The sequence below is a fragment of the Bradysia coprophila genome, unplaced genomic scaffold (assembly GCF_014529535.1).
Source record: "Bradysia coprophila strain Holo2 unplaced genomic scaffold, BU_Bcop_v1 contig_232, whole genome shotgun sequence".
Classification (NCBI taxonomy): Eukaryota; Metazoa; Arthropoda; class Insecta; order Diptera; family Sciaridae; genus Bradysia; species Bradysia coprophila.
The window spans coordinates 18472201-18593039 of record NW_023503493.1 but is presented as its reverse complement, the minus strand read 5'-3'; the positions used below and the strand labels follow the sequence as shown (position 1 = coordinate 18593039).

Genomic DNA, 120839 nt, shown 5'->3' with positions numbered 1-120839 from the left:
CCTTTTTTCAAAATTCTTTTTTTCCCCGATTGGTATCGACAAAAGTAAGGTCAAGTTCGAAAATGGGCATGGTAGGGTCGGTTGGGCGATAAGACATGTGCCAATCACATACAAAAACAAACATTTTCCAAAGTCTTATCGCTCAGCCGATATTGGTCCGATTGAAAAACTTATTACCTTGCCAGACTCCTGAGATCACAACCTACACACTGGCATTTTGTTTGATCGAAATCCGTCGCCTAAAAAATTTCATTTTTCTATATGAGGCGGTTGTCAAACACAAGCGACTTATACTCGATATACGGAATATACGAAGATATACTCGTTATACTGGATATACTCAGAATATACGCGATATACTCAGTATAAATCAAATGAACGGAATTCCCCTAATGTCTATTGAGTTCCTGGCAAGAAATTCTTTAACTAAATTGATGAGCACAAGATCTAGTTATATCATCTCAAAAAATCATAGTAGCTTGCCGGCAACATTGGCAACTTTAGTGTTCCAGATCGACAGTCATTGTAAAATATTGTCTCCATTTAATGTAAATTAGCAAAAATAAAAGATTTCTTAGCTAAGAAAAAAAATAATAGCGAACTGAGCTCAATCAATTTTTAATTATTTTGAATCAAAAAGGGTTACCGAAGATTTATGGTACGTCGTTAGAAATGATGGTTTGTTTCCTGCTTTCCCGTTACAGTCACTGACACGAAATATGATATAACTTTCGTCGCGGTTGTCGAGATACATTTTCCACCAATCAATCAGTTTTAATCCTTTCCTTTAAATAAGTTCAACAATTGGTATTGTATAACACAACATCCATCCTCACATATCATTTATATGACGCTGGATTATATGGGAAAAAATTTAACCCTTTTAATACCACGACTCGTACCAGCATATACAATTAATCTATGCAAACTTCTGATGCCGCTTACTTTACATCTAATTATAATTAAGCCGAGTGACTCTCTCGATTCCATTAATTTGCATAAAAACGTAATAAGTGCAAACAATTGAACAATTTTAAAGTTTTCGTTTGTTCATTTTTTCGTTCTATTCCTGTATCTCACACTCACTTCTTGCGATAATTTAATTTGTGGCATTTTATATTCCAACAGAATTTATTGAATTAAATCAATGACGGTAATATATTTAGACAGATCGTCGTCATCCATTTCGAAGAAAGAGATGTAACTTTGTTATGTAATGTGTTTATAGCAGCAGTTAACAGAATGTCAATAGATTTTACAATAGAAAATCATAGCGCAACCCTTCTTTCGCTTCTTACCGCCAACCCTTTTTATTTATTATTTTGTCACATCAATAATAAACCGAAAAATGATTTGCATTTTGGTAAAATGCAACTTGTGGCAATATCAACTTGACTGCAACGTATAACAGAAACAAATAATTTATCTCAATATTATACGGTTTTCATTTATGACTCAAATTGAAGAATTACAAATGATTACGATTAAATTCGGATTTTATTCGGTTCTGGTTAAATATCGCTATTGTTTGATAGTTGTGAAGGAATAAAACGGAACGAAATTGTGAGTGAGATTAAATTCGTTTTTACTGGTCGACTAATATTTTTGAAAATAGGTTGTGTTCCTTTACCAATTTGACTGTAAAACCGTTTTATATTTTAGATATATTTGGCTATGTCAGTTAACCTTTCGCAGAGAGACAATCAGTATAATTATCGATTCTGTTTATTTTTGTTAAAAATAGCTGTCCTAGTAGGACATGCACGGAGGCCACCATTGGGCGCATTGTGCGTCGATTCTGTTACTATACCAAATCTTTTACTTCATCAATTTTACTTCAGCGCAATTACAATAATCACAAATTTTGCTATAAAAGACGACGCTTATGGTTTTAATCAACTTTTCCAATAAAAGTTGTCCCGTTTAAAGCCAAGACGACATACTGTGGCAACTTCTGCTACAAACTGTCTCATTGGAATTCTATTCACTGAAAGCTTTAATTTCACATAAATTGGTTAAAAAGTTTCATTAAAAACGATATGGATCAAAACCGATAGAGTCCATACAGCCAGAATGAGACAATAAGTTTCAAAAGCTCTACATATTGAAAATACAATAAGATACCAATCTAAACAACTTTAGCATACCACACATCCACATTCGTATATTTGCTGCAGGAAGAGAAAATATTTCCTTAATGCAATGAATCCATTATTTTACTCCGTACTACCCTTTTGTTCCTTCTGTTTAAGGAAATTGGCAATTTATTGCTGTGAAACTAAATTTAATGTTAAGTCTTGTTCAGATGTTCAGCTTATGGTTTTTAAGAATTCCATTGCAATAAAACGCAACATACTTAAGCTATAAAGCGAAAATGGAAATTATTTTCGAAAGCCAAGCAAAAGTCTCTGTTGTAATCTAAGATATTTCGAATAAATTCTCTAAATTTTCCGAATAGCATATACGTATGCGGTTTTAGGTTAATATTTGTACAATGTAAGTAATTGTTTGTCTGTAAACATATTTGGCTTTGTGTTCTGTGGTGTGTCTAACTTATCAAAATTACATTACATCGCAATTTTGCAATCAATATAATATCCTGATACATTGTGAAATTCTAATTGAAATACTCAGGCAATATCCATGAAGAATGTTTCAAGGTACAGCGTTAAAATTGGAATTTCATATTAGAGTACTCTTTAAAAAAATACTATTCCCTCTGGAGAAGCATTACAGAAAACCTTAGATCAGAAGTTTGGATTCGACAATTCAATAGGGGATATCCAAAAAGATCTAAGAATATCTAAAGTCTGCTGTTCATAGTTTACTCAAATCCTACTGAAATCGAACTGTAAGTTTTCTAAATCTCCGAAGACAATTACTTCTTCAATAACGTAGTGGTGGTAATGAACAAAACTCACTATATAATGTAACGAGCTTGTTTACTATAACTACAACAAAGCTTTTACTAAAGTTATTTAGTCAGTTGAAGTCAGGATGATTAATGACATTACGTTAGTTCAGACTATGTTTTGAATAAATTCATGATTTCTTGGAAATTACTCACTTTTCCATTGTAGTAACAATATTCCCAGCCATTCCTAATAATAATAACCCACCGATATCGAAAATGTAAATCTCTTGTCATTACTTATGATCTTAAATAGAAACTTTATACTTTGCCATAATAACGAAAACTCAACGTTATACCAATCTACTTTAACTTCCTTTCCCATTTATAACAAGGATATAATGTCAAAGAAGAAACTAGAGTTGCATATTCGAAACAAAGCGATTTTCTACCAACAGTAGTGCGAACCGAAAGATGATTGAGTTTTCAGAAATATTTCTATTGGTAGAAAAGAGAGACAATATCACATTAGGATTTCGATAGTAAATTTTACTGCTACTTGAAATTTAAGTGGCAACTTAAATTGAATACTATGTATGCTGCTGAATAATAAAGTAAATTGAACAGAGGTAATAAAAAATTTCTTCGAGTTTTTATTTACAAGATATGTTGTTATAATGTAAAAGCTAAAAATATTATTGGTCACATCGCTTCAGATGAAATAAAAGCGAAAAATTGAAGGGAGTTTTTATATTATTGTTTGTGAGTGGCACCATGTGCATTATGTTGTATATTTTGACTGAAGAAAACTTAATTTTACGAGTGACGACATTGCTTTAGTGCATTAGATTACATTAATGCAATGGAATGGTCACAACATCACTGCTCAATGCATTTTATGTTCGAATGAGAATGAGAATGTTATTAATTTTCACAGATTTCAATAGAAATTATTTTACTTTGAAAGTAGTACATACGTTACACGATCAGTACGTTCTTTCAGCAGCACTGCAGCACTTTCTACTTAAAAAGTGTCGGTTCGGAGTTTTAGTCTCAAAAGGAAATACCAAGACTTACTCTGTCTTCATCATTGCTCTCGTCAATGTTGACGCCATTGTTTTCATGTCCTTTGAAACTTGTGACTTCAGATTAGGTTCTTTCCGTAAAAACTATGTTCAAACTTTCGTAACGAAACTTAATTTACTTTGTCGATGTTTTAGTTTCGCACAATTTTTGTATCACAAACATTTCATTTTATTGACTATAAACTGTATTCCAATAAATCAAAAAATGAACGGGAAACCATTTTAATATGAAAATGTACATAAGGAGGATTTCAGTTTAACTGGATCAATCACTTTAAAAGATTTATTGCTTCAATAAAAATGTGGTTGTCAAGTAGAGGAAAATAAATTTCAGTTTTACGAGCACTTGTTGGAGAAAAATTAATTGTCCTTATCGATGCACATACAAATCTATATCGTGAGAGAAAATCTGAAATGCCACATCTTAATTCGAAATAAAAATATTCTCCACGCCCAATTTTCTCATCAAAATAAATAAATTATTATTTTCCCAAAAAACAACCATCGACAATCATTACAAAATAATCGATTACTTTTGTGTATATCCACGTTTCCAGTGGATTCAATTTTTCGTATTTTTTATGTTATACTTTGATTCTGTTACAATTTATGATGAAGTTGACTGATGACCATTCCACTTTATTGAATGAAAGAACATTTATCATACGGTTAGTGATGCGGAAATAAAACAATTTTTGAAACTTTTGCCGGAAAAGTGCAAATAATCATTGATGGTTTTGTCTGTCGTTGTTGTGTGTAACTTTTGTGTATACTCGATATACGGGAATGATGAATTTTTTATGCTATGTTATGCTGTGCTTACATCGTTCACACGAAGAAATGGTGTGTACACATTTTTGAAATGGAAAAATGTTTGTTTTTGAACGAAAATGATAAAAAATTGAGAAAACGTGTTAAAAGATCGAATGAATGAGTATGGTTTGACATGGGGTGTGTGTTTACTTTATATACACATTTGATGAGTGTGTGCTTTTGTTGATTCAATTACATTTTTTCCATAGATGATTCAATTACGAGTTATGGATAGAAAATTATCAGTTTCCCATTTTTTTGGAGTAGAAACGATGAAACAACTTCAATGGCTTGTCATTATTCCAATTACTCTCTCAATGATCACACAGGCTGTTTCATATTTATTATTAACACACTTCTGAACCTCGTTACTCGGGAACATTAATTAAAATCCAAAAAGGGTTGTACACTCGGAATAGTTATTGACTCGAAATTGTCCAACATATTATTTACGCTCGACGATTATAACACAATAATTTAATTAAAGTTCTCTTTGTATGTACACTGCAAACATACACCGTATATGTGCACCATTCCAACAGTAACATCATCATGCATATATAACTCCATACAGGATTACTATCAACGAATAAACGAAAGAGAACAATAATTATAATGCCAACTTTATTAACGTCCTTTGTTGAAAACTTCACTTACACTCATACTTACTCTGGGAGCACACACTCCTTATATATTATACAACCATGGACATGGAATATAAGTGCAACAAAGTTGCCAATTTTAGAACGTGTGTTTCGAAAAGCCTTATTACGTACAAATTGTTGGCAGGAAAACATAAACTTTGTTGATGTTGTACGACAGGAAAATGGAAACTATGTGCTACATTTTGTCCGATTTTGGATAGTAATTTATTTTAATAATACCGAGAGCGGTGTTACAGAACCCTAAAAGAAATCTCGAAATTTCGGTTCAGTTGTTTGAAATGTGGCTGTCATGTTTGCTCGCCGTATCAAAACTCATATGAAATTACCATTTTAATGATATGTATATGTCGATCCTTTAGCACAACAAATCAAGTAATTCACAGTAGAAAACTTTATTGTCAACTTTTAACAAGAAAGCAGATGTTTGTGATGCTGTAGGTGCTGTAGTAATAGATTGTAATTGTAGAAGTAGCGTATATGATGAGTTGTATATGAGTAGTATAAAAATCGAAATTCTCATTATCGCGATATGGTTCGTTCATCCACATGCCTTACACAAAATCTCCACAATTGAAAAAACAACAATGAAAATCAAAATTGTCTCGCTTTAATTTACAATGTGACAATCATAATTTGTCGAATTCAATTTTATGCTTATTGAGCAAAAAAATTGAAAATTGAAAGTGTGTCTAATAAGAACGTCATTTGTGCCAAATATCCAAAATTTTCATCAAGCATTTCCCTAGGGAAATACGCTTTTTAATTTTTCTCTGCTTTTTAACACTCCCCTGTATGGTCACCATCGGCCATTGTATTTTAGCAATTTAATTTAAGTGTTTGTGTCCACACTGAACTCATGCATCTTCTATGTGATGGTCTTTATTGTTGACATTTGAAATGTCTATTGTGACTTTAATATTCATATGCTCTTCGTGTTCAGTGTAAATCGGCCAGTGTCCTGTTGCAAGGGTTAATCTGATACGAAACAATTGGATACTTTTAGTAAGAAAAAAGACAAAACAAATGACCGACCGACCCTTTTCTAAAATTATTTAAATCAGTTTCGGTAATAAATTACAATTTGAACACAAGTGGATATAAATCAATGTTCTGCCATACAAGTTCATGACATTTTCAAATAGAACAATAGAGGAAAAAAGTCGAAAATAAATTATACGGAAGATTTCAGTGCATAGATTGTCAAATTCACATATTAATGCAAAAAGATGCTTTTGCAGATGGGTTTTTTCCCGTTTATTTTCTAATAAGAGCATGGGAGAAGAAACAACTACGACAAGAGCGTAGCAAAATGAATAAATTTTCTTCATATATAAATAAAACGCAAGAAAGGATGTTATGCCATCCTGAATATATTTTATATGCAGCACATAACTCATCTCTTTGCATAATATATTAGATTCAACGGAAGCAGCTACTTCAAAAATTATTCTACATCAATTCGGTATAAAACAGTAAAACACCTTAAGGCCAAAAAGCAAACCATCCCCATAACTAAAAGAATTGATAACCTTATTTAAAGTCGAAATAACGTTTGCGTAACAACATTCCAAACAAAACAAACATTCTTCGGGATATATGATGATTTCTTGAACAACAACATAATTGCATTGTAAACAGCAAGTGTTGTTGTGGAGTACATGCGACACATAAATATTTATATCGTGAAAATTGAAAGAAATAACTGAAACGAAGAATCTCAAACAAAGGCAAATTTGAATATAATTTGAACACGATGTTGGTTCTGAAAGAAATATTTTTTATCGATGTTGTATTAAGGGTTGACTATGCATGTACGCTAGTACTCAAAAATGCACGATATATGCAAAGTAACAATAATAAGACGATATACTAAAATGCTTACGCCGCGGAAGTTTGATAATAACACATCATGCAAATTTTTATTGAATTTTTCTTGAAAGATGCGAGAAAAGGCAATAAAAAATCATACGATTCGGTACAATTAAGCCGCGTCGCAGCACATTCTTCAAAAGAATTAAAAATTCTCAAATATTCTTGAAAAGTGAACGAAAGTATGCCGTTTAGCCCAAAAAAGATTAGGTCCATGTCTTCAGGATCGCTCCCAGGACTTAGTGAAGCACGTGGATTTTTAGTCTCACATTTAGATTTATTTACGATCAACTGTAATACTATTATATTGTCAATTTGTTTTTGTGTTCGTATTTTGCAGTATTAACTCGGCGCGGATTAGTTTGTTGAACTACTGAAAAATTTGGCGGTACGCTTACATCAAGTTTGTAGTTTGAAATGTTCGGACTAAAATGTGAACTTATTTGAGAATTTGTAATTCTTTTGAAGAATGTGCTACGACACGGTTTAATTGTACCGAATTGAATCTTATACGTTTTTATTTCCTTTTCCCGCATCTTCTTGAAGTATGAAGCGCACATGTGATTTATATTTTTCGCGTATATCACTTTTGCATTGAAAATCGTAAAGGAAATTGCATCTCTTTGTTATTGTGCCAGTATACCAGATTGGTATATTAGGATTTAAGATTTTTTTCTTTATGGAAAAATGTGTCTCCAAATAAATTTAAATCTTTCAAAATGAGACAAATTGTTTTTGCATACAAAGCTTCGCAGAAAGTATGGCATTTTGTTTGCAATTTACTGTGGGAGAAATGAAAGAAGTTACGTCTTCAGCAATTACAATCCAATCCTCTTTATTTATCCCACATTCGATATCCACGTTAAGATACACACACGTCTTGACATTGGTAATGCATAATGAATAAAGAGAATTGGATTTTAACTTCTTACAATTTCCGACAGTAAAGGAAAAATAAATTGAAAATGAAAGGTGCATTTATAAGAGGTCAATATGGCAATGCCCATTTAAAATGTAAAATCAGCCAAAGAGTACGCAAGCGAACAATAAATAACCGGCAAATAAAAGGACATTTGTTATATATTCAATAATAATTCATTCTATTCTTCATCAAAAATATATTCAACGATTACAATGTAAATAGTTTTATTAACCTCAACGCACGCCTATTTGTTAATTTTCTTTTCAACACGTTTCGAATTGTAAAAGTCAGCAGGAAACTTGGTGAGAATATTTTTTTTTAGTTTTTTAGATCTTGAAAAATATGTAACAATACCCAAAACAAACTCACCAACCGAACATCAATATTTACCCCATGTCGATAGTTATATCAAACACTTGAAATTAAATTAAATATTTGAGAAATTATTCATGAAGGTCCTGTTAAAATAAAAGCGAAGACGTGTGGAACGCGTGCACATATTTTTCAATTGAACCACACGCATTCGTAGTCCTTTAAACTGTTTGCATGACTTTGTAATTTGAACAATGTAAAGTGGTCTATGAACATTTAGTCGTGTCGACATCATAAGTTGTAAGCGACGTTAATTTGCTGGTGTTCAATATGTCCATTATGTAATAAGTAACAAAATAGCTTTTTATGAGTACTTGCTCTTCGAAAATTGTTTGATTAGAACATCTTTTGAAAGGTTTAAACCAACCAACCAATAATTTTGCATACAACAACCGCAGAAATCATTCGGGTGACCAAAGGGTATAAAAAACATTCTACCAAATCAAGACTTACCAAGAAGAATGAAGCTATAAGAACAAAGATTTTGATTTTACTCAAGGATTATCCATTGGGATTTTCAAAACCGTTGTCGCAAACTTGACAAGGGCTGTTTACCCTTGGCGGTTGATATTATGACGATAGTTCTCCACAACCACCAATTACATTAACTAGAAGTTTTGCTTATACCAAATGGAATAGATTATTATTGTTGAGTAATTTGTCTAAAAGCTATTTGAATTACAAATCGTTTTACAATTAAATAGTACAGTCGGCACATATTTATGCTGTAAATGAATTGCCGCATACATACGATATTTACGTCGAGATTCCACACGCATGATGTATAATTTATCACCCTCAGTCAGATGAGTTATGTTCATTTTAACGTATTACCACAGAATATATCTGATGTATGCTAAAATTCATATGGAACATTAATAGATTGAATCGTTCAACTTTATGTGTAAGCGTAACATTCACATAGATAATAATGTGTATCATCACATCATAGTTTTGTGCTTGGATCATAAGGATCTCGTTCAATATTTGATTATTATCTTGGTGTTACACATTTCGAAATTTTCCAAGGTATTCCAACAAAGAGAAATTGGATGAGAAATGCCGACGGCAATTTTTGTGAAATGTTAATTAAGCGCATATGTAAACGAAGCAATGACAGTTGTGTTGTAACTCATTTACATTTACAGAGGAATAGTATTACTTATTTACTTATAATTACACATTAAAATAACATAATGAACAATTCGGTGACGATAATGAAATGATTGTTATTATATTGTGTGGGATTTGCAGAGGATTCGAATTTAAATTCCAATTTTAGGCCAATTTTTTCACTTCAGTTTTTAATCGATCGCTTTGGTAAATGTGAAAAATAAGTGCATGAGTCGAACGTATAGTGAACAATTTAGCAGATCCGGTCGACCAAATGGAATTTATAGTAAAATGTGTGTTACACATTGTGTAACAAATCTATTTTCAATTGAAGAAAAACCGAAAAAATTATTAATCTCTTATCCGGCAAACGTATCACCAAAATCTATTACTTAATTAATTATTATCAATAACTCATCGGTAATCACTAACATAAAATGAACCCGGATTGATAGTTCGACGGTGGCAAGTGATAAGTTTTCATAACCATTTATCGGTCCCCCAAAATCATAATCTTCCCTGCCTCAGCACATTAATTAATAATAATAATAATCATAATTGAATGACCATTTGCCTAAAGCCCAATCTCTTTTCCATCCGTATGTGATATTTGTTTTTATGCTTACAAAATTGTATTTGACCATAAAGGCGAGATAAAACAAATTCTTAAATAAACTCAGAAATAATTTTTTGCACGAGCAAACATTTGTTGAAACAAATCAGTCCTTTGAATTCGATCTCCCGCAGTATGCACACAAATATTATTACCTTCTCATGTGCTCCATTCGCATATATCATATTATAATAAGAGCATACCCAATGGCTATATTCAATTTGGAATCATTCAGATTAAATCAAATAAAAGGATATTTTTACGACCTCATTATTTAAATCGAATGACAGCACATTCAATAAAACTGAAAATTTACGTTCAAAAATATCAGTCACATATAAAAGGACTAGATAATTTGATATTCTTTCATCTTTTTTCTATTCTGGTTATTATTATTATTATAGGGTATCGATATCCGTACAATCTGTCAAAAATTTAAAATTCCCAATTTACTATAAAAAGAACATACTAGGTCCCACCTTTTGGGCGGGTCAGGTCCCTCGACTGACACTTTTCTAGATGTATTTTTGACGTATTCATGAAAAATTGTCACATTTAATACATAATATATTTACTATATTAATGACTCCACGCAAATGACAGTAAAATTTGACAATTTTTTTTTCTTGGTAACCTCTTTTTTTCATCGAGGGTAAGGTGGAATTATTTTTGACCACTTTTTGAGCTCTCAATTTTCTTAAAAATTTTCAATTTTCAAGATTTTCAATTAACCTCAAATCATAAATAAAATATGACTCGTGTAGATTGCGACCCTCGCTTCGCTCTGGCCGTAAACTTCCCACTCGTATGAGCTGTCTATTATTCTGTTTGATTGCCTTTTTGTTACATCAGAGTAGATGCGAAGCTTGTTTTGTGAATGTGGAACGAGGACTTTTTCACAAAATAAAAAAGTGGGATAGATGTTCTTCCCTTACACTTTTGCGTAAAAAAAGGAAGTTCCCCGGTACTTAATACACCTTCACATGGTGACATGGTAATAAATGAACTTAATTAGTTTTTGGTTCATCGTTAAAAATAACTCAGTTTACCAATATTTTCGGTAAATTGGTACCACTCTATAATGGTAAAGGGATTAAAAATATTTGTAAAAGGAGAAATTTATTGGTAGACCGAGAAAAAATAATCCCTCGATTTCCCATTCACAAAACCTTCAATCGTGAATAAAATGTCACGACTCGTGTGAATTACGGCCCTCGCTTCGCTCTGGCCGCAAACTTCACACTCGTAAATTTGTTACAATATTCTCTTTGATTCATTTAATTCCATGAATTTAAAAAAAAAATCTTCAAAAAATAGTTGAGATAATTCATTTTATATTGCCTGCAAAAAAACTTTATTAAAATTTCTTACACTTTTTAATCAAAGTGTGCTAATTTGATAACAGGCATTTTGCTGGCGTAAGATGTGGTTGTAAAGGGAATAAAAAACTACCTACTTGATAAATGACAAACAACTTGATAGTCAACTATTAAATTTGATAGTCAACTATCAAATTTGATAGTCAACTATCAAGTTGTTGGTCAACTATCAAATTTGTTAGTCAACTATCAAGTTGTTAGTCAACTATCAAGTTGTTAGTCAACTATCAAATTTGTTAGTCAACTATCAAGTTGTTAGTCAACTATCAAATTTGATAGTCAACTATCAAGTTGTTAGTCAACTATCAAGTTGTTAGTCAACTATCAAATTTTATAGTCAACTATCAAATTTGATAGTCAACTATCAAATTTGATGGGCAACTATCAAATTTGATAGTCAACTATCAAGTTGTTAGTCAACTATCAAATTTGATAGTCAACTATCAAGTTGTTAGTCAACTATCAAATTTGATAGGCAACTATCAAATTTGTTAGTCAACTATCAAATGTGATAATCAACTATCAAATTTGATGGGCAACTATCAAATTTGTTAGTCAACTATCAAGTTGTTAGTCAACTATCAAATTTGATAGGCAACTATCAAATTTGATAGTCAACTATCAAGTTGTTAGTCAACTATCAAATTTGATAGTCAACTATCAAGTTGTTAGTCAACTATCAAATTTGATAGGCAACTATCAAATTTGTTAGTCAACTATCAAGTTGTTAGTCAACTATCAAATTTGTTAGTCAACTATCAAATTTGATAGTCAACTATCAAGTTGTTAGTCAACTATCAAGTTGTTAGTCAACTATCAAATTTTATAGTCAACTATCAAATTTGATAGTCAACTATCAAATTTGATGGGCAACTATCAAATTTGATAGTCAACTATCAAGTTGTTAGTCAACTATCAAATTTGATAGTCAACTATCAAGTTGTTAGTCAACTATCAAATTTGATAGGCAACTATCAAATTTGTTAGTCAACTATCAAATTTGTTAGTCAACTATCAAATTTGATAGTCAACTATCAAGTTGTTAGTCAACTATCAAGTTGTTAGTCAACTATCAAATTTGATAGGCAACTATCAAATTTGATAGTCAACTATCAAGTTGTTAGTCAACTATCAAATGTGATAATCAACTATCAAATTTGATGGGCAACTATCAAATTTGATAGTCAACTATCAAGTTGTTAGTCAACTATCAAGTTGTTATCAAGAGATGTTTACACGTTAGAAGATGGGCATCGAATGATGAAATTATTCTTCCTACTAGTTTCTTGCACGTCGAAAATAAACTTATATGATTTACCCACACTACCAAACAAAATCTAATTTCATCAAAGTAATCTTTTTTAATTGAGGCTATGATCAACAGTATAAAATCCCGTTTTTCTCGGATAGCTTCCAGATCCGTAGTCCTACATAGCCCACCTTCGAACTTAGCCTCGGGATTTTAATTCCACGTATTTAAAAAAAAGAATCATCCAAATTGGTTAAAAATTACTCAAGTTATCGTGCCCTCAACGATTTTTTGTTACCCACATTTAACGTTTTTCATAGCATTTCATACATTTTCAATCACAGTGAACCTTTTTGTTACCCACATTTTTCGGTATTTTCTGGTGTAAGACCCTGACTTTCAGTCAAGGGAATAAGTTGATATCACGCATAACAACACAATACGTACTGTATTTCTATGCAGCAATTTTATTATTTTTTTGTAAAAAATGGTGTCATTTTGTATCCTAAATTCCTCCCTTTAACCATAGTTACACGTATTGCACACACATAGTTTTTCATTGCTTTTGATACCCTATTGTATGTTCCTTTTGTGATTTTTTTTATTTCTTCTTCTCCGTGCATAAAGTTACCCTTCTCAATCTTTATTGACTGGATATAAGGAATCTACACATATGATTACTATAGTTGAATAAATACACTGTTAAGAACGAGATTTTGATGAATGATTCCACCAACTAAATAAGGACTTTTATCCTGTGTTATTTGACGTTTTTGTTTTAAACCTAAGAGTTTCTGTTAAGTCTCTTAATCATACTATTTTATTAGTACAAATAAGTCAACTCTCGACCTAAGCTTGTACGTATAACATTTACAGTGTAAACGTTCAATACACAAATTTACACATTTTCCCTTCGTCAAACTTATAATAACAATGTGGGATGTGCATACTATTTATATGCATACATAGAAATGTTATAAGAAGATATAAAAGCACAAAAAATTGTGGTCAAAATTGGCTAAATCTGATATGATCACATGTGCATGAAATTCAATTTATTCTCTCACCAGATTTTCCTATATTTTCCTCGCAACTTTATGCGTTAAGGAGATAACACCTTCAATACACATTCAATAAAAAATATCAAAACCAAAGCCCCCAAAAAGATAATAAAATCACACTGAGCATTATTATACGCAGAGTGGAAAAAAGTGGCTCAACTGCTTTGTCCTTTATCATTTTCTGTATCAATAAATGAGTTAATTGTTTTGTAAGTTTTTTTTTGCAAAAAGCGTTAGTTTAAACGAACTTACCTAAACTCATACTCGACGTGAACGTTGTATCGTTCGTCCCCATGTAAATCCTCAACCTCAGCCATAATATATAAAAAACAGGTAAATTATTTATTTTGACAAGAAATGTTAATATTATAATCGAATTGACCAGCCCAAGAAGAACTTACCAAAAAAACATTCATTCGAATCCATTTTCGTCCGGCTCAGGGGACTCTTTCAAATTGCAATATATTACAAATCCAAGAGAACACACATCAATAAAGTTAAACACTAGCGTTTTGGTAATACATCACCTTATGGATTCCTTGACATATTGTTCATGGGGGAATTTATGGTCCTATTTTCGGAAAGTTTATATTTTATTTTGAATTGAAACTGTTGAATTATTGATATAATGTTAATATAAATCGAAAGATACAATATTCGGCTTTAGTACAGTAATAATCAATTGAAGTAAAGGAAACCTAAACCGTTGGACTTAAATTGTCTAGATTATCTGTAAGCTCATCTGGCCATAAATTATTACTAGCAGTACAATTATGACATTCTCGGTTTGAGTTTAATTCCAAATTTTCGTCCGAATCAGCCACCTTCCCACAAAACAATTTTATTTGATTTTCCAATAAAGTTATAATCAACAAAAGGATTAACAAACCAAAAACACATTTATAAATTTGCTGCGCAAAAAATATAAAAAAAAATAATAAATGACGAATCTCATATTAATGGACCTTAGAATAATGGCAATGAATTAATTTTAAAATTTCAAACAGAGATTGCTGATATATTCAGAGATGAAAAAGTATCCGATATTGCCGGCCTCAGAGATGTTAAACTTAAAAGCAACATGACGTCAATTTACTCATTAATGCTGCCTTTATCGTAGGCATTTACCGTTAACGTACAGATTTAGTGTTACCGTTAGTGTGTGGCATTTAGCGTTAAAAAAATCTGACGTTCTCTAATGAAACATGCCGTAACACGTAAAATATTAAAACAATAATTTTCTCTTTAGGGCAGATTCCGCCAATAACGGTCTGTTGCGTTACAATTTTTAAGACTGAAAACTCTATTTTCAAGAAAAAATCGTAGTTTCATGCATTAGAATGATCCTTTCTCTATTGCCTCAGTGTTAAAAATTTGATCTGAGGTAACTGGTCAATGGTCATACAAAACTATTGCAATTGGCGGAGGTTTGCAATTTCAAACTCATATTCTACGGAGATTTCCACAAAAAATTTTCTCCGCCAATAAGGGATTTGTTCCATAGTTTTTCACGCTCTATCGTCTCCAGCAAGTTTTATTCGTTCGCCATAGAAACTCAGGCGTCCGCTGATAGACGATTTTTACAGATTCTGAAAATTTACCATCAACGAACCGCCGAGTTATGTGGGAGGACAACCAAAACTTTCGGGGATGGAAAGAGCCGGAAAAACTGTGGAACAAATCCGTTATTGGCCGAGGCTCTAAAGTTCCAGTATTGTATACATTGTATTACTTTCTATACTATACCAGAATGAGAAATAATATTTGGCATAGTCGGAGTTATACACCCCCCTGAACCAAAATAAAGTTTTACCGAAAATGCACCCAAAAATTGATTGCTGTTCTAAATAGAGGGACCCTAGGGGAGTTCAAAACGATGGTCCGTTAGGCTGGACCAGATGCTACTCCAACCCCATACAACTAAGAAAAAAAATGTATGGGATGAGGAAGCATCTGGTCCAGCTTAACGGACCATCGTTTTGAACTCCCCTAGGGTCCCTCTATTTAGAACAGCAATCAATTTTTGGGTGCATTTTCGGTAAAACTTTATTTTGGTTCAGTAGGGGTGTGGTTAATTGACTAGTCCGTCTGCATAAATCTGTGCATCTATCGAAAGAAATTTACCATCACATCGCACACAACTGCCTACACCACGCTGTAACATTATCATAATCTGATTTGGATAGAATTTCTTTGAATTGAATCAAAGCACCTAGCAGGGTAGTAGAAAAAAATAAAGTAGTACTTCAATCGAAGTATGCGAATATTTCCATACCTTTTTTTTCATAATGTCATTGCAAAATTACCATTAAGGCTGCTAATGGTATTATTGGTATCAAAAAACTACTCTATTTGACGTGTAAAATCCTCTATTACCCTGCTAGGTGCTTTGATTGAATAGATTTGCATGTTTACATTATTAATTTTATATATAATTTTTGTAATATTGTATGTGTTGAATGACGCGTTGAGTTTATTATTTTATACTGAAAAAACCATTGAAACAAATTGAATTTTCATTTTGCTATTGTTAATTGATTTACACGAATTTTCTATATTATAATTTCACGTCAATGCACTTGTAACTAAATCCTTACTGGTCTACGATTACATTCAAGATGCGATAAAATAAACAATTTCGGTATATGTACCTTCAAATATTGCAATTTATCTGCAAAAGAAACTGAATTGGAGCTGCATTAACTAACCATTAAGAGGCGGTAAGCATATCATTAGGTGATCTGAGAATCCATTACTTCATTTGGTATAGGTATTTTTGAACTATTTAACGATCTTTTACTGATCTTTTACTGCATTTCTTTTAACATGTATTTTGTTAAAGAAGAGGAATCGGCTACATCTCTTTAAACCGTTCGTAAAAATCCTATACTGTTATCGTAGATCTGTTGCCAAAGCTGATTCGCCGAATTATAGAACTACTATACGCAATGAAGGGCCATAATCATGTCACAAAAACATGAACAGCTGCCACATTATTCAAATCCGTTTTTATTCTCTAAGTCGAAATTTTTCTTGAATATTGAATATAATATCAGTCGATCATCGTCAAATCCTGGGGTCAGTCATCAAATCTATATACTCCAACGAAGCGTTTTATATTGATGTTTGGTCTCGCATCAAATAACAATGACGGAACCGCCCGTTAATGTGTTATCAATAGGAGAATATTGTTTGTAATGATATTGAATACCGCGATCCATTTACACATTTTTACTTAAATTCTGCAAGGTCATTAATGTGACACGTGGCCACAGTCACGTGGCATTATAATTGAGGTAAATATAAATTTACTTCGGTTGTAGAGTGACAATGTCCATCGAAAGTAATATTTTAACACAAAAATAGTGAATTATAGGTTTTTCGTTTGTTTATTCGGATTTTATTTGTTGTGTCTCTTTGCACACAAAGTGAAATGCGGTTGTCTACGGTATCATTAAATTAGACAGCCTTAGCGCGGTGTATTAGAAAATCATTATTAGATTATAGTTGTTTCATTTGGAACAACAGCATAGAAATTCTGTCATGCGAAAAAAATTTCAGCTCTAGGTTTTCGTCTTTTATGTGGGTAGATTTGATGGAAACGTTTTTTTTTTGTTATTCTCAGAATATTCTTGTAACAACATCAGTTTATAATTTTACTCCCAAAGATGTAATTCGATTTAATGTGATCTATTGTCAACTATGGAACACCTGTCACATACGGCTAAGCTCTATTAATATGGTTAATATATGGGACAAGTGGGTTGGCCTGTAGAGGCGCCACTTTTTTCATAGTACTTCATTCTCTGCGGCTTATTTTCATGTGAATCAACTTCACATTTGTCATTATAGAACAAATAACACCATATGAAGTTGGTTCACATGAAAATAAGCGCAGTGACAGCAGTAATTTTATGACAGAATGTACTAAAATATGGACAAACTCTATTACATTTCTTTTTAGTTTCTAAACATCATTTTCCTATAGTAAAATACATATTTAAAAAAATTGAAGTACAAGATTTTAAATCAACATATGAAAAAATACTTTAAACAATGATACCTTTCAAAAACCTTTGTATAGTTTTCAAGCGTAATTGAATTACCTGTCTGCGATGATGATCGAAACGAATATTGAGCGAAATAATTTTGGCAATATAAAGCCACAAATGGTTAGGTACACATACAGCGAGTCAATATAAATTAGTAAATGTTGTTTAGATGGCACCAATTCTACTGGAATCGCCATCAATTTCATTTAGCGCTGAGGATTTAGAAACAGAAATTTTTGATTTTCAAGTAAATTGAAATCAGTCGCTTTATGGGCTGTAATGTGAATAACAAATTTAACGTTTCAGAGAAAATTATTCAAAATATTTCACAGTAGTTTTGTGGCACCAATCGCGGTGATTGTATTATATGTATTGCCAGAAAGCATGTTCAAATCATGTATATTGGGATTTTCATTGATTTGTATGGCGCTAATAGCTAACTGAAATTTTATTAAATCGTTCCATGTCACGTGAGTAAAGCTTCAGCAGTAATGCTATTACAAAATTAAATTCTATATTTATGCGAGCAGAATTAAAGAACTTGCATGTATTTGTGTACGTACTATTACGTTGAGTTCGATTTCTATAATTATATTTTATGATTCTCTGGTTGATTAACATTTTGTCATGCCCTTTGTTCATGGTAACTGATTATACGTGAGAGGATTCTCTCCGATAAAATGTGAAGCTTTTAATCAGACTCTCAATTTAAAATTTCCTGCTATAGGTTCGATGGAGTCTATTTTCATGAGTTGCGAAAAAAGACTCCATCGTATGTTTACTATAAAAATTACGTTTTTCCGAACAAGAATGCAATTAACTTCTCTACTTACAGTGTATACGCACGCATAGGGTGTTTCGGAAGATGTTTCCCACTTCCACTAAGGCAAGAACGTCTACTATGAAATATGGCTACTTATTCACTCGCAAGCTAATGAAGTAATAGTATATTTCAACATACCCCAATACACACAAGATGTGTGTGCACGCGCGGGCGAAGCCCAAGCGAAAACACACATCGAGTGTGTATTGGGGTATTTTGAAAGATATTTTTCTGTAATAGTGAGTGTGTTGGTGCTTTCCTTCCCAACCGTTACTTTTCTTCTCGACCGTTTACTTTCCCTACCGTCCGATTCATATCATAGCTCACCAATACACTCTCACGTATACAGAAAAAGATTTTTCATCATACACTAGGTAATCTTCTTAGCATATTGGTTGCTATTGTGTAACACATCGCGATTCATTTGCTTGAATTTTTTGGAGGAATTAATTGATTGACTGTTATATGGCAGGTTCGACAAAATATAGATCCAAGAGTTCGTTTGTTTACACGACTATAATCATTATACCGAGCTTTTGACGGTTCAATCAGTCATCTTCTAAGCCATCTAAAAAATCAATTAATTCAATTTCGTCGACCATCGATAAAACAATCAATCAATTTTTAACTTAAAATGAAGAATTTTCTTTAATTTCCGCGTGTAGTTTACAGAATCTGGCTATTAGCCAGCTAAAGAGGATACGAAGATATGGATGTTGTTCCTGGAAAAACTACCTTTCTACCATTATTATCTTTGTTGTATGTAACATTTAATCGTAATTAATGTAAAAATGAGAAAGAATAAGTTATATTGAGTGTAATTAACGACGACGTAACCTCTGACTCTAATAATGCTAGTAGTTCGCAGTATATAATCATAAAGTAAGTTATTTTCTACTTACTCATCGTCACCTCACCATAATATTGCTTAGCCATGTACACAAAGCAATTAATGCCCGATAATAACATAATAATAACATTTTATTTGCAATTTTTATTAGTGCATTTCGAAACACTCTGTTCATTTCCGAAAGCTTATACTTACCCTGTGACTGTTATTATGTTGTATATCCTATATCTAAGTGAAACAAAAACAAAAAAAATTGTGCAGGGGAGGATGGCTGTGTTACCAGTAATTCATTTTATCCGAAGATAATTAACAAAAACGGAATTATCTTAGACTTTTACTTATTTTTTATGACTTGCACAAAAACTTGAAATGATTATCTTTCGCATTTAAATGAATTTTGATATTTTTACTGCTAATTAAAATTTCCCTTAATAACTTCTAGGAATTTTGGTAATAACAATAATATTTTCGTTATTGTTGTTTCGCGTGCATGATCCTGTTCATTGAATGCGCACCACCCATATATACAAGAAGAAACAAACTTTCCCATTAAAATAATCACTTGACATTGTAATTACAATTTGATGTAGGTGGATTCGTAGTTCGTAGAATATATAACACTTAACAGCAGAGTGTATCAAACCGACATAAAAGAGCAGCAGATAAATTATTATTCTGGCGAAAATGATAAATTACTTGGTGCCATACCCCCATTTATTAATTCAAAATTTTTGACTTTGAAATTAACTCATACCAAAATTAAGCGATTTTCTATAAAACACCATTCAGCCCCATGTACTGTCTCTGTACATTTCTATCGGTTGGTAAATAAAGAAGGCAATGGCAACAGCTCATCCCCATAATTCGACATTAACCAAATACGATACCGAACCGATTTATTTAAATTTATGCGAAAACGGTTAGAAAATAGATCGACATGCAGATATTTATACAAAATGCAAAAAACATCATGTCATGGGAGTTTGGATAAGCCTTCTTGATGGATTTGATGTAACCTGGGAGGCTTGTTTTTTAATTCGACTTTCATAGTTGATGTGTCAATGGACGATGTATCCATTTTTCAATGTTTTTTTTAGCACAAAGTTAATCGCTTTGAACAGATATGAGGCGTGAATATTTGTTGAATTGGTACGACTCTTGATTTTAATTTTGGATGTAATTGTGTCTGAATTTTAAGAGAAATATTTTAAGCCTTAGCATAGTGAAGTTAAATTTTTATTTAAAAATTTGACCTCGTCGATGGTCCATCTAACACTTTGGTGCAGCGTGTTTTTATGAGATGGGCTGTATTTAAACGTTTAACATTTTAATACTTTTCTTTAGAGATCATTAAAAATTTATTTAAGGTATGATAGCACTTTCATGATTAAAGTGACGATAAAAGTATGGAAATGCAGAAAAGCAAAGGAAGTAAAGGAGTATAATTGTCCCAGCAGAACATAACCAAATTAAAACGAAAAAAATTTCTAGACAAACTTTTCATTTATGGAAGCCAAGTAAAAAAATGTAAAATGAAAACGAATAAAATACTCTTATAAGTTTTATGATGAGTTGTTAAAATAAAATAAAATCGCAGGAATAAATTCACATCAACATCGCCCTTGGCCCTTCGGATGCTTTGTTTTCTCTTTTCTTTTTTTTAACGTATTCAAGATAAAATGAATTACTCTGAAGCCGAGGAACATAACATCCGCATATACCAAAGCAATAGACTTTTTACGGTTTATTTCGTTGACTTTAAATTAATTTTTTTAATTAGTCAGCTAAAATTAGAGAACGTTAGCTAAATGGCCGCTAACGCTAATTTCCAACGCTAAACCCCCCGCTAACGCTAAAATCAACGGTAATGCCCTGTCAATAAATGGCACCATTGTGAATGCATACACATGGACGACGAAATTTTTGATTTATTTTTCATTTATTATTTTAAAAGGTCATCCGGATCAATATTTTATTACTGCAATCCGTAGATCTAATTTGCAGTAAGGTAGCGACACTGTGCTGGAAAAAATCTATTCACTTTACAATGAGCTGTTCGACGACAAACATCCTCCACTACACAACAAACACGTGGTTAACCTGCAATTGAAACACCTGAAAATAATTTTGTGATTATTACTCCCACAATGTGATCGGATTAACATTTTATCAATGGAATTAGTAGATCTGAATGGAAGCCAGCGGTATTAAGCTGGAAACGCTTTTTATTCTCTTTTTAATGTTACAAATAGTATCCTCCACACGACGAACATGCAGTTGGAAAATGTCATTCGTAAAACGTTTTATTACAATCAAAAGTGAATAAAACTTTTCCAGCTTAATACCGCTGGCTTCCTACAAGTCAGATCTACTAATTGCATTGATAAAATATTGATCCGATCACATTGTGGAAGTAATAATCACAAAATTAATTTCATGTGTTTCAATTGCAGGTTAACCACGTGTTTGTTGTGTAGTTGAGGATGTTTGTCGTCGAACAGCACATTGTAAAGTTTATAGATTTTTTCCAGCACAGTGTCGCTGCCTTCCTGCAAATTAGATCTACGGATTGCAGTAATAAAATATTGATCCGGATGACCTTTTAAAATAATAAATCGAAAATTGCGTCGTCCATGTGTATGCATTCACAATTGGGCCATTTATTGACAGGGCATTACCGTTGATTTTAGCGTTAGCGGGGGATTTAGCGCTGGAAATTAGCGTTAGCGGCCGTTTAGCTAACGTTCTCTATTATTATTAGCGTTTTCACATTAAATTTTGATTTTTTATTTGGATAAACTTATTATTTCAGTCATTCTTCATACCTTGTTTCTGTGGAACATCTGGTATAACCAACGATGATGAATAATAGAAAACAAACTGATAAAAAATATCTTCATTTTATGGACAGAATTCTCACAAAAATATATTTTCGAAATAAAGAAAAACCAACAAGAAGAAAGAATTAATGGTAACATTTTATAGATCATTAAAATCCATAAAAAATACCAAAAAATAAATAAAGTTCAATCATAACGTTACAAAATATTCTAAATAATACTTTAAACGGCATTATACTTTTACTCCTCTTCTATGCTTATAATTCGAAATAAAGAGTTGGTCACGTACGTGTTATAATATGTGTATTTATATGATATGGTTTTGATGAACGACGGTTTTCGGTTTGCAATAAAACACATAATATTAAAATAAAAGAAGTAAAATTGGGTGTTATTAAAAATTTATTACCATTTTCGTAACTGTCAGACGAAAGCTAACATACAATGTATCATTTTGATTTAGTTAAAGAACGATAATTATAAATTGGTGCTTCACAGAAAATAAACCAAAGATTTCAGATCTGAATATTAAATAAATCACTTCAAATGAAGAAGAGCAAATATCTTCAGCTACAATAAAAAGTTAATTCCTAATTTTGTCCATACTCATTAGCAGTAAATTATAACTATGTCTTCACTATATTTATAATTTACTGCTGATGAGTATGGACAAAGATAGAAAAGACGATTAGCTTCTTCTAATGCGTCGTATAAAAAGTGAAGCTCCACCTTTATAAAGTGAAAGGAAACTAATTAACACATGACAAACATAATAAACGAACTAAAAATCGTCTTTTCCTATTTTTACCCTTAGTCTTAAAAGCGGCCATTGTATCGCTGATACTTGCTTTATTCGAAGGCCTAGTGCGATGCGAGATCTGTTACTTCATAAGTTTTACCTATTAGCTTAGACTAAATAGGTAGGACCAGTCTATTACAATTTAGTCTAAGATTTTACCACACATTTTGCTATAAAGACCAAATTGATCGATAGTACCATGATCAGCTGCTACTGACCCATTAACTGATTTTATATTTTGTGGCAGATTAAAACATAAGTTTATATCTACTTCATACTAAACTACTTGCAGTGACAAAGACAACCATAATATTCTCACAGCTTTAGTAAAACATTATATCTGGACCACTAAATCTCGGCGTGAGGAAAACCAATACCACAACATTTTGTCAAACCCGTAATTTACCAGACTCATGAGAAAATAAACAAAACTCATCGAACGTATGCTACGTTTATATGATATATGTTGTATATACACAGAAAACGTGCTCAAAATCTCCTTCAAATGGTCCAGTCTTGCAGACCTTAATTGCACACTTCAATAACAACAACAACAACAATATAACTGAACGGACAGACCCATTGAAAATTGACCATAGGATAATGTCAATACCAATTAGCAATGGTCACTGTTCAATCTATTTAATTTCTGTTTCTGACCAAAGCTGTGACAACGTTTTCAAACATCTATCTGAAAACTCAACTCAGCATACACACTTCCAATGTTTCCTCATAACGTTTGGATGGTGGTGATCTCGTATACACATATCGTGTACAATTAAGTGTTCATTATTGCGTTACCCTCAAACAATAAATGCGTTTATGTGTAGATGTGTATACCCCCAATATTTTTATACTTTCATCTGGCTGTGAAACAAATATATAATAAAATCGATTCGGTTGCGATTTGTCTATATTACCGCATTGTAATCGAATGACATGTTTATTGAATATATTACATTCATATGATAGCATACCCCTAAGTCATCAATGATACACAACATCTTAAGTTTTAAAATGTTTTTTTTTGTCAACGAAAGTAATTAGTAGTTTTGTTTGTTCAATTACATACAACTTATCTAGTAACATATGTCGTTGTTTGCATCTATCCGATTGTATTGCATGGTAAATTTAAATGCGAAAACAAAATCAAATAAAAAACCACATGGTTGGTGTAACAACACGGAATAGAGAGAGTGCTTTAATGATTGTATTTCAATATCATTAACCCCCCAATCTTTTCAATTTTAGTTGCGTATTTTTGTGTGTTTAAGTAGTTAGAGGTAACAATTTTCACTTAAAAACCTTCACAGTGTGAAGTTCACACTAATCAAAAGTTTTACCGTTTTTTTGTATAGTCAGAAACGTTTTCAAGATTTTAATTGATCTTCGATGAAAGTCAAAAGATCAGTTGAAGTTAACATATTGGTTCGCACTTTGTAACTTATGAAGTCACTCGGCTTAAAAAAATATGTGAACAACAGGAGGGCAGATTCCGCCAATAAAGGTCTGTTGCGTTACAATTTTTAAGACTGAAAACTCTAGTTTCAAGAAAAAATCGTAGTTTCAGGCATTAGACCAATTCAAAAAAATATGCCCTTAAACGGGTCGACTTGAAAGGGGTCATGAGGTGTTGAGACGGTTGTTCAACTGAAATAAATTTCCAAAGTATTCAAAAGATTATACTTTAACCATCTTTTGCGACTGATTTCATTTAATTTCCGAAGCAACAATTATTTTTAATTCGAACTAATTAGGCGGGTAATATGTGTTTCAAGTTTGTTTTATGACTATGACTATATTGATTTCACATATATACATCAACAAAAGTAAATTTCCCTTATCTATAACAATTTTCTCCATACAATTTCTTGACTAAAATTAACACAAAGAATGTTCAATAAAAAAGAATGCAGAAACCGCTGAATCATCAAACGCTCTAACCTCAAAGAAAATGTTAGTTTAAGCAGCTCAACCACTAAAACTAATTGAATACGTTATTATCGATCTACATACTCTCACACTCCTCATTCACTTTACTCAGCTATATACAAAATACATTTAGATGATTAAAATCAACTAACTAAAACCAATTAATCCTTGAAACATTCTACAAAGACACGGTAATTTACTAACATCAAACAAATAAATGACTCCTTTTTGCCATAACCCACAAACACTCTTATTATACGAGAAAACTTCCTCAGATGGAAAGCTACGATAACACCTCTTACTCTTGGTTGTGTATAAGAAAATACCGCACAAACTTTGCATATCCAAGAAAATGTCAAATCCATCTTATTCATATGTGAAGCTCTTTAATAGAAACTGAATGAACAGACACTTCATGTGAAGTGGAAGGCAAATGGGACAATAACGCAAACTATGCTACACTATTATCATTTGCTAAATATTTATGTATGACATAGAATGGCTTTACTTCTTTGAAGATGCAAAACAATACAAAGACGAAAATGGACTAACTCGAATGTTTACACGTCAAAGCTCTGAGTGTTCTACATTAGACAATCGACTGTTACTTACAAAGAACGGATCATAAAAAGGATTGACAAGAGAACATTGAGGAAACTCTGTTTGCATAATCCCTTGGCTGGGTGTATTATAAAAGCCTCTACGTCTTATCACATAGAATGTATCGAATGTTGATTGCCTTTTACGGTTAATTTAAAGTTACAAAATTCTCCCCCATTTTACATGTTGTTCCAACATTCTCGACACCGTCGTCTGGTTTTGTATCGTAACACCAATAGCCAACATATGACTGGTCAATTTAATGGTTTTTATGGTCCCATCAACCTAACTATGTAATATAGAAACACATAACGGAGGATAGGATATTTACAAACTGCTTTAAGATGATAGACGGAAATTTCGAATGAGAAAACTGAAAAGTTTAATTCATTACGGAAGTGAATTCATGTGCGCTACTTTTGACTACTTCACTTAAATTTTAGGGGATTTGAATAACCACTTTAATTAAATTTGAATAAGGTTAGTAATTTGAATTTGATTGTAGGATTTCTTGGTGAACTTAGTCTGGGTAACTGTTGACTGATAATTTTTGACTGTAAAGAGACATCACCTCTCTTTAAAAATTCTTGATTTGCTACTTCATCAGCAGACCTTTCACTGAACTACATAGATAGATAAGAATTAGATTTACGGTGGATTTCTGTTTTGTCACATCTAATAACTCAGCCATAAGTATAGTCTATATATAACTGCCAAAGTAATTTGATTATTGAAGTCTGGTGTTACAATCCAGATGTGTAGGAAACAAATCGTTTTACCCTCTGATAATCGCATTTGTTACCTTTCTAGCATTCGCCCAAATATTGAATTTAATCATTCTCCATCAACAAATCGCATACAATTTATATTAAAGGAATTAAGGAGACATTTTGTTACATAACACTAAGTATGAAGTATGACACGATAACACTAAACAGAGAAAATCTTTTTCTTTTTTATCCTTCCCTCCGTTTTATGTATATAATACGGCGAAAAAATTTGTTCATGATAATATACTCCGTTGCATCATAATAAGGGTGAGTGTGGCGAACAGGGTAATACTCAGTGAGTAATTCGATATTATAAATCTAGGTGCGCTATAAGAAATTTGATTATGTATGTTCAGTGGACCGTGCAGGGATCGAAATCATGAAATCGTATTTATTTTCTTCGTTTTAATCTTGAATGGTGAACACTTGTCAATCATTCACTGAATGTGTATAAGAACGAATTGTAAATTGATTATGTCTGTAGAAGACGACAACGAGCTGAAATCTTTTTTACTCTATCTTTAAAGGATTAAATTTGTTCTTCTGCCACTGTCTCGAAAGGAGTTATAAGTTAAGCGGCGATGTGTTTTAAATTTAAAGCCACAAAGTCTGATTTGTAACTGAAATAACCTAATTGATTGTCGCGGTATCATGGACGTAAATTTGAAACGAAAATTGTTCTTTTTTTACTTATTTTAAATTAGTAAAATGTCTGGACTTTTTGATCGACAACTGATTTGACAACGCAGAGGTCGTATATCCGCAGAGGTCGTAAGCATAAATTGGGTTCAACAAATATTATTTTTCAATTTCCCTTTACTCTATTTAAACGGCTATTAAATAAATTAAAAGTTTCATAACACGTAGTAGCGAGGCATGGCTTCATGGTAAAAAATTGATTTGAAGAACGTCGTGGCCAAAAGTATGTCACTACTTTCTAAGAGTCAATCTCACCGTAGAAATGTTCAACGATATCTTAAGAGTGATATCGCGAAATCTTCGAACAATTTGTATGGAGGACAAATTCAACGTATCTGGATTTTTGTCGAGTATGGTACCCATCGAATCCTTGCTTCATTACGAGTTCAACGAGGTATATCTAGCCTCTCTCGGAATTGTCGTTTTCGTGGTAGAGCTGCTTGAAAAATCAGTGGTTTTCAAGTGGAAATTTTTTCACACAGATTATCTCGGGTAATAAAGAGTCGAATACGTCGGGCTGTTGGCTGTACTGGCTTCAGTGACTGTATTAGGAAAAATTTTCTCTGACTACTAACGGGTGTGCGCATCGGCAAACCTAACGGTTTAGGGTTCCGAACCATTCATCACAATAAAAGTCAAATGGTTGAAATGCAATGTCAGAACGTAGCTGTTTCGGTACTGTACAAATATAATAGTTCACCACTACCTGACCTTTGAAATGTTAAAAAAAAACCTTTCTTACGGCGCGACACTAAGCCAACATCTTTCAATTCACAAGCTACGTTCCGACAAAACAAATATCCAAAATACACTGTAGTGCTCTTCATATCCATTATCAGTTAACATTCGTGCAAGAATTCGGCTACGCCTCGATCGGCAAAATTCACACAAGAAGTACCATTTCCACCATTTGGTTAGTAATATACTATTAAAGTCTCAAATCCGATAATACAAAAATAGTTTACGATAAAAACAAAATCATATTATTTTCCATCACATGAAACATTCACCCCTTGCAATCCAACAATAAGTAAAATGAATCTCCATTAACTAAATTGCAGCACATCATTTTTCAAATAATAAATTTTAGCATTCGAATGCTGAACACTAATGTACCCGTATTATCTATCGGAAGAATAATTTATTATAAAATGCCAAAAAAAAAATTCTGAGTTCAAATTTTCAATTTTATAATGTTTTCCCATCTTTAATGCTGAATACTGTGAAAAGGGTGAAATTCTAAATTTGTAAGCATTGTTGACAAAGAGATTTATATTTTGATTTTGTGATTTGGTAATTTTTCGTTGAATATTTTTTAAATTCTGACGAAGAATTTTAAAGTAGGTTTGATTCATATAGATTAATTACTCTGTATATTAAGACTAGAACCAGACTAGCCTATGAGTTCCGAGGAGAGATGTTCCTCTAAATAAATAAATAGAAGAAATGTTTAGGATTAGGATAACGTGGTATAATGCGTTGGACACCTTCGATATTGTACAGACGATAGGTAGTTGTTCTCACGTTATATGAACTCACGGAGCCCGAGATCACCTGTTGCGCCACTAACTCCCATTACTTTTTAAATTATTTTGTGAAGCGGCTATTTAAAAATGTCTGGAATTCTTTTCGTGTTCTTCCTGATAAGAAAAACCGGAATGATCCTAAAAAGACTAAGTATTAAGTTTAAGGGAAATTATGGATTTTAATTAAGTTCCAAGTTCAATGAATTTCCAGAGAGGTTAAATATAGTTCACCAATCTAAATAACTTCCACACAGTGACTGCAATTAACCTGCTTCCATTACGCACACCACATTACGCAATGGTTTCGAATGCCCTTAGTTAATGTTAAATTAATTTCCAGTAACTTGGTCGCTTGAATGACTGATGTGTGTAGGTGGTTGTATGCATATCCTTTCGCATTGTATATTCTCACGAATGCTTCAACATTTGCAAACCATCGAAACATATCCAACAGTGTACCGTACACATACCTATACCATAATTGTTAAATCGAAATTGTCAATTCTCGAATGGACAAATCTGCATATATTCCCTTAATGTCACAACATAACATGTGTCCACATACCTTCTTCAAAATTACTCATTTTCAAAACCGCACACCAAACACGGTAGATGTGTACGGATACATATTTGAAAATCCTCAATAATTCGTCCTTTCGGACGAATCTACCTTCAATTTCATTTGATATTCAGAAATTCATGTTTGGAATAAATTTATGGAAAAGCCATTTATACCCTGGGATTAGTCATGTACCGTTCTGCCAAGATTATTTTAGTTTAGCTTGCAGACACCTAATATGCATGGGATTGTGATTATTTTCGTTATCTGTGCTCAAGCAAGCGTCTAGTCATATTCATATGTTCATACATAGCATTTCGTACCCGAAAAAACCCCCGTGTGACAACTCGGAAACATCCTATCAACCTGATCCGAAACAATAGAAACTTTATTAATTATCGGTCATTAAAATGAACATTAATCTTAGAGCCGTGAACTATTCAAACAGACGAAAGTATTTTGGCATCAACATCACGTGTGAGAAGGAATGGAAAGGAGTTTTCTTTTTAACCGATTGGGATATGGAAATCTATCACCACAATATTCCCTGTATGTAAATTGGTAATACAATTGTTGGACATTGACAAAATGAATAAAGATAATTCCGGGACGATAACTGATGATGTCATTTGCATATCCGAAATGCACACTCGAGGTTATAATGTGTACATTGAACACACCATGTCATACACTGTGATGAGATGGTTTACGAAGCGCGTATCTATAGTTATATCACAGATACACACGTATGAATTTAATCCTAAACCCTGGTTTAATTAACTTTAGGGACAAGCATTAATCTGGATTATTTTGTACAACGAGCTTTTGTTTGTCTTCATATTCGTTTAGCATCATTTTACTATTATAATAAGTACACGATATATGTATCAACTGGATAGTTTCATTAATTACTGTCGCCTTATCAATCAAGTATCGGTAGCGTCAATGATACAGTGGACAATAAAGATATGGCAACATTTATGGCTCTAAAATTTATATATAAAATTTAATGCGACACTTTTACAGCCGTATGTATAATCAACCCTTCCATAAAATGGCTATCTAAACAGAGCTAAAATGTGTTCATATTTCCATATCGACATATCATTTCTGTGTGATTAATTTTATTGATGACTTTTGGACCATTTTTGTTAAAAGTTAAATTTAAAATCTGTTTTTTATTGATTTGATTTTGTCTCTCGTAAAATAATCCACACAATCGAAGCAATATGAAGGCACATCTATGTATGTACATATGCCTGTACGTACAGCACATATTCTGTACTTACAACAGTAACAAATTATTATCGCCTGTTTGAATTTATGATCCTTAATTTGAAAGGGGTTTGGTGAACGGTTAATTTATGTTTTATCGGTTTACAATTCAAATATATTTCAATTTTATTGGCAATTTTATTAATGTTTACCATTTAAAGTGTTAAAACGGAGGAATTTATGATTTTTACGCATGATTAATTTCGAGATCATTAAGTCAAATACTCCAATGAATTTTAACAATCAATTATTTTGGATTAGGTTCATCATACCTTTTTCGGTGAACGGTTACCATAGTTCTGCCGAAAAGACTTTTGGAATATTATTTTGATTACAGCTTAGGTAAAAATTTGAATAGACTTACGGTAAATAATTTCTATCTTACGAAGAAACGGGTTTCAACAGGGACTTTAAAATTGCAACGAACAAATTTGTTTAAGTTGCGGTTATGTTTGCTTCTGTGGATGACGGTCGGTTGTTTTCGGCCTGTCAAAATTCGTTTTTACCGTACGATGGAAGAAACCTATGGCACACATTTATTGTATACATACGATCAATGTTCGCAATTCAACAGCGTCTTGTGTGAATGGAATAATTGTATCACTTAAATGATTTTTGAACTTCAAATCTTAAATAAAATGAAAAATTGGCTTCGTGGACTATTATGTCTTAGGCTGTCTTCAGAGATTCTTTATCCGCGTAACGAAATTAATCCTAAAGAAACAATCAAAATCATTAGGATTCAAAATGTGTTATTAAATTGTGACCCAACACAATTAACATTTTATGATTCTTAATTTGAAAACAATTCCTAATAACCTAAAATCAACATCATACTCTCTATAAAACCTAAAGCTTTATTGCTCATACATGCAGTAAACTGCTTAAATGACATACCGGAAGATGCGGGAAAAGGCAATAAAAACGCATAAGATTCTATTCAGTACAATTAGGCCGTGTGTCACCGCACATTCTTTAAAAGAATTAAAAAATTCTCAAATAAGTTGACATTTTTAGTCTGAACATTTCTGACAACAAACTTGATGTAAGCGTACACGCCAAATTTTTCAATTTTCAACAAACTAATCCTCGCCGAGTTAATACTGCAAAATACGAATACGACACACAATTTGTGACTTGGACTTTGCCAAACAAAAACAAATTGACAATATAATAGCATTTCAGTTGATCGCTAACAAAAATCGAATACACACAACATTGTCCTACAAGTTCACCACACTAATTTTAACTGAAAGCCAGACTTCCACTTCCAAGGTCTTTAGGCAATATATACCTTGCGCTTTGCGTATTTGTGGGGACATGCAAAAGTTCATCACAGTAGGCTATTGAACCCACTAAAATCTAATTTTAAATCGCTAGAATAATTCCATAAATCTAAATGTGATACTAAGAAACCACGTGTTTCAATAAGTCCTGGGAGCGATCCTGAAGACATGGACCTAATCTTTTTGGGCTAAACGGCGCACTTTCGTTCACTTTTCCAAGCCCTCTCAAGAAGTATCACTAAATAACTAAAGAAATCCAACATTACATCTACATTACACATTACATTACACATTGCACATTACATTACATTACATTGTAATGTAATGTAATGTAATGTAGCGTTACAAACTGCATCTTTGATTTCTGAAGCCAATCGGCGAGATAAAATTTTTTGGTTTGCGAACTTTTAAAGTACTCACAAAAGTTCACCAAAGTGCGCTGCTGAACCCAGAAAAAGTTAGGCCCGACTGTCTAGATTCGCTCCCTGAACCTTGCAATATTACGTAATATTACGTAATATTGCAAGGTTCAGTGAGCGAATCTAGCTACTAATACCCAACTTTTTCTGGGTTCAGCAGCGCACTTTGGTGAACTTTTGTGAGTACTTTAAAAGTTCGCAAACCAAAAAATTTTATCTCGCCGATTGGCTTCAGAAATCAAAGATGCAGTTTGTAACGCTACATTACATTACATTACATTACAATGTAATGTAATGTAATGTGCAATGTGTAATGTAATGTGTAATGTAGATGTAATGTTGGACTTCTTTAGTTATTTAGTGATATTTCTTGAGAGGGCTTGGAAAAGTGAACGAAAGTACGCCGTTCAGCCCAAAAAGATTAGGTCCATGTCTTCAGGATCGCTCCCAGGACTTATTGAAACACGTGGTTTCTTAGTATCACATTTAGATTTATGGAATTATTCTAGCAATTTAAAATTAGATTTTAGTGGGTTCAATAGCCTACTGTGATGAACTTTTGCATGTTCCCCACAAATACGCAAAGCGCAAGGTATATATTGCCTAAAGACCTTGGAAGTGGAAGTCTGGCTTTCAGTTAAAATTAGTGTGGTGAACTTGTAGGACAATGTTGTGTGTATTCGGTTTTTGTTAGCGATCAACTGAAATGCTAATATATTGTCAATTTGTTTTTGTTTGGCAAAGTCCAAGTCACAAATTGTGTGTCGTATTCGTATTTTGCAGTATTAACTCGGCGAGGATTAGTTTGTTGAAAATTGAAAAATTTGGCGTGTAGGCTTACATCAAGTTTGTTGTCAGAAATGTTCGGACTAAAATGTCAACTTATTTGAGAATTTTTTAATTCTTTTAAAGAATGTGCGGTGACACACGGCCTAATTGTACTGAATAGAATCTTATGCGTTCTTATTGCCTTTTCCCGCATCTTCCCGGTGATAGATTAGGTCAACTTAATCAATCAACAGTTAAAACGAATACCATTTTAAATCCTAAATAAATAACCTAAATATTATGACTCTTGTTATTTTGTGTCTTCATATTGCCATTAGTTATTGAAAGCGAATCATAAAATTCCTTTTATGAACATTTTTGATACGTATTTTTGTGTGGATTGATATTTACTTTGTGAATAAAAGTAGATTGGGTCCCCCTATGTGGATATTTTATTCATTTTATTATACATATCTGAATAGACCTACAAATTTATCAAAAGATAAATAACATATAAAAGAACCTACCCTGAAGTTGAATGCTATCAAACTGTACCAATGTTTTTGTTTACTTCAACTTATGTACTTTTTAATACACATCAGCAAATATAACATACAACCATAGAATGTGACCACTAAAAATCACCAGAAGGATTTTCCATTTCCATCGAGAGGTTGACATGGAAATGAAAAGATTTTATATTTCTAACCGTGTGGCAGATTTAATTTTAAGATAAAGACATGTGCAAGTAGGACATAAATCCATGCATCAATCATTTGAATTTATTGTCTCGCTTCTAAAAGATGTAATGAGTTTATTCGATCGAAACGTATGTGACTTTAGAATGTATTGGCCATTCAATTTTAAACATTTAGAAGATAAGAGAGGGAATGGAGACGATTATAGAAAAAAATGGCTTCATCCGTTTGCAAAACTTTACTGAATACAAATTACTAGCGCACTACAATTCACTTGTAACCAGCAAAACCATCTAAGAAAGATCGTGGAGAATTGTTAACCCTTCGTGCAATATTAATCACAATCCGCTCTGTCATCCGTTTTCTTGGTGAAAGTTGTCTTACACGGATAAAAATATGTCATAACTAATGAAGTAAAAGATTCTGTACCAATTTACAGTGTTTATGATACGCACTATTATTTAATCACGGCAGAGCAAAGTAAACGATGCAGCGCTTGATTTGACTAGGGACCTGAATAATCGAGTAGCGTTAGTTTTTGCTAACACAATTATTCAATTTACACAAACGGAATTTTGAAAACCTACACATTTTCTGTTTTACTTGAGTTTTTGATTTCTCCATGTAAAAATGCATGTAAAATTCAGAAAAAGTCAGTAAAGCCCAAAACAGAAAATGTGTCGGTTTTCAACATTCCGTTCGACTACACGTCAGTGTTCATTTTCATTCTGTGTATTAGACCCCTTATTTGACGTTTCAAAAATGAACCGCTCCTGTCTGGTTTATTTTACTCCACAGTGACTTAATCTCTGTCAATTTAACCAAAAATGTAGTAAGTAGAGTAGAAAAAGTCCTTAATTTCATACGTGAAGCGTTTATTAACTCGTTACGATTGTAACAAAGATATAACTCATACAAATTTTATATTATGTAAAGGACATTCAACTTTTGCTATTGGATCATTAAGTACATGATACTGATACTGAAAGTCAAAACGATGAATAGAATCGACAATATAAACGACTTACCGTAAAACATTAATCATCATCCACCATATTCTGTATATGGCTGAATGTCATTGTCATTAAATTCCATTAAATATTTGAACAAAAACATTGGATCGTCGGAAATAAAATTTCTCTGGAAAACCATAGTTTTCACAATTCGCTCTCTAATCTAACCGTCAATGACCTAGGTCAAGGTATTTTTTTGTGCGACAGAGTGTTTTATATTTAATGTCACTTCTTGTAGAAGTGGAAAAGTGAGCGTGTTTCTCGTGTACCGCTGAATTAAATTTATCATTAGTTTTAGCACGAAACGTAATTCTTTATTAGTCAGATATGGCTGGTAGAGCACCATTATTTTTACCATAAAAAGTGGATATTAGTAACACACTTTATGCTTGGTATGTGCTCGGCAAAAAGAACGACAACAACATATAGTGGATACAGAGCCATTTGTAAACCATTTGCAATTTTAAACCGCATTTCAGTTGAATTCACTTTTGATTGAATAATTACTTGAGATTGTGAGCACGAAAAGCTCGTTTGACGTAAATTTTCGTTTCAAGGAAGGGAATATTTTTATTGTTTTCGTATTTATCAATAAGGATGGTTTTAACAAGCTTAGACACCATATATTATGGTATTAAAAGGAAGTCGTAAATATCCGGATTTCTTAGTACTTGAACGTTCTATTGTTTTTATAACCGAATTTATTGTTATACGATTGTGAAGTTGTGTAATTACTTTCGCACTATTGATAGTGTCTACGCCAAATATATTAGAGTTTTGTGAACCAGAATGGAGGGCTCATGGTATCACATAAGCTAGAATTTCATTAACTGCTGCCCCTTTTAAGTACATTGCATATCGATTGAAGTCGAGAATTTCTATAACCAGTAAGGCAAACTACTTTTGTATCAAATGGTCATATTGATTGCCATTTTTAATGAATTTCATCGCTGTTTTAGATCATTTTTTCTATTTTCGGCGGTCGTTTCTTTTTTTAGAAATGTCGGTTTAAATACTCCCATAGTCCCCATAATTATCTGATTTGAGTGTCTATATCAACATATCAACAATCACAAAATGGGCTCCTTACATTCTAAAAAATCTACTCTTGTGTACGGAAGCACCGATACGTGCTTAAGTGCAGAAGCAACGGAGAAACTAGTACGCGAAAATGGTATAGCCGTTAACATTAAACTGATCAGTATTGTTTGCGGTTCAATGTTACATAATTTTTCATAAAAATATTTACTCAAGAAGTGGTTCAAGTAGTTACGGCTAAATTAATACGCTGTGAGTGTTGAGGACTATTGAAATAAAAATAAGAAAGGATAATATGATTTTTTTTTTGATATTTTGAAAGCCATTGAGTTGAGGAAAGAAGAACGTTGTTGTTCTTCAATACATGTCTGAAAATGTTATAAAAAAGAAATATAAAAATTTATCGTGCTTTGAAAGAAACTTTAGCTTGTCCTTTGGTGAGCTACAAGTCTTATCATTAGAAGCAATATCTCCAACTTTAAATAATGTGCAATAAAAATCGATTTAAAAGTGATTATGGTTAAAAGATAAAATTGTACAAGTCAGAACGTGTATCTTACTGAACATTTCGCTATAGCCGAAGGTAATAAATTTCGCTGAATAATTGTCCATTGTTTGAAGAATTAAAAGTTTCACATACTCTTCTACCGTGCTAATTAAAAAACTTTTATAAAAGCGCAGAAAATGCGTTTTGATTGCAACCATAATAATAAATACACAAATAGCGTTTATCACTACGAATCTCTCGTCATGCTCAATTTCCGATTCTTATTTGTAAATGAAAAAGTAGAAAATGGAATGCATTCCTCAAATGTGAGTGAATCATGTAAGGTAGGTTCAACTCTAATGTAGTCAGTGTTGAATGTAAATTATTGCGTGTAGAAATGTTAATTATATTTGAAATGTAATTACCTTATTCCAGGTAAAAAACTTGAATTTTTGCACGGATGACTGTTTCAAAGCCATTCTTATAATGCTATTATCGCTTTGCGACGACAATATATAATATTAGTAATAAAGTAACATCGATTAGAAATGGTCGGCTCAGTTATCAATAAAACATTATTCTTTAAATGCTTTTGTTTTCCCTAGAGTCGAAAGTAGCAATTTACACACCTAGGAAAAACAAGAGAAATGGTTTCGGTTTCAAAAGCATGTAAAATACATTACAAAACTCGACTTCGCCTCGGGTCAACAAAATTCATACGAAAACTCTACTTTTCAACGAAAATGAGACTTTTCACTTTTATCCCGAGTTATATAATGGATTTTAGATGCCGAGGGCGTCGAAAGACCAAAGACGTGCTTCAAACATGAAAAGTACGGTTTTTGACGCATGTGGCATGTAAGAGAAATTGTATACTCATCGCTTATATGTTGCTGTAAATTTCTAGTTCAGTCAACTGAGTATGGGTGATGTTAAACTTCTGTTCAAGTGTTGGTCTTTAGTCGTTGACTCGATAGGTTCTCATGTACAAATTTAAGGGGAATCACCACTTGGCTAAATTGTAGCCTACATTTCTGCGTTTTTTATTATTTGATCGGCGATATCTTTAAAAAGAAAAAGTTTTTCAAAAATGTGGAACCATTATTTTCTGTAAAAGTATGTTAGCTTTAAATGAAAAATATATTTTTTAGCTATAGTTTTATGTGCTCCGAGAAAATCGTGCAGATTACCCAAATTTGCAGAATCTGCACGATTTTCTCGGCGCACATAAAACTATAGCTAAAAAATATATTTTTCATTTAAAGCTAACATACTTTTACAGAAAATAATGGTTCCACATTTTTGAAAAACTTTTTCTTTTTAAAGATATCGCCGATCAAATAATAAAAAACGCAGAAATGTAGGCTACAATTTAGCCAAGTGGTGATTCCTCTTAATTATTTTGATTTTGTTGAAAGGATAAAGTTGCGAGCAAGGGCCGTCATACTACCTTTGCTAATGCAGGCGTTTGCTTTAACTTATGCAAATCCAAACAGAAAAACAAAGAATCTGTATTTTACTGCACTAACAGCCGATTTGTTCATCATAACAACTGATAAAAAGGCACAGCAACCGTCTCGACAAAACGGAAGTTCTTTGATTCTGTCGTTCGTTTGATGAAAGTTATTCTTTTAAAAAGAATATTTTCCTCTCTGTTGCAAAGGTAACATTAAATTATGAATACGGAAATTTTCCCAAATGACATTGAGCAAACACACAGTGAATTAACGGTATTAATCAAAACATTTTTTTAAAAAAGGAATAACATTTTCTGAATATCTTTCGTGCATTGTTAATCAACCAAAGCATTAATATTTCTTTGATGTTTTTCAATTTTATCACAATATGGTTTTTCCAGAGAGAATATAGCGAAAAAATATTCCGCATGAATTCAAGCATAAAAATTGGAATTTATTTTACTTATTGCTTTTGGATCGGGTTATTTGTTTTGGAAAATTACGACTTCCATTAAGGAAATATCAATAATCCTATCTCATGCCTTCGTTTGTTTTGCGCTTTTGCGCTCTCTGTACTGTGACAGCATAATTTTCAGGAAAGTCTGCATAACAACTTTAAAATTCGTTTCATATATCAATTGAATATTCTATTACCCATACCCAGATAGAGGTTTTAGTTTTCACTTCACACAGAAATTGAAGCTAAATGAACTGTAAAATTGCGTTCATTTGCTGTAATTTCCCGCTGGTTTGTTATAAAAACTATAACTATAAGTTTTGATTTACAACTTAACTCTTTTTACATGTCTAATGTATACACTTCTGACATATTTTAATGTCATTCGAAATTGAAAACACCAATCTGATACCATCCGTCCTTTTTAAATAGAACAAAACTTAAAATAAATTACGTGTTGCGGCACGTGACTTATACCCGCATAAACATATAAATGTACTCAACAGAACTATTGTTCGGAAAATGTAGCCCAACAAATCGACTTCGTTGTACGCCGCAATATATATCGTGCGAAAATTGACATTTAAAATACGAGTAGCAGGAATTAAAAATGTGGTGCACAACCTGGAATTAAACTCTTGTTTGCTGTTTGTTATTTTTTTACATAATGGGCTTATGTATTGATAGGATAGGGATGGGGTGCATTAATGCCTGGGACATCATTTCCCGAAATGGATAGAAGGTTAATTTACATCAGAAAATAGCATTGGTTTTTAAGCGTTCGATGTAACAGCTTCCTAAGTTCGTATGAATTTTTACAAAGTAAAATTTCCACAGTTAGAGGCAATGAAGTTTTTAGCATGAATTTGCTTCAGCTGTTTTTCCTGATTCACACATACAATCAAAAACTGTTCATATGGCTTTATACGGTTTTACCACACTACTGCACGCGTGCCTGTATCAGCTTCAGTCGTATACACAACTATAAACAGTTTTGATTGTATGTGTTGATCAACTGAAAAACAGCTGAAGCAAATTCATGCATATAATTTGACTGCATCTGACTGTATTGATACAAAAGAAAATTACTGTTTAAGAAATGCAATTGATTCAAAAAGTTCTACAATCTCAACAATCTAAGAACATCCAATGATAATATTTCCTCCCTGCGACTATATCATGTGTCCCTCAGGTCAGATTGCTTACAAGAGGGTAATTGTTTTTTAAGTGGTGAGGTAAAGCACTCTTTACCTCCCGTTGTTCTACTATTGCTTTAGTTTGATAAATAATCCAATGATAGACTATCATTGATAGTGACCATTTAACGCAGCATGTTGTATAATATATACGCTTTCCATCATCAGAAATCATTTAGTTCATTTTCATTTCGGTGCAATGGTGCATTCATACAGAAGTTTCGAATTTTTTTAAATAACAAAATAGTCTAAAAAACATTGTATGAGCATGCACGCGTCGTTTGTATGTAGGTACACGTGTAGAAAATGAATCGAAACATACATTTTGACAGAGACGAAGAAATAGCCCACAATATTATAACTCTACAACGCTCCATCCATTTTCTGATCCAATTCGAAAATAACGCACACCGTTCACAATAACTATCCGGGATAAAAACAAATAAGTTGCATTTAAGTGATTTCTTTAGACTTCGTCGAGTTTTAGACGAAATTAGGGTTGCTCTATAATATGGTATGAAAGACCCACAAGCAATACAAACATGACCAATGTTCTTATACATCCCATAATATTGTAGGGGAAGGGCTGTTGGTTGATTTTCGCACCCTGAGGGTTTTGAAGGTACATATAATAATACAATACAGTCGCTTAAGCATTATGATCTGATTTTGATTTATTTAGTTTAACTATTTAGATAGATTTCGGATTATTATACGAATGAGTGAATAATGACTGCAGACAAATTAAACATTTCTAAAAAATGGGTTGGTGGAAATGTTGCTTGTATACATAGGAACGAATGTCTTGCTGATTAATTGCATTAAATCACGATACAAAGTTGCATAAAGAAATGTGGAATTTTATTGTTCAATTGTTGGTATAGTGTAAGAAAATACGTATCTAATAGCAACTTGCTGTAATATATTCGGATTTCTGAAATTACAACCACTAAATCAGCATCATAGTTTCTAGAAATTCGTTCATTGGACAAATTGCTTTACCATTCTGTAACGTTCACCCCGTCTGTTGTGACCCTTTGATTTGAAAAGAAGAAACAGAATTATAAAAATTGGCTAGAACCAATCTAAAATCGGTAGGAAAGCCGAAATCTTTGAACCGCAATACTTTCACAAGACAAATCAGAAGAAGTATACAGAAGGACAGCGAACAAGGGAAGTAAGTGTACTAATTGAATCCTATGACAGTAGCTGTCATTTAATACGAATTGCGAAATTTTTCACTGCAAGTTTGTAATCCTTATAGTAATTTTCTACAGGTGTAGTTAACAAGATACTCGTAAAACAACATTGAATCAGAGTTCAAAGTACATATACATATCGGATAGACACCCTAATTTTACACTTTTTCCTCTCCATAACACGGTGTCATGCAATCGGGGGTGTTGATATTTCCTTATGTTATGTTCCTCTAATCAATGTCTGAATCTAATGTTGTTTTTTTTAGTTATGAAACACGTGAAATTAATGGAAAAATGAAAAGCACAGATTTTATCAACATATCAACTAAAAAGTGATAATTTGATAAATTGTCTGTTCAATGTTTTGAGAGTCTTAAGAGCACATTTTGTTAGAAAAGAGTCAAAATATGCTATCAACGTCAAGGTTAAGACTTTAATAAAACTCACGAGTTTCAACGACTCCACGAGGTGTATTGAAAATGAAAATTTTGAATTTTGATTGTTATCGGTTGTTAACACAACGAATAAAAGAGTTTGATACGAACCAAGTGGTAATATGTAATTAAATTTTACAATGGAAACATATGTCACCATGTGTGGTGTACACATCATACATACATGAAAACTCTAATGCTACCCCTGTTTTTCATTTTTCCAACTTCACGAAAACGAAATTTATTGCTTATGCCACAATATTTGACCTAATCTGATCGGTAGATCTTTAACAACTTAAATAAAAATGTTGGAAATTTGTTTAGTACAAAAAGTAGCGTAGAGAACGATTTGCTGATTCTTTCATGATTGGCGACTATAAAATTGCTGTTACTTTATTTTGGGTAAATGTACACCTGTTGTTTCGGCTTTATTCCACGAAACCGAGGTGGTTGAATTACCCTAGCGTTATCGGATATGTTAAATCGGTTATAACACACAAATTTGAAAAGTGATGTCAAAGAGATGATAAAAATCTCTGTTACATACCATGGTATTCATACAATATTTTGGGGCAGATAATTGGTGGTGTACGTACATATTTCCGTAATCTCTCCTTTTTAAAGGTACATTCATCGCATACCCAGGCATGTTAAATTTGATTCAAGTTGCATGTTTCCATTGACTAATTTAATACAGAGTCGCAAACAAATCGAAATGTTTATTCCGTCTATGATACTACAGCTCAAGACTCAAATGCTAGAAAATAAATTAAAAGTTGCCACTGCAATTTTCAACCAATGGAACATCATCATCTTATCTGTAAAATGCATACTATCTTATCCAATTCAAGTTCGAGTCGACCGTACCAGGGGACATGGTCCCTAATTTAAATAAAATTCAGTTCGACAAATGACACTTTTAATTTCATAAAAAATAATTGATGCAATTTGTCACACAAACTGGGAAAACAGGGTGCAAAGACATCTACAAAACTAAATAGACGAACTCTCTCAACCATGTTACCGAGCAAAATGAAATTAATTGTTACAGTCAAGGATTGTCATTCAATAATTGAAAATGATATTCATATGACACCGTTTTTGTTACGCTCTGGTGAACATTCTTTTTTATGTTTTTCGAATTTATAGATGAAAACAATAGCTTAGGATATTAATTTAATAAAATTAAATTACAACGATACACAGTCATAAATGAGGAGAGTATTTATAATCAGATCATGGGATCATAATATCGGTTTCTGTACAAAATATTCATTGCTGATACTATACGGGTAGCATTGTGTCACTTAGTCATGCATATTTTTACATTATTATTGCATTTTACGTTAGGAAATATGTTCATAAATTCAAATGAAAGCGAGGTAGCGTTCAATTACTATATTGGACTAGCAGTACCATTGTATGCATATTGAATGTATATTTTTACTAAAAAAAAACGTGAGGTAAAGCTACATTTACTTCACAAAACGTTACATCAAGTGTCCGTTTGCAACAGGTTGAAGAGACTGTTACTTTTTAGATCACTGACCGTTCGCCCTATAGGGTTGGTTTGAAACTGGATTAAATAGGGACCGCCGACCACCAATAATTTTTTTTCATATTTATAATGAGTGATGGACAAGAACATCACACAGGAAAAAATTAGCCCGAACCCCTGAGCCGTTTCTGAGAACCAGTGGATGCGCTACCACAAGCAGTCACGCACAGCCTCGGCACAAATTTTAATGGGGATCGGTAGAGGAAAAAATTCTAAGATATACTGTGTAAAAAATATTGCTTTCGGTAATTTGCTCTCGGAGCAATAACTGTTGAAAATCAAAATTTCACCATTTTCGAAGAGTGATATATCCTTGACAAAGTGACCGAACCAGCCAGTCCAGATTGATTCTAGACGCGGTTACTAAGCTCTTTCGAATGGCGACAAAAAAAAATTGAAAATGTTCTTTTATGTTACATTTACAGAGAAGTTACTTTTTCCGCTACCCTCGGTGAAATTTGGACAATTCTGTACCTTTCTGGCAGCTTTATTTTAAACTAATTTGCCCCTTATTATAGCCTGAGGAATAAGCTTTTCAACGATACCAAACTCAAACATGCCATACTTGATCCACAACAAGTACTGTTGATGATTCAGTTTTCAATCGAAGTCACTCTACTCGCAAATCTGGAGCCCTCGAAAACGAAATTATTAAATTTCAAGATTTTTTTGAAAAGTATAATAAACTTTACGTGTTACGGCATGTTTCATTTTCATTTACATCGCCTAATCACGTAAAGCATTGTACTTACGAGGTTCCAAGTTGTTATTTGACAAGTGGGGAATAACACCCCACTTATCAAATACACAACTTGGAACCTCGGAAGTAATATACTATTAATGACTTTCTGAGTCGGTACATACCATACATATAATTGAGTAAAAAACATTCAATTGTAATAATACCTTGAAATTTAATAACTAGGCCTAGCAATAGGTTAGTTGGACTTTTGTTCGATTAAAAATGCTAAAAGGTTACTTTACAATGATCAGCACGTCTAATTTATAATTTTAAGAGAAGATGAAACCATTTTATGAGCAATCAAACCTTTGCAAATTTTTAATCTGCATTAAGGCGGAAAAATATTCGTTGCTCTTAATTCAAAAAAATAGATAACAACAGATGTACCTTCAAAGTACAATATCAAGTAAAATATCACCCATCATATTTCGTAGTACATATCTATCTACATCTATAATTCCAAAAATGTGCATTGCCGAGAAGCATAACAAATTCGCAACAAATAATATCCTTAAGTGAAAGTTAAATTTCTGATTTAAAAAATTTAAACAAATTAAATCCTGACAAAATCATTATTCACTCGCATTGTAAGGGCCAAGAGCATATCCATCCATACCATCACCATGCACAGCGAAAACGCCTAAATAATTAATGAATTCATAGGAACCATGGTAGGTATAATCTCGAAATAAGAATGAGCACGGGGGTACTAATGCGTCATACGACGGAAATGTTGTAAGTGGCACGCGCCTTTGGCGGTATACAAAGTTTGTTTTGATGTTTGATTGTTGATTTCGGGTATATAGTATTTATAATGTGTACTACATCCATTCAACGGGTAGTTCATCATCAATCAATCCGAAGAACCATTGCCACTAAACAATAGCATGAAGGTTTTGGATTTTGATATAGATGATGTCGATGTGTTATACTCACTTTACATCACGATTGTAAACGATGTTACTGTAACTGGAATATGTGTAATTACTAGATTAATAACTTGTCAGAATGGAATAAACAATGGAAGCATTGATTGGAACGAAGTTAGTTTGTTCAGGATATGCTTCAGCTTTTCGTTATATACTACCACCCCTTTTTTAGAGTTAATTGTGAGAAAGCCACAAAACCTTTCAGTTGTTGGTTAATCGATTTTTGTCTATTAAATTATATTGGAATATGATTTGTTTTAGTCACGGTTCTGACTGGATTAATTAATTCATAAAGTGCTCTAAATAGCGGATCTGACTCAATAAATTAAGAGTGATATCGCCAAAACGTGAACCAATTTTGGTGAAAATAAATACAATGGTTCGGCAATCCAGGCAAGCTATAGCTCGTTTAAATCGTCTTTCAATTCTAAGAAATAGGTATCTTTTAGTTTTTCTGTTAGTTTCCCATTTTCTGGGTGAACACGTGAATAGTGATAGCATGCCAAGGGGTGGTGAAAACAGTTTTTTGTGATAGCTCAAGATAGACATGTTTCTAAAAGTTGAAAATTTGTAGGAATATAGGCCTTTGGCAGACCTTCATAAAGAGTATAATCATCGGTATGGGCCGCCACCCGTTCTGGACTTATGACTCAAAATATGGTCAATGTTTGGACAGTCCTATTGGCTTGCAACAGAATTTATCCGCGGAACTGACTATAGGGTTTTGTTGCTGGACTTACCCTCTTTCGTTCCACATATAATAAACCTCAGATAAATTCTGTTGCAAGCCATAAAGTTAGTCGAAGTAAACTGTCGCTCCAGGAGACCCATATTTTTAAGTGTTTTCAACTTGTTTTTGGTCTTAAAACAGGCTGGAGCGATGGAAATGAAATAAACTAAATCAAAATTACATGTTCAGTTCGAAATTGTCCTAAACCGATCGATCATTGGTCTTGAAAATGTTGCTTTCCTTCTACTTCGTAGTAGGTGGAAAACCTCATTTCTTTGACTTCACTGATACACAAAAAAACTTTATTTTAAAATTTAATTGGATTTGATTTGATTTCATTGTCGTCACCACTTTAAAATATTTACAGTTGAGCGAATTGATTGTAAAAAGTGTAATTTCACTTCTATCCTTTTTATTGTGCACGAAAGCAGCCGCTCACATATATTTGCAAGGGATGAAGGGGTTGGCATCGGCTAAAATCAGATAGTTGACATAAAATAGTACATTTAGTGGGTTTTGATGCTTTTGATACGTATACTGTAATATTATTGGGAGGATTTAAAAAGTGTTTGATTGAAATCGCTTAAGATTAATAAGGAATTGTTTGGAAAATGGCGGTAATTAGTTTCACTTGATTTGTTGAAGCGTTTTAAGTGTTTTTTTTAAACATTTTTTCCAACAGAAAAAGGGTATCAGAATAAAATAATCAATAAGTCACTTCTTTTGGTTTCAAACCACTTTTAGTGCATGCTATAATGTCGTTAATGTCGTTAACTGCTATGACATAACTCTAAAGAAGACAATGCATGATGACTGACTCTGACTACTCTCCATACCTCGAATGGTGTATCAGTCCTCTAGCTATTCCACATGAAGAAAAAAAGGACTTCTAAATTATCCACGCGAAATTGCGAGAATATTTTCTACACTCAACGTCACAATTGTTTTCGTGGTGTGACTAATATGATGGACCCACATTCATAGCAACATTGTTCGTTTACCTAGAAACATTAGATTAATTACATTTTTCCTTTCCGCTATTTGCTTCACAAAAATTACGTATCACTTTTCTCATCTGGATAAAAAATTGAATTAATTTCACCGATAACCCATCGCTCTTCATCAATGATTTAATTTGTCTTCATCCACCCGTCATCCGTTAAACAGGCCAGGCAGAAACATTCAACAGCAATTAGCTTATTGCAGATTCTTCTGCTTGAGTGGATTTTTTTCTTTCAATTCAGCTATTCATATGTGGGATTGGGGTTCTTTATAAGATAATAGTATAAATGTTCGAGTAGATATCGGGGTTTCCATTTGGTAGATATTGAAAGTGTAGTGTGTATAACTCGGTGCATGGCACACAAATTAGGGCGTTGATTTCAATTATGACGTTCAACGTGATACGATGGTGTTACAGTGTCATAATGTTCATGTGTTGGCTTTTTAAAATGATAAATGTTGGAAGCAATAATTGTACATCAGAAGTGAAATGGAAATTGTAAAAATATTATTTGAAAAATCCAAAATTAATTTCCATTACCACTGTTGTTCGTTCAACACGCATTATAAAAATGCATAATTGGCGTAAGTAATGTTAATAAAATAGAATAAATTACTAAACTGACATCATTTTCAATGGATAAAACAGTCAGTAGTTACTTTATAGTAAATGAAAAGTAAAAGGGAAAAATGGAAATATCATGGGGGCTCGCCCGCATACTTGTTCGTTGTTTAAGTTCAGCGTAACGAAGGATCATATTTCCATTAATGGAATCTGTATTCTGCATCAAAGCTTAGAAAAATCGGGTTTCAAAGAAAATCCATCTTCATTTTCTCTAGCGAATTATGCTCGTTGGATTGCGTAAGAAGGAAAATTTGCTGAAATGATACCAGAGACTAGAATTCTGTCCATAATTCAGTAAAATTTAGTTAAACTTTTGATTCGAGCATTCACAGCTACCGTTTACTATACACAGCACTTTTGAATGAATATTTGTATATAGGGCATGGGACGTACTAGTTTACAGGAACCATATTCAGCTAAAGAAAATTCGCTGACAAGTGCTGAAATCATCAACAAGATCCATGTCCTTTGGAACATTATCACCCTTTGTTGCAAAGAATAGAATGCGGCACATTATACTTTTAACACATCATTTGTATTTTTTATAAAACAAGTGTGGGGACAATCTTGTGTCTTTCGCATGAAACTTTTGTGTAAATGCATTCATTTTGTGCAAATCTCTTGGAGCTAGGTCAATGAACTTTCCTTTGTGCTCTGTACATCTAGTTTGATTGTGCACCACACACGGATGGATTATACGCACACATCATTCTTTTAATTGCAAACAATGCGTCAACCCTTTTTCTCCATTCCCAGACGCATTATTCAATGGTTCACTATGGTGTATACGACGATGATGGTAAGTGCATGTTCACAATATAAAATTCTGAAAAGCCCCACATCATCTCGTCTAATATGTCAGTGGGTAAATGGGACGTTCGGATTGCATTCGTATGATGCATTAAACCGTTACTAAATATCCCCCCATTTAAGCTTACATTTACTCAGTTTTTTATGTTACTTTGGTGATGTGTGTCGAGAGATTTTTTTTTATATTTCTATAATGATCAATGAATCGTTATGAAATATTCATACATTCCTCCAGAGGCAGTTTCTAATTAAAATCTTCAGGGGGAGTGACTTTTTTGTTTGCAATCGTATGAAAAGGTTGTCGTATTGGGAAATGATGTGTGCCTAATGTGTACGCATCACGTCACGCGTGTAAAATTATAAATGGATCATTATATGTCATGAAATGCACTTCTGTGATGTGCAACTACGTAAGTGCGTGGAGATCTCGTCGGAGTTCTTTCATTACAATTTTTTTTTGAAACGTTGCAAATTCTAATAGTATTTATTTCGCAATGTATTTATTTTCAGACTAAAAGCTTCGTCAGATTTAAGTTGTAAGTTGATTGATCATACTTTTCAAATCAATAAATCAATTAAATCAGCTTCCACGCAAAATACTGTGTGTAATTTAATGTTGAGTGGAAAAGTTTTGAAAAGTATTTGCTCGTATACGGAGCAAGGTTGTGCGCTTTGACAAAGAAAGACGGTGGTTTACGACCAATTGCCATTGGCTCAACGTTTCGAAGGATAACGGCAAAAATTGCTTGTGGTGGTGTGAAAGAAGAAATTGGAGAGTATTTAAGGCCGAAACAAATTGGATTCAATACAAAAGGTGGTTGTGAAGCTGCAATATATGCCTGTCGTTCAGGCCCGGACTGGCCATACGGTGAATTCGGGGGATTCCCGATGGGCCTTTGGATTTTTGTATGAGAATTTTTGATTTGTGGGCGTTTTTAAATTGAGTTGCATGGAGCCCCCGATGGGCTTTTTCAAGCCAGTCCGGTACTGCTGTCGTTCTTATGTTTCAAGGAATAGAAAGAGTCGTAAGATCATTCTTAAAGTTGATTTTAAAAACGCTTTTAATTGTGTAGAAAGAGATGTGCTTCTGAAAACAATCAAAGAACGAGCACCTTCAATTTATGCATTTATTTGGCAGTGTTATTCTTCAACGCCTTGCTTATTCTTTGGATATAAACAGATTCCATCTCAAGTCGGTGCTCAACAAGGAGACCCTTGTGGCCCAATGGCATTTTCTTTATGCATTCAACCAATCATTGAGATGCTAATGTCAGAGCTGAACATCTGGTATCTGGATGATGGCACTCAGGGTGGTGAATCAGACGTGGTTTTGAATGACTTTAAACGTTTGATCACAGAGTGTAAGAAAATTGGTCTGGAAATAAATCCGACGAAATGTGAACTTGCTCCATAACAGAGCACTTCGACGCAGTTTAACCTGGTATTAAAATTTTAAAAAATGATTTGGAATTATTAGGTGCACCTATAACTGAAGAAGCAATGGAGCGAATCTTCATCAAAATTCACGATAAGATGAAATTGATGTTCGAAAGACTAAGACAATTAAATCATCACATTGCATACTTCATACTTAAGAATTGCTTCGCTATTCCGAAGTTAACTTACTTGCTCAGGACATCCGCGTATTTCAAATACGAACATTTGCTGCACAATATAGACGAAGATATCAAGAATACACTTCAGTCAATCTTTAATTCCGAGTTCTATGATCAGAAATGGTCTATGATATCGTTACCAGTTAGAAGTGGTGATCTTGGCATCAGGAGAGCATCGGAAATATGTCTACCTACATTCCTTAGTTCAGTGTCTTCAGTCATTAATCTCGTCACCTCGATGTACTCAGATTTATCAGATGAGACAATGGTGTCTGACTACAACTGCGCTTTGGAGACTATATGTCCATGGTGTACTGAAGCAATTCAATTCATTGACATCTTGGGAAAGTTGTTAGCAAAAAATGAAAAACGAAAAAAAAAAAATCGAAGATGTATTTGAAGCAAAGAATCTCTATTGCACTGCAACGTTCTAACGCCGCTTGTATAATGGGAACGTTCGAAGGGGATTTGAAGAAGTTAGATTAAGTCTATTATATTCTGTGATTTTTCTTTTGTATTTGTGTGAGATTGGTTTAGTTTAAGTTCGCTAAGCTAAGTTATCTTTCTCCTGTTTCTCCTGAATCAGGCCAGTTTCCATGGTTAAATAGATTAGAGTAACTTTTGTTAAAAATAGAAGCCACTCCATGGTTGGAATTTGTTTCATATTCTGATACAAAAGGTTTATAAAAATGAATAAAGAAAGTGTGTAACAATGTCTAGACAAAATGGGTGCACATTTTGTCCGTTGGACAAGTGGGATCGCCAGTGAGTTTTGATTTTTGTTTTTTCACGTTGTCATATTTATTTTCACTAGAGTTTTCTTGACAAGTTTAAGATTTTGTGCAGCAAAATTATGTCCCTCATTTCCCAAAAATTGAAGACTCTTAACAAATATTTGACATTGCATCCAGTATACCCCTGAGACCCCGTGCTCCATCAGGAAACAGCTCACCTATACGTTTTCAACAAAACCCACAGTTCTCAAATCAATAATCAATGCTTTGTGTAATCAAACGAAACAACATTAACCAAAATTTAAGATTTATACAGTCGGTCCAATTGTACCTTATGGTCCTTTTCTTAATAGAATTTAAAGAATGCGTAAAAAAGAACTCCTTTCAGTTTACTATACTTACCTAACAAGGAACATACATGTAGTCTGGCCTTGTGTACATTTCTATTTGATGTATTTTGTCATCATCCACATCCTGAGAGTCGCCCTACGCATACCGCAATAAATTCAATTGAAACACTCCAGTTGTCATAATTGGCGATTTTATTTTACAGAAACATTTTACAAATCATCAATCAAAGACTGGACAATTGGGACAATTGCGATAGCTCAGCAGAATGTTGATATAATAATTACTCAATTTATTAATTTTCCCAATTGAATAGCCAAGTTGAACAGCTCCCTCTCTCGCCGTCCAACTACGTCAACATGATTCGTTTTTCGTGATTGACGGAAAGTCAGAGAGACAGTCGGAAAGATTGTCGCAAAACGGAATTTCGGTACATCATGTCCGATCGCACGGATACAGCCACTTTCGTACGTCTTATTACCGTCTTTTTTACCGTTTATGGGATTGTTGTTGAAATATTCCAATTCCGATCGATATACAACTCCCCAATCAAATGGCGTTAAACAATAGAACATTCTCGGGATTTTCGTTATTATCGTTGAACAGAACTTCTATGACATCGGCATCTTTGTCTATTTCCGTGACTTATGATGTTGACTGAAAAAAAATATGGAAAGAAGAATGGTTAGATTTTGGGATTACATGAGTGACTTCAGTGACTATTCTACTTTCATTAGGTATGTTGATATTTATTGTGCTATTTCAACATTAAGTGATGTGTGTAATGGTTCTTACATTTTAAAATTAAGTCTTACAGACCCTATCGAATTATTAATCATCAGGTTCTTGGTTAGTCAAGAGTCAATGTTATTGTTGACCTGCGATTACTCTGATTCACACTAATTCATTGTTCTATTGCGATCTAAATTGATTGAGATGTTCGCAACACCTACATTTAGTTAAAGTTTAACGACAAAAGAGTCAGACAGGAATTAGGAGAGATGAAGATTTCGAGTGTTTCTTTGATGTTAATGTTAGAACCAAGTGCGCGCATTCTTATTTATACATATCACCCCATATTATAAATATATATTTTTTAAACAAAAATATTTTTTAACTTACGCAATAGTAAACTGGCGGAATACATTGACAATGTTTCGTACAAGGCTTGGACCAACTGTTCATTTGTCAGACTCTGGGTCGGCGTCGGCATCGGTGCCGATTTGGTAGTACTTTGGGGTTGAGATGATGAACCATTTTTGTGTTCCTCATCGGGCAAATAGAAGGGCACAGCCATTGTAATGATTTTTTCCGGATATTTTGCAAAATAAACTTTGACTTGTCTGTCGTTTTGCTTACAAAAGAAGCGTATTTCGTTTTAGAATTGATTTAATATAGAATTGGTGGTACTTCAAATTTGTTTTCACAATTTTAAATGTTTTTTATGTTGTGTTTCCTTCAGAAAAATTTCACTCAATTTATTTTTAATGTCTTCGATTTTCCATTTATTTGTCTCTTAAAAGTTTTTCTTTTTTCTTTTCCTTCTCTTTATTTAATTGTTCTCTAATTGTTGTTTGTTAAATTCGCACAATTGGTCTTTCAAACGAATTCAGTTCACAAGTGTTCTAGTCTTTTTTTGGTTGTGATTGAAACTTAAACACACTCAAATATATAAAAAATATCAATCAATGTATGTTAATCTATTTTTTACAGTTAATGCCAGTCAAATTAGTGTCTAGACGTGCTTGAGATGTTTCAGTTACATCAAGAAACATATCGACTGTGTATCAAAATTAATTCATTCGTACTTATTAAACAATCAACAAGTTTGGCGCTTTACACACGTAATATTAAAAACCACACTCTATATAAGTGAAATACACTAGAATCGTCTCACTCGCTTCGCTGTTCGTAACAAACTGACTTTACTGACAAAAACCTAATCCACCGAGTAACAAAACTGTATATACAAGGAACTGCACACAGCCTAATAAAATTGTTGCATTTTGTTAGGTAAATCGCTATATGAACGACTCGGTTTGAACGTATATATTTTGTGCAGTTAGTGAGTGAGTGGATATGTCGGTGAGAGAAGGACAAACGAAAATGGGGAATGAGTTTTCTGATGGTATATGAAACAAACGATAAGTTGAGGGGAACTTTGTGTTTAGTATTTAAAGAGACGATAAGTTTTCCTTTTCTATATTCACGCGCTTCGAGTCTTGCGTCTGTATTGGTTTTACGAAAAAAAAGGCACAATATGAAGTAGTTCAAGAAGAGACGCGTCATGATTTGTTTATAGTTTTTATCGGTACAACGTGTATATAACTAATATTGTCGGTTAAATTGATGTATAAATAGGCCTTTGGCTATGTAACGATGCTATGTAACATATTATTTATCATCATCAAAATAATGGTGGGGCAAATGTCAAGAGTATTTACTCATAGTGACATGTAAGTATATTTCTATGATTTATTTGAATTAAATAAAAATCAACGAAAATTAGGAAGATTTTTATTAAATTTATAATCGGTTGGATTGATCCAATGAAGTGAAGAAAATTTAGTTTTTAATGAGCATTGCAGAACATCAAACTTGTAGCTGAATTAATCTTCGTAGATAAAGTGATCCTTTTGATTCGATTTATTTTCTCGATCAACCTCTTCCATGTAATTATGTTTTGTAAATGTGTAATCACATCTGACTCATTTATAAATTGATTAATTTTATTTATATATTGGCTGTAGTCACTTCAAGGTACATTATTTATGAAATTGGAGGATTTACCATTTAATTTAAAATTTACCAAATTAATTTAATCTGACTAAATCGTATTAAATGCACGCATGTAGCGTACAATTATTAACCAATATTAACCAATTAATTTGTGAACATAACCTACACTGTAACATAACCAAATAATAATCCGTTCAGTATATTGCTCTATTGCTTTTCACGAGGTGGACGTGCTCTCTTCTGTTATAGTGCTGTTATAAGGGTAACAACCTTTTATAACCATGAGTAGTACTCTTAAGCGATACATATTTAAGTACGTATTATATCGCGCACAATATTATTTCATTTTATGGCTCTTTATTAAAAAATAATTTTTATATTTTTACAAATCGTATACTACGCGCTGCACAACTGGTGTCGTGTCGCGCATAAAAAAATATTTGTCTGCAAGACTGACAATCGGTTTAGATCTTTGCGTCAATAAATCAGTTTCGATTGTTGAATGTAATAATGGTAAGAACTTCGTTGGAATAAATAAGTCTTTAGTATTCGTGTATTACAATAAAAATTGAATATTACACAGTTTGCGCAAAATGACGTAAATTATAGATGAACTTATAAGTTGGAAATTATAAGTAATCGTTGAGAACGTCTTGTATGAAGATGTGTGTAGAAGTTGCTCACTGGCTGAACTTTATGTCAATAGCAACCATGCATCCACTTCTGACGCTGATTCTGTTTTATAAACTGTATTATTGCTGATAATTCTAGCTACGTCGAAAGGCTTTCGTAAGATTATATTTAAAAGCAATAATGGTCGATAACAAATCACAAAAAACGTTTCCAATTAATTTTCTTCAGTTGATTATTTACATGATAGAATTTGAATTTGACGGTTGATCAAATAATCCTTGTCTTGACATTGTGTACATGCAATTATTATTTATAAATAGCCTCAATACAAACAACACACTCTACGGATAATAGCGGCAGAGTCGAAATTTTGCTTGATTTTTGCAAGTGGTTCCAGGTGGTTTCGGGTGGTACCCGTGGTCCAATCGAAGAGTGATGGATGGAAGGTGCCCCTTATTTTTGATAATGAACAAGTCGTCCATACATCATTTTGTCCAAAAACTTCGAATTTAGCCGATAAAATTTTGGGTCATTTTGACTCTGCCGCTATTATCCGTAGAGAGTGTGTTGTTTGTATTGAGGCTATTTAATTATTCACGGAAAACTCATATATGCACCCCAGACGAAGAAATCGGGAACAGCTTCACGATTATCGAACATTAGTTGTGTGCTGCATATTGATCTGAGGATCATACAATGCCCGCCTAATGAATATTGTTGTTGTGTGCTGGATATTATTTTTCAGCGTGCAGGTCTTAGCTGTATGCCTGTTTTATAATATAAAATGACGCCATTTTTTTTCAATTCAATAAACAACCTAATTTATCGTTTAATAGAAGAAATTGATTTAATTATCTTTATCAATTTTATTTGCGTTAGCAAAAAAAAAACAAAAAAACTTTTTCAATTTTTTTTTTTTTTCAATTTTATTATTATTATTTGTTATTAGCCGTAGATTTATATTTAAATTCATCATATTAAATTGCTAACAGAATTTTTTTTGCTTACGTTTTTTCCGGTCACCCACCCAAGTACGGACCGCGACCATCGATGCTTAACCTCAGTTTCTGACTGCCAACGACTTTACCACTGCTGCTATACTGCTTGCATATAGTGGCAGTCTTATTTCAAACCGTTGTTACTTTGCTTTATGCAGCACACAGGCATATTTATACCTGCATGCTGAATATTGACTAAATGAATAAAGTCGTCCGTATTTAGAATGGGTTATGCAACAACATTTAATTGAATTTATTTTCTATGAAATGTAGTACTTCTTCCCAATAAGCAATGTCATCGGATATTATTATTTTAATTCTGAGCCTGGTTCTGAATTAGAGGTTTTTTTCAATCGTTCTACAAAAAAACTGTTCACATTAATAGTGAGCATCTATTACGCGAATTAATTGCTGAATACCAACAATTATTTCTGTTAACATTTCAAAAGCCTTTAACACCGCAAATGGATTTGAAAGTTCGTTCGTCAAAATTTCTATTGAAATACATAAATGTAACATTATCATTGCATATTAATTCGGTAAAAATAGAAATAACTTTAAATTAAGGAATAAAATTAGATTTGATAATCATCTTTATGCGTATGTTCTTGAGATCTTCCTTTTATTTCATTAAAACAATAAATTTATTGTTGCATATTCCATTCTAAATACAGACGACTTTATTCATTTAATCAATATTCAGTATGCAGGTATAGTTCGATAGTACAATTTAGTCAATATTCGGCATGCAGGTATAGTTCAGTAATACATCCCACACCTAATTTGAAGATATAATTCAGCACACAGCAAATATATACCTGGGAACCTCACAATATTCCTACGAGCTGAATAATATTGTTGCCGGAACTATATTTTGAAAATATTCATATTACATGTTTATTGTAATACAGCACCCGGGAACATTATTCAGTCTGCAGCAAATATATTCAGCACACAACAAATGTCGAATTTGCTGAATTTTCCGTGTTTATATTCCAATTTATCGTCAAGTATTTCGTGCGCCACAAGGTTTTATATACATTTTAAAACAAAAATGTAAAAATACAATTTACTGTGTAGTGTATGCATCCAATCTTATAATTCAATAACGAAATTTGCTATGCTACGTAGGTCTGTTATAACCGAAAGTGTAATACCAAAAATCATGTTTACATTTTCCTGTACCAGCCACATGCATATGAAACTGACCATAACACTCGCCATTGTTTCTTTTTTTTTCTCAACCATAATAGAGTGCATATATGCATGTTATAGAGAGCAAAATCTATTAACTCGAAAATAAATTCATGAAAACAAATCATATAAAGTCAGGTAGCACAAGCCAATCCACAATATTATAGTAATTGATTTAACCTTCCTACAATTTGAATTAAACAAATTTTCGATGATGAAATTGCAGATCAATTTTCTTGTTTATATTACGTCTATAGATCTATACTACTTCTTGTTCGTAAATAAATAAGGCTATGAGTTGTTTCGTAGCGATATATTTTCTCAATTCACGATGCATATAAAACAGCAGCGCAGCATGAAATCGTACAACGAATAAGATAAACGTAAACAAAATAAAAGTAAAACTGAAACCAGATGGTCAGGTTGTAATGGGGCAGAGGCATGAGTATATTGCTTTAATTTATTGTTGCCTGACAGTTCACTGAAAAAAGGAGTCAAATAATCGTGCACAAAGTGTGCAAGTGCAACATAAACGCTGTGTATATTTCAGTTATCAATACCGAGAACATGTTAGAACATGTGCACATGATATTTAGTATACATATCAGAATATAAATAACATGCTACTTTATGTCATTTTCGGTTGATGTCACACTACGGCTCTATGTAAGTGTTGTCGTCTTATCAAAACGAAAAAAAAAATGATTTGCTTTCGGATTATATTTAAGTTGCTCACGAAAATCTTTGTATTTTTTATACACAAACTTCGACCTCCTCTATCTATTTCGTACATTTCCGTAACTTGAAAGTTCCAAGTAGAACTGATGAGATTAAGATTAAAGGATTCTACAAGAGTTTCCTTTCGACATTCATTCCTTTACATACTCTGCTAGCTTCCATTCTATTCTTTTTGTTTTTTTAAGGTTTCTTTTGACAAATAGTATGAAGTTCTGTGAGTGAGTATATAATTCATTTTCAACCCAACATCAGGTTCGTACATGGCCTTGGCCTATCCCACAAAAATTTATTTCAACGTTTAGATATCACCTGTTCAATGAACAGTGTTCAAGTGTTCATACATTGATTTTGTGTAAATCAGTCACATCCATAAATCTAACATTTAACGAAGATAAAATGCGAAATTCTTAGCTAGATTTTTGCATACAAATTTTTTTAATCTGAAACAAGCGAAAAAATTGATGCGTACAAATCACAAATTATGCTTGAAAACCTTGCTTGAAGCAGATTAGCTACATAAAATGAAAGAATTTTGTTTCATAGAAAATATAACACAATGCATAATCAATTTATTCAATGATTGGTTCAAATTTCACATTACAATAGTTCGATTAAAAACGTCTCCTCACAGGCAACACCTTTAACTTGATTGTTAAAGTTAAACGTTGATCATTATCTTGTAATAACTATTAAACAACATAAATGATTACGAAATTATTATGAAATCATGTGGCTATACAATAAAGGATATCTTATTATGCAAATGTAGGGGGGCATCATGGCCCTACGTTAGTCAAGGGCCGTGACGCAGGTCCGTTCACACTGAAAAATTTGATAAAATGGTTTTTCTGTAGGACTGAGCGTTTTAAGTGCGAGCTATGTCAGCCATAACTCGGAAAATACTGCAGATAGAAACCTCGTTTAAAAGACAAATTTATAGAGTTTTAGATTCTAGTCTACCTAAAAAGTCGCTTATTTTGCAGCTATGAACGTTTTAAGTGCGTTAAATTTTTGATTTTCGTCCAATTTTCGATTTTCGTCAAATTTTCCATTTTCATTAACTTTTTGATTTTCGTCAAATTTTCCATTTTCATCAACTTTTTGATTTTCGTCAAATTTTTGATTTTTGTCAAATTTTCGATTTTCGTCAAATTTTTGATTTTTGTCAAATTTTTTATTATAGTCAAATTTTCGAATTCTGTCAAATTTTCGATTTTTTAATTTCGTAAAATTTTCGATTTTCGTCAAATGAAAGCTGGAAGGTTCAGATCAAACACAAAGTTATACAGTTTTGTAAGAAAAATATTTTCGTTCAAACTGCACAATATGATCTGCCACTTTTTGACGCAATTATTTTTTTGTTATAATTTTTTTTTTTGTTATAATTTTCTTCCTTAAAATTTTCGGGCAAAATTTTTGTTGATTAAACTTTCGCGTGCTTTATTCATCAGCTGCCATTTGCGATGCATATCTTTTTGCATGTCGAATCTGTAAGCGTCACCTACACCGATATCAGTTCTTTTGTAAGTGGATAACAGGACTTGCGTCACACCTCCACTGTAAGTGGTTTTGGGCGATTAAATTTTAACTAAAATTCTTAAAGACACAGCTTAGAATGTTGCATCCGTTACGTGAGTGCGTATACAATGTTATGTAATTATAAATCATCATAAACGCATCTTGCTGTACATAAATTATACTTCACGTCATGCCATATATTTGTGTATTACCTGCGGTATGGTGCTGTAATCGATCATTGAACCGTGGAATCATTTGAATATGTGTATACAAAACATAATAGCACAAACCCTTAGATAGGTTCATAACTTTGTAAGTGCAACGGCGGTTGAATTTCTTTGAAGTACATAACCGCTGCGACTTACACGCCGAAGGGTGACTCACTCTATAGTTGCATTTGGGTCACTGACCCCAGCAAGGACAAATATTATGAAACCACTTGACATATAAATAAAATCTACTGATATATTGTTTTGTGGACATATACTTGCAAAGAAGAAACACTGCTGTTTTTTTTAATGGGACTGGGATATAACTGATTGTAATTCATAATAAGAATATGTAAATTTTAGTTAAGATATTCGCAACTTCCTTTCCTTTGAAGTTGTCAAGGATTTCTGAATGCAAATCTAAAAAGTAGGCCAAACGGAGATAATCATGCGAAGTGACGGTACGTTCATTTCATAAAAAATGTTTTGCATTTCATTAAAAATGCCATCAGATGACCATTGCCATCACCATAAATTGTATGGCATACAAGACCTATTGGGGTAAAATTATTCAACTGTGCATTTTGCTTATACGTGCGGATAAGAGGTAGAACATAAAAGAAGAAGAAAAGAAATCATTTTATAACTAGGGATATTCAATAGCCTTAAACGTTTAAAGAAACTAACAGGGCTGCCTTTGTATTTGTTATACATTCAGTAGTTCAATGACTTTTGAGATGATTTGATAGTCCAAGTTCTTGTTTATTTTTAATTTTTATAAAATTAGCAGGTTGAGTTTGTATAAGACATATAAACTATATGATGATCGCAACTCGGTAAGTATATAAATGTTTTTAACATTTATTATGAGAACTGCAATCGAAGAAAACGTCATGTACAATTAATACTCACGAGTGTCATCGCACAAAAGTTAACGTGTAATAAACAGTTATAATTTCGTGTCTAGACGTAAATGATGTTTTTCAAATTCGTTTCTTTTTTTTGCTCACTTAACCAATCGGAAATGATATGATTTACTTCTTATTGAACTTTTCTACTGCAGCAAACATCATCGAATGATGCCGTAGAATAAAGCAAAGTATTGAGTATTGAGGCTGGCTAATTGCACAAGGAATTAAAACAATTTTTTATTCCTAAAGGATCCTTCGTCGATGTACCCTTAATAATTAGATGTAATGAAAAACATTAAAAACATAATTTCTATTTTACCAACATCGAAAAGCATTTGCTCACCTAAACGAAGAAAAACAGCGATAACTTCCTCAAAAAAAAAAACATTTAAATTGTTGAATGTTTTGTGCTGCCATACAGTCTGGTGTGAAAATAGTGTTTATTCACGTTATCAACAAGTAGTTATTTCTGAATTGACTTTTCAAATAGAAGGAGAAGAAAGAAATGTTGAGCATATCTAAGGCATAAATACCACGATGAGTATGTTTGTTGATTAATTTTCTATAAACATGTGTAGCTCATCCAAAAACCAAGCTCAAGTGTGACAAGTTTAGATTAGTTGAAAATGCAAAGTTTTTGAGAGATTGAAAAACAAAAACTCCTTTGTTACGGATGCATAAATAATGTGCACCACCCATCCAAATATCACATATTAAATGTGGCTGTAGAGTGGATACATTGCATATGTTCACAAATAAATGGTCCCAAAATGATTATAATGTATGTTGTTGAAGTCTGCCAACTAAATACGATCAAAAACCGTGTAAATAAACAACAAACATTCATCAAAATGTTATTGATTGACATTACAATGTTATACGGATTAAATATAAACTCCGGCTAACACCATAGGCACACTAATGTGGTAAAGAGAGGCTTAATATAGGTACACAATAGAATATATTGTTACTAGATTGTGTATATTGTACTAGCCTGCAGTTATATATCAAAATTCATTTAAATCGTCTGTTGTTGTATGTACATTTTCGATAAATATTTTCTGTTTACTTCTATCACCACAAAATATAATAAATTATAACATTTTTGACAATTCAATTACCAGTGAAATTTATTAGACCCTCTAATCGTCTATAAACGGCTTGGCAGGGAGTTAAATTTTTATGTTTTATTTATTCAGCAACACAAACAGTGGTAAGGAAATACCAAGGAAACTAACCATGTTCATATGATTGGCGTTTTTATCAGGGTCAAAAATTCCAGTAACATGGAAACAAAAAAAATTACAAACAAAAGAATTCCATTATATCTGTGCGGGGTGTTTAGTGTGGCTTTTCCACTGACGACATTCCACACATGTTTTAAAATTCAGCTTGGTAACGATTTATTTATAACAAAAGATTTGTGGTTGGTAGACTACCAATTCGTTTTTCCATCCTATTGACGCCCTATGTTCCTATATTCCTATATGGGACATTCCATGGTTGGTTGCGTTACATTTTTGACAAATATGAACAGCTGTCATAATTGCAAAAATCATTTTTGTTGTTCTTTCGAATTTCAATTTTTTTTATTTTTTAGGCTATAAGCCAGGAGAGGGATTCCGGTATCAGTTTTCTTTCCTCTGTTCTATGTCAACTCTACCGATAGAGTATGATTTACTATTTCACTGAAAGATGTCGCTAAAACAAAGCCAATGGCAACAGAATATAATTTTTCACTCGAGCCTTCGTGTAGCACAAGATCTCAGGACTCCGGAACAGTAATTAGTTTTTCAATCAGCCCTGTATTTTCTTGGAGATAAGAGTTTGAAAAACCGTTTGCTGTCGTTTGATAATATCAGTTTTTCAAATCCCCTTATCGCAACTTATGAATGTGAAACCATTTTTAATGCAATAACGTTTTTTGCATTTAATGCGACAATTTTATTTGTTCGATGTAAGTGAAGTTAAAAAGAAAATATGAAAAAGCGGCAGTTATTACCAACAAAAATATTATTTTTAAGATCGCCATAAACAATTATATTGTCTGCACACACACTTTGGTTTATATTTTTCGTCAAATTTAATGCTTTGCAACGTTCCATATTATATTTACGAGTATTAAAAATGATAAAAAGTGGCTTTTCCGCTACGTAACACACATGTACTATACACATATGACATAAGGGACCATTAAAATGCGCTTTCCATATCGCCAATAAATAAATGTTATTGTTTATAATTTTATAGCTCACATCCATACTATACCATATACTGTAATCCTTCAAATATATGTTTCTCAAGAACATTTATCCATCTTTCGAATAATATTCCAATCCCATATATAGTTCGTTTTATTGTTAAAATACGTTATGTTCATTTCAATTTTCAGTTTATATAGTCGATGTAAGTAGAGTAGATGTGTTTTTATTAAAAAAGGATGTTTGTCAATTGTACAATATTTTCAGGGGGAGCAGCAAAATTTTAATATTGAGCTTCACTTATATGCTCGTTTTGTATTCGTAAATCGTATGAAATATCTGCTATAAAAGCGCTTTCGAAATATACAAATATCATAAAAAAGTCTAAAAACAATAAATTTGATTGTAGTACTCATCTTATTGTTATGGATATTTATGATTAAGATTGATCTCCCATGCAGTTTGTTTTCATTTCAGTTTTCGATAAGAAGACTACAACACCCTTTGTGACTGTAACTGACACAAACGGTCTATCTGTCACTGTATAACATTATAGTCAAATATGTTGGTATCATTTGTTTTAACCCTACTAGATACCTATGTTTGTCATCATCTTATCTATGTCATAACATTTATTGAAAATGTTCAATCGATTCCTAAGCGCAGCAAAGATGTCTCGCTTAAAAGCCATAATGTTATGTGATCGTCATCATCAATAAAGTAGATCGAATCGAGATAAATGAAACTGAGTATAATATTTATGCAACACAAATCATTTCACATGAACAATGCACGAAGAGAACAAGTTGAACATTTTAGGAATGAACATTTTCCACATAATCACCGGGAAAATACCCATTCCTATACAACAAATAACCGAAAACATGAAGGTGGATTTTCGTTCGTTACTTGCAATAAAATGATTAATGTATTTATATCGATCGTTGTCAGGTCGATGCACTATTTTTATGAAATGTTTTTGTATAAGTTTTAAGCGCCAAATTAAAAAGCACAGAAAATGCAACACAATTTCATTTTATTTTGCTGATTTGTACAGTCGAGCGAATCGAATGCAGTTTTTTGTACATACAGCACCAGTCCACTTTTTTTGTTGGTACTTTTTTTCTCAATACAGGAAAAATGTATTTTAATGTGCATAATAGTGAGATGTGGACGTTATATTATGTGGTGCAACGGATGTAAAAGGGTGAAAAACATGATATTGGTTTTAAGTATTCTACGTATTTTGTGGTAGGAAACGGGGAAAGAAGTAGAATTGGCTCTGGTTTTGGTGCATCGAAAGCGTGTTTAAAAAAAATGAATGATTGCCGATATAGTACAATGTTAATGATGGATGAAGTTCGCATTTAAATTGAATTATTGTTCGAACTGTTCAGTTTGGATCAGACAACAAAACTATTAGAACGAAATGAAATGGATTTATAAACTCCTTTTCTAACCTCCTTTAAACAATTACGGCTTCTTGGAAAATTGATTATATTCCATAACATGGTTTTGCTCGTTTGTTTTGTTGCAGACAAAATTACTCCGAAGAAGTAGGGGGTTTGCTATAATTTGTTATCGAGACTGTTGTAATAACAACAAAATAAGCATAAACAAACCGACCACAAACTATTATCACCATGAAAATAGATAACTCAAATCATGCAACAAAATCAGAGTCGTAATTCGAAAAATCAAATGTTTTTTGGACGACCTTCACGATTAGATTTCTTATCAACACAACCAAGTGAATGTTACTTTTTAATAAAATTAAACCGCAATAAAATGTAAAAACAAAGCTACGTCTTTAGTTTACTATACGACTGAAATTATCAGCGATTCTTTTTTATTTGAATGCTTACAACTGTAGTACGAGCTCGCATGACTCAAAACTATTTCCTAATTATGTGGAAATAATCTTTGGTGGTTATTTTATCGCTTCAAATTATTAATCGTTCTGATTTTGTAAATAGGAAATAGAAAGTTTTTTTTATAGTACCAATACAGTACGGAGCTATTGAACTTTAAACAATGCTATTCATTGAACGAAATTATTAAGAAATTAAGTTTACTTTTGTGGCTTTCGGTAAAGGTAACGTTGACAATTGAAGTAAATGAGTGCAAGTTTTATTTTCGTTGTAGGATTAACATTTCACATGTAACGTTTTCGGAGGCCTTTGATCCTAAATGTTATACGAAATTTTTTGTGGGTCAAATCGTTCTAATTCATTGGAAAATCTTTCAGATAGGAATTTGTATAGCTGCATTCCTAATATTTTTTCCCAGAAGGAAACATTTCGAATTGGAAAGGTAACCTCACAGATGCGGCTAATCAGGTTATCGAGCAATAACCAGCGATAACTTCTAGCTAATGTCGTCTTATTATAGTAAAAATGTGTTAAAAAGAATGAAGTAATAGATTTTATATCAAACACTAGGCACAGTTTGAGCAATATTAACAGATTCAGTCATTTTAGAAACAAAAAAATAAGCTTCAACATATCAATCCACCAGACACGCTGATTTTTAATGTAATAATAAATAATTTAATGATTACGTTATGCCAATAAGTGATGATTGAAGCCACAAATAATTTTCCATTCATTGTTATCAACATGCATTTTGTTCTTCTTTTCGTTTTGTTTTTATTTGTATGCAATTCAGCAAAACACAGACTCAGCAAAATTGTTTTCATTACCATTCACAGCTCAAAATCATACGTGACATTGGAGGGCTTTTCATTCCATGGCACAAACTCTTAACAACTCATAGTGTGTAGTATTATTAATTGCAGCGTATAATTTCATTTTTCAATTAATTAAATCCAATGAGAAGCAATCCCTTATACGTTTTGTACTCTCAGACAACACTATAACATGATGTCTGTTTCTGAAATTTTCGGATTTATTTATGTTGAATTGTTGTGAGTTGAAATCTAATTGCATTGGTGAAAGAATGAAAGCTTTCCGCAAATTGTATGTACCATCCGGATAAATGCCTGGAACACAAAAGCTATTCCATAGTACCAATCACATCAAACCCATCCTTTGTACTTTAAAGTTGGACTGAAGGAGGTTCATTAATTTAACACCTCAAAAGTTAAGGTGGGACATAAATCAAAACGAACGGAATGCATTATTTTCGGTTTCTTGTTTTGCAAATAAATACGAATTTATGTCGGACACATGGGATGAGAAATGTTTTGCTGGTCACATTAATTTTGGCTAATTTTTGAGATAACTTTCAATTGTTCAATTTATACTTACACAGCACGAATGTGAATTCAAGAATTACATTTTTCTGATTTTTTGTTTGTTCTATTCTGCTCATCAATTACAAAAATGACTTTCAGGAAAACGAATCAGCCATCATAAATTCCATCCCCTTCGGAGTTTTGCGGAAAAACGTCTGATTCTTAATTTAAAAAAAAAAATGACTATAATGTATGCTCGCACTGAAACTAACTAAATTTGCACCTAACTTCATGCTGCCAATTTCATATTTTTTTTAAAATCATTTATTAGCATTTATTTTATCATTCCATAATAATCATTGCGCGGAATACAATCTTCTTCGAAAAAGTATACAATTTAAAAAAAATCAAATTTTCGTGTCAATCAAAATATAAATTAAATTTTTATCACAGTAAGAATACTCTCAATTTCGTCTAAGGTAAAATTAGAATAAAATATCACACAGAAGTTATCCACAATCAATTCACAAAAACGAAGGGAGATATGGCAGAAAACATCTCACTTTCATTCATGACTTTGAGCTCAGTGATGGACTGCTGTTGTGATGGGTGAACGTTTAATAGATGCACACAACTTCGTCGTCTTGAGGATCACATATGAATGTCTTTTTTGAGTCGGATATCGAATCCATATTTCGTCAATGATTTAACCATAGGATGCAGATGCACCACTTTCTCCACTATGGCAAGTTGATGAATTGGGAGAATGTTCACGCTGTACAGAAAGGTGATCGAAGTGTCTCTCAGAAGTCGAAAGCACGCTTTGAGGCACTTATTTTGCATAGTTTGCAGTTCATCCGTTTTTGATTCGTTACCCTGGCTGTAGATCGGTAGCATGTAAACGATGTGACTCTGAACATACGCATGATAAAGTTTCTTTCTTTTACCGGCCGAGTCTCTACCCACGCGTGTTTGGTATCGTTAGAAAGTAGAGACCCGTAGTAACAAGGTCTGATAGGTTTTTCGTTTTTTAGTGGCTTTATGGCGGCAGAGGAGCCCTTAGAAGTTCTCCGACGTAGTCGAATTTTCTCAATTTCCTGTCACAACCTTGGACAGCGACGGCCAAAAGCTTCCGTAGTATCGTTGGACTCCTGGTGGACTACTTTCTACTATCCATCGTCAAACTTGTTTGGTCGCTGCTGTCCAAGAGATTCCGAAACTGAAAACCATATACTGATTTACAATGTCTAGCGCTTCCACACACGGACCTTTCGACCTTTTTTGGGTATGTATCGCAGCGTCTTTCTAAGCACTACAAACCTGCACACTTCCAAATAAATCGTATGTTTATTGGCGAAATAATTCAACTTTTAGTTCACAAATAAATATTTTTCAACATGCGACACAGCTCACTTTTACAACTTTACTGCCAAAAACAAAAAGACAACTAGTAAAAAGTTGTTCCACAAAATTGTGAAGGGAGATTAGCGATTCTATAGAGCCATCGATCATTCGGATCGGATGTGGCTTGAATTTCATTTTCATATTAGCTGGATGAAGTTTTCGCAAATTCATTCTTAAAATTCATTGCACCGCATTAGTAATTTTTAATTCACAAATTTGAGACTAGAAGCAGTTAAATATTCTTTCACGATAATTTTTCCTGGTCATGATTTCTATTATTGCTGGTAGTAGTAGCAGCACCAAGCAAGGGAATCGACCGTTTTCAATGGAGAGAAAATAATGAAAGAATAATCCACTGGCATTATAAATGTAAAATGCAATTTAAATTATAAGTTCTATGATGAATAGTAATTAGTTTATTTGCTGTTCATTAACCCTTTCATCTGTTTTATTCCGACTATGTTACAGAGTTGAGAAACGCATGTTTAAGTGGATAGTGCATGAAGTGCATTAATGTTTAACAATCCAGTAGAGAAATTGAACCACAACAATAAACCAAATGTTAATTCAAAAAGTAAATTGTCGGGCTAGTTAGTTATTTCCTAATTGAGTTTTTATCTTAATTGCTTTCGTGCACTTTGTTTGGAACAGTATAGGATGGATGTTATTTTTTTTTAAATAATATAGACATTGAGGAAACTATGTATTTGTTTCGGACACTTTTGGTTATCACAATTGGAATTGAGGGAGAGAGATAATAGTTTATTCTGTTGGACTAATCGGCCCGACAGGTATCATGGACCCATGGGTCGATGTAATAACTGTTGAGGTATGGTAGCTTCGAAATAAGTTATGTAATATCGTTAATGGAATCAATTAGGTTCCGTAGTAATTGCTGGCTTGAAATATTAAGAAAAAGTTAACGTCAAACGAGAAGTTTTGTTTCAACGAATGATATCTCAAATGAGAATGTGGTGAGCTCGAAAAATTGTTATAAAAACTTAATTAGAAAATTTGTTATTAAAACATTACCACCTGTATTGTTATACTGAAAATCATATGTAATGTGAAAATCAAAAATAAACAAAGTTGGTTTGTATGACTACTGTGAAATCAACCACCTGCACCGTAGATCAATTTTCATTACAAAAACAGTTTTAAACAAATTTTCCATTTTATTATACAAATTTTCTCCTTTGACGGTATATATATTTTAAAAGATACACCACGTATCCACGCAGAATTTGATTTTTTATAATTTTCAAACGTGAAAATAACACCAACACAGAACTTTAGACATAAATAATTTTCCACATCGGTAAAGCCACAAAATAACATTAACTAAAGCTGGCAAACATGTATCCCGAACACATAATATAGCTCCCTTTTGTTTCAAATTTCTCCACCGATATTATAATGAGTCGATGGGAAGATGTTGAAATTATTTGAGAATACGAATTGTTTTACAAGGAATATCACTCCGACCAGTGATCCGAACACCCATACACCCTTTAATTACTATGCGACTGGTTAGCTTTTAAAACATGGTTGTTTAAGAAAGTTTTACAACTAAAGTCTTGCTGTTTGATAAACAGAACACGCATTTTGGCTTCATAAAATTTTATGTGTTTTTCAATAAATTCATAAACGAGGATTTTCAACGAGTGGACGGAACAAAGTGTAGGTTAGGTACGTAACCTTTTTGTAATCCGTGATTTTTCTTATTTTTGGTTGCAATCAAAATCATAAAATGTTGGTATTACCTGAAACTTTCTGTTTTTATACACGATTTTCATGACGTGAATAGGAATTTAAATTGGAGATATGTGATGTTAAATGGATTTTTTTGTTAGGAACTTTCGATTAATAAGCGAAATCGCAAACTTCCCTTCGTACATACATATTCTGACGCAAATAACATTTTTGAAACGGGTTATGGAAAACCAATCCAATGATAAATAGCGTACGTGACACGGTCTGAAGGCACTAGAAACAACGCCTTTTATTCATCTGTTATCGGTAAAGAGACGAGCGTTATCAAAGTGTTAGTCGAAAGGCCTAATCTTCAAGTCGCCCTTCTATTTTGCTTCGTACAGATTTTGTTCTTCATTGAATAAATTGAACTAGCATTTGTTTGGAATTAAAAGGAATATTAAATCAAATGAAGTAAAAGATTATGTATCAAAGAAGGTAGTAAAAACAGCCATACCTCAACTATGTTGCTATGATTAATATGGCGTGGCTACTGAAAATATTTAGTAATAGCAAATACTTGTGATAATTTATCTACATCATTTTGAACCTTTCTACGGGCCCAATCTAAGTATGTAACCCGTATGAGCGAGCAACAGCAACTCGATCCTATTTGTATTAAAAGATATATTAGAATAATACTTCTGTTATATCAGAAAGTTAAGTCTAGATTTTGTCGCAGACCATAACAAAAGCAGCACGAATTTAATTAACACCTCAGATAGTCTGTTTCGATTTATTTAGTTAGACACACGATTTAAACAAACAATTTCTGAACAAACAAACGATCAATATAAACATAATGCAACTGTGTTAACCTGTAGATAAAGAGCCGTCAATAAAATATAAAGAAACCGAAACTCATTCAGCAAAATAATAGTTATAAATTCTGATTGATTAAGTTAATTGAACTCAATATTCAATAAATACTAACACCGTACTGATGACAGGCGGATTGTACTATCGCTTATTTCAGAATGCGTATGTCGTTTAACTTGATTTGATTTACTTCTATTTTCCCATCATCAACTAGATATAACTTCTGTCTACAATATGAATAGCGTAACAAATAGTCAGCTATTGAGCATAAAATTAATGGGAAATGGTGATTTATGTGGGTTCGACAAGTGACAAGTGGTTAAACAGAAACATTGTTATCGGTGCATTTTGTCAATTTTTGTCGTGGAACTAGATGTAAATTTGAGCGATGTCAATCCTCTGAATGTAGGCATTGCTTTAGATTTCTATATCAATCGAATTATTAATGAATGGAAATAAGTGATGATTTGTGACTTGGTTTGCTCGTATTTAGCGAGATTTATATGGTAGGACACATAAAGTGAAAGGTTTTGTACCAGACTATAATCTCAAATATTTTAAATAACTGAAGTAACAGATTTGACGGTTGTGTTACGCTTGGCTAAAATATTTATGAAGCCAGTAATTGTGTATTCACAAATTTTATAGCTGTCGTTCGATGTAATCTCTTTTTGTTTTCTTATTCTTAAAAATTTCGGTTGAGAACTTGTATAGTTCATTCCAGTGGTTTCTTATCCTCGACAAGACCTTTTTTAAAGTACTAAAAATGTTATTCCCAGAGAACCGATTGTATTAAATATTTTTACGATCCATAAAAACTCCAGGTGTTTAAGTCAACTTAAATTCGTTAATTTTGATGCCAAAAAAATCATCAAAGTAATAAAATTTCGCCTGACCCTTCGGAGTGACCATTAAATAAACTCCTTTCAGCAATTACATTTCTTTTTATAGTTTCATTAATGCGCGTGAAATCTAATTTTTATTTCTTTGTTTGCTTGGCGAGCAACTTCTTGAATTTCTTAGTCCGGTAAATATTGCTTTTTATTGAGATGTGTCATTCATACAACTAAAATTAATAATAAAATGTAAGGTTTTTCTGTCGCCTAAAAACACAACATTTTTTTCTTTATTTGTTTATTTAAAATATTTAGCTGAAAAATTTATGAAATTTTTTCCTTTTGTCATAAATACATCCAATAGTTATTAGAACATATGGAAAGGGATGGACTAACAGTTTAAAATATGTAATGGCAGGGCTTAATATCATGTATATAATAGCTGGTCATGAACTAGTCATAGCAAAAAAGACAGGGCCAAGTTAAACTATACAACAAAAACGATCATTTTTCTTTGTTGTGAGAATATGAAGCATACTTTCAGTAAAAATTTTATTCAATTTTAGTTGTTGTTATATATCGATGTATTTAAGTATGTACTTTTTGTATAGCTAAAAGGAGCGATGAGTCACCTAGTATATATAATAAACATCACCTGAGACCTCAATTTTTGTTTGTTCCATTACTTCTTTTCTTTCTGTATATGAGTTTGAGTCATAACTCAATCTTTCTTAATCGGTCTAACGTATCAGGTTTATGCATTCAATACTCATATGTTACTCATAATTACTTCAAAACGCAACAACTGGTAATTAACACACTTTTTGGAAATTTCGTTTAAAATATTTAAATTTAATGAAGATAATTTTTATTTAGACTTATTGATGAATTTATGCAACAAAGATCGCTTAAAATAAAATTTTACATTTGATGGTAAATGCATTAGCATTACTCATACCTTACTTAAAATAACGAAGACCGAAATTTAGACGGTAAGAAACTTAGGTAGTTTTTGTAAGTTATGTTTAATCGACGTTAATTATGACCGATTTTATTTTTATAAAAATGTTCAAAAGTCAATTCGTGCAGTCTCCACAAAATTTCAGAATGGTCTACCCAATGTTTGTGAATTTAAACTGTTTAAGATATCCTGCCAAACATATTTTTCTAGCTACCAGGTAACTCAGACAAACTTTTAACATACTAATTTAATAGGTTCATCAGCCACATTCGTTCAGTGACTTAGCTCCTCTCTCTGTCGCTTATCTGAAGTGTGCATAGTTTACATAATAATCTATTTACATCCAAGAAGTTCACTTTTAGCTTTATTATTATTTTAAATAAAATGTTCGCTCAATACAATGATGAACTAAAGCTAGACATGGTGATCGTAAAACCACACTTTTTTAAAAGTTTATGGGCATATAAAATTTGAAAAAAATGGCTAGCAGAGGTCTACCTTACATTTCTCTATTTTTTTTTTTACATAAATTCTGCAGTTAACATGATCTAGGTAATGTATACTAGCGAGATAAATTTTACACTCTTTTTTAAATATCGAGAATGACTCATCTAAACCAGAGAAGGTAGAACGATTCTATCACACATTTTGTTATATATTTCATTAAGAATGGATTTAAATTTAGAACAAACGTGTTGCAAGCACAGATTTTGCGAGAGAGTTACGATATACGCAAATAGATTTATGTTGCATACAATAAATCACTTTGGTTTCGTATTTAAATCTGGGATGCATGTTTCGTTGCCGGTAAATTTGAACCGGTACAGCAAAAAATTCGAATTGTTGAAAAATGGAATGAAGATGGATGGTTCAAAATGAATTGTTGAAAGACAATTGTAATTGATTCGTCTGAAAAATGCATAAATTCTTACAATAGTTAATACGAATAATAAATTGGCCATTACCTCGCTAAAAGTGCAAGAATATTTTCTAAATAGAAAATTGCTCATCATCCCAAACTAAAAATGCAAATTTTCCTATTTCCCTTTAATTAATGGGAGATTATTACAACATTTTTAATTCAACGAAATGAATTATTAGTATCAATAAATAAAAAAGATTAAACAGTCTTTAGTCTCGCAAAATGTGCACAATAACCTCGGTTAATATCTTTTTAATTGATTTGAAATATTCTTTCATCTCCAAACCCTGAAACCACTTATAATCCGTTTTTGCGCAGACACATCGTGTGTTTGTGTATAAATTTGCAACAGAACATTTTCATTGAGATTTATGGCATGATTTCACACAGTGAATATGTTTGCAACCCTTCATGTCCAGATGAGTATGCTTATATTTTATGCCACACCATTGAATATATCCTCATTTAAACAGTCTGTAACGGAATGGGAACAATATCTGCATATCATCTTGAATGTAATTTTAAAGGTTTTTCCTTCCATGTGTTTTTCACCTCTTTTTTCAGTTCCATACGTGACAAGTTTGCATTGTAAATTTTATCCGAAAAAAATACTGCAAAGAAAATTACTGACAATGAATAATAATTCAACAATTAATCATTTCGAAATCGACTAGCCTCTTTATAGCTAGTGGTTCGGTTGGTTTTCCGTTGCACAAATTGTATCAGCACAGTTATAATTGTATCAGGGGTATCGGTATATTCAGTCAGTATTACTTATTCAGTAACTAAGCAAAACGAAATCTTTATCAAGGCAGCATATTCGGATTTATATAGTGACAATGGTGGTTGGTGCATTTTACATTTATGTGTCACAAGTACGGTGTGATGCTGCGATGAAATATGAATCATCAATGTTAAACCGTTTTTTCCTGATGAATTTAACTAAGTTGCGTTTTTTAGAAACGAAGTTGATTATTTATAACGCATAGCTATTTGTTAGATGAATAAGATGAGTAATGGATTCGATAATTTAAATTTTTTGTTCATCAACTGCAACGTTAACGTATGCATCGAATCTGTGTATACTACGCAGTACAGGTTTTTTCTCGATTCATTGCGTGATTTATCATTTTTTCTTCATTAAATGAATGGAAATCTGTTATGGTGATTTTAGTCGGTTGTAAATAAATGGAATTAGAAACAATATTTGTTGTGCTAATCGATTTACATTAATGAATTTGAAAACACGTATAGGTTGATCGGCTTATTGTGTGTTCTCTCAACTGAGCTGGACAACGCAGTATCAAAAAATAAGTAATGACCTCTGCAAAGTATATAGTATATATGATGATAATACTATGCACTTTGTGCGTTGTGCTTTGTTTGTGCAAAATATATTGAAAAGAGTGAAATCAGAGAATTTGTATTAAAAGCAGCACGACTTCTACTTCATCATTAAGACATGCACTGTTATGCATTGGATATTTACATAATAAGGGGCCAACGGCAAGGGTTACACCAGGGCCGGACTGGCTACCAAAAGGCGCATTGGCTGCAAAAGGTTCAGAGACGCCTAAATAAACTCTTTTGGTCTGAGGAGCGCCAAAAAGCAAAAGGCGCATCGGGCACCGCCCGATGGCCCAGTACAGCCAGTCTGGGTTACACGCAAAAAAAAAACGCTTAAAGAAAACTTTTCTAATAGCGTTCAACAAGGGCGATAACGGAAGCTACTGTTTTACTCAATAAAATGACATACTACCAGGTAAGAAATCTGTATTTCTTTGAAAGCAAATTTTCACCTTATTATTGATTCTTTGCCTCACTTTCACTAAACTCAGTAATATATATTATGTTGCAATAAATATTATGCACGTGTGACAAAGCAAGCCTCGACCGCTTTGTCATACGTGCATAATATTTATTATCACATACGCGCGGTGTTCGGATGTCAAAATTACTTAACTAGAAGAATAATTCAAAAATTACACTTCAGGTCTATGTTGTTGTCTCGTTTTCGCTTATATGATAATATATATTATTGCTACTGTAGGTAACGCATCATCTGTTTTTTTTTTCATCATCACTCTCTCTCAGTGTTCAAAGATCCCGATGTCACCACACAAATAATAGGTCCTGTGTTTTTTCACTATATTGTGAATGTATAATGTCGATCTATCGTACAACATCAAATTATGCATATTTTGTTATTTATTACGAGAAGAATGGATATACCCTCTGGGTGCAAAAAATGCAAATAAATTACCCGCATCGTCATACGATTTAATAGTATGGTTGCATGGAAAGAAAAAAGAGAAAAAAGTTATTAACATAAATTAAATGAAAAAGAGAACATCGATGTAAGACAGGTAGCTCTGTGGTGCATTTGCGTTTAGGGGAATGTTAAAAATAGAAAGATAAAATAAATTACTATTTTATCGATTATTCGATAGAAAGGTCTTTATATCGGTATAAGAGCTGGTTTGATGGATATAAAAAAAGAAAAGCGACGACGCTAACAGAAGAGATTAGTTTTTTTATTCTTCCACTTATAATACATAATTTCTTTTCTAGAAGATTTGATTTTGAAATGATAGTTCTCATGCTCAAGGCGAGAAGTGGAAAGATGTAAACGTTGAATGTATTTTCTCTACCTCGATTCTTTTTTTATTCGTTTATAATGTAACCCTAGGACAGTAGCTACAATCAATAAAAAAGATAGACGAGACTGGTGCACGAAATGTGTATATTTGATTAGTCGAAGATTGTAATCGATACAACAATAAAACAAGCACAACAAGAAAACTCTCAATACAAATCTTTCGCTGCTTGTCAGAATCTTGATCTTCGATTTATAATTCCAAAGTGGTTGTTGTAACCTTTATCAAACGAAATATTCTAATTTATGCCCGAGAGAAAAAAGCTCAAACTCAAATAAAATAAATTCAAATTTCAATTGTTACATCTTCGCATCATGGAATCAAATAAATGATGATGATGCATTGTCAACATTAATGTATTTGCATAAGTAATTTATGTAAATGTGTTCCCATCAATGATACAACACAATAATACTGCACCGAATTTGTAAGTCAGATGAAAGAACAACAAAAAGCAAAGTTGATAGAATACGGGATAGGTGAAGTTTAAAACAAGTTTGGAGATAGGTTAACACTGTTAACTTAACAGTGATGCATCGAGGTAAACAGCGTATCGAGTCAAACATTTTTTTGGTGAAAAAAACATCAAGAAAGTGTCGTTTAGGATTCATCTAAGATAGATCTAGATAATCAGCATCAGCGGACGTGCAAAAATTCAAAAAAGAAAATCAATCAATAAATCAATTGAATTGTTCAGGTTAAACTAGTTTTAGTAGACATGAGAAACATGCTTCAATTATTTTTGTTTGACGAAGAATAATATTGGCGTTCAGAGAATTTTAAGATGATTCTTTTTACTACTTCAATAAAAGCAAAATATTTGATTTGATTACTTCAATTGAGGAATTTCCCATCGAACACAATATGAGTGACATAGACATACACACCACACGATTTGACAGATAAACTGTCAAAAAACTATTTCGAATGTTGAAATGTATGAAATAATGGCTATATTGGGGGAACAATTATATTCGATTTCCACTTACGTCGTATAGCTAAGCCACGCCTCTTTTTCATTGTACAGTAGACAGTAAACGTAGACCATTCGGGGTACTTTTTTCATAAGTGGAAATCAAGCATTATGTATGATTGTGGCACTCACTGGCACTCACTGGCAAAAATTTCAAGTCTTAATCTAAACTCCTCTAATGGCGAATATGTGTTCGCTCTTCCGATTGCCATAACATATTGCAAAACCATTAAAACTTTTTGAATTTAAACGTCATATAAACGCGAGTGTCTCGTTAAAACTTTGCGAAAAGAGTCAACTTCAATGTAATCAATGTACTTTGGTTAGATCTCTAAACATTTTTCAGAGTCTCAACGAATCAATTTTTCCACAATACACACACACACATATGGTATAACTGGTAAACTGCATCAAATCCATAATTTTTTACCAACTCTAGAGTAGCAAATGTTAAAAGGTTTTTGAAAAAAATATTTCTCTTTGTTACATTCTCCATTTCATAACAAAGTAAAGTCGAGTAAAGTACATTTGTTGAGCATTTATATGTACCACTTGTATGCTATAATGTTGAAAACACCATAAACTAACGTTCATGATTTATTATTAGCCTCTTTCATGCTAAGCTTAAAAAGCTATTTTCACGAAACAAGGAAATTTTATATTTTCTAAATATCAGCCAAGGATATGTATGAATATGAACAGAGTATATTTTTACTGCGGAAAATTCTCTTTCCTTCAGATACTTTTATCGTCAATACCAAACTCTTTGATTCGTTGTATTGCTTATTTGATATTTCTCTGAATTTGCGATATTGAAATGTTCATGGTAAAAAGCCATGAAGATAAATAAAAAAGAAAAATAAATGCGAAATCGAAGCAAACAGAATGTTGTTTGAGTGGAAGAAAAAGAACATTCAAATATTTCATATTTTGTATTGACTTAAGCTTATTATTCAGTTTATTTCCTTTGACGCTACCGCCTTGATTTCGCTTTTATCTCTGGAGCATGAATAAAGTTTAAGTATAAAATGCAGTTAAATTCCGTGTAGCACTACGTGAGTAATTGGTTGGTCACGCAATCGTTCACCAAATTCTCAAGGAAGTAGTAAGAAGGAAATGTAATATCTAAGCTAAGCTGTGATCGAATATGATGCACTACAAATGGCTAATACGTAATCGATTCAGTTACAATAGATTCGGTTGATTGATTGTTAAGATCCAATCTTCCAATTCATGTGCAAATGATTAATTTAAATCTGTCAACAGAATCCATTTACAAATAATTTACGAACTCCCATTGTCACCAAATATCTGACCACCACCTATTATATAGTAATCGTATTCCTATGGAATATTGTTAAAAATGGAATTTCAAAATTGTGTTCGCATTCAAGATTAAGCCAAATTAACCTTAAATGCAATTATATTTGAAAAATGGTAAACTCCCGCAAATATATGGGAGCCTATTTTGTGAAGCTATAAATTACACATCCAACCAACCCATGCGAAAATATTCTGATTGAAGTTTATGAAGTTTAAGTTTGGCTGGAGAACTGCACTTTATTCAAAAATTCAACCATTTAAAAATTGGAAAGCTTAGAACATGAACTATTCCCCGTTGTTATTCTATTTCTGATGTTTGGACTTCAGTTTCTACAACAGAAGCTAAGAAATAATTCACTTGGCTCATACGATCCATCTGTTGCATGTGTGTGACACTCTTGCCAGCACGTCTCTTTATTGTCCTTTTAAAAAACACGAAACGATACCATGCCAGAAGCTATTCAACTGAACAATTACATTTCCCAGCTACTCAACTGAGCACATAATCGCATAAATGACTGACGAAAGCGAATATAACAAGTGCCACTTGTCAAGTGGAGTATCCTAACTGAAAATCTACCCTAAATACAAGCATGTTACATCGAGTATACAATTTCTAGATGTTTTTTTGCTTGTTTTGGATCCAATGAAACGCTTGTTCGGATAAATTTGTTTATTCCATGCATTCGGTCACACTGACCATCTTCAGGGCTATAACAAATTAAGCGAGATAAAGCGCTTGAATTTATATAAATTTTTAAAAAAACAATTTTCTTCACTTACAATCTAATATCACGCAGTTTTTTTCGAAACAATTTATCTGTTTCTGCTTCGCAGATTGCAGCCCCGTAGCTAGGACCAAATCTGAGAGGGGGCTCAAGCCCAATACAAAAAGTTAATTTTTTATTAAATGTATAATGAATGGCGCCGCAGGCTATTTTTTCTGGAAGGAAATTTGAAGCCATTCATCCAACAGGTTTCCCACAATCACCTTTCTTGATGATGCATACATATTTTAGACATCGACAACAAAGAAACATTATAAATGTTGTAAACATTCGGTGGAGTTAAATTATTTATAAAAATGTATGAAGCAAAGTAATATTCGCGAGCGGAGCGAGCGAGAAAATTTTGCAATTTTCTACTTTTAAAACATTATTTTTCTTACTAATCAGCGCTCCGGGCCATCTTGATATTCCGGCATTGAGTGGAGTTAAAGTCAGTATCTACCTTTTAGAAAATGTTCTTTAATTTTCTTTAGTTTCCCTAAACTTTCTCGAAAATTTTAGAAAATTGAAAAAAAATCTAGAGATAGACTAAAGTTGTAGCAACGAAGCTGTGTTAACAATTTTCCTAGATGTTAAGTCAAGACACCTAAACAGTAGTTACCTTTTAGAGCATCCAATGGCAATTGTCTGCTTTCAGGTAACTTCTAAAAACTCGTAGACTGCTGAAAAGTTAGCAAGGAAAATTTAAGTTTCATAGCCAGACTGCTTAAGTTCAAACTGCATGGGGCTTGTCGATTTTACTACTGAAGAAAACTTCGAAAAACTTTCATTCGCAAAAGTTACCCTCACTTCCCGAAATCGTACTCATGAATTACGAATCCCGCATCAAAAAGTCTACTCGAGCCTAGTTTATTTTTGGCCGCCGACTTCTTTGTGACTGCAACTGATCTGTATAAGTTTGGGATTTAGAAATAATTTGTATTTTATATAAAATACTTAAATAGAACTCAAAATAAGTTTTTATTTTTCATGCGTTTCTCTCGTTCTATTCCTTCCACGTGTATTCTTCCATACAGGCACATGTATGCTGTCATATAGAAATCGATGTGGTACGAATAAAACGAATTAGCCTACAAAAAATTGAAACTTATTTTGAGTTATGTTTAGAAGTTATACGTTGCAACAGGACATGAACAATTCCATAATTTCAAATTTTGGCGAGGGGTAACCGACTCGGGAAATTGACTACACACCCTCAAAGGAATTGCCGGAGTATCCGCTAAATAATTGGAATTGATGGAATTGACCGGAATTGATCGGAATTGACCGGAATTGATCGGAATTGATGGAATTGACCGGAATTGATCGGAATTGATCGGAATTGACCGGAATTGATCGGAATTGATAGGAATTGACTGGAAATATGTGGTAAGGAATTGAAAGTAAATGAGAGTAAATGCTGATAAGTGTGATTATCGGAAAGAAGGACCAGCGAATGCAAAACCACACTATTTCCTTTTTGTTTTAATTTTAAAAGCTCCCGCGCAATAAATAACAGTGTACAGTGTTGATCAGTTCCATTTTAGAACAGGTCCAACGATCTTTTATGTTCAAAATATGCACACTGAAGGATTCTTCTTCAGAGGATTCTTGTGAGTCAGATGCGGAAGAGTTTGAGCCGCAACAAACAAGTGAATATTCGTCGGGGGAATGTTAGGCTGGGGCATTGCCGATGCGAAATGCTCCAGTTTCAAACCAAATTTACAAAAAAATGCATCACCGACAATATCATCTATTCCATCAACTTTTCAAAAGCCTAACATCTTACGATGTCGATCACTTGAGCGAAACAAAAAATTGAGTGCTTTGGCTTTTGCTGACGTGTGCTGAACAAATCCATTTCCTGTCGAGGGACGAACAACGTTTTGTGCATCGGACAACTGAAATAGACAAAACACAGCAATTTACTTGAAAACATACACACTTCACATTCACCATATTAAATTTAATAAATGTATAGTCATGGAAAAGATCATGTAATTCCTTTCCCGCACCATAAATCGTAAAGAAATAAAGTTTTTTTCTTGCCTAGGACATAAATTACGGAATTTTTCTCGTAACTTAGGCCCTCCGCATGAAAAGTTGTATACGCATCTGTTGTGGACGGTTTATTTTAGGCACTCAATTCGTTCGCGCTACAATCCGCGAAATTGCCTAAAATATACCGTCCACAACATATACGTAAATAACTATTCCTGCACGATATATAGTTCGGGAAAAACTGACATTTCTTAATGAAAAATCATGGCAAAATATGTCGTATTTCAGTTGTCGGATGCACAAAAGTTTTTCGTCATTTCCTAGCTTGGTACGAAAAATACTATTTATCTAAAATAAACAATGATGTGCGATGTGAAATCATTTTAAACAAAACTGCAGTCAATTGGACGGTTTAATCTAAATTGAAATTGAAAAATCTCTTCTAAAAGTATGAGTAAAAATTAAAGATTCTAACAAAATGAGTCACAAATGTAGGACAACATAGTTGTTCCAAATTTTATCTTGATATAATCTGACGATTCTTTTTCCAAAATGCTTAAGGGTTTAACTTTGACTTTAAATTTATATCTATTTGAAAGTATCGAGCAATTATTTCGAAAATTCGTGGAATTGAAGGAATTGATTGAAATTATAGGAATTGAAGGGCGAATCCGGCAAGTAGTGGTGTTAATCCGTTAATTAAAGAAATAAAAGGAATTAAGAGCAATTAAAAGGAATTGACAGGAAGTACCTTTAGAAATTGAAAGGGTATTGAAAGGAAATTGAAAGGGAATTGAAAGAAATTGAAAGGAATTGAACGGAATTGAACGGAATTGAAAGGAAATAGAGCGAATCCGGCAATTAGACGAGTTGGTCCGGTAATTGAGGTAATTAAGCGGAATTGAAAGGAATTAGAAATTGATTTGCCACCATTTTGGCCAGTCGGTTACCCCTCGAATTTTGGTTTTAAGTTTGCCAACTCTAATTGTTGATCGTAAGCATTAGTATGAGCGAGTTTTATTATTTTCAAAAATGCTGATATAAGAAGAGATGAAATCGTCAAATTGGAATAGATTGTATGTCTTTATTCTATCGCACTTTTAATTCGAGTTTCCATTAGTTTCAATGTTCCTTGTTCTTTTTGACTCAACTAGTTGCCACTCAAGGGAGTTATGAATTTGAATGAATTAAAAGGTAACCAAGATTACTGAGGCTACGAAAGAGAAAAAGATAAAATCTATATATTAATATTCTACATCCTATCCGTAGACTGTTAGCACCTTTTCTCAACATTATCATTTTTATCCATTGCCAGGGTGGGCTCAGAGGTAGTCCAGAGGGGGCTCAGCCCCCACTAGCCCCCCCGTAGCTACGGGCCTGGCAGATTGTATCGCGTTTGTGTATTTATGTTATTGTTGTTGTTGACATTGACCAGCTGACTAGCAGGTATGTCAGCAACATTGGTCAAAACACTTGTTGAGCCGTATGATGTGAGATGCTCGGGGTTTACATTCGGGTGTCTGGAATTATTTTTGATGATGTTGTAAAACACTGGTGTGATGTGTGCTGCATCAGACTTAAAATTCAAAGACCGTTCACCGTGTAGGACGATTTGGTTGGCTTCGTGGATTTTTAGCATTGTTTTTTTCCGTACCCTTTTCAGTACTTCTTTGCCGTCAAAATCAAATTGGTGATGAGCTGGGCCTGTTTTCTTCGAATTACCAGGCTTGTTGTTCATGTATTTGATGTCATTCAGGTGTGTATTGCTACGATCACAGAGACACCAAGATGTTTCACCAATGTAGAACTTGCCACAGGTTTTGCATCGGATTCTGTATACTACGCAAGATTCCTGGTCAACGGCCAGCTTCTGTTTCAGTCCAGTGAATATGCCACCAATTTTCACCACTGGTCGGGGTGCAATTTTCAGTTCCGGTGCTTTACGTTTAATCTTCTCTGCGATTTTTTCGGTAATTCCCGGTACGTAGGCCATGCTGGCGAACATTGTCGGTTTGTTGATGACTGTCGAATTAGCATTTGGGGATCGATTTTCTGGTGCGTCGGCGTCATTTTGCACGTTGATTCCTGATCGGTTTAAGTTTGTCGTTTGGTTGGCGATGTTCGTTGTGTCAATGAACGGATAGCTTATCGTCTGACTGTTGTTGTGTCGAATCGATGTTCCATTGACTTTCCTTATCAGTTGTTGGATGACCTTCTCCGGAAAATTGTTTTTGTTCAGAATTTCACGGATGGTTACCTTGTTTTCACGGTGGAATGATGAATGGCTGGTGGTGAGTACTCTTTTTATGAAAGCTGTGGCTACGTTCATTATCATGTTCCTTGGATGCTTTGAGTAGTAGTTTAGCAATCTGTTTGACGCGATTGGCTTGTGAAACCACTTAGTTTTGATTGGACACGACCGTATATAACCACAACAACAAAATCAAAACTAAGTGGTTTCACAAGCCAATCGCGTCAAACAGATTGCTAAACTACTACTCAAAGCATCCAAGGAATGCCTCTATGCTTCAAATAATAATTTTACATTTATTTTCGGCTTGAAACGTAATCATTTTCATTTTCCACTGATTATATCAACTTAAAGCTTTCTACTGTTTCTACTGATTTCTACTGTTTAAAATTGGCTAAACAAAATGTGCAGTGATATCTGCACGAATCATGTAAACCCTAAAAATGGAAGGGTTGAAAATTACGGAAAATAAAAACTGCTGAGACTTAGATTCAGCCAATTTAATTTCTAAGGGTTAAGTTTCCTCTAAAGAGAAAGAAAAAGAATTTAAACTGGAAAAGGCAGATTCCATGCGGATTCAATTAACGATAGGGTTATTAAAGGAATATAATTGGCTTTAAATGGATGAACATTTCCATTTCGAATTCAATTCAATTTTGAGCAGTATAAAAGACACGTAACAGAAAAGAGAAGAATATTATTAACGTGTACCTCCGCCTTATTCACCTTTAAATTGTATTATTTTCATGAAGGGACTTCGTCACACGGTTAAACGAGGACATAATCAGTTTACAGCCATTTTAAAATGAAAGACTACCAAACCACTTAAGAACGTTTTCAATAAACTAATAAAAAACGACCTTCTTTTTTCCTTACAAGACAATATCCTTTCTTCTTCTTCCCAAATTAATGCAGTACAACGTGTCTCACATTATAACACAAAACATTGTAACGAATATATTATGAGCAGCACAAACAATGTTATCACACAGAGTGTATGGGATTGCATGACATTATAGTCCAGGTTCTTATGTAATTCCGCGCGCTGGAGATTCTAACGAAATTTTGACCACGGGATATTGTAGAGGGTTACCTAACTGAAAAGTAGTGCAACGTTAGGAACTGACCTGTTCTCACCTCAAAGAAGCTATAAATCCAGTTAAGAATGAAGAAAAATAGACGGAAGTGATGTGGGTGCATGAATTCTAGGATATGGTGGTAGGATGAGCACTGAAAACTGGTACAACGTTAGGAACTGACCTTTTCTCACCTCAAAGAAGCTACAAAACCCAGTTGGGAATGAAGAAAAATAGACGGAAGTGATGTGGGTGCATGAATTCTAGGATGTGAAGGTAGGATGAGCACTGAAAAGTAGTGCAACGTTAGGAACTGACCTATTCTCAACTCAAAGAAGTTATAAATCCAGTTGGGACTGAAGAAAAATTGAGGAAAGTCCTTAAATTAATCAATTTCTAGTATTGGGAGCGTTATGGATCTCTCAAGATTACAGGAAACTGAACCCACTACGTAGGAAATCTCTAAGAGTAACTTGTTAGTCGTTTTGAGTATAAAATAGGGAAAAATAAGCCACGGCACTTCATAAAATCAATAATATTGGTACGAAAAAAGGTTATAGCTATGCTCGGTTCCCAGACCCATATCTAAACTTCCTATGGTACGTGTATGCTCGGCCAGCTAGATCTGAAAGAGTTAGTGTACAGCTTTCCAAAACACCTCTGATCATTAAAATCAGTTAGGATTTACTGGCCGCAGTGATTGTCAAAGTTAGCAGTTTTTTAGTGTCACATTTTAGGACATCCCAGATAGCTCGTGCAGCTTTGAGATCCAAAAAAAAATTTGTTCCACGACAATGGATCGGCCTTTCAAATAAAATTTACAGCATAAAAAAATATTAATTTTTAACGGAGATATTGATGTTTTTAGTTTTACACTAAAACCGGTTTTTTACCGATTCGACCGGTTCGGGAACCCCAAAAAAAATTGTTAGGTAACTTGGACCCCCTCTACAATATCCCGCGGTCGAAATTCTACCAAACTCTCTAGCGCGCGAGACGGTTTTTTTTCGACATAAGAACTTGGACTATAAGTTGAATTCAAGTTTTCTTTCTCAATCTTTTCAAGATTTCACAGTTGAAATAACACTTTTAAGTGACACCTGCTGCATATACAACATTACAAATGCTTACTACTTACTTACTTACTTAGGCGGGCACTACAACCTACTATTGGTTTTGGCCTCTTCCAGCAATCTTCTCCAATCGGACCTATTCCGCGCCAACGTTCTCCAGTCGCTCACTCCTAGTACTTTCAGATCAGACTCAATTGCATCTTTCCATCTCGCTCTCGGTCTTCCTGGCCTGCGGCTTCCATCGGGATTTGTATTTAGCAGTTTCAGTGGTACACGTTCCTCGTTCATTCTTTGTACATGACCGAGCCATCTTAATCGATTGATTTTGATGAATTTGACTATATCGGGCTCATTGTAAAGCTGGTACAGCTCATGGTTGTATCTTCTTCTCCAGTTGCCGTTCACATTGACACCTCCAAAAATTGATCGAAGAATTCTCCTTTCAAAAACCAAAAGTGTCTGTTCGTCACTTTGTGTCATGCACCAAGCTTCCGATCCATATGCTATAACTGGTCGAATCAGCGATCTGTACAGTTCGCACTTAAGGTTGCGGTTGAGTGTTTTTGACCGGATAAGTTTTTGAAGACTGTAGTAACTCCTGTTACCAAGCGTTACCCTTCTACGTATTTCCTCACCGATGCTATTATCACTATTGACCAGCGACCCAAGGTAAATAAAGCTGTCGACAGTCTCGAAGTGTTTTCCATTCACCTCCAGCGTATGATCCGTTGGTCTGCCATCAGACAATGAAGTTGTCATGTACTTGGTTTTTCTCTCACTGACCTTGAGACCGAACTCAGCACCCCTATCTTCAATTTTCGTGAAATTCTCTTTAACGATGTCAATGTTCCGTCCAATTAAGTCTAGGTCATCAGCATATCCTAACAACTGACTCAACTTTCTGAAGATTGTACCGCTGGTTTCCACGCCGCTCTCTCTTATCACCTTCTCAAGAACAATGTTGAAGAATAGAGCTGCCAGTCCATCGCCTTGTCTAAGTCCTTCCAAGGCTTCAAAGGTAACAGATAGATTGTTCCGAATTCTGACCTTGGCTCTCACATGTGACAGAGTCATTCTAGCTAAATGAATAAGTTTTTTGGGGTAACCAAGTTCCACCATCGCATTCCATAGTTTCCTCCGAAAACCCTGTCATATGCCGTTTCAGAATCAACAAACAAATGGTGTAGAGCAACATTGAACTCTCTGCATTTCTCCATGATCTGCCTGATGCTAAACAACTAGTCTGTTGTTGAGCGATCGTTGCGGAATCCACCCTGATATTCACCAGTTGTTGGTTCCGAATACGCCATGAGACGCTGCCGTAAAATATCCGCAAATATTTTGTACGCTGTGTTCAATAGATTAATTCCTCTGTAGTTGCTACATTCCAATTTGTCACCCTTCTTATACACTGGACAAATGATTCCGAGTTCCCATTCTTCTGGCATTTCTTCACGTTCCCAAATCTTCACAATCAGCTCATGTAACCGTGCACACAGCGCATCACCTCCATATTTAAAAAAGTCTCCGGGTAGATTGTCTGATCCAGGGGTCTTGTTATTCTTGAGCTTGAGAACAGAAGCCCTAACTTCCTCCAGTGTAGGTTCCGCCACACCTTGTGCGCTCAATTGTGAATCCGGTTCCGCTACTTCTTCTGTTGTTACTGTTTGACTCTGGCATAGCAGGCTCTTGAAAAATTCTGTCCATCTTTCCATGCACTGTCTCTCCTCCGCTAGCACTACACCATTTGAATCCTTGCACAATTGGGGCTGTTGACTGTATCCGTTTTTAACGTTTTTTACTTTTTGGTACAGCTTTCGAGTGTCCCTTGTTTCTGCTAAATTTTGTATTTCAACGAAAACCTTCCTTTCACTTTCTGCTTTTTTCTTTCGGAGAAGTTTTCGCTCATCGTTACGTTTGGTTCGATATTCTAATGTGGCTGACCGTGTTGCTCCAGTTTGCAGAGTTCTCAACCTTGCATCGTTTTTCGCTTGTGTTGCAAGCTTACATTCGTCGTCATACCAATCATTTCGAATACCTCCAGTTTTCCACCCAATGGTCTCTGTTGCAACACTCTCTATTTCTTGCTTAATCCTGCTCCATGTATCATTAATTGTTGCCGGTTCTGACTCCATATCTGCAATTATCCGTTCCTCTATCTTCTCCACATACAGTCTCCTTGCGTCCATGTTCTTCAGCTTATCGGTGTCAAATCTCCTCACCACCTCTCTGTTTTTGACCTCAGCCCTGATCCTAGCTCGAAAGACCACCCTAACCAGGTAGTGGTCAGAGTCAATGTTCGGTCCTCTGCAGCTTCGTACATCAAGGATGTTAGAGTTGTGGCGTGCATCGATGAGCACATGATCTATTTGGTTCGCTGTTGAGCCATCCGGAGATATCCAACTGGCTTTGTGAATGTTTTTATGGGGAAAGCAGGTACTACTGATAACCATGTTGTTAGATACCGCAAGATCAATCAGACGGCACCCATTATCGTTTGATGTTTCATGAAGGCTGTGCATTCCAATCGTTGGCCGATATATTTCCTCTCTCCCAACTTTTGCATTAAGATCACCAAGAATAATCTTAATGTCTCTGGTAGGACTTCGTTCATATATCCATTGCAACTTTTCATAAAACTCATCCTTCGTGTCTTCATCCTTTTCTTCTGTGGGTGCGTGCGCATTAATGAGGGTAATATTGAAGAATTTGCCTCTAATGCGTAGAGAGCACAATCTCTCGTCGAATGGTTGAAAACTTATCACAGCGTCCCTTGTTTTTCCGATCACAACGAAGCCCGTGCCAAACTCCCCTGACTTGTTCGTTTTTCCACTGTAGTAGAATGAATATTCCTTACTTTTCAATAGGTTTGCATCAGGCCACCTTGTCTCTTGTACCGCAGTTATATTAAATCTTCCTTTTCTCAGAACATCAGTTAAAGTTCTCAAACCACCCGGTCGCAACAAAGTTCTTACATTCCAGGTTGCTAAATTTAAGTCGATATCCATAAGTCCATTTCGTAGCGTTGGTCGTTGCCGATTTTCCTGTCCGATCCGAGGCCTTGCTGTTAGTTTCATAACGAAGCTTTTTTGACGGTGTTGGCTGTTAACCATACGCCCAACCTACTACACAATTTCCCTTCCAGCCCGTAGGCAGACCTTCAGGTAGCACTCTTAAGTTTAGCACAAACTCCTAAGAGAATGAGTTCCCGGGGACTACGACGGGGACGTAAAAAGAGCACTTGATAGATAGACAGTTACACGCCTGGCATTATGACCCGGGCCACTACTATCCGTTCATATGCAATCAAACGCTACCCTATCTACCTACCCAGCCCCCACATTACAAATGCATCACCTAATAATTTATAATTTTCTTTTTGTATAATATTATCCTCCATATCCAACTTAATGTGATGATGATGTTTCATACACACCAAGGCAAGTATATCGTTGTGTTCTTGAACAGTGGCTTTTGTGTGAAACTAGGCCCCATCTTTTGGATGGGTCAGATCCCTTGACTGACTGACTACTTTTCTCAAGAAGATTTTTGTAATCCGAGCAAAAAAAAATCACTCTAAAAGTATATAAAAGTATACCAGGGTATGCGTACCCTAGTTTCGATACAAAACACGTATATGAGAAATTCCAACACTTGATCATATACTGGCTCATACGTATTTTCAGTACTTAAGAGGCATCGATGATTTGCTGAAAAGTATACATTTGGGTGATTTTTAAATAATGTCTTTTGGTGATATATTTCCACCAGAATCATTTTTCAAGTATGTACGACCGCAATAACGACCACGAATGTGTTAGCTTTCAACATAAAATAGATTTGGTTGTAGCAGTTTGATCAACCCTGAGAAAACCAGAAAACTGAGCAGTTTATGAAAATTTCGGTACACTGGTCACTTTTTTCAGAACTGGTCAAGTGACTACAACCAAATCTACTTTCTGTTGAAAGCTAATACATTCGTGGCCGTTATTGCGGTCGTGTGTTTTGAAAAAAGGATTCTGATGAAAAGATACCATCAAAAAGGCAGCACGAGATACGCAAATGTAGGCTACAATTTTAGCTAAGCACCGATGTCTCTTAAGTTTTATTGTCTTCTAGCAGACCCTGGAAAGAGGCGAATTTCTTGCTTACATATTGAATGAAAATGAAACTCGTCCAAACTTTAATTTTTTTCTTATCATCAATTTTGGAATAAATCCTAGAATATTACTCCAGTATATTCCATTAACGAACTTAACCCAAAAATGTCTTTCTTAGTGGGATAATTGTCTTTTGTGGACCATTAAGAATTACTCAACTAATAACACGATAATATCACGGGACGATACAAAAATTATTTTAGGAATATCTCTGAGATCCCCCGACCGTCATAGCCCAACTTTGAACTTATCCTCGGGATTGGGATTCCCCGTCGAATAAAAAAAGGTTTTTGGAAATCCGTTGAGGATTACGTCAAGCTATCGTGTTATCTAGGAACGAGACAAAAATTCTTTTGGGAATATCTCTAAGATCACCAGCCCGTTACGACCCATCTTCGAACGTAGCCTTCGTAATTTTATTCCCTGTCGATTAAAAAAAAAAGGTTTTTGGAAATCCGTTGAGGATTACGTCAAGTTATCGTGTTATTAAGGAACGAGACAAAAATTCTTTTGGGAATATCTCTAAGATCCCCCGACCGTCATAGCCCAACTTTGAACTTAGCCTCAGCAATTCAATTCCCCGTCGATAAAAAAAAAAGTTTTTGGAAATCCGTCGAAAACTACTCGAGTTATCGTGGAATCAAGCGACCAGACAAAAATTCTCTTAAGAATATCTCTAAGATTACCCGTCTGTTATAGTCCATCTTCGAACTTAACCTGAGGAATTCAATTCCCCGTCAAACAAAAAAAAGTTTTTGGAAATCCGTCGAAAACTACTCGAGTTATCGTGGAATCAAGGGACGAGACAAAAATTCTTTTGGGAATATCTCTAAGATCACCCGTCTGTTATAGTCCATCTTCGAACTTAACCTCATCAATTCAATTCCCCGTCGATTAAAAAAAAGTTTTTGAAAATCCGTTGAAAATTACTCAAGTTATCGTGTTATCAACGAATCATCAAAGTGTGACAAACATTTTCTGTATTTAAGGTTTTTGGTCATATATTCATGCATTTTCAATCATAGTAGTGATCATTGTGTGACAAACATTTTAGGGTGTTTATCATCCGTAAGACCCATGACTTTCAGTCAAGGGAATTACACTTTAGAATACATTAAATGGCTAGTGTATCCAAATGCACAAAGGTAACACGTACATATAAAGCGAAAAAAGGCTGCAATGCGCAACCAGTAAAAAACTATCTTTTTTGAGAAGATAGTTTTTTACTGGTTGCGCATTGCAGCCTTTTTTTAGCTTTTAAAAATAAAAAACTGGTTCGGCTCAAACATAAAAGATCATATTCAAAGTTTTGGGCAACCATGGTGATCCACTTTGCAAAAACGTTCTGGTTAAGAACGCAACGACTTGAATCTACACTGGATTCTTCAATCAATAATTCGGAACTTAGAACGAGATTCTGTCAACAAAATCCTGGACAGAATAAATTCTGTCAAATTTTGGTGGCTTTTTATCTTGTAGAGATTCAACGGATCGTGAATCTGGAACGAAGCTGAACCACGCGTGGTGAAGTCAAGTTTCTAACTCTCGAATAAGTGTTCTTGTTCCCGATGTGTTTATGGTCAAAAGAAAGTATATTCTTAGACCATAACACGGGTAGCAAGTAAAAGACGAAATATTCAAAACTGCGTCAAGTCCTCCGCTATCGCTCCGGACATGATTTTGGTGGCTTTTTATCTTGTAGAGACTCAACGGCACATGAATCTGGAACGAAGCTGAACCACGCGTGGTGAAATCAAGTTTCTCACTCTCGAATAAGTGTTCTTGTTCCCTATGTGTTTATGGTCAAAAGAAAGTATATTCTTACACCATAACGCACGGGTAGCAAGTAAAAGACGAAATATTCAAAACGAGTAGCAAGTAAAAGACGAAATATTCAAATTATAAAACATAAAAGATCATATTATAATACAGCACTACCGCATAAAAACATTCACAACCAACGAGTTTTGCTTTTATTGACATTAAGTACGGGTATAACAAGGCGATTTGGTTGACTAGCCTTGTGGTTTGAAAGACAATCTTTACCCCAGTGAAAATGTCGGTCTCACGAGACCATGAAATACGTATTCTCAACGGTCTAATTCCAGTCTCAAAATTGCTGGAATTCTCAATTAGGTCTCAAAATATTTTTGTTTTTGCTAAAATCATTTCGGATGAACAAATGAGAATACCGTAGACCAAACGAGTAGTCTCTTTTCGAATATTATTTCGCCAGACTGTGCGAGACTGGATGAGTCGTCTCGTTGCAGTAATATACTCAGATCGCTTGAGACGAAACAAGTAGTCTCTTTGCTAACATTTATTGGTGAACTGTGCGAGACTGGATGAGTGGTCTCGTTGCAGTTATATGTCCAGATCGCTTGAGACGGAACAAGTCGTCTCTTTGCTAACATTTATTGGTGAACTGTGCGAAACTGGATGAGTGGTCTCGTTTGAAGAAAATATTTTCTTCGATATCTGAGACCGGTTGAGTGGTCTTGTTTGAAGAAAATATTTTCTTTGATATCTGAGACCGGTTGAGTGGTCTTGTTTGAAGAAAATATTTTCTTTGATATCTGAGACCGAGTGAGTGGTCTTTTTGGAAGAAAATATTTTCTTCAATTACTGAGACCGGTTGAGTGGTCTCATTTGAAGAAAATATTTTCTTTGATATCTGAGACCGGTTGAGTGGTCTCATTTGAAGAAAATATTTTCTTTGATATCTGAGACCGGTTGAGTGGTCTCATTTGAAGAAAATATTTTCTTTGATATCTGAGACCGGTTGAGTGTTCTCATTTGAAGAAAATATTTTTTCAATTCTTTGAGACCGGTCGAGTGGTCTCTTTTGAAGAAAATATTTTTTCAATGCTTTGAGACCGGTCGAGTGGTCTCTGTTGAAGAAAATATTTTTGGCAATTCTTTGAGACCGGTCGAGTGGTCTCTTTTGAAGAAAATATTTTTGGCAATTCTTTGAGACCGGTCGAGTGGTCTCTTTTGAAGAAAATATTTTTTCAATGCTTTGAGACCGGTCGAGTGGTCTCTGTTGAAGAAAATATTTTTGGCAATTCTTTGAGACCGGTCGAGTGGTCTCTTTTGAAGAAAATATTTTTGGCAATTCTTTGAGACCGGTCGAGTGGTCTCTTTTGAAGAAAATATTTTTTCAATTCTTTGAGACCGGTCGAGTGGTCTCTTTTGAAGAAAATATTTTTTCAATTCTTTGAGACCGGTCGAGTGGTCTCTTTTGAAGAAAATATTTTTTCAATGCTTTGAGACCGGTCGAGTGGTCTCTGTTGAAGAAAATATTTTTGGCAATTCTTTGAGACCGGTCGAGTGGTCTCTTTTGAAGAAAATATTTTTGGCAATTCTTTGAGACCGGTCGAGTGGTCTCTTTTGAAGAAAATATTTTTTCAATGCTTTGAGACCGGTCGAGTGGTCTCTGTTGAAGAAAATATTTTTGGCAATTCTTTGAGACCGGTCGAGTGGTCTCTTTTGAAGAAAATATTTTTGGCAATTCTTTGAGACCGGTCGAGTGGTCTCTTTTGAAGAAAATATTTTTTCAATTCTTTGAGACCGGTCGAGTGGTCTCTTTTGAAGAAAATATTTTTTCAATTCTTTGAGACCGGTCGAGTGGTCTCTTTCGAAGAAAATATTTTTTCAATTCTTTGAGACCGGTCGAGTGGTCTCTTTCGAAGAAAATGCTAATTTTAAAAATAAATGCAACCGAATAGTTGAGGTTTTGCGTTCTTTTGGTTCGTTCTGCAGATCCAGTGAGACAACTGTTTTAAATTAAATCAAACGTTTTATTAACAAAGGAAATTGAATTGGTCAAAACAACGAAAAAAGTATGAAAACGACGCTTTTTGCGTCAACAAAATGAAAAAAGATATTTTCTTCAAATGAGACCACTCAACCGGTCTCAGATATCAAAGAAAATATTTTCTTCAAATGAGACCACTGAACCGGTCTCAGTAATCGAAGATAATATTTTCTTCAAATGAGACCACTGAACCGGTCTCAGAAATCGAAAAAATTATTTCTTCAAATGAGACCACTAAACCGGTCTCAGAAATCGAAAAAATGATTTCTTCAAATGAGACCACTCTACCGGTCTCAGAAATCGAAAAAATGATTTCTTCAAATGAGACCACTCTACCGGTCTCAGAAATCGAAAAAATGATTTCTTCAAATGAGACCACTCTACCGGTCTCAGATATCAAAGAAAATATTTTCTTCAAATGAGACCACTCAACCGGTCTCAGATATCAAAGAAAATATTTTCTTCAAATGAGACCACTGAACCGGTCTCAGTAATCGAAGATAATATTTTCTTCAAATGAGACCACTGAACCGGTCTCAGAAATCGAAAAAATTATTTCTTCAAATGAGACCACTAAACCGGTCTCAGAAATCGAAAAAATGATTTCTTCAAATGAGACCACTCTACCGGTCTCAGAAATCGAAAAAATGATTTCTTCAAATGAGACCACTCTACCGGTCTCAGAAATCGAAAAAATGATTTCTTCAAATGAGACCACTCTACCGGTCTCAGATATCAAAGAAAATATTTTCTTCAAATGAGACCACTCAACCGGTCTCAGATATCAAAGAAAATATTTTCTTCAAATGAGACCACTGAACCGGTCTCAGTAATCGAAGATAATATTTTCTTCAAATGAGACCACTGAACCGGTCTCAGAAATCGAAAAAATTATTTCTTCAAATGAGACCACTAAACCGGTCTCAGAAATCGAAAAAATGATTTCTTCAAATGAGACCACTCTACCGGTCTCAGAAATCGAAAAAATGATTTCTTCAAATGAGACCACTCTACCGGTCTCAGATATCAAAGAAAATATTTTCTTCAAATGAGACCACTCAACCGGTCTCAGATATCAAAGAAAATATTTTCTTCAAATGAGACCACTCAACCGGTCTCAGTAATTGAAGAAAATATTTTCTTCCAAAAAGACCACTCACTCGGTCTCAGATATCGAAGAAAATGTTTTCTTCAAATGAGACCACTGAACCGGTCTCAGTAATTGAAGAAATTATTTTCTTCAAAAAAGACCACTCACTCGGTCTCAAGCCGCCTGCCAATGAGACTGCTCATCCGACCTCGGAAATTGTAACAACGGTTCAAAATTAGAACTCCAAATAGATATATCTGATTTAGCAGCACGTGAACGTCGACGGCCGTCCAAATTGAAAGTTAAGCATCATTCGTCGCGGTTAGTACTTGGATGGGTGACCGGAAAAAACATTACAAATAAAAAAAGGTAAAATAAAAAAATTCAAATATTACTAACGATTCTACAATTTCAGTCAGTTTGGTCTAGCGAATTATAAAAAAAGTAAAGGGTAGTGGCCATCTGTGAACTCAACATAGAAGTACAAAAAAAATCTTCCGATAAATAACGAACGAAGAAAAAAGTTCTAAAAAGAAATCAAATATGAAAAGTCTCAAACGGTCTAGAAAAAACTGAAAAAAGAGAAGTCTCAAACGGTCTAGAAAAAACTCAAAAATTAGAAGTCTGAAAAAGTTTTTTTTTTATGACACTCATTTATCCTCATCCAGTCTCACAAGGTCTAACAAATCCAAAATGAGACCACTCATCCATTCTCACAACGTCTAACAAACCCAAAAGGAGACCACTCATCCAGTCTCACAAGGTCTAACAAATCCAAAATGAGACCACTCATCCAGTCTCACAAGGTCTAACAAATCCAAAATGAGACCACTCAGTCAGTCTCACTACGTCTAGCAAATCCGAAACCAGACCACTCATCCAGTCTCACTACGTCTAGCAAATCCGAAACCAGACCACTCATCCAGTCTCACTACGTCTAGCAAATCCGAAACCAGACCACTCATCCAGTCTCACTACGTCTAGCAGATCCGAAACCAGACCACTCATCCAGTCTCACTACGTCTAGCAAATCCGAGACCAGACCACTCATCCAGTCTCACTACGTCTAGCAAATCCGAAAGCAGACCACTCATCCAGTCTCACTACGTCTAGCAAATCCGAAAGCAGACCACTCAGTCAGTCTCACTACGTCTAGCAAATCCGAAAGCAGACCACTCAGTCAGTCTCACTACGTCTAGCAAATCCGAAAGCAGACCACTCAGTCAGTCTCACTACGTCTAGGAAATCCGAAACCAGACCACTCAGTCAGACTAGAACATCCTCAAATGAGTCTAAAGAGAGACGTCTCATGAATTTTGGATGAACTCCGATGAACTATTTCGATAAATTCTCGGTCTCAAATATTCTCAAAGGCTCGAAATACGTAGTCTCACGGCCATACAAAAGTTTCGGTCTCAAAAAGGGTCTCAAATACGTTTTTTTTTTCACCGGGGTATATTGTGCATATGCATGAATACAATTTTATGGCGCCTTCTGTTGCTTGGTAGGAACTCAAAAAGGAGCCATGCTTATCTTTTAGCGAGAACGACGATGAAAACGAGCGCTGGTATCGTTCGTTCGTTTTTACAAAAAAAAAATTGAACTTATAATCATAGTTGTAAGTCTTTTCCGGGGTGCCTTTTTGGCTTTTTGTTTACATTTAGAAGCATTTTCTATTGTGACAGCAAGGACAGAGTAATAAATCTAAAACCCCATTACACGATAATCCACATAAACAACAACAACTCTTTTAACGGACTGGTCACCACAAAATATTTATTTAACAAAACCAAACAAAACACGTCCTAAATTTGTATGCCAAATAAAAGAAAATGTAGAAACAGAGAACGGGACAAATGACAAACTCCGACAAAGTAAATATGAGTTTCAATTAATTGAACTATGTGAGTAGACACACTTAAAACGTATCCATAACTCATCTCCAATAGAATTTGGGGTGTCATTGCGCTGTTCGCTACATTAACCCTTGGTGCTTTTGTTGTGGGAGGTTTGGTGCTATTGTTTGACAACTTAACCGTCACACATTACATGCTGAGTTATATATGTGGAATGTAATACGAAAAACACTAAAAGCTAATGTCGCTTACATCAATTTTAACCCTTTTAACTATTGAATTGTGTAGTACACAATGTGTACGTGTACAGTACATCCATACACCAAAAATACACCATACACACAGTGATGTGGAGATGAGAATTATTATTTCACATATTTGGTAGTTTACAATGTGTGTCATTATTGTGGATGCGGCATTGGAAATTGGAATATGGGAATATGGAAATTAATGAAGAGGGATTTATCTAAAACCGTTAGGTCGACTTTCATTTTTCTTATAATTCGCTAACTGTAATTTTTGTTAGGGCTATAAAACAACGAGTATAAAAGACGAACGATAACGAAACGTCGGTGGTGCCATAATTTTTTTTTTCATTAGCGAATTATGAGAAAAATGAAGTTGGACTTAACGGTTTTTGATAGATTCCTTTTCGTATTGTAGAAGAGCTCTTTTATCACACATACGACAGTTAATAGAAAGAATCAATACCATTTTGCAAATAGTGGTCGTTTAGGGAACAAAATCATGGAATTTTGTCGATCACATTATTTACAGCTTATCACATTGAAATTCGGCACCCCGGACTTAAATTGTCGAGGAATGCCTCCAAATAAATTTCAAAAAATCCAAAGCTGTTATTTAAGTAAAGTCCAGGGTGCCGAAAGTTGACAAGCCGCAATTATTTTGAATGTGTTATCACACAGAAAGAAAGTAGATTTAAATAGTTCAGACCTGCAACATTTCAAACGAATAAAAATTGAATCGTCACTGTTGTTATGTCCGGAATGTGAGAAATTGCAAAAAACTATGACTGCGCATACTCATGATCGTCAAATCAAATGAATTGTTTTAACAATCACGTTGTTTTTCCGTCAAATTATAATTAATTCCAACTTCAATCAGAGGAGTTAATTAAATTTTGTAATAAACCGAAGTATTCTATGGAATTGCATGCTATAAAATGACATCATGTTCTGTTCATCATCGCAAGCACGAGGCCATTAATAGACTCTGTACATTGTCAACCCTTTCACTTTTATTGTTCCAATAGATAAATTAGAAATCTGTTCTATCGGGCTGAAAATAATGTCATAAGTAAAACCACTGGGTGTCTTGTCTATTACGCTTATGCATTATGAATGATTAACGTTTTACGATCTAGGAAGATGCGGGAAAAGGCAATAAAAACGCATAAGATTCTATTCAGTACAATTAGGCCGTGTGTCACCGCACATTCTTTAAAAGAATTAAAAAATTCTCAAATAAGTTGACATTTTTAGTCCGAACATTTCTGACAACAAACTTGATGTAAGCCTACACGCCAAATTTTCCAATTTTCAACAAACTAATCCTCGCCGAGTTAATACTGCAAAATACGAATACGACACACAATTTGTGACTTGGACTTTGCCAAACAAAAACAAATTGACAATATAATAGCATTTCAGTTGATCGCTAACAAAAATCGAATACACACAACATTGTCCTACAAGTTCACCACACTAATTTTAACTGAAAGCCAGACTTCCACTTCCAAGGTCTTTAGGCAATATATACCTTGCGCTTTGCGTATTTGTGGGGAACATGCAAAAGTTCATCACAGTAGGGTATTGAACCCACTAAAATCTAATTTTTAAATCGCTAGAATAATTCCATAAATCTAAATGTGATACTAAGAAACCACGTGTTTCAATGAGTCCTGGGAGCGATCCTGAAGACATGGACCTAATCTTTTTGGGCTGAACGGCGTACTTTCGTTCACTTTTCCAATCCCTCGCAAGAAATATCACTAAATAACTAAAGAAATCCAACATTACATCTACATTACACATTACATTACACATTGCACATTACATTACATTACATTGTAATGTAATGTAATGTAATGTAGCGTTACAAACTGCATCTTTGATTTCTGAAGCCAATCGGCGAGATAAAATTTTTTGGTTTGCGAACTTTTAAAGTACTCACAAAAGTTCACCAAAGTGCGCTGCTGAACCCAGAAAAAGTTAAGCCCGACTGTCTAGATTCGCTCCCTGAACCTTGCAATATTACGTAATATTACGTAATATTACAAGGTTCAGTGAGCGAATCTAGCTACTAATACCCAACTTTTTCTGGGTTCAGCAGCGCACTTTGGTGAACTTTTGTGAGTACTTTAAAAGTTCGCAAACCAAAAAATTTTATCTCGCCGATTGGCTTCAGAAATCAAAGATGCAGTTTGTAACGCTACATTACATTACATTACATTACAATGTAATGTAATGTAATGTGCAATGTGTAATGTAATGTGTAATGTAGATGTAATGTTGGATTTCTTTAGTTATTTAGTGATATTTCTTGCGAGGGATTGGAAAAGTGAACGAAAGTACGCCGTTCAGCCCAAAAAGATTAGGTCCATGTCTTCAGGATCGCTCCCAGGACTCATTGAAACACGTGGTTTCTTAGTATCACATTTAGATTTATGGAATTATTCTAGCGATTTAAAAATTAGATTTTAGTGGGTTCAATAGCCTACTGTGATGAACTTTTGCATGTTCCCCACAAATACGCAAAGCGCAAGGTATATATTGCCTAAAGACCTTGGAAGTGGAAGTCTGGCTTTCAGTTAAAATTAGTGTGGTGAACTTGTAGGACAATGTTGTGTGTATTCGATTTTTGTTAGCGATCAACTGAAATGCTATTATATTGTCAATTTGTTTTTGTTTGGCAAAGTCCAAGTCACAAATTGTGTGTCGTATTCGTATTTTGCAGTATTAACTCGGCGAGGATTAGTTTGTTGAAAATTGGAAAATTTGGCGTGTAGGCTTACATCAAGTTTGTTGTCAGAAATGTTCGGACTAAAAATGTCAACTTATTTGAGAATTTTTTAATTCTTTTAAAGAATGTGCGGTGACACACGGCCTAATTGTACTGAATAGAATCTTATGCGTTCTTATTGCCTTTTCCCGCATCTTCCTGCGTTTTATATGTCGAAACAAGACAATATTTTCAACGAGAAATACTTAAACTGATGAATCCTTAATTTGTTTAAATATTTCTCATAGAAAAGGGATTCGGAATAAATCGAATCTAGCGCTTACCATAAACTACAAACATAAAGCCTAAGAATTCGACTAATGTTCTTATTGTTCACCATGGAATTTCGAAAATTGTTTTCAAAAAGCTGTTTGTTTACTTTGTATGGAAGAGACAGGATTCACTTATAGAACCCATCAAACATAAATACTTCAATATGAGCGTACTGTCACTATAAAATGTTTTCGTTGAAAGTATTCTGTGAAAGATCCTCCATTATATTCAAACAGAATGCATGCAAGGATCTGCACAACTGTGAAAGAGTACCCTTATCCAATTCAAAATTCCATGCAAAAAATGCAGTCGATGATATGATATGGTTTGAACGTAATAAATAGTTTGCATAATTTTCTCATGATGTAAAATATGCTCTGCATTATCAATTGAATCATATGCAAAAAAGGAAATGAAAAATCCCCCCATTAATAAAAAAAAAAAAGCAAATATAAAAATGCAATTTTTTCGAATCTATATGGCATAGCAGACGAAACGCAACAATGCGAAAACCAACATCCGAAACTTTTATCCAAACGGAGCGCACACACACACGTACTTAAATTTGCATAAACTTATGTCTCATTTGAATGAAATGACGAATGGCAAGCAATTTACAAGGTTCCCTCTTATCTAAACTCATATGGGCGGTAAATGTGATGGAAATGTTCAAGTCTTAAATCCCAAGTGACCATACATTATGAGAGAATCATTTCAAATCGTATTTTCTCCTCAGAACATTACATTGCAAGTTCGATTGCAAGTTGTTTGTCAAAAATTTAAGGCTGGTAAGTGCCTGTTGTCTTTACAATCTATTTATTACGACATACACTAACCTATGTCCAGCGTCAAATTGTACCTATCAAGAAAGATTTGGTGACTCACGAGATACAATCATTCTGTTCCAAAGTAGTCTGACAACAATATATCCAATTAAGGGTTGTATATCCAAGAGCTTATAAGAATAAATTATAGTTGCATGTACTTCTTTTAAATTCTAGACATGTAGGAGTAGGATCAACTTTGTTTTTCCTCTAAAAACCATTATACAAAGTCTTCCATGTTATGCACGAATGTTACTGACGGTGTCCCATAACAGAAAAAAGGATCTAGCTTTTCACTCGTTTTTAATTTCAGAGACCATTAAATGTCTGGTTTATGCAGAAATTCTTTAATGACGGCAGTAGGAATTCGATGACTGGACAGCATAAAAAATTCAAATGAAAGAACTTCTACGAATCATTTAACGTTGAATAATGTTATATAAAAAGACGGGAAATCCATTTATTGGTCAAAAATGTTTTGAAAGTCTAGGCGGTATGGCGTTAGCTTTATGCATATTCTACATTACAACGTACATGTCAACATTTTAATTAAAAAAAGCCGCCAAACAAAAGGGTGGTAAACAAAATGAACTCCGGGAGAGGAAATTTTAATGACCAGCAACTTTGTATGATTCGTTTAATTTCATTTTGAATTACTGACACATGTTCGGAAGCTCTATCTACACCATCCATCCATCCATTCATCTGTTTTAGCTGCATAACTAGCTATATGAATATTTTCTATGAATGCTGCACTGAATGACATGTAGGCATGCAAATAACAACCACGTTTGATAATATTTTTTTTTGTTTCGCCTTTCTGGTTTTGGTCCATATCAGTCGTTATTTGAAATTCGCTCTTGTGTTCCACGGTATTCGAAGTGTTTTCCACTCATAGGTGCTATGGATGTTGAGTTAATATGTTTTTATCAGGGTTTTTATGCGTAAATGGTCCTTTGTGTGATCACCTTTTATTGGTGTTTAATGTATACACGCGTATTTGATGCATTGTTGTTGAACATGCTAGTGGAACTCATATGGTCATCGAATCCTTGCAAATGTTGCCCCCAATAGAGTATGTGGCTGGGGTGTTTTTGCAGGAATACCCGGGAAAGCACAATAAAAGTGAGGGAAAGTGAGGCGGTATTTTTATACTTAAACTCGTTCCAAGCAAGTGAAATTAATCAAAGTGATGTGTTGAATGGAAATGAGTAATCCTTGGGGAAAATGTGGCGGTGCTGGATGGGTTGTTAAAATCAATTCAAAATATTTATTAATTCAAATCTTAATTTAAATATTTGTCTTTTTTTTTTTGCTATTTTGTAAAAATTCGAGAAATTTCATGAACGTTATAAGACAGTTGGTTCATTCTAAAAATTTGGGACAAAAAAGTGTCTTGACTAGAGGTGTGCACCGCCGATTTTACGCCGGCGCGCCGCCGATTTTTTGCTAAATTTTCGGCGCGCCGCCGCCGAAAAATAATAGCTCACGCCGCCGCCGCCGCCGATTGTATTTTCGTCGCGCCGAAATTTTATACGTTTAGTGCTTTCAGAAATTTTAATGGGCGACAATAAATATAAACTTAAATTGAAAAATCTATACAAAAGTGTGTGCCTGAGTACATGTACAAGGTTTTAGCAAATGTTTATCGCTCTTAATTTATAAGTCAGGTTTCTATATGCTGCTATGTTTCTATATGCGTAGAAAGGAGTTTTTTGTTAAAAATTTTTTGTTGAAACTTTGGGTTTTTCTTCTTACTTGCACTGTACGACGGTGATTTTGTTTCTGATGCTACGATAGGGTTATCTTCGAAGTAGCTTTCTATAACGTATCCTATTTCTATCAGTAGATGGCAAGTGTTTTATGCATATTTTTAAATACTTCTTCTTCTTCTTTTTCAGCCTGTTTCTATCCACTGCTATCCATTGCCATTTGCTGCCAGTTTGTACCTGCAATATTCTTAATTCCGTTTGTCGATCTCTCTGGTGGTCTACCTATAGCTCGTCTTTTATATGGCGCGCCATATAAATACTAGTCCAAAGAAAAAGTTTGCTGCTGTCTTGGGAAGGGTATCGATGGATACTACTGAGGATGGTCAGATCACGCTGGCCCGAGACCGCCATCGATACCCGAGGTCGAAACAGCATTTGTCTTTTCTGTATCCTCACTTAACGTGAACTCTTGGGTACGTTACTCTATTTTCTGTGCATATAAGAGGAAGAAGAAGGAGAACAAAATTCAGTGAATCAGTCAAAACTACTGTAATTGTAAAGTGGCAAACTTAAGACCTTATGTGGAATTTGGGTGGAAAATGGCGCAAATCACGTGTTTTAGGAATTTATAAAGTGGAAAATCTTTCCGGTTTCAAGTTTTTTCGTCAAAAAGACGAGACACGGGTATCTTTATTTTCAATTTTTAGCTGCTTTATTTAAAAAATTTGGGAAAAAAAATCATTTTGGCGTAGTCTATGCACTTATTACTTATAAATTTAAGTTTATCTAAATCTCTTATTTGCGAAAACCTTCTACTACGATCTCACTCCTTCATCGAAGATGGACTAAAGGCAACGGGAACGGTTATTGCATAAATCGAAAGATAATAGTAGTGAGTTTGCGTAAATGACATAAATTATAAGTTGGAAATAAGAAGCCTGCAGAACATCTGGTATGAAGATGTGACTTAAAATTTCCAAATTATAATTTGACTTATAGCTTACATGTCATTTACGCAAACTCATTAATCATTCTTGGATTCATTAAATTAGATGTTTTCAAAATAATAGGTGATTGTACATTGTACACAATATAAAAGGTGAGATACGCCTCAGTTGATTCCCCTTGTATAAGTGGTTGATACTTCAGATTACAAGATAGTAAGATTTCAGTGTTCGGAAAAATGATTGCGCACGCTTTTTCAAATGTTTTTGCATTATTTTCGAAAGTTTAGTAAGTAAAGTAAATTTATCAAGTGTACGTAGGTCAGAGCCGTCGCGCGGTGATTGTGAGATGGAAAGAACATAAATGTGACATAAGGAAGAAAAACCTAGAAAATACGATCGCACTACATTATGATCAAAATGAAACTCATGAATTTAATGAAGAAAGATCCGGTAAATTGTTGAAAGTCGTATCGAATGAAGTGTATCTGGACGCGTGGGAATCTTTGTACATGAAGAAGTTTGAAGATCATTTAATGAATGTTCGTCCGCCGCCACTGGACAGTAGACTTTTCAAATTTTGCAAGTGAACATTAAGACAATAGTGATGAGTGTAATCAATTGTGACTATACGAATGGATTGTTTATCGACGAGTACATGGTATTGTACGAGAAGAATTTTTAGAATTTTGGATGACAGTTTGGTTTCGACTCCTGTAGATGATACCTTGGGTATCGAAAACGTTCGAGGTTAGTGTAATAATTCGTTTTGTTACGTACTTATTTATGTGTGGAACAATAAGGTCAACAAACTCAAATCTATTTAAATTTGTTATCCAATTGTTTTAGTCTTGATCCATTTTACAAAATAAAATTCACCTCAGCGATGGATGGAGGTTTTTGATATGTTTTTTGATTCAATCATTAGGAAAATGTATGGAACGCCTATACTTGGGAACTTAATTCGAATTTATTCCCTTTACGTGTACTGTCAAATTTTAAATTTGTTATCCAATTGTTTTAGTCTTGATCCATTTTACAAAATAAAATTCACCTCAGCGATGGATGGAGGTTTTTGATATGTTTTTTGATTCAATCATTAGGAAAATGTACGGAACGCCTATACTTGAGAACTTAATTCGGATTTTTTCCCTTTACGTGTACTGTCAAATTTTAAATTTGTTATCCAATTGTTTTAGTCTTGATCCATTTTACAAAATAAAATTCACCTCAGCGATGGATGGAGGTTTTTGATATGTTTTTTGATTCAATCATTAGGAAAATGTACGGAACGCCTATACTTGAGAACTTAATTCGGATTTATTCCCTTTATGTGTACTGTCAAATTTTAAATTTGTTATCCAATTGTTTCAGTCTTGATCCATTTTACAAAACAAAATTCACCTCTGCGATGGATGGAGGTTTTTGATATGTTTTTTGATTCAATCATTAGGAAAATGTACGGAACGCCTATACTTGAGAACTTAATTCGGATTTTTTCCCTTTACGTGTACTGTCAAATTTTAAAGTTATCCAATTGTTGCAGTCTTGATCTATTTTACAAAACAAAATTCACCTCTGCGATGGATGGAGGCTTTTGATATGTTTTTTGATTCAATCATCAGGAAAATGTATGGAACGCCTATACTTGCGAACTTAATTCGGATTTATTTCCTTTACGTGTACTGTCAAATTTTAAATTTGTTATCCAATTGTTTTAGTCTTGATCCATTTTACAAAATAAAATTCACCTCAGCGATGGATGGAGGTTTTCGATATGTTTTTTGATTCAATCATTAGGAAAATGTACGGAACGCCTATACTTGAGAACTTAATTCGGATTTTTTCCCTTTACGTGTACTGTCAAATTTTAAATTTGTTATCCAATTGTTTTAGTCTTGATCCATTTTACAAAATAAAATTCACCTCAGCGATGGGTGGAGGTTTTTGATATGTTTTTTGATTCAATCATTAGGAAAATGTATGGAACGCCTATACTTGGGAACTTAATTCGAATTTATTCCCTTTACGTGTACTGTCAAATTTTAAATTTGTTATCCAATTGTTTTAGTCTTGATCCATTTTACAAAATAAAATTCACCTCAGCGATGTATGGAGGTTTTTGATATGTTTTTTGACTCAATCATTAGGAAAATGTGTGGAACGCCTATACTTGAGAACTTAATTCGGATTTTTTCCCTTTACGTGTACTGTCAAATTTTAAATTTGTTATCCAATTGTTTTAGTCTTGATCCATTTTACAAAATAAAATTCACCTCAGCGATGGATGGAGGTTTTTGATATGTTTTTTGATTCAATCATTAGGAAAATGTACGGAACGCCTATACTTGAGAACTTAATTCGAATTTTTTCCCTTTACGTGTACTGTCAAATTTTAAATTTGTTATCCAATTGTTTTAGTCTTGATCCATTTTACAAAATAAAATTCACCTCAGCGATGGATGGAGGTTTTTGATATGTTTTTTGATTCAATCATTAGGAAAATGTATGGAACGCCTATACTTGAGAACTTAATTCGGATTTTTTCCCTTTACGTGCAATGTTAAATTTTAAATTTCTTCTCCAATTGTTTTAGTCTTGATCCATTTTACAAAATAAAATTCACCTCAGCGATGGATGGAGGTTTTTGATATGTTTTTTGATTCAATCATTAGGAAAATGTATGGAACGCCTATACTTGGGAACTTAATTCGAATTTATTCCCTTTACGTGTACTGTCAAATTTTAAATTTGTTATCCAATTGTTTTAGTCTTGATCCATTTTACAAAATAAAATTCACCTCAGCGATGGATGGAGGTTTTTGATATGTTTTTTGATTCAATCATTAGGAAAATGTATGGAACGCCTATACTTGAGAACTTAATTCGGATTTTTTCCCTTTACGTGCAATGTTAAATTTTAAATTTCTTCTCCAATTGTTTTAGTCTTGATCCATTTTACAAAATAAAATTCACCTCAGCGATGGATGGAGGTTTTTGATATGTTTTTTGATTCAATCATTAGGAAAATGTATGGAACGCCTATACTTGGGAACTTAATTCGAATTTATTCCCTTTACGTGTACTGTCAAATTTTAAATTTGTTATCCAATTGTTTTAGTCTTGATCCATTTTACAAAATAAAATTCACCTCAGCGATGTATGGAGGTTTTTGATATGTTTTTTGACTCAATCATTAGGAAAATGTGTGGAACGCCTATACTTGAGAACTTAATTCGGATTTTTTCCCTTTACGTGTACTGTCAAATTTTAAATTTGTTATCCAATTGTTTTAGTCTTGATCCATTTTACAAAATAAAATTCACCTCAGCGATGGATGGAGGTTTTTGATATGTTTTTTGATTCAATCATTAGGAAAATGTATGGAACGCCTATACTTGGGAACTTAATTCGAATTTATTCCCTTTACGTGTACTGTCAAATTTTAAATTTGTTATCCAATTGTTTTAGTCTTGATCCATTTTACAAAATAAAATTCACCACAGCGATGGATGGAGGTTTTTGATATGTTTTTTGATTCAATCATTAGGAAAATGGGAACGCCTATACTTGGGAACTTAATTCGAATTTATTCCCTTTACGTGTACTGTCAAATTTTAAATTTGTTATCCAATTGTTTTAGTCTTGATCCATTTTACAAAATAAAATTCACCTCAGCGATGGATGGAGGTTTTTGATATGTTTTTTGATTCAATCATTAGGAAAATGTACGGAACGCCTATACTTGAGAACTTAATTCGAATTTATTCCCTTTACGTGTACTGTCAAATTTTAAATTTGTTATCCAATTGTTTTAGTCTTGATCCATTTTACAAAATAAAATTCACCTCAGCGATGGATGGAGGTTTTTGATATGTTTTTTGATTCAATCATTAGGAAAATGTACGGAACGCCTATACTTGAGAACTTAATTCGAATTTATTCCCTTTACGTGTACTGTCAAATTTTAAATTTGTTATCCAATTGTTTTAGTCTTGATCCATTTTACAAAATAAAATTCACCTCAGCGATGGATGGAGGTTTTTGATATGTTTTTTGATTCAATCATTAGGAAAATGTGTGGAACGCCTATACTTGAGAACTTAATTCGAATTTATTCCCTTTACGTGTACTGTCAAATTTTAAATTTGTTATCCAATTGTTTTAGTCTTGATCCATTTTACAAAATAAAATTCACCTCAGCGATGGATGGAGGTTTTTGATATGTTTTTTGATTCAATCATTAGGAAAATGTGTGGAACGCCTATACTTGGGAACTTAATTCGAATTTATTCCCTTTACGTGTACTGTCAAATTTTAAATTTGTTATCCAATTGTTTTAGTCTTGATCCATTTTACAAAATAAAATTCACCTCAGCGATGGATGGAGGTTTTTGATATGTTTTTTGATTCAATCATTAGGAAAATGTGTGGAACGCCTATACTTGAGAACTTAATTCGAATTTATTCCCTTTACGTGTACTGTCAAATTTTAAATTTGTTATCCAATTGTTTTAGTCTTGATCCATTTTACAAAATAAAATTCACCTCAGCGATGGATGGAGGTTTTTGATATGTTTTTTGATTCAATCATTAGGAAAATGTGTGGAACGCCTATACTTGGGAACTTAATTCGAATTTATTCCCTTTACGTGTACTGTCAAATTTTAAATTTGTTATCCAATTGTTTTAGTCTTGATCCATTTTACAAAATAAAATTCACCTCAGCGATGGATGGAGGTTTTTGATATGTTTTTTGATTCAATCATTAGGAAAATGTGTGGAACGCCTATACTTGAGAACTTAATTCGAATTTATTCCCTTTACGTGTACTGTCAAATTTTAAATTTGTTATCCAATTGTTTTAGTCTTGATCCATTTTACAAAATAAAATTCACCTCAGCGATGGATGGAGGTTTTTGATATGTTTTTTGATTCAATCATTAGGAAAATGTGTGGAACGCCTATACTTGAGAACTTAATTCGAATTTATTCCCTTTACGTGTACTGTCAAATTTTAAATTTGTTATCCAATTGTTTTAGTCTTGATCCATTTTACAAAATAAAATTCACCTCAGCGATGGATGGAGGTTTTTGATATGTTTTTTGATTCAATCATTAGGAAAATGTGTGGAACACCTATACTTGGGAACTTAATTCGAATTTATTCCCTTTACGTGTACTGTCAAATTTTAAATTTGTTATCCAATTGTTTTAGTCTTGATCCATTTTACAAAATAAAATTCACCTCAGCGATGGATGGAGGTTTTTGATATGTTTTTTGATTCAATCATTAGGAAAATGTACGGAACGCCTATACTTGAGAACTTAATTCGAATTTATTCCCTTTACGTGTACTGTCAAATTTTAAATTTGTTATCCAATTGTTTTAGTCTTGATCCATTTTACAAAATAAAATTCACCTCAGCGATGGATGGAGGTTTTTGATATGTTTTTTGATTCAATCATTAGGAAAATGTACGGAACGCCTATACTTGAGAACTTAATTCGAATTTATTCCCTTTACGTGTACTGTCAAATTTTAAATTTGTTATCCAATTGTTTTAGTCTTGATCCATTTTACAAAATAAAATTCACCTCAGCGATGGATGGAGGTTTTTGATATGTTTTTTGATTCAATCATTAGGAAAATGTGTGGAACGCCTATACTTGAGAACTTAATTCGAATTTATTCCCTTTACGTGTACTGTCAAATTTTAAATTTGTTATCCAATTGTTTTAGTCTTGATCCATTTTACAAAATAAAATTCACCTCAGCGATGGATGGAGGTTTTTGATATGTTTTTTGATTCAATCATTAGGAAAATGTGTGGAACGCCTATACTTGAGAACTTAATTCGAATTTATTCCCTTTACGTGTACTGTCAAATTTTAAATTTGTTATCCAATTGTTTTAGTCTTGATCCATTTTACAAAATAAAATTCACCTCAGCGATGGATGGAGGTTTTTGATATGTTTTTTGATTCAATCATTAGGAAAATGTACGGAACGCCTATACTTGAGAACTTAATTCGAATTTATTCCCTTTACGTGTACTGTCAAATTTTAAATTTGTTATCCAATTGTTTTAGTCTTGATCCATTTTACAAAATAAAATTCACCTCAGCGATGGATGGAGGTTTTTGATATGTTTTTTGATTCAATCATTAGGAAAATGTGTGGAACGCCTATACTTGAGAACTTAATTCGAATTTATTCCCTTTACGTGTACTGTCAAATTTTAAATTTGTTATCCAATTGTTTTAGTCTTGATCCATTTTACAAAATAAAATTCACCTCAGCGATGGATGGAGGTTTTTGATATGTTTTTTGATTCAATCATTAGGAAAATGTGTGGAACGCCTATACTTGGGAACTTAATTCGAATTTATTCCCTTTACGTGTACTGTCAAATTTTAAATTTGTTATCCAATTGTTTTAGTCTTGATCCATTTTACAAAATAAAATTCACCTCAGCGATGGATGGAGGTTTTTGATATGTTTTTTGATTCAATCATTAGGAAAATGTGTGGAACGCCTATACTTGAGAACTTAATTCGAATTTATTCCCTTTACGTGTACTGTCAAATTTTAAATTTGTTATCCAATTGTTTTAGTCTTGATCCATTTTACAAAATAAAATTCACCTCAGCGATGGATGGAGGTTTTTGATATGTTTTTTGATTCAATCATTAGGAAAATGTACGGAACGCCTATACTTGAGAACTTAATTCGAATTTATTCCCTTTACGTGTACTGTCAAATTTTAAATTTGTTATCCAATTGTTTTAGTCTTGATCCATTTTACAAAATAAAATTCACCTCAGCGATGGATGGAGGTTTTTGATATGTTTTTTGATTCAATCATTAGGAAAATGTGTGGAACGCCTATACTTGAGAACTTAATTCGAATTTATTCCCTTTACGTGTACTGTCAAATTTTAAATTTGTTATCCAATTGTTTTAGTCTTGATCCATTTTACAAAATAAAATTCACCTCAGCGATGGATGGAGGTTTTTGATATGTTTTTTGATTCAATCATTAGGAAAATGTGTGGAACGCCTATACTTGGGAACTTAATTCGAATTTATTCCCTTTACGTGTACTGTCAAATTTTAAATTTGTTATCCAATTGTTTTAGTCTTGATCCATTTTACAAAATAAAATTCACCTCAGCGATGGATGGAGGTTTTTGATATGTTTTTTGATTCAATCATTAGGAAAATGTGTGGAACGCCTATACTTGAGAACTTAATTCGAATTTATTCCCTTTACGTGTACTGTCAAATTTTAAATTTGTTATCCAATTGTTTTAGTCTTGATCCATTTTACAAAATAAAATTCACCTCAGCGATGGATGGAGGTTTTTGATATGTTTTTTGATTCAATCATTAGGAAAATGTACGGAACGCCTATACTTGAGAACTTAATTCGAATTTATTCCCTTTACGTGTACTGTCAAATTTTAAATTTGTTATCCAATTGTTTTAGTCTTGATCCATTTTACAAAATAAAATTCACCTCAGCGATGGATGGAGGTTTTTGATATGTTTTTTGATTCAATCATTAGGAAAATGTGTGGAACGCCTATACTTGAGAACTTAATTCGAATTTATTCCCTTTACGTGTACTGTCAAATTTTAAATTTGTTATCCAATTGTTTTAGTCTTGATCCATTTTACAAAATAAAATTCACCTCAGCGATGGATGGAGGTTTTTGATATGTTTTTTGATTCAATCATTAGGAAAATGTGTGGAACGCCTATACTTGGGAACTTAATTCGAATTTATTCCCTTTACGTGTACTGTCAAATTTTAAATTTGTTATCCAATTGTTTTAGTCTTGATCCATTTTACAAAATAAAATTCACCTCAGCGATGGATGGAGGTTTTTGATATGTTTTTTGATTCAATCATTAGGAAAATGTGTGGAACGCCTATACTTGGGAACTTAATTCGAATTTATTCCCTTTACGTGTACTGTCAAATTTTAAATTTGTTATCCAATTGTTTTAGTCTTGATCCATTTTACAAAATAAAATTCACCTCAGCGATGGATGGAGGTTTTTGATATGTTTTTTGATTCAATCATTAGGAAAATGTACGGAACGCCTATACTTGAGAACTTAATTCGAATTTATTCCCTTTACGTGTACTGTCAAATTTTAAATTTGTTATCCAATTGTTTTAGTCTTGATCCATTTTACAAAATAAAATTCACCTCAGCGATGGATGGAGGTTTTTGATATGTTTTTTGATTCAATCATTAGGAAAATGTGTGGAACGCCTATACTTGAGAACTTAATTCGAATTTATTCCCTTTACGTGTACTGTCAAATTTTAAATTTGTTATCCAATTGTTTTAGTCTTGATCCATTTTACAAAATAAAATTCACCTCAGCGATGGATGGAGGTTTTTGATATGTTTTTTGATTCAATCATTAGGAAAATGTACGGAACGCCTATACTTGAGAACTTAATTCGAATTTATTCCCTTTACGTGTACTGTCAAATTTTAAATTTGTTATCCAATTGTTTTAGTCTTGATCCATTTTACAAAATAAAATTCACCTCAGCGATGGATGGAGGTTTTTGATATGTTTTTTGATTCAATCATTAGGAAAATGTGTGGAACGCCTATACTTGAGAACTTAATTCGAATTTATTCCCTTTACGTGTACTGTCAAATTTTAAATTTGTTATCCAATTGTTTTAGTCTTGATCCATTTTACAAAATAAAATTCACCTCAGCGATGGATGGAGGTTTTTGATATGTTTTTTGATTCAATCATTAGGAAAATGTGTGGAACGCCTATACTTGAGAACTTAATTCGAATTTATTCCCTTTACGTGTACTGTCAAATTTTAAATTTGTTATCCAATTGTTTTAGTCTTGATCCATTTTACAAAATAAAATTCACCTCAGCGATGGATGGAGGTTTTTGATATGTTTTTTGATTCAATCATTAGGAAAATGTGTGGAACGCCTATACTTGGGAACTTAATTCGAATTTATTCCCTTTACGTGTACTGTCAAATTTTAAATTTGTTATCCAATTGTTTTAGTCTTGATCCATTTTACAAAATAAAATTCACCTCAGCGATGGATGGAGGTTTTTGATATGTTTTTTGATTCAATCATTAGGAAAATGTGTGGAACGCCTATACTTGGGAACTTAATTCGGATTTTTTCCCTTTACGTGTACTGTCAAATTTTAAATTTGTTATCCAATTGTTTTAGTCTTGATCCATTTTACAAAATAAAATTCACCTCAGCGATGGATGGAGGTTTTTGATATGTTTTTTGATTCAATCATTAGGAAAATGTACGGAACGCCTATACTTGAGAACTTAATTCGGATTTATTCCCTTTACGTGTACTGTCAAATTTTAAATTTGTTATCCAATTGTTTTAGTCTTGATCCATTTTACAAAATAAAATTCACCTCAGCGATGGATGGAGGTTTTTGATATGTTTTTTGATTCAATCATTAGGAAAATGTGTGGAACGCCTATACTTGGGAACTTAATTCGGATTTTTTCCCTTTACGTGTACTGTCAAATTTTAAATTTGTTATCCAATTGTTTTAGTCTTGATCCATTTTACAAAATAAAATTCACCTCAGCGATGGATGGAGGTTTTTGATATGTTTTTTGATTCAATCATTAGGAAAATGTACGGAACGCCTATACTTGGGAACTTAATTCGAATTTATTCCCTTTACGTGTACTGTCAAATTTTAAATTTGTTATCCAATTGTTTTAGTCTTGATCCATTTTACAAAATAAAATTCACCTCAGCGATGGATGGAGGTTTTTGATATGTTTTTTGATTCAATCATTAGGAAAATGTACGGAACGCCTATACTTGAGAACTTAATTCGGATTTTTTCCCTTTACGTGTACTGTCAAATTTTAAATTTGTTATCCAATTGTTTTAGTCTTGATCCATTTTACAAAATAAAATTCACCTCAGCGATGGATGGAGGTTTTTGATATGTTTTTTGATTCAATCATTAGGAAAATGTGTGGAACGCCTATACTTGAGAACTTAATTCGAATTTATTCCCTTTACGTGTACTGTCAAATTTTAAATTTGTTATCCAATTGTTTTAGTCTTGATCCATTTTACAAAATAAAATTCACCTCAGCGATGGATGGAGGTTTTTGATATGTTTTTTGATTCAATCATTAGGAAAATGTACGGAACGCCTATACTTGAGAACTTAATTCGGATTTTTTCCCTTTACGTGTACTGTCAAATTTTAAATTTGTTATCCAATTGTTTTAGTCTTGATCCATTTTACAAAATAAAATTCACCTCAGCGATGGATGGAGGTTTTTGATATGTTTTTTGATTCAATCATTAGGAAAATGTACGGAACGCCTATACTTGAGAACTTAATTCGGATTTTTTCCCTTTACGTGTACTGTCAAATTTTAAATTTGTTATCCAATTGTTTTAGTCTTGATCCATTTTACAAAATAAAATTCACCTCAGCGATGGATGGAGGTTTTTGATATGTTTTTTGATTCAATCATTAGGAAAATGTACGGAACGCCTATACTTGAGAACTTAATTCGGATTTATTCCCTTTATGTGTACTGTCAAATTTTTAATTTGTTATCCAATTGTTGCAGTCTTGATCCATTTTACAAAACAAAATTCACCTCTGCGATGGATGGAGGCTTTTGATATGTTTTTTGATTCAATCATCAGGAAAATGTATGGAACGCCTATACTTGCGAACTTAATTCGGATTTATTTCCTTTACGTGTACTGTCAAATTTTAAATATGTTATCCAATTGTTTCAGTCTTGATCCATTTTACAAAATAATATTCACCTCAGCGATGGATGGAGGTTTGACTAAAAGTCAAAAAATATCACCGAAGTGGCGTGCACATCCGATGCCTACTAAATTAAAATGAAATTTTCGTGCAAAATGTTTAGGAGTAAAAAGGTTTCGCAATGCTATCTTTATGCAAAAATGTTTTGTAATTTTCATCTTAGACAGTGTAAATACAATGCACAGGATGCCTACACATTAAAGTACAGTACAGGACTATGTGAATGAGTAATACATGTGTGCAAAATTAGGCATTAAACATCGCACACATGTGTTTGTATTACTCATTTAGATAGGCTCTATACTGCTATTAAACCAAAATATTCATAGAATAATAATTCAGTTGATTAAACTGATCTGCATTCACTTTGCATTTAAATAATAAAGTTTAAGTAATACTTTCACGCTCTTTAACCAAGTAATTATTAAGGCATAATGAAAATTTTTTCCGAAGCACAAACAAACTTTCTTTAATAGCATTTAACCACTCGCTTGACCGCCTATCTAATTTGTAAAGTGTGGCTCGCTTGTGGGGTCGACAGTTTTGTCCCCTTAATTTTCTTCTATCTTGTTGTTATGCTCATAATCTTATGAATTAAATTAAAATTGACTGCAAGAATTCAAATGAATGTGTGCTATAATGTTCACAATATCTACAAATATCTACAAGCCTAAATAAAAATAACATAAGAAGGAAGGCAAAGATCGATGCATCAGATATTCAGATGTTCTTACTTACGCTATTGCAAACAATTTAGGGTGAGTGTGAGAAAAAAACATTTTCATGGTAGACTAATTTTACATTTTTTTTCTCTTCATTCTTTCTTCGTGTTTTTTTATTTATTTTTTTATAAGAAGCGGAACTAATGCACTCAAAGAATTGTAATTTTATCATCGATTGTGCGCGCATTTATATTTTACCCAAATTAAAACATATGATGTTTTCATTTAAAGGATGGGTAGATTAAAAACGAATAGTCATTTGTTGATTCATGTAATCTACAGATTTAATTTAATTGAATGACAACTTAATTAAACTTGAATTAAATGGATATTTTTGAATCTACGTGATCAAACAGATTCAATAGAACGTCAATTGAATTTCGGGCTTAACCGGTCCGTTCGGTATACAGTAAAAGAGAGGTTGGTATATTGATGAAATTCTGATATGTAGTTGACCTCTTTAGGTGTTATAGAAGCAAGATCAGAAATAAAAGACCTAGCACCTTAGAAACCATATTAGGGGAACTCCTTTCATTTTATATATACTCGATATACTCGTTTATCCAGTATATCGAGTATAATTACTCCGTATATACCGCATATCTTTGACAACCGTCACCTGCCGGGCTTCTGAGATCGTTCGCTACACACTGGCAGTTTGTTTGACCCAAATCCGTCGAGATAAAATTTAATTATTTTTCAGGTGAGTTGTCAAAGATATGCGATTTATACGCAATATATTCAAATATACTCGATATGCTGGATATATGAGCGTATATCGAGTATAAGAAAAATGAAAGGAATTCCCCTATTGTATCATGAAACAAATAAGATACAAGGGTTTTCATCAAATATTAGTTATTAGGCATGAGAAGTAGTAGATTTGCTGTGATGACTGATTTAATTTGAATAATCATTTAAACGTTGTTCTTCTGTTTGATTCCGTCTTCAGTAATACTTTTATTTATTAAATAGCTTCAGTCAACAAAATTAATCTCTATACAATGGTATAAGGTATATACATTATACTATCCGCTTATTTAACTATACAAGCTTTAAGCGCAATAACGAATGTGATAAATGTGATAAATGTGATAAAATTTGTATGAAATATTTCAAATAGAAAATTTTATTTATTATATTTTCCTTCTAACACCAATTTACATATGCTCACCGTAAACTACACACATTAAATGTATTCTGTTTTTTGGCTGGGAATTTATTATGTGTGAATTGGTGTAAATATAATATGTAAAAGTGGATCGTGACTGTATGGATGGATATGCATTATATGGGAACCATTGAGATATTTAAATGTATAATTAACAACACAAAACGTAATAATTACAACATAAATCACTTTTTCAGGCGAGCGAAAATTAATTGTTTTATTGGAATTTATATAACTGCTGGTTAAATAATAAAGGATTTTGCTATAGCGTGTTGTACGGTGTTGAACGATCAATTTTTTAATTAACATACGATGTTTCGAGTCTTACAGCCTGGCATCGAACTGGATTGATAAGTCACAAGGAGATTAGGAGATTAGGTTAAGTATAGTGAGATAAAATGAAAGAATTTCTTCCAGCAACGAAACTTGTAAAACCGACCCAATACGGTCGAAACGAGAGTCTGCTATTATTATTTAAAAATATGATCCTTTACAAGTTACATGTAGAAAAAAGACAAATATAACACGCAACATAAAAAGACTAGAAATAAAATTTTACGTATTGAATTGTCATTTAAGAAGTTAATGTATGTCTCAGCATTTATATCTCCTCCATTCTTCAGAAATGAAAAAAAGAAGAAAACGAAAAAATATGGTAAAATAAAAAGGTTCCTCTTAAACTTAAGGTCTCGAACCTGTAGTACCTGTAGTAACGTGTCTCCACTTGTGTCATATCATGATGTGGTCATCTCAGTTACCTCATATACAATGCATAAAGAGTATAATTTTTGGCTGTGCGATTGATTGTGTTAATAGAACTGGAGACAATGTATTGAATGTGATCAATGAATTAGTGCATCCGCTCAGGTGTAGTTCGACTCAAATGCAATTTTCAAGTTTTTCGTATTTAGGTTTCTTTTCGTTTGATAACATTTCCGGTTGGAATTTTTGGGATTGATGTCTTCTGGTTTTATTGTTGTGATAAAGAAAAATAAAACATTAAGTGATTTATGCTTCATGATAGGTCTTCCATAATAGTTATTTATGCAATCGAGGTGCAAAGTACTTTACTAGGCTCTAGATGTGTAATTATGACACGAGGCCGCATATAACTTTTTATGCCACAGAGGCATATAAAGTTTGCAAATTTTGCATATTATGATGCTAAGTGGCATAAATATACCTAGGACCCGTTCAATATGAAAAATACTATTTGTACCACGGACTAAAAGTCTTCGCCTTCGGCTCTGTCTGGAAACTTCTTACACGCTAAAATAGACTTTTAGTCCTAGGTACGAAATGTACTATTTAATGCCATCGTTTAAGATAATAAATTTTTTTAAATGACATCAGTACCGCAAGAAGTAATGAGGTACAGATATTGGAGAGAGTATAAACTTGAAACGAAGTTTCTTAGATGAATGAAACTGGTGTTAAAAGTCAAAAAATAAAATTGAATTTTATTCATAGCGGATGAAATCTTCCAATTTTAGTTTTAGAAATTTATGTGACAATTAGCTAACTTGAATTGGGCAATCAACTAAAAAAATGAAAAAATGGAACGTAATCTGAATCAAATAAGACGCAAAAAACATAAATGGCATAGCGTTGACTAATTAATTAAAAAAATGCATTAAAATCAGTGGAATTCATTTTATGCAAATGAAATCTGAAATGATTTCGTCACTGTTATACACATTTCAATGACCCAAATCTTGACGTGGGGCAATTTAATACTATTTATAGTCTCTGCGACATATTTTTATATGCTATGACTTTAGAGTATGGCTTTTATTTGTCTCGTTCATTACGCATAAGTGTCTTTAATAGAATATTAAAGTGCTGTGTGTAAGTAAATTAAGGTAAATAAAGAAGCGTATCTGAACCATTAAAAGACTATTCAAAAATTTGTTGATTCTAAGATTACAATAGCTTCATCTTTTGAATTCTTTTTTCTTTGATTTAAGTAAACTCGTGGTTAATGCGCGCATTGTCAGTTTCATATTCAACCAACTAGAATATTTTTCTTGCTTACAGTCGAGGAAATTTAGATTTCGGGTTTTCCAAAGGTATTAATCTTATTTAACCCACACTTTATCCCACAACAATGGAATCCACAAATTTAAATTTAGTTAACACAACGGTCACAATGACGGCGCTGCAGTCACGATTTCAAAATGTGATATAGGGTGGCTAATTAAATTTTGGTTTTAGCTACATTTTCTCTTGGTTTTTAATTATTATATTAGGCTTCTAAATTAAGAGTAAATTTATGCAATATAAACCGTTTGAGTTTGAAAAAAGATGTTTTGTATCAGTGAACGATATAGGAAAGCATTCAGTACGTCTCAACATACAAAAGAACGTAAAATATAATTGTACACTTAGCCACCCTACGTCCGTCATCGCTTCTATTGTCTTCAAAAACAAATTGTGTGCTTGTCATGATATGTATCAGACGTTTGTTTATTTATGTGTCTCATCTAAAATGCTGGCCAGCAAAATTTTGATCATTAAATTCAACGGCAAAATTGATCTAAATGTTAAAATAATTGTGAATAATAGTGAAGTTAATGTGGTTTTGTTTTCTCTTCATAAAGGAATTTGCATCAGTTCGATGTAAAGTGCGGAGCACCATTAGAAAAAAAAACTTGTCGCTGAAGAATGATCAAAAAGTTGCTGGACGCAGTAGCTACAATTAATGCTTTGCAGAATATAGAATCAAAATTAGAGAAACACCAAGAGCCGTCCATTAAGGAAAGGTATTAACGAATGTAAAGCGTCGGTACTATTTCCGGTCTCCTAACAAAATGGCTGCCGGCGGCCATATTGGATTTTAGTAAAATAGAAATATCTTGGGAAAAATGATACTTAGAGAGTTTCTGTTAACATGGAAATAATTTGTTATGTGTGTGGGGTTTCAGGGATTCCATATACGGACATCTATATATACCTATATACAGCTATATTGAGCTATATACAGGCATATAGAGCTATATAATAGCATATATTTATCTGTGAAATGTTTATTTATAGTGAAATATAGTTAAATATAGCGGTATATAGCTGTTTAAATAGGAATTTATGAAATTTGTCTTCGTACGGGGCTGTCTATATTGCCTCCGGCAATTTAGTTGTATATGATAACAAGGCAAAGAGTGGATAATGTAAGTGATTTTAAAGGGAGAATAGTTTTTCAGCAGAGAAGAAAATGAAGTAAGAGAAATGAAGAGTTTCACATTAAAGGCTTTTGATACGAATAGGTGTTTCGTACGGGTCGGCGTTAGCTATGTTTTTTTTTAAATAAACGTGGGCGATTTGATCATGAAGGCTTTGATAGTATGTTGTGTTACAAGTATTGTAATGTTGATTTTTTCAGCACTAGACCCAAGTTTCCCCCAAGGAAAATTGGGTCGTGTGCTGAAAAAATCTCATTACAATACGTGTAACACATCATGCTTTGTGCCAACCGAGAATTGAAATAGACAAATGCACAAAAATTCAGAATTTTCATTGTAAACAATCACTCTTCGAATTTGATCGATCACGTTGCTTTGCATTTTTTTAAAACGAATGCTGTAATAACTCATACGAATTTCATTTCAACACTGGTTTGAGTGTTGTAATAAGCCATGAAAACGGGTGTTGTAATTTTGGACATTTCAATCTAGTTATCGATATTGAAATCCGTCGTATTTCAATTCTCGGTGGCACAAACGTTTTTTGTGCCACCGAGAATTGAAATACGACTCTTTTCAGCACTCATTTCAGTGTTGTAAAGTGACTTATTTCAGCACCCGTTTGATGTGATATTACAACACTCAAAGCAGTGTTGAAATGAAATTTGTATGAGTTATTACAGCATTCGTTTTAAAAAAATGCAAAGCAACGTGATCGATCAAATTCGAAGAGTGATTGTTTACAATGAAAATTCTGAATTTTTGTGCATTTGTCTATTTCAATTCTCGGTTGGCACAAAGCATGATGTGTTACACGTATTGTAATGAGATTTTTTCAGCACACGAACCAATTTTCCTTACTCGCTCCGCTCGTAAGGAAAACTTGGGTCTAGTGCTGAAAAAATCAACATTACAATACTTGTAACACAACATACTATTAAAGCTCTCAAGGGAATTGATTCGAATTTCTAATTTAACTAAAACTTTAAGGAGCCGGTAACAAAGTGCACATCAGTTGACTCTTCGAATTCACATTATTATCATAATAAATGGTGAATCAATTAGCTCAGATATTTTTGTTAAATCAAGGTTTCACCCCAATCTTACCAATGTCTACATATATCTCTGTACGCGTTAAATGTTGACATTAACTTTACCGAAAATTACTCAACCTTTTTGGGAAACATTTGTGACAGAATGGCGTATTTGTAAAATGGTTCCAGAGGTTCCAGTCACCTCAGGTCTATTTACACAGATTTTCCTAATACATATAAGCAGAAATATTTCGGGAACATTTCAATTACGGAGTTAATAAATAATGAGTTATGAACATTATAAACCTAATGTGTGTATAGACATCGCATATATCTGTATACAAATAGGTAATCCATCTACGCAAAAAGGTATGTTGATAAACAAATTGATACGAACGATATATCGAATTTCCTTTAGCATATTGTATTGTATCTACATTGTACATCCGAGAGATTGAAATGATTTTCAATGCCCCGAGGTAAATTTGAAACTCAGAAATGACGATGAGAACACATATATTCATGTAAGCTAATGGATATTAAAATCGCAAAGGTGAGAGAATAAAGTCTTTGACAAAAATTGCATCAAGCCAACGAAATGTCAAGATTTGAAGTATCTTCTCTTCCAATAAGACCATGAACTTTGTGTAGCTTTTTTTGGGTCACAAAACTCATCTTAAAATAATTAATAGATTTTTCAATCGGATAGAAGAGTGAAGAGTGACAACACATCAATAAAACCAAACAGACATCAGAAAGTCTTGTAATAATTATTAATTTAATATTAGGAGATGATTCTTACAATGATAATATCTATGCGGCTGGGTTGTATATATTACTTCTATAATCTTTTCGATTTCAATACAACGGTCAACAGGCAGGCGCGGATCCACCTATGTGCGGTCGAGGCGGTCGCCGGGAGTCAGAAGCAGATTTTTATATGGAATTTTTTTTGTCAAAACGAAAATCGCCCAGGCAAAAATGTATTGTCTTCTAACCGCCCGAGTCAGAATAAAAGCTGGATCCGCCCCTGTCAACATCTCTTCATCGCTTCAACTCTATGAAATTATAAATCTCTCACATGAAAACTGATTTAAATTTTTTTGTTTAAATTTTGTATATTTACTCACTATCACGACAGAGTAAATACAGGCAGGAGCACGTGATTTGAAGGAACCTTATTTTTTGCGAAGTAAAATTGAATGAATTATGACAGTGCTCATTTGAGTTCATTTTCATACAGTGTGTTAGGTCTCCTATTTGACAACCGAGAAATGAATCGCTCCTGCCTGGATTTACTCTGCCGTGTTACTATACAAAGCACACTCATTATATCCACTTTGTTGTATAATATCAAATGAAAACTGCCTCTATTCTGAATACACATTTAAGACTTTTTTTCACAACAGACACACAAAAAAGCGAACCAAACGCAAGAAAAAATATGGTAAAACCAGTGAGCCAAGAGATTAACCTCACTCACTTCATATGCTGTAGAGCCATAAGCTCAGATCCAACCATAGTAGTGTAAAAGAGATACGAACAATAACAAATCAAGAAAACAGGTCATTGTCTTGTGGATGCGAGGATAAGAAGAAATTATGAAAACAAAATTAAAGAAAAAAAAACTAGAACCGAAATTCATGTAAATCATGAGATAGGCGTCCAATTACAATTACAAAAATATTAAATGAAAACAGGACTTATCCAGATGCGTGGTATAATAATAAATTTAAAAAAAAAATCAACAAGAAGAAGAAAAAACCTCTTGGAGGAGATTAGGAAACAGGTACCATTGCATCTTGACAAGTTGTATTTGTATATGCATTTCAGACTTAAATAAAAAAGAACGATAAATGCACTCTCATGACGAGGTGAAGAGTCTTCAATCTCTTTGCATGGGTTAGACAGAGATACAACGAAAACAAAACTTTGTAAACAACAACGTAAAAGTATCGTAGCCAGAGCCATGTATATTTTGTGGCGATAAAATATTGTAATTTATGTATAGGTACCGAATCGAGTTTTAGAGCGGGAAACTTCTATTTCTTCTTCCATGCTTATTCGTGTCGTAGTGTTGAGACGTAATAATTTCTTTATTCGAAATAAATTTAAATTTGGTAAACAATGATGGTATCTTTTTGGAATAAAATACAAGTTTCGGTGCATTCGATGAACACCTAATTAATATCAATAGAAATGTTCGACGACAGGTACAAAAAAACATATCATGAACATTTACAAAAACTTACACAGAACATATATTCCGATAAGATGAACGAGTCACCTAAAGCGAAATTGGTGTGGTGATAAATCACACAGGTCAATCGTCTTGACTTCTGACACGAATATTAAGAGAATATTAAGAATTTCGCGTTCCATGGGACAGAAAAGTACGCTTAAGACGAAGACGCTGAATTTTTATTCCAACTTCCATTAAAAATAAAGTTTACTACCACAGTGCAAACGTTCTCCTTCTGGCGATGTACAAAATTTACATGTCGAAATAAAATTCGCATTGTGTCTCATATCAATCCATAAAATACCTCTACCACCGATTGCATATTTTCTACTTCTTCCGTACATTAAAACGAATTTTATGTTTTGAAAAACTCTTTTCATAATTTGTCAGAATAGAGAACGAAATTCAACATCCCCATCATAAACAAAATTTGATTATTTTTTATTACGTAAAATGACTCGATAAATTTAAAGAAAAATTTTTAATTTAAAAAATCTGGCAGCAATAAAATTCACCGTATGAAACCA

At 33.4% G+C, this 120839-nt stretch overlaps 2 long non-coding RNA genes across 2 annotated transcripts; one reads left to right on the top strand and one right to left on the bottom strand.

Moving 5' to 3' along the window:
* Window positions 1–5675: 5675 nt before the first annotated feature.
* On the top strand, window positions 5676–84620 carry LOC119077164. Its single transcript, XR_005087756.1, has 4 exons — window positions 5676–5694; window positions 26774–26780; window positions 30157–30159; window positions 84603–84620. It is a non-coding gene; the product is annotated as an uncharacterized LOC119077164 (long non-coding RNA).
* On the bottom strand, window positions 66760–83982 carry LOC119077168. Its single transcript, XR_005087760.1, has 3 exons — window positions 83474–83982; window positions 78227–78229; window positions 66760–66771 (listed from the first exon to the last, which is right to left on the bottom strand). It is a non-coding gene; the product is annotated as an uncharacterized LOC119077168 (long non-coding RNA).
* Window positions 84621–120839: the final 36219 nt, after the last annotated feature.